Source organism: Castanea sativa, chromosome 1 (assembly GCF_040712315.1).
Source record: "Castanea sativa cultivar Marrone di Chiusa Pesio chromosome 1, ASM4071231v1".
NCBI classification, from domain to species: domain Eukaryota; kingdom Viridiplantae; phylum Streptophyta; class Magnoliopsida; order Fagales; family Fagaceae; genus Castanea; species Castanea sativa.
In genome coordinates this window covers 63,939,587-64,049,196 of record NC_134013.1, presented here as the reverse complement: position 1 = coordinate 64,049,196, position 109,610 = coordinate 63,939,587, and the positions used below count along the sequence as shown (strand labels likewise).

The following is a 109,610-nucleotide window of genomic DNA, read 5'->3' as shown; positions in this document are numbered from 1 at the left end:
AGGTCCCTTTCGCATTTGGAGCAGGGACAGTATATTACACCAAGTAAGCCCATAAAGCTCACACAAACGATCTTGGAAAAATTCCAACAAAGAAGTATTATTGTCAATGGTGCTATACAAAGATGAGATGCGAGGTTCTCAAAAAGGATAAAAGATGTGCAAGATTGACACGTGGAGACCCATGGATGATGCATTAGTAAAAGCAAAGACCCATTAGGTAAGGGGAGTGAGTAGAACTTGTTCATGGCCTAGAGAGAGGTCCTGAAGCCCACAGAGAGGCAGAGACTCACACGTGAGAGGGAGATTGTTGGGTATATACATGTGAGTGAAGTCCCACATTGAATAATGATGAAAAGAATGAGTAGTTAATATAACATATAATTGAGCACATACTCATTAAGCTTAAACTTTTTGGGTTTAAGTGTGTTTCTATATGTTATATTAATTACTTAAGAAAACTTTCCAAGATATTTATCTCCCCAACAAAAGTCTCACATAGTCACCTCATCCATGGTTGATGGTTGAGTAAAGGTTCTACTAGATACTAGCTACTGATAGTAATGATACATGACTGGGTAAAGGGCACACTTTTGATGATAGTGATGCGTGACATTTGGATTAGTTGTAAAGAAAATGCTTTCATTCAAGGGAGAATCTAACTGAGGTGCCGCAAATGACTTGATAGAAGGCTCACACATGAAGGGGAGGATTTTTTGTGATATTTAGATATGAGTAGTGTTGTTGGTTAAGTAGTAAAAATGTAAAATCGCACATTAAATACTAATGAGATTAGTATTTTTAAGATCTAAATTTTATTATAGTTGTATATGGTAGGATTCAGATCCTCTAGAGTTCCTAGGAACTCTACCAAGTAGAGTTCATTAAATCCTAACCACTCTTTAATGAATTAATGGTTTAGATTCTGCCATGTCAGCATTTCATTAATAATATTCTTAAAATAATAAAATAATGTTGTAAACAAAACAATTAAGATGATTGTTAATGAAATGCTGACATGGCAGAATCTAGACCATTAAATCATTAAAGAGTGGTTAGGATTTAATGAACTCTACTTGGTAGAGTACCCTAGGAACTCTAGAGGATCTGAATCCGTATATGGTATGATACTATATGAGTTAAAATGTTATTTTCCCTACTTTGATTTAATTTTTATATTGGCATTAATCTTGAGGGAATCAGCTTAGCTCCGGTAAAAAGAAAGCTTATATATATATTATTTGGACAGAGTTAATTTGCAAAATTTTATATTTGTTTCTTGTTTTTAAGTTTTTTTCACCGCAATAATAATAATAATTATTATTATTATAATTATTATTATTTTGATACTGATGCTATCATTAATAAACAAAAGAAGAGTCAAAAAAAGCGAAGGGCTGCTGGAAGATCATTAGAAAAATGCTGAACAAACCCAGCAATGATGGAGAGGCATTTTAGCAGCCGCTGAGGCCAAATCATAGACATTTGACAAGATAACCCTAGGGAGCAAAATAGTGGTAATGGGTTGACCATGGTGAATCTCTGCATCCCCTTTTGGGTGAGATTGTGCAGGTCGGTTATCATTGTCTTCGCCTGCCAATTTGGGTTCCGAATTTCTACTTCGGTTGAGAATGATAATATGATGGTAACCAAGTTCTCTTGCCCTTCAAAACAGCTTGAGGAGTACCGTCACAAGACTCACTACCGAATCTTTTAGGGGTACAATGTGAATCATGTGAATATAATATGCAATTTTTTATATGCGACATTATCATATATTAGACAATTAAAATATGAATATCTAGATGGTGAATATGCCAAATGTGAACACAGCTCGTTTTAGAATTGTCAGGGCTATCCCCAGGGGAGCGGGTTGGCCATGTGGTGCCGATCGAGCCAGATACATTTTGCAGATTTGGTCAACTCATTACCACCAATTCGATATCGAAAACCATGTAACTCATTGGAACTTGATCAATATTTCTCCAATGAGTTTCTCTCTTTTTTAGGTTATCTTTTTCCTTTTCCGACAACCTACCCACACCCCATTTGTCAAGTGTAGTGTAATTATATAAACTTTTTTTTTTCTTTTGTTTGCAATGAAATGTAATGTAAAAATGGGAGTATTTATTCAAGGCAAAGGTATTAAATATACAAAAATATGTAATCAAATAGTTGATTGGTCAAAATATTCGTCTAGAGACAAATTATAAAGATGTGTAACATGGCATAAAGTTATAATACCATAACTTTTAACAATATTATATCACTCAATGTTTTTTTATTAGAAGAGTATTTTGATAAATTTACAGTTGGATATCTTTTTTTTTTATACCTTTCATATTTGCATAATTTCAAAATAATCAAAGATTAATAATTACATCATGAAGTTGTCGTTATCTATAAAAAATTTAAATATGAAGGGTTTTTTTTTTAATCTTCAAATTATGCATAAGATAAATTTAGGATCAAATAGCAAATGATACTTTCGTGAAACTTGATATGCATGTTAAGAACATAGGAAACATGTAGTTTAACAGTGAAAATTTTAAAATATTAAGTTAATAAAATGCCATTAGATATTATACATGTTGTAAGGTTTTATATATATATATATATATATATATATATATATATATATATATATATATATATATAATATGATATCATGTACATGTTGTAAGTTTATCATGATCTATAATATATTGAATGATACAGATTGAGCATCTCTATAATCTGCCTTTTTTTTTTATGACCAATTCTATTTAAAAAATTTATATCAATCTGCCAGATCTCACTGAGCCCTTGCAGTTCTTAATTTTCAACTTGCATAGATGCACCCAAAAAAATTATGTGTATGAGACAAAGCTAATGAAGACAAGCAAATTTTTCTAGCTCTTTCATGACTAGTTCAAATCTATAAATAGCCCTCAGCTCTAGATGTTTAACCATCCTTCAAAGTCCTCTCTCTCTCTCTCTCTCTCTCTCTCTCTCTCTCAATATGGCACTTAACCTTGCATTGCCAATGAGGCTATCTATGGCTGATTTGGGTTCCCAAAAGAAATCACAAACTACTATTTTTGGAGCAACACTTAGAGTCCCATCTCAGAGAAATGAGAACAAGAATTCGAGGCTTACCATTAGAAGTTGGAAAGGACATGTTGTTCCACCAACTACAATTCTTGATGAAGTTCTCAATGGAGTCCAAGCAGTCCAGCCTACAGTAATTCCTAAACCCAAGAAAGTAACAAGAAAGGACTTCCCTGCTGATTTCAAGTTTGGCTGCTCCACTTCTGCTCTTCAGGTCTCTCTCTCTCTTAGAAATACACATACATCCATATATATAGAATTCTTGTGTTGCATATATAGTTGACATGTAATGACATGGTGCAGACAGAAGGAGCAGGTGATGAAGGAGGGAGAGGACCAAGCACCTGGGATCAATTTATCCAAGATGGAGTTGGAGATAAGGACATTGCAGTGGATTCATACAATCGTTACAAAGTATACATGAATATTGTTACATAGTTATCAATAAATGATAAAAATCACTCTACTCTACAAATGATCAAAGCAAGAAAACTAAAGATAGAATATAATTAAAGCACTTAAGCACTACCCATGTGTTTCAAAAGTGACCTTTTTTTGTTTTACCTAAAAAAGTTTGACCTTTTTTAGATCTTATATGCTCATCACATCTCATTTCCTAAGTTCTACCAAAAGAATATATTTGTAGTATATTATTAGAATGAAAAATGATTATACTTATTTAGAATGGATCTATTCTATGAATCAAACTTGATATATTATAAATCTAAAAAAAAAAATTTATTGTCACATTATTTAAAATTTTAAATAACATGTCACAATATACATATACATTATTGAATCATGAAGTTCCATTGAGGAAATGTTGCTAATCTCTGTAGCCCGGATTCTTTATCTGCTTTATAACAATAATGAAAGCTTTATAAGTAGAACAAGTTTTTGCACTAACCTAAATTCAGAAAATAAGCTTGTGTAAAATGTTGTCATTTTCTAGTCACTAATTTGTAGCTTATAGTGCATTTTTCTTTCTTTCTCTAATTGGTTGGCATCACAGGAGGACGTGCAAATGCTGAAAAAAATGGGGGCAGACACTTACAGATTCTCCATTTCCTGGTCAAGAATCCTCCCTGGTACTTTCTTCTTCGAATATACCACCCTCAAATCAACCAAATATTTCAAAAGAGAAGAAAAGAAAAGAAAATTTATGTTGTATTTATATAATCAACTTGCATGCAGATGGGACCGTAGCTGGTGGAGTAAACCAAGAGGGAATCAATTTCTACAACAGTTTTATTAATGAATTGATAAAAAATGGTATGAACCAATGTTTAACTTTTCAACCCTAGTAGCCGCTTGTGTTTCATATATGCAAGGACCAGTTTTTGTTCCTAAATTTTCAAACAATTTTACTATTCAACTGCTCAAAAAATGAGACTCTGAATTCCCCATGCAGGGATAACCCCATTCGTGACACTGTTCCACTTTGACTTGCCTCAAGCACTGCAAGACAAATACAAAGGCTTCTTGAGCAGTCAGATCGTGTAGGTTCACGTTCTTCTAGTTGATCAGACTTCTTATTTAATCACTTCAACTATCAAAATTTCCTAAGATATTAATCAATGTACATGGTTGCTGCCTTACTATCAATAATAGGGATGATTTTAAAGCCTATGCCGACATTTGTTACCAATATTTTGGTGACCGAGTGAAGCACTGGACTACTATCAATGAGCCTCAAGTCTTTGGTCAGTACGGTTATAAAATTGGGATGACTAACCCAAATCCAAAACCAGCAACAGATCCATACCTTGCTACCCATAACATTCTATTATCCCATGCCGCAGCTGCTAAGCTCTACAAAGAAAAATACCAGGTAATAACTAATTAAATCCTTTTTTCCTATTTCCACTTTCATTCTGCGGCACTGCCACCAAGCCAATCAAAAGCTGACACCCATTTTGTTTTAGAATGACTAATTTTGCATTTTTATTTCTGTAAAAAAAAATTATATAATATAAAGTTTTGTTTCTTCATAGCAAATCCAAGGGGGAGAAATTGGTATTTCGATAGTGACACAATGGTTTGAGCCACATGGAGATACACGTCATGATAAAGATGCAGCTGAGAGAGCATTTGACTTTTTGGTTGGATGGTTAGAACGTTTATCACAGTCAATAAAATACACACATATATAAAATCAAACGCTTTTGACAAAAAAATCATGTCTAATTACTTTTTTTTCCCTATTATATGTATAGGTTCATGGAACCATTAGTGTTTGGAGATTACCCATTCACCATGAAGGCTTTGGTCAGGGATGGACTTCCAGAATTCACAGAAGCCGAGAAGGATTTAGTTAAAGGGTCCTTTGATTTTATTGGTATCAATTACTATACTTCCAAATATGTGATTTCCCAACAATTTGATAAAGATGATACCTATACTAGCAATAGTCAATACCAATATGCTGAGCTGACAGGTAAACTTTGTGGCTTCCTTTGCAAAACAACGTAATTCAGCTTGTAATTGAATTTGGCATAGATATGATTTTGATAGCTAGTATTATCTAATTCATCTTTCCTGTTTGTTGCATTTGTCATAGTTGATAGAAATGGGAAACCCATTGGTGATCCGGTAAGATTGTTTTATTTTAAATTGTTTACACATTATTAAACTCAATGACTTGAAGACATCATCTAAGAACAAGTTATTTCATTGTTAAACTAGACACCAGGTAGCAGTGAAATTTATGTTTATCCACAAGGGTTAAGGGATGCATTGATTTATATGAAGCAAGAATACAACAATCCCAAGTTCTACATTACTGAAAATGGTTAGTAACTTAAAAGAGTTCCTTAATATTTTTCTGTTTTGAACAAAAAAGACACATTACAAAATATTGTTTTTATCTTAATATATAATCAAGTTATATATGCTTTAAAACAGGATATCCAGATAAACGAGATGATACTATCCCTGTAGAGACTGCATTGGATGATAATGCACGAATTCAACATATTCTTAGCCATCTTTTTGCCATTTCAGAAGCCATGAAGTAAGTTCAAAGTGCTAAGTACTAACAACTAGCTTTCGATGATAGCAATTTTATGCATAAATAGGACCATTAAACAAGTTTGTTTCGTAAAACAAAGTCATCATAAAGATTATTTGTTGCTTGAGTGCAGGAAGGGGGTAAATGTAAATGGATACTTCATGTGGGCATTAATGGACTGCATGGAAATGGGGTCAGGCTACAACGTGAGATTTGGGCTTACTTACACAGATTACCTTAATAACTTGAACAGAATCCCCAAGAAGTCTGCAAACTGGCTCAAGTCCTTTGTGGGACGTTAAACTTAATTTGGATTAACCCAGATCTCATATGCAGATCAATTTGGTTGTCTGACAATTAGTTCCAACCTTCTTAATTATCAGACTAAATTTGAACCTTTTCACTTTGGAGTATTCCAGGCACTGAGGTTTGAGTTGAGGCTAAAACAGCCTAGTTCTATTTGAATTGATGTTTTGTAATTCTCTTAATAATAATAATAAATGTGATTCACTCTCGTTGGCCATCTTCAATGCTTCATCGTAATAATTTATCGACTTTTTTTTTCCTTCATTTTTTTATGATTTTAAAATCGATAACCATAAGCTTGAAGGGTCACAAACTCCCCCATGCATTGCTCATCAAATATTTACGAATGTAAACATTGTTTTTAATTTTCTCAATAGCATAATATCTAAGAAGTGTTACGTGTATTATCCATTGGGAAATTGTTGATTTCCGGTAACTTATTTGCGTAGTATTTGTTAAAAAATATAATTTTTGGTATTTTTTATGTTAAATTTATTGCAAAGAGCTAGCTAAAAGTTAACTTATTTCAAAAAAAGCTATTTGCATACACCAAAAAAAAAAAACTGAGACAAAAATTAATTAAGCATAACTTTTTTTAACAATTCCCAAATGCGCACACAATTAATTTCTTCCTAATTCATGCTTTCACTTTCTTGAACTCTAGTATTTTTGTTGAAAACACCAAAAGATATCAATCAATTGACATGAGCTAAAACCTACAAGACTCTTAACTTTATTTGCAATTCCTGAACAGCTCTGAAAATAGTCTATGTTCTCATGGTTCTAGCATCGTCATAGAACACAAGATCAAAATTGGATTGCATGAGAGAAAATGAGCATAAGGAAATGCAAGTTAGAAAATGGAAACAAATGTTGTTCTCTGAACTAATAAAAACAATCCAACCTAATACACAAAATTAATATTTACATATGAAAATTTGAGCTTAAGTCATTTTTTTTGTTAATTGGTTTGCTGTTATTGACGTGAAAAATTTCTTTACTCGAAATAAGCTAGTGAACGCTTAAAATAAGTTTCATTCTCGGGCAATCACATGAGACCAGCTTAAAAGTAAAATCATTTCCCAAACACACACTTAAATTGAAACACGTGTTTCCTCTTAAGTGTGCACGCATGTAAGTAACATGGAACAAACACATGCATGGTTAATTTGAAGCACTATGAACACGCAAGGTACCAGCTACTAGCTAGGGGACTCTTACGGTGTACTGTTAATCTTTTCTTTCTTTTTCTTTTTTTGAAAGTTTAACCTTTTCTATTTTGGTTTGTCATGAAATGCAATGAACAATTGAGATAATTTCTCAAACATGCATGTGTTTGTTGACCTTTATATATTTAAAATTATAATATATAATGAACAACGGTTAACCTTTTCTAATATTATATAGGACAAAACTTATATACAGTACTTTAGGTGTTGTTTATTAGGTTCTCCTTTTAAAATTCTACTATGTGGCTACTTAACTTAAAAGATATACTTTCATTAATAAGAAAAAAGCCACATGGCAGAATCTTAAGAGAGAAACCTAAAGAACAACATCTAAGTACTATACCTAAGTTTTGCTCTATTATATATATACACCCCTAAGTTATGACCATGCAATGTATGTTATTATGTTAATGCAACAAAGCAAATCAAATTTCCTAAACGGTTTCATCACCTCAAATCTATAAATAGCCCCAGCTTTATATCCCTAACCACCCACCAAAGTCCTCTCTCTCTCTCTCTCTCTCTCTCTCTCTCTCTCTCTCTCTCTCAATAAATGTAAAAGCATATTTAACTCTCTCTTTTTTGTTGGTAAAAAGGGAACTCTAATTGCAAATTTAACTATAGTATCATGTTACTTCAAATTATAAATTAATGATGTGCTATTCTATATATAATTAGATCCAAAAAAGTAATAAAATCTTTAAAGGAAAATACCTCATTGAATCATGAATTTCATATTAGGAAAAGTTTCTTATGTGTTGGCTGTTGGCAGGATTGTTGATCTGCTTTATAACAATAATAAAGCTTTAGGAACAATAAAAAAGTAATAATAAGAAAATGTTAAAGAAACCACAAATTTTACTGCATAATTTTTATAAACTAATGCGATAATAAATGTGATTGGTTGATTTCAACATCATAAATAAATGTTGAAAATCCCGATAAAAAAAATGATATATTATATCTATAATATTTTCATAACAAATCATAAGTTACAATTTGTTACAAGTTGTTATTAGTGGATAAAAAAGTAATTTTAATGATAGATTTAAATTAGAACCAATAACAATTTACTACCTAGGAATTTTTGAAATTTTTTTGTAAAAATCTTGTAGACGTAGCACTTTCAAGAAATAAATTAATGTTTGAATTACTTTTTTGAGATTGATCACCATTAGTTTTCAAAAATTAAGTTTTTAACCCAACAACTATATCAAAAGGCAATTAAAAAAAGGCTAATCTATGGTTTTTATATATAAAATTTGACTGAATTTCAACATTCATCCCAAAACATAAGGTCATACCTTTGTTTTAAAATTTAAAAAAATTCTTATTTCAACCCTAACCTGTTGAATTTATTTTTTCAATCCTTATATTTTTTCTCTCAAACTACTGAAAAAATAATAATAGTCTTAAATGAAAGTGTAAAGTTTTCAATAGTTTCAGAACTGGAAAATAATTTTTTTTAATTTGATAGAAGAAATATAAACTTCATGCAAACAGGGTCAATATGTTAGCCAAAGAAATACAACTTCTTTCTTGTCACAAATTTGTAACAAATACTGCTTTTTTTTCCTTTCTTTCTTTCTCTAACTGGCTGGCATCATAGGAGGACGTGCAACTGCTGAAAAAAAAAAATGGAGGCAGCCACTTACAGATTTTCCATTTCCTGGTCAAAAATTCTTTTTAGTATTTTCTTCTTCAAAATAGCCCAACCTCAAACAAGCCAAATATTTCAAAAAATATAAAATTTATCTAATACTTTATAATTTGCAGATTGGACCGTAGATGGTGGAGTAAACCAAGAGGAAATCAATTTATACAACTGTCTTATTAATTGATGGGAGTATTTCTGACCTTATGCCCAGGCACGTCATACACAGACACTGACGACACCTACAGGTCTAGTCCCATATTAGCAGACGAAGGGCCTAAGTCTCGAAAAGCGACGGGGCCACATTATAAGACTGACGGATGAAAATCCTGACAGGGCACACAAAAGGCCAACAGGGCAAGCATGAAGCCAAAGGGTCCTACAGAGTCTTGGTCCCCACGAAAACCCATATAAGGAAATACCTTGTGTATCACGCAAAGTGAATATGCTACGAGACTGCATCTCCCTCATATGGAAAGACACCCTGCAATCTCGGAAACCCTAATACCCTCCACAATGAAAGCTTCCTAGTTCTAAGGGATTTCAATTCACTACTCACCACTATATAAGCACCACACCTCCTCTTTCCTTATATAGGTACACAAAAAATCCTTGGTTCTCTCACTATAGAGCTCTTAGAGATTTCTCATTCACTAACTTGACATTCAGAAGGTTCTTGGCCCGGTACCACACCGGTACCTTCTGTTTGGTCCATTTGTTCTTATTCCATAGGTACCCGTTGAAGTGCTTTGGAGCCCATAACTCACTGACGATTTCAACACATCATCAGTGGGCGCCATCTGTGGGAAGACAACAATCCTAAGACAAAAGAGTTGCATGGTCCAGACACGCTCGATAGCTACTATCAACCAGGAAATGGAGAACCCATCCCATGCCCTGGAAAGATAGGTGCAGACCCTAGCTGTTGTGGTAGAACGACTCACCCAGCGCAATCGAGAGCTGGAGCAACACCTAAACCAAAGGAACGAGCAAAGACAACGCGACAAGCTGGATGTCGATGAACAGAACGGTAGTCACTTACCAACGGGGAACAGATAGGAAATGGAAGACCAAGAAGAAAGCAACGTCCCTAGCAGAAGGGACGGCCTGGAGGATACCAACCGCCCCTCCGAGATAAAGGTAAGCGTGATGCAAATGGCCCAGGATATGCAGATGATGAAGGAGAAAATGGATATGATGATGAATGCCATGAAGGGATGGGTGTCAACCAATGTGGACGAATTGGTCCACCAAACGAACTCCCTATTCACTGCCCAGGTGACTTCTTTCTCCCTCCTAGCAAAATTTTGGATGCCGCAAGTAGAGGCATACGATGGGTTAAGGGACCCGCTCGACCACCTAGAGTCATTCAAAACTCTCATGCACCTGCAAGGGGTTCCAAACGAAATGATGTACAGAGCCTTCCTTACCACATTGAGGGGGCCGGCAAGGGTGTGGTTCAACAAACTTACCCCGAACACTTTCTCCACCTTCAAAGAATTGAGTGGACACTTTGTCATGCACTTCATCTGGGGATAGGGACATAAAAGGTCCTTGGCGGCCATACCGGAGCATTAAACATTGGGAAGATGAAAGCCTAAGGTCATACGTAACCCGTATTAACAAAGAGGTCCTCCTAATTGACAAAGCCGACGACAAGGTCCTTGTCAATGCCTTCACTCGGGGGTTACAACCAGGAGAATTTCTCTTCTCCTTCTACAAGAATGATCCAAAGACAATGGCCGAGACATTGTACAAAGCTACGAAATACATGAACGCCGAAGATGCGATGATAGCTCGAAGGGATGAGCCAAGGAAGAGACAAAGACAAGACGACCCTCATCTAGACAGAGGAAGGAAGACATCTCGAATGAACGACCGAAGGGACGATAAAAGGCCGAGGCTACAACAGAGGCGAGTGACGAACTCCACCCCTTTGAACGTTCCATTGGATCAAGTGCTCATGCAGATAAGAGACGATTCGGCCTTGACATGGTCAGATAAGTTGAAGGGCGATCCAAACAAAAGGCCACAGAACAAGTTGAAGGGCGATCCAAACAAAAGGCCACAGAACAAGTACTGTCGCTTCCATCAAGACCACGGGCACAACACCTCCGAATGCTACGACCTCAAGCAGCAAATCGAAGCTCTCATCAAGCAGGGAAAGTTGTAGCAATTCATCAAGGGGAGAGAGAACCTGCCTAAGGACCCTGAAACCAACCGACGGGCCGGGGTTGACAGCCCTATCATTAGCTTCACAGAAGACGACGTTAGACGACTACACCCCCATGACGATGCCATGGTCATCACCCTGTCAATCGCAGATTTCACTATAATGGAAGCTCAGCGGATATCCTCTACTACCCGACGTTCCAGCAAATGAGGATCGACTGTGAATGCCTCAGACCCTTTGACACACCATTAGTAGGATTTGGGGGCACCAAGGTCTTCCTCGTTGGAACCATCACCCTGCCGGTGACCATCAGGACGTACCCTCAACAACTTACTAAATAGGTTAGCTTCCTAGTGGTTGATTACTCCTCCGCCTACAATGCCATCATTGGTCAACCGACGCTTAACGCCTAGAAGGCAGTTACATCCACGTATCACCTGCTAGTGAAGTTCCCAACGGAAAACGGGATAGGGGAAGCACAAGGGGACCAAATGGTCGCTCGCGAATGTTATGTCCCCATGCTAGAAATGGATAACCACTAACAGGCCTTGAATATCAAAGAGAGGAGGATAGCTGTAGAGCCAACGAGGGACCTGGAGGAAGTCTCCCTAGATGATAGCATCCCAGGACAAACCACTCGTATCGACACCCAAGCCAACCCTTCAATTCGTAGAAAGCTCGCCCTCTTCCTAAAAAGCAATCGGGACATCTTCGCTTGGAGCCAAGAGGATATGCTAGGAATCAGCCCAAATATCATGGTCCACAAGCTTAACGTGTGCCCATCCTTCTCCCTAGTTCGACAGAAGAAAAGAGTCTTTGCTCAAGAAAGGAATAAAGCCATAGCTGAAGAGGTGCGCAAGCTATTAGAGGCGAGTTTCATTAGGGAAGTCTACTGCCACGAATGGATGGCCAACGTGGTCATGGTCAAAAAAGCAAATGACAAATGGAGAATGTGCGTGGATTTCACCGACCTAAACAAAGCATGTCCAAAGGATGGCTATCTCCTTCCACGTATCGACCTCCTCGTAGACTCTACAGCCAGCCATCAGTTATTAAGTTTCATGGACGCCTATTCCGGATACAATCAGATCAGGCTGGATGAGGTAGACCAAGAGAATACCTCATTTGTCATGAGCCAAAGACTCTTCTGCTACAAAGTCATACCGTTTGGTTTAAAGAACGTGAGGGCAACGTACCAAAGGCTTGTGAACAAGATATTCATCCGACAGATAAGGCGAAATGTGGAAGTATACGTCGACAACATGCTCATAAAAAGCACGAAGGAGGCTAACCACTAAGACGACCTTCGCGAACCCTTCGCCTCCATGACATGAAGCTCAATCCCAACAAGTGTGTATGTGGTGTGGAGTCAGGAAAAATCTTGGGCTTTTTGGTATCATAGCACGGGGTAGAGGCCAATCCCAACAAGGTTCAGGTGATGATAAAGATGGCCCCTCCAAAGAACATCAAGGAGGTGCAAAGCCTGAACGGTAGGGTTGCGGCCCTCAACAAGTTCGTCTCCAAAGCAACGGATAAGTGTCTACCTTTCTTCAAGGTGCTACAAAAAGCTTTCGAATGGACCGACGAGTGCTAGAAGGCTTTTGAAGAGTTGAAGACCTACCTCACGTCTCCCCCACTGCTCAACCCATCCAAACCTGGTGAAGAGCTCTCCCTCTACTTGGTCGTATCCCAAACGATCGTCAGTTCCATTCTAATGCGGGAGGAAGACTGAGTATAGTTGCTCGTCTGCTACACTAGCCGAGCGCAGCGAGGAGTGGAGGAACGATACCCTTAATGGAGAAGCTGGCATTTGCGCTAATCACAGCTACATGGACACTCAGGCTGTACTTCCAAGTGTATACTATAGTGGTCTAAACTGACAAGCCAATACAGAAGACGATGAATAACCTGGAGGTGGCTGGATAAATGGTCCTATGGGCAATGAAGCTCGGCGAGTTTGACGTCCAATACCGACCCCGAACTGCAATCAAAGCACAAGCACTAGTTGATTTCGTTGTAGTGTTCATGACAGGAGGAGTTGAAGAAGAAGGACCGATGACATAAATGGTATGGACGGACGGATCGTTTAATCAACGGGCAGGTAAAGCCTGGGTCCTGTTGCAAACACCAAAAGGAGATACAATGGAGTGTGCGGTCCGCCTCCAATTCTCAACAACCAACAACGAGGCAGAATATGAAGCAGTCCTCTCGGGTATCGACTTGGCTAAAGCAGCAAGGGCCATGTCGGCAATTGTGCATTGTGACTCGCAGGTTGTGGTCAAGCACATCACCGGCGATTATGAGGTAAAGGGAGAACGGATGAAGAAATATCTAAGCTTGGTCAAGAGGAAGATAAGAAATGGATTTTCAGTCAAGTTTGTACAGGTTCGGAGGGAGGAAAACAAGCAAGCAAATTGACTAGCCAAAGCTGCAGCTGTGGAGTATACATACACCGCTAGTAAGGTACTATCCTTCGCTCAATACACCCCTGCCATTGACGAATTGGAAGTACAGGTCATCCCTTCAAGGACTAATTGGACGACGCCCATCACATCCTACCTTAAAGGTGGGACATTGCCAGAAGATCACAACGCTTCCTATAGACTAAAGGTGCAGTCTGCACATTTCGTAATAATTGGGGACGTCCTTTACAATAGGGGTTTCTCCCATCTGTATCTAAGGTGTGTAGCCCCTAGTGAAGCAGACTATGTCATGAGAGAAGTACATGAAGGAATATTCGGGAACCACTCGAGGGCACGCTAGCTGGTTCATAAGCTAATACAGGCCGGGTACTATTGGCCCACTATGTAGAAGGACGCCTAGTCCTACGTAAGGGTGTGTGATAAATGCCAGCACTTCAGTAATATCATACGACAACCAACAGAGGAACTTACATCAATGAGTGCCCCTTGGCCATTCGTCCAGCGGGGGTTGCATATAATGGGACATTTCCCTATCGCTATACAACAACTCAAGTTCCTCATCGTAGGGATCGACTACTTTATTAAATAGGTCGAGGCAAAGCTATTGGCTACAATCACAGAGAAGAATGTTTGAAGCTTCGTTTGGAAGAGCATCATTTGCCGCTTCGGGATTCCTAGGGTCTTCGTCTCCGACAATGGCAAGCAATTTGACAACAACGCATTTAGAGACTTCTATCGACAGTTAGGAATCTAGAACCACTACTCCTCTCCTACTCACCCCCAAGCAAACGGTCAAGTTGAAGTTTCAAACCGATCCTTGCTCAAAATGATCAAGACTCAGCTTGAGGGGGCAAAGGGTATATGGCCAGACGAGTTACCCAGTGTCCTTTGGGCATACAGAACAACAACTCACACACCTACAAGAGAGACACATTTCCGCCTCGCATACGGACACGAGGTTGTCATCCCTGCAGAAATAGGATTGATCAACTATTGAATATCCCACCATAATGGCGAAAATAATGAAGAAGGATTGTGCCTACAGTTGGACCTTCTTAACGAAGTCAGAGCGACGTCAGAGCAAAGGAGGGCTCATTATCAAAACCTAATGGCAAAACACTACAACACCAAAGTCAGGCCTCATCACTTCTAGGTTGGAGATCTAGTCTTAAGAAAGGTAACAATAGCCACCAAGGATCCCTCAAAAGGCAAGATAGGCCCCAATTGGGAGGGGCCATACAAGATCATCGATTGTTGTATGAAGGGGACTTACTACTTGGAAACCCTCGAAGGGCAGAGGCTCTATCACCCATAGAACACTGAACACTTGAGGAAATACTACCAGTAGTAGTCGGATGTAGCTTATGTTATATTTTCCTTTTTATGTTTTTATTTTTTGAATGTCAAAAGATGTTAGGATATTAAGTTTCTTTTTGGACCTCGCTATTATTAACATGACTTGGAAGAATTATCAGAAACATTGCCCTATTCTCTCCTCCTCCTTAAACCGCATTAAGTCCTACCTACGGGGTGGACGGACGACTACGGATACTGACGGGTGCCTAGTCCTTAAATATGATCTTAAGTCATACCTACGAGATGGGCGCACGACCACGAATACCGACAGGTACCTGATCCTTAAATATCATCCTAAATCCTACCTAAAGGGTGGATGGACGACTGCGGACACTAACGAGTGCCTGGTCTTGTGAATATTACTAAGTCCTACCTGCGGGGTAAACGGACGACCACGGACACCAACGGGTGCCTGGTCTTGTGAATTTTACCTTAGTTCTACCTGCAGGGTGGACGGACGGCCATGGACACCAACGGGTGCCTAGTCTTATGAATTTTAATAAGCCATACGTACGGGGTGGACGAATGACCACGGGCAGCAATGGACGCCTGGTCTTAAAAATTGCCCTAAGTCCTAAGTCCCCAACTATGGGATTGCCAACAGATACTTGGCTTTCAAAATATAAGTCAAACAGGATGAATGGATGAAAACATATTAAGTAAGATATGTCAAGAAAATATTTCTGTAAGGAAAATATACAAGAATGACGAGTAGAAAACAATAGATGTAAGCCCGAAGGCATAAATATCATAAAAAACCCCAAAGGAAAGGGGCATTAATTACTGTCTTACAAATGATTCCACAAAAACTTAACAACAAAGGAAAAGAAAAATCAGGACGCTAGAGCATCGATAGCGGTTGAATCCACAGCAGAAGCACCATCAGCAGGTGATGGATCCATAGCAGTTAGGGCCACAACAACTCCCAAACCTTCCAGGGCAAGTTTAGAAATAACCACGTCGTCGGTATCTTTAGCTTCTTGCTCAACCGTATGAACGGAGTCAACAATCTAATCGTTGACAATGTCACCCCCCCCAGGCGTTGGCGGCATTGTGTCGTCTATTGCGATCTAGGACAAGTTGAGATTAGGGTAAGCAGCTCCCACCTACTTCAAGCAGTCATCAAACCTGTCATCATAGTAGGCACCGCACGCTTCAAAGAAGGGTTGAGAAACTCGAAACTCCGCCACGGCATCATCCTTAGCCTTGTCCATCTGCTCACAGAGTGCAGCCAGCTTCGTCGTTAAATTGGTCTTCGCCTTTTCTGCCTCTTCCCTTAGAAGGGACTCCTCCCTCAGCTTGGCTTGAGTATCTGGCAACTCCTTGTTGAATGTACGAATGCCCTCCTTGTATTGGTCCTGCTCCTTGTTCTCAATCTCCTGACGCTTGCAGAACCGATGGATCACCCTTTCGTTGGCAACGCATCTATCTTGAAGCGCCCTCATCTGCACCAACGCCTGGGTCAAAACATCCGTCAAGAAAAGAATGAAGAAAAAGTGCACAACACAATAACTAAACAAAAGTGTACCCTGGACAGGTCATAAAGACCAAATGCCCTCAATTCCTCCGAGGTCCGTTAGGCGTAATGATCCAGGTCTATCTCCTTGATGATCGATTCGACCATCTCGACGGCATAGTCTTTGTGCATAATTAGTCTGCGAATGAGGCTAGGGACTACGGGGCCTTTCCCCGTCATCAAACCCTTCCCAACTCTGTGGCTGGAAGGCTTAGGGGGAGACGAAGGCTTCGACTGCTTGTCACCAACGAAGGGGCCTGTCCCCTTCTTGTTTGAATGATTGTCCTAGCCATCGTTCTTTCTCTTACCATTAGCGATGACCTTAGAGGCTAATGTCGAGGCCCTACCCTGTTACTGCTGCTCAAGTGCCGCAAATGACTTCCTCACCAACATTCTTTATCTACCTAAGTCATTTCTGCGCAGGAGAAGAATAGACGTTAGCAAGAAAGCAGACAGTTTGGAATGGACAATGAATTTGAAACTTATGTCGACGGGAGAAGGCATGTATTTGTAAAGGGTATCAAGGGTAACGAGGTCCTTCCACTTCCTTTGTTCGAGGGGAATCTCCAATACGCGACGGATAAAGGCCTCCTGTTCGTCAGTAATTTGTGGATGGATTTGGGTTGAAAACAAAAAAAAGTGTTAGAAGGATAACAAAGTAGACATATTGAAAAGATAAAAGACTGATGGCCCACCTGACTCCCTTACAATCCCCTAAGTGTTTTCAAAGCCATTTGGCATGGTAACCCACTCCTCCGGCCTACAAACCCAATCCGTCCCTTAGACGAAAAAGTAATGGTTTTTCTAGTTTCTGTTGGAGTCAGGCATGTCTGACACTAACCTAAGCAACATCTTCCTCACCAAAAAATGGTAGATGCCCTGGGACGAGGAGATATGCTGGGACTTGTAGCAGTAGAAGAACTCGTCGAGGGTAAGCCGACAGTTTCCACCACTAAGCTAACCCCAGATTACTTCAGCTCCAATAAATATCCTCCATGCATTAGGAGCAATCTGGCTAACAGATAGCCCCAAATAGTTGGTAAGCTGACGGTATAAGTCCGTCAACAGCAACCTTAACCCTACGACAAACATGGCATCATACATGCCAACATTCGCAGACCGTCCAGAATAGCACTTCTCAAACTTTCCAAGTAGACGGAGGGGTATGTTCTCAGGAATCTGGTTACAATCCCAAAGGGTATTGAAGATCTTACTCGACATCGTCGGGTAAAAGTCATTGACTGTCCACATTAGAGGGAGAATAAAGGGCCAAGTGCGCCTGTCTCCCTGACTCACTCCCTCTCCTCCTCCAGACTGGTCCCCCTTGTCTTCCTCACCTCCCTCGTCTTCATCTTCCTCATCCTCACCCCCCCCCCCTCTCGATCATACTCATCCCCCTCATCATTTTCCTCATCCTCTCCCTTTCCTCATCTTCCTCATCCTCGTCTTCCTTACTAGGGGAATGGGTAGACTGTTCCTTTTTAGGGGACCAAGGGGAACCTTCCTCGGGTACACGCCTAGATAGATAGACCTTGTCGTAGCTCGCACCCTCACGAACTGAAGACGACATTTCACTCATCGCTTCCCTATCTGACACCTATCCACCTACAAGCGACAGAGTTATTCTAAAAGCCTCTTTGACGGGTCTTTAAAAAGAAAAATGACGACTGACCAATAAAATAGAATGAGGAAACAGAAAGAGAAACTTACAAGAAAAACATACGAGGGATTGGAATGACGGTTTCCTTAAAAGCAACGGGGTCACGGGCGACGGGCGATTTAGATGACGGTACGATAGCTCTGATCTCAAAGAAGATCTCGAAAAGAAGTTAAGGAATATGAGGAGGTGGGGGAGAACTATTTATAGAACAAGGGGGCACGGCATACAAAGCGACGCCTATGATTAGAAACGAGGCCAACTCGCTAGTGCCACGTGTCACCTCGCATTTAAACTCAAGGCTGCTCAAGCCATTTAATGACACCTCCTTCGAGAAAAACCATGATTAATGGCCATAAAAACCCATAACACTCCATAGCCCGTCAGCTAAGGCTAACAAAACCATGGAGTAGGGGGCAGCTAATGGGGGTATTTATGACCTTATGCCCAGGCACTTCATACACAGAAACTGACGACACCTACAGGTCCGTCAGTCCTATATTAGCAGACGAAGGGCCTAAGTTGCGAAAAGAGACGGGGCCAAATTATAAGACTGACAGACGAAAATCCTGACGGGGCACACAAAAGGTTGACGGGGCGGGCATGAAGCTAACAGGTCCTACAGAGTCTTGGTCCCCACGAAAACCCATAACGCATCACACAAAGTGAATCTGCTACGAGACCACATCTCCCTCATATGGAAAGACACCCTGCAATCTCAGAAATCCTAATACCCTCCACAAGGAAAGATTCCTACTTCTAAAAGAACTCGATTCACTACTCACCACTATATAAGCACCAAACCTCCTATTTCCTCAAGTACGCAAAAAAAAAATCTCTAGTTCTCTCACTATAGAGTTCTTAGAGATTTCTCATTCACTAACTTGACCTTCAAAGAGTTCTTAGCTGGTACCACACTAGTGCGTTCTGTTTAGTCCATTTGCTTATTCCACAGGTACCCGTTGAAGTGCTTTGGAACCCACAACTTACTGACGATTTCAACCCATCATCATTAATGAACTAATAAAAAAATTTATGAACCAATTCACTTTTCAACCTTACTTGAGCTTCATATGAAAGTACAAGTTTTTGTTCCTAAATTTTCATACCAATTTACTTTTTTATCTACTCAAAAAATGAGACTCAATTCCCCATGCAGGGATAACCTCATTTGTGATACTGTTCCACTTTGATTTACCTCAAGTACAGCATGTGATCCAGTTGATCAAATTTCTTATTTCAACTATCAAAATTTCCTAATATAATATTTATTAATCAGTGTACTTGGTTGCTTCCTTACTGTTAATAGTATGGGTGATTTCCTAAGATATTAATCACTATAACTATCAAATTATTTCCTAAGTTCTTCCAGTATTAGATGTCTTATTATAATCACTATGACTATCAAAGTTTCCTAAGATAAGTATTAATCAAATGACTATCAAAGTTTCCTAGGATAAGTATTAATCAATGTAGTTGGTTGCTACCTTACTATTGATAAGGATTCTTTTAAAGCCTATGCTAATATTTGCTTCCAATATTTTGGTGACCACGTGAATCACTGAACTAATATCAATGAGCCACAAGTCTGGGGGCCGTGCGGTTATAGAATCGAATTGTCTAACCCAATTCAAAATCCTGTAACAGATCCATACCTTGCTACTCATAACATTATATTAGCCCATGCCGCAGCTGCAAAACTCTACAAAGAAAAATACCAGGTGAAATCTAATTGAATCTTCTTCTTCTTTTCGTTTTGCAGCATTTCCACTAGGCCAATCATAAGCTGACACCCATTTTGTTTCTATACAACGTCATTTATATAATTTAAGTGTTTTTTTTTTTTTCATAGCCAATTCATGGGGGAGAAATCAGTATTCAGCTAATGACACAATGGTTTGAGCCTCATGAATACACACATCATGATAAAGATGCAGCCGAGAGCATTTTACTTCTTGGTTAGATGGTTAGAAAATTTATCACCAATCCATAAAACACATACATAATCAAATCCTTTTGACTAAAAAATCATGTCTAATTTCCTTTTTTATTTTTTATTTTTTCTATTGTATGTATAGGTTTACGGAACCATTAATGTTTGGTGATTACCCATTCATCATGAAGGCTTTGACAAGGGATGGATTTCCAAAATTCACAAAAATGGAGAAGATTTTAGTTAAAGGATCCTTCGACTTTATTGGTGTCAAACTGTCAATTATTATACATCCAAATACACGGTTTTCGAACAATTTGATAAAGATGATATCGATACCAGTTTTACTGAATATCAGTATGCTCAATCTACTCAAAGGTAAATTTTGTGGTTTCATAGATCTGATTTTGATAGTTATGATTATCTAATCCATCTTTCCTGTTTGTTGCATTTGTCACAGTTGATAGAAATGAGAAACCCATTAATTGGTGATCCGGTAAGATTAATTTTGTATTAAATTTATCATTTACACATTGAGTAAATTACCCAATGACTTTAAGACTTTGTCGAAGAACGTGTTATTTCATTGTTAACCCAGACACCAGGTAGCAATATAATTTATGTTTATCCACAAGGGTTAAGGGATGTATTGATTTATATGAAGCAAGTATATGACAATCCTAAGTTCTACGTTACTGAGAATGGTTAGTAATTTAATTAAAATAGTTCCTATTTTTTAATATTCATCTAGCAAAAAAAAAAAATATCACAATTTTTTATCTTGATATGATTGTATGCCTTGAAATAGGATATCCAAAGAAACGAGATGATATTGTCCCTATAGACGTTGCATTAGATGATAATGCACAAATTCACCATATTCTTAATTTGCTATCTTTTTGCTATTTCAGAAGCCATGAAAAATGTTTCGAGTGCTAGCTACATACTAACAACACAGGGCCTGCCCACAAGGCCTGGCCCCACAACAAGATAAAAAATTTCCTATTAAAAAAAGGTCTCATCATTCTTTGTAAAAGCCCAAAATTTTATAAAAATATAACAATTTTTAAATAATTGATACTTTTTTTAAGAGTAATGCTAAAAATCTCACAAATTTTACTATAGGTTTAATTAACACATCACCAATCACATAAAAAAAGTAATTCAAATACAAATATATTTTATTGTTAAAATTCATCAATTATAGTCATTATTATATTATATTGTGAACATTTTGTAATATCTTTAGTATTTTTTTTTTCATTTCTAACAAGGCTTCCAAAATAGGAGACCAATAGAAATTTAAACCAATTGAAAACCTAAAATGTTTCAAAAAAAATGCTGCAAATGTGATAGATCATCAATGATGACTAATCTCCTTTAATTGTTTGAGACCTTAGTTTTTGTAAACAAATCTCCAACAAAACCACACCAAATAATATCTGTCTATCTCTTTCTCTTAAAAAGAATATATAATATTAAAATTTAGATTACTACTGTACTTAAATATGCATAATCATATATCCAAGTTAAAGTAAGTTTCCTTTTATAAAAAAAAAAATTAGTTCTTTTTGTTTAAATTTATGGCTCAACTATGATATATAATTTTCTATATGAAATTAACCATAGTTTAGTTAGTATTATTCATCAATTTCTGTATTTACATCAAATTAGTCTTAATTTAATTAGTATTATATAATTTTATTTAGTTAATGTGTGTGTGTGTTATATATATATATATATATATATATATATATATATATATATATATATGTGTCATATAAAAATTTTCACGTTAGGCCCAAAATTTTCTTGGGCCGGCCCTATAACAACAAATAAAAATCATCTTCTTACTTAGAGTCCGTTTGGATAGAACTTATTTTGCTGAAGCTGAAAACTGAAAACTGAAAACACTGTAGTAAAATAATTTTTAAATGTGTGAATAGTACTGTGGGACCCATTTTTAATGAAAAAATTGCTGAAAAGTGAAATTTGTGGGATCTATGAACAGTGCATTTGTGCACTGTTCATGGCTGAATAGTCAAATCTTGCGGCTGGGTTAAAAAAAAAAAAAAAAAAAGGAAGCAAAACGCGGACGTGGGACGCAGACGTGGGATCCAAACGCCCTCTTAGTGTGTTTCACTTTATAATTTGTCAATCACAACTTAATTGTCACATAGTCTTTTGATGGCAACAATATTATGCATAAATAAGACCATAAAACAAAGTCATGAAGATTGTTTGCTGTTTGAGTGCATGAAGGGAGCAAACGTAAAGGGCTACTTCATGTGGTCTTTAATGGACTGCACGGAAATGGGGCCAGGCCACAAAGTGCGGTTCGGGCTTGCTTACACGGATTACCTCAACAACTTGAACAAAATGCCCAAAAAGTCTGCGAAATGGCTCAATGTCTTCTTGGGCTGTCCTTAATATGGATTGGCCCAGATATCATATATATGCAGACCGATTGGTTTCATATAGAGATGGTTTTATTGCAACATTTTCATAAATGAATCATAATTGGCAGGTTGTTACTGGCTGTTATTAGTGGACAAAAAAATAATTTCAATGGTAAGTTCAAATTAGAACAAACAACAACTTATAATTTAGCATTTCTTGTAAAAGTATTTTGAAAATATTGTGAACATAACTCTTCTTTAAAATTACCCAAAAAAATACAACAAATTAGTCTAAAAACCCAAATTAAATGTTTAATTGTGGTTTTTTAAATTGGGTTTTCAAAATACATATTTCAAAATCGTTATATTTTTTTCTTCTTCTAAAAAACACACATTTTCAAATAGTTAGTCTTTAACAAAATTTGTTGAATTTATTTGATACATTTTGTCCACACGCATATGCACTAAAGTAATACTTGAATACTTTATTGAACATTATTAATGTAACGGTTGAATGCCTAAGTTGAATAGATTGAATGAACTTATAGTTTACCCTTTATTCTTTTTCTAGCCCTATGAACAAATTTCTCATAAGGAAATCACTTGGATTGCAAGATTCATCTTCTAAGAAAATTTGTATTGACTATGATAATCTTCTTTCAAATCCTAGGTTGAAATAAGAAGAGCTAATTTTCAAAGAGGAACTATTGTCAACCTCTTGGCCACAATTTCTCTAAAAAAGAAATTAGTAAAGCATTGTGTCGATTTAATCCAAAATTGTTTAAAGAATACAAAAATTTGTTGGAATAGATCATAAAAAATGATGATGCATTTTGTTTATATTTTTACTTATTTAGGTATGGTGTTAGTAACTCAATAGAAGATCAATAGTTTAATGATTGCTTGGTTGTGTACATTGAAAATATGAAAACTTGTAGAATAAAATTTTAAAAAGAGAAAATTAAAACTTACCCACCTGTGGTTTAGTTGAAATATAAGTTGTCTACCTGTGATTTGAAATTTAACACTTTATCTACATGAGATTAGCTCAGTTAGATTTCTGTAATCTACTTTTATTAAAAACAAGGCTGAATATGTAATTTTACTCCACTTTTATGTCTCTCTCCTCCAAAAACACAAAAAACATAAAAATACAAAATCAAATAATGTTTGTTTGTTTAGACCCCATAAACCAAGTTGTTTAACCTACTAAATTAGTCAAGTGATTAATTAGGTTAATTATGAGATCTACGTTAAACAATAAAAATCATATCATGCACAGCAGGGGAAAAGTAAATAACACACAAATATGATCACCTAGGAAAACCAATGAAGTAAACCGTCTCAACGTAAAAACCTGGGGAGGATTTGACCTAACAATCCTCAAGGTAAAGCAAATTCACTATAGAGAATTGAAGTTTCTACAATTAAATTTAACCCTAAATTTATTAGTACCTCTAGTAGTAACTTATTAACACGATCACATGCAAGCTCCAAATCCACGGACTCTTTCTCTTTTAGATTTGCTTTACACAAATACCCACGTTTGTGACTTTGAGATTCTACTCAAAGTTTAGCAGTACAAACTCTCCAGTTTGTGACTCCAAGACCACCCTTGGAGGTTTAGATCATCAACAAATGTTGATCTTGTTGTAGCAACTTCAGATCTACTGGTTCTAATAACATTAGAATGATTTCTAATAGTGACTTTGAAAGAGGAAAACACAATACCTTTAAGATCTCACAAGAGCACCTCCAAAGTCTTCTCAGATCTGTGAAATCTTAGCTAAAGTTTTCCTTTTATACCTAGTAGTGTTGGACTGAACCCTTAAATGTTTACACAAGCTTGGGCTTGATTTAAATTCTGCAGAAAAATCATGTCTGCGATTTTTGATCAGTCGAGCCTAATTTTCAATCGGTCAAATTTGGTATGTTTCGAATTCTTTTTTCTGTAGCTTGTATGTTCTTGTATTCTGACTTGTAACACCTTGAGCATTGTCTAATATACTCTATCGACTTTAAGATCTATATCTAAACAAGTTTGTGCTTATGATTAATTTACTAATTGTTCTAAACTTTTAGAACCTTACAAATAAGATAAAAAAAATAATCCAGTAGAATGCTTGCATCATAAATTTTCAAATCACAGGCAGACAACTTAAATTTCAGCCCAACCTTAGGTGGGTAAATTGAGAAATTTTAAACTATAGATAAGTAACTTAAATTTCAATCAAACCACACAGATGGGTAAGTTGTAATTTTCCCTTTTAAAAAAAAAAATATATATATATATATATATATATGTGTGTGTGTGTGTGTGCGCTCTCAATATATTCAAGTTTTTTATATTAAATTTTGTTTAATTTAAGTCTTTTAATGACCAATCTAAGAAAAAAGATCCTGAAACCACCGCTGGTCGGTTCAATCTTTTTCTCCAAATCATTTTTTGGTTAGTGTTGCAACTCAATCAATGGTCTTTTTTCTCCCTTTGATTTTTCATCTTTCCAATATAAATTACTTCTAAAGTCAGCTCTTGATTCACTAGACTTTTTTTTTTTTTGAGAAATTGATTCACTAGACATTGAATAGACACACATGAAGCCTAGTTTCCCCTCTCCACTGGATAGTATTTCCCCTTGGGGATATTAACCAAATAAGATCAATGTAATCAATCCTCTAAAAAAATTGATACGTAAGAGAGACTCAATCTTGAGGGGATAGTCAAATAAAAAATTCATGTCAATGAGTCACCCAATATTGCCGCTACTGTTGTATTTTCCCTTTTAGTTGTTGCGGTTTGTTGAGTATATATATATATGTAACTTTTCAGAAAACATTTTCTACACATACTCTTAAAAAGCGACAATCATTTTGTGTTCTATTAGGCTTTTCTTATATTAAATTGTTTTTTTAGTCACACCAAACATTAGAAAATATGAAATACGTGTTTTAGAAAACGTTTTCTGCTAAAAACAAGCTTAGTATGAAAATTTAGGAAAAAAATCTAGCCATTACTCATATGAAGCACAATGGGGTTGAAAAGAAAATTGGTCCTTACCATTTTGTATTAGTTCATTAATGAAACTGTTATAGAAGTTGATTCGCCCTTGGTTTACTCCGCCTACCGTTCCATCTGCAAGTTCAACTTGGACCATATAAACACCCCCTTGAACCCTTGCTTTCATTTAGCTCATATGGAACTTGCGGATTTGCTGCTAAAAATTGGGTTTCTGACTTCTATTAAAAAAGAAAAAAGAAAAAAAAACCCCCCAAATCTGCCATTTGATGGCCTTATTGGCAATCCAACGTTGTGAGCCATATCTAGAGAGAGAGAGGATTTGATAGATGGGTTGGGAAGGGTTTTTGGAGCTTAGGGGTATTTATATGGTCCAAGTTTTCATTTAATCTAGCTTGAAAGAATTTCCTTAATCCACTAAGTAGTGATTTATAAAACTACCTATACTTATTTTAAATAAGCTACATGACTCATTTAAAAGGTTATATGATTATAATTAGTAGTTCATGGTCTTTTTAACTGTTATATAATGAGTTGAAGAAAATTTTCTTTTTTAAACCGGTCATATGATTAAAATACTAGTTCATGGTCTTTTTAATTGTCATACAATAAGTTGAGGGAAATTTTCTTTAAACCATTGGAGGTCAACTTTTTTTCTTTATAGGTTGAGATGACTATAGATGTGGGAAATTTTGTTTTGCTTCAGAATATGGGTCTAATAACTTTAATTAGATTTGTCACAGAATAAATTTCTTTTAACACATGTGTTCTTATGTTCATATGATATTTTTGATAGAATAAGACTTAGATACAATACTTAGGTACTATTTTTTAAGTTCTCCTCTTAAAATTTTGTCATGTGGATTTTTTTTTATGAGATAAAAGTGTTTTTTTAATTAAGTAGTCATATAGCTGAATCTTAAAAGAAAAATCTAAGAAACAGCACCTAAGATATTATACCTAAATTTTGTCATTTTTTATAAACTATGTTAGTATGATAAGGGCACTGTAAAAAGATGCTCAATAATGTCAATGTGCATTGTTTTCTTTTATAATTTGATGTTGACATATGTTCTTTATTACATTACATTTCAAAAGGAAGGACATAAGGTGGGGGAGAGTGCGAGACACGAGGGATTGAAGGAGATAAGATATAAAAATTGACTTGGACTTCTAGAGGGATAATCAGATAAGGGTAATAAATTAAAGATGTTTATACCCAATAATAATAATAATAATAATAAGTCTAGTACCACAAAAATTTTCACAATTTTGTCACAACTTTGCTATGTGACGACCTATGAGTAATGGAAATAAAATAGTGAGTCCATATGGGTCTATAATTTCACCATTCACGAGTCATCATGTAGTAAGATATGAGTAGCTGAAATGAGAGATAGGATACAAGAACAATAAAATATTGGAAATTGGAATAAAATATTTATGGAAAATGGGAACAGGTTGGAGAGAAAGAGAAAAATTTGGAATACTTTGGAGGGCAATTGAAATTTTGGGATAGACACCACTAAAGTATGTGTAAAGACACCACTCAAAATTTTGAGGGTGATATCAAGCAAAACTTTATGTTTCACGTTTTATTTATTCAATGGTTTGTTCTACCTGGAAGCGGCTCCATATAAGTCAAGGTGGTCATACTTTATAGGACCATCCGGACTTGCAAAAAAATGTGTATATATGCACTTACAAAAAAAAAATAATAAATACTAAACTAACTTATTTTGACCATCTTAATATAAATGTTTACCATCCTGACTTGAAAATCATCAAAATATAGGTTCAACAAAAATAAAAGTAATGCTACATTAACAACATTTCTACAATGATTTCATAACAAATCCTATGTGAAAAACTATTACTAATTCTATTAGGACCCAATATTAATATTACTTTTTAACTCACCAATAATAAATTGTTGCATAAGATTTTTTGTGAAAATATAAACCTACCATTACTCTAAAAATAATTATGTTTCATCAAACATAATCCTTAAACCCTTAAATAATTTTTTTTTAAAAGCCTTAAATAAAAATAATGAAAATTAGTCCAAATAACAACAAAAATAACCCAAAAAAAAACTTGACTAGACCAAACAACAATACGTGAACAAATTATTTAACAAAAACCCTATTCAAAAACAAAGTAATAATAAAAATCCATGATCATTCAAATTGGTAATTAGCTCATTTAATCTATTACATAAAAAATAAACTCTAATTTCTTTTTTCCTTAAAAAGGTACTAAGAGGAATATTATAGTCATGAATTCTCCTCTGTGATGTCGGCAATCATGCTCTCTTTGGCTTTGCCATCACAATAATTTTGCACCCCTTACCAACTTAACTTGACTCGCAGTTGTAGCAAATATCATCTCTCTCTCTCTCTCTCTCTCTCTCTTAGACACACAATTTTTCTCCTCTATTATCATTTCAACTTTCTTGCACTTTATTACTCTCACCTCAACATTTTCAGTTCTCACTTCATATCTTTTATCAATCCCTTTTTATTCTTTTTCTCTTTGTTAGTAGAAAGAAATTGTAATACTTTAAATATGTGATGTTGATATATTCAAGTTAATTATCTCTTTATTAAATTTTGTATAATTTAACTTTCTTAATGACCACCCTAAAAATAAATCCTAGAACTGCCAATAAGATACACATCATGGTAAAGAAGCAGATGAGAGAGCATTTGACTTCTTGGTTGGATGGTTAGAACATTAATCACAATCAATATATAAAACACACACACACACACATAACCAATCATTTTGACAAAAAAATAATGTCTAATTTCCTTTGTTTTTTTCCCTATTATATATATATATATATATATATGTGTGTGTGTGTGTGTGTGTATGTATGTATGTATGTATAGGTTTATGTTTATGTAACCATTAGTATTTGAAGATTACCCATTCATGAATTATGAAGGCTTTAACAAGGGATGGACTTCTTGAATTCTACAGAAGTGGAAAACAATTTAATTAAGGGTTGTGTTAACGGATGCTTTTAGAGCAATTATTAATAAACTATAATAGGAAAGTTTTGACACCACTTTTATGAGAAATATAAAAAGTTGTCAACAATATTTTTATATTTTATCATTCTCCCAACAAAATATTTCTAAAAATAGCTCCTAAACCAATGCCCTTAAAACATTGGTTAACATTCCCCTTTAATTAAAGGGTCCTTTGACTTTATTGCTATCAATTACAATACTTCCAAATACGTGTTTTCCAAACCATTTGATAAAGATGATACCTATACTAGTATAAGTCAATGCCAATATGCTGAGCTGAAAGGTAAACTTTGCGGTTTCCTTTGCAAAACAACTTAATTTAGCTTGTAATTGAATTTGGCATAGATATGATTTTGATAGTTAGTATTATCTAATTCATCTTTCATGCTTGTTGCATTTTTCGTAGTTGATAGAAATGGGAAACCCAATGGTGATCTGGTAAGATTGTTTTGTTTAAAATTGTTTACTCATTAAATTAAACTCAATGACTTGAAGACATCTAAGAACATGTTATTTCATTGTTAAACTACACATCATCAGGTGGCAGTGAAATTTATGTATATCCACAAAAGAGTTAAGGGATGCATTGATTTATATGAAGCAAGAATACGACAATCCAAAATTCTATATTATTGAAAATGGTTAATAATTAACTTAAAACAGTTCCTTAATTTTTTTCCGTAAAAAAAATAAATAAATAAAACTCGCTACAAAATACTATTTTTATCTTGATATATAATCAAGTTATATATGCTTTAAAACAGGATATCCATAGAAACAAGATGATATTATCCTTGTAGAATCTGCATTGGACGATAATGCGTGCATGCAACATATTCTTAGCCTTCTTTTTGCTATTTCACAAGCCATGAAGTAAGTTCAAAATGCTAAGTGCTAACAACTATCTTTCGATGATAGCAATATATTATGCATAAATAGGACCATTAAACAAGTTTGTTCCAAAAAACAAAGTCATCATAAAGATTATTTGTTGTTTGAGTACAGGAAGGGGGTAAAGTAAAACGTAAATGGATTCTTCATGTGGGCTTTAATGGACTGCATGGAAATGGGGTAGGCTACAATGTGAGATTTGGGCTTACTTACACAGATTACCTTAATAACTTGAGCAGAATCCCCAAGAAGTCTGCAAAATGGCTCTAGTCCTTTGTGAAACGTTAAACTTAAGATATGTCAACCCAGACATCATATGCAGACCAATTTGCTTGTGTGACATGCAATTAGTTCCAACTTTCTTAATTATCAGAATAAATTTGAACCTTTTCGCTTTGGAGTATTCCAAGCACTGTATGTTTCAGTTGATCTTTTGTAATTCTCTTTATTATAATAATAAATATAGATTCGCTCTCGTTGGCCATCTTCGATCAAATCCTCATTGTATTTTATCCTTTACTATTAGCTTGAAATGACACTGAATTGAATATATGAATAATCGAATTGTCAGCTCACAGATGTGATTGTGTTTGTGAGCCTGTGTCAAATATTAAAAATTATTTTTATTGTAACTTGTGAGTAAAGCCATATTATATATAGAGGGGTGGGGCCGGTAAAGAATATAAAATACTAGTTTTATTAGTTTGACAGTTTGATAGATTAGTGTGTATCGGTTTGACAGTTTGATAAATAGCGTTTATTTGTTTTGACCGTTTGTTGGAACATGCACGACAGACTAGGGCGCAATGATTCAGTAAAAAAAAAAATTGGCAAGGTAAAGAAAAGTGTGCTAGCAGTCCATTATAAAATGCATATAATGTCGGCACGGTCCGCGCTAGCCCCGATCCAGTGGGTTCAAATCCTGATTTGGCAAAAAAGAATATATAATATATAAAATACTTATTTTGTTTGACCTCTTAAAATAAAAATTTGAACATTCTTATCCTAATTTTTTTTAATCACAAGTAAAATAATCTTAAATATAATTCTCTTATTAATATTTTGACATTTTTAAACTAAAAAAAACTCATCAACAAGCCAATTTAATCTAAAATCTTAAAAATAAAAATTAGTTACTAAATTTGAAGTGCTTTTAATTTATTATTTGTTGAGTGGGGACTAGAGGCGTGGGACAAGCTAAGAGTGATTAAGTAATGATAAAAGTAAATGTAACACAACAAATATTTTCTTAGCATCTATTTGGGAACAATTTATCTAACTTTCTTCTTTAAGTACAAAATAAGTAAGAACTCACATGAGATTTACAAATATAGTACGACAAAAGATGAAGTAATAAGTTGTCTTATAATCAAAACTCAAACACACTTAATACAATTATAAAGAATAATAGTTGTCAAAGTTGAATTGAATTGTTAAATACAAGAATTGTAAAGAGTTAAAACAAACTAATAGATAGAAGAATTATGAGCAATAATAATTAAAGTTCACTTATCAATAATAATTAATATTTTTATTGAATTGGATGATTTTCAAAATTTCATCTTAGCAATAATAATTAGTATGTTCATTGTATTAAGAAACTATATGCCAAATGAACTAATAGTTTATTATTTTCTTGCTAGTACTATGGACAAATTTGTAATAAAGAAATATCATAAACCAAAAGATTCATTTTCTATCTAAGATTTATCTTCTTATTGGCCTCCTAGAAGAAAAAATCCTAGAGCCGCCACTAAATGTTGGTAGTGGGTATGTAAGGACATTTGCATCGACTCTTACAATTTTTTTTGTCTATTTTAGTATAAGAACATACATTTTCTATTTTACATATTTAATTATCAAAATTCTCCACATTAGATTATCTATTTTACACTACATTTCATTAAAATATCAATTTTTCTTTTTCTTTGTCTTTTTTAGTTGATTCTCTTTTTTCACTTACGACAATCATCACCACTCTCTTTCTTTATCTCGAGATACATAAAGAAAAAATAAATATAAAAAATGTAAAATGAGTAGTGTCAATATAAATTTACATAATTATTATAGCAAACGTTTAAATTTACACAATTATACACAATCTAATATAAATCATTTTTAGATAAAATTGTGTAAATGTTACGCATATTATGATCTAACAATGTTTATTGTACCGTGGGTGAGTAACAAAGAAATCTGGGGTCCGTTCCTAACAAGACTCACAACAAGGTAGCATATCTTTTTAAGCATTACATGTACGTAGCAGTGTACTGAGTACTGATCTTCCGAGTTACACTGATTCTATTCTAACTCACGGCATCAATTTGTGGGGGGTAAGATTTATAAAATAAACAAACGGGTCGTGGGCTTGATCAATTGGTACCAGTTTGTTTTTGTCATTAGGCCCCTAAGCCTACAAGTCAGCCTACACTACAGACATCCGAGGAACCGTCCGAGGATGAATGTCTCCTCGGATGGGCCCGGCGAACACCCTGGGACTTGCCAAGAAGATTAAAGGCAGAGTTCTGGAAAAACTATTAGGTAAGAAGGGGATCCAAGTACCCTCTAGAGGCAACCGCATGATAGAAATATCTGAGAAAAAGGCTGCTACCTCCACATTAAAGACCCTACACCTATCTCCTTGGCCGCATTAATGGAGAAATGACCCCTGAACAGTAGAATTCAACTTTCCTGCTATTATTTAAAGACTTCAAGATGGTGGTGGAGAAGGGGGCACCTAAGGATAAGATTTGTGTGACACGTGGATATAAGAGGGAAGAAGAAGAAGAATATTTAAGAAGAGGAGGGAGAAAAGAAAAAGGGGGATCGGTCAGTTAGCTAAAAAAGGAACTAAGAACTGTAATTTTTGGCATAAAAGAGAAGCAATATACAAATCGTCATCGGCTTACGTCCGAGGAGGTTCCCTTGTCATATTTGTTTATCATTTGTAAAGATTGTGGCATTCTAGCCTGCTTATCAAGTTTCCAATACCCCTAAACTAGATTTCAAATCCATACTCTACAAATTTTATTGTTTAAGGCTCATTGGGCCTGAGCCCACGTCTATCTTTGGGTCCAGGTGCAATTGTACACAATTATAACCAAAAATCAGACAACAATGAAGAGAGAGGGGGTATAAACTGAAGGTGACCTTTGATGATTCTGAGTCTGAGGTGAATTAGAGCATCCACAGCAGTGGAGCTAAAATTTTAGCAATTTAGCTCTACAAAAAGTTACTTTATCTATTTTACCTATACATTTTACAAAACATACTGCAGCAGTGGATCTATTTTAACTTTCAACACAATAAAATAATATAAACATCACAATAAAATAATATTTCTATTATAATAAAATAATACACCCCACAAAACAAAAAAACACCACAAACCGATCCACCACCACTACCAACCAACCAAGAACAGGTCGACAAAGAACAGGCGAAAAACAGGTCGGCGAAGAACAGGTCGGCGAAGAACAGGTCGGCGAAGACTGGTGAAGAACAGGTCGGCGAAGCAGAGAGTAGATGGGAAAAAAAAAAAAAAAAAAAAGAGAGACAGAAGGAAAAACGAAGAAATAAGAGAAGCAGGAGAGAGTGAGAAAAAGAAAGAAAGAGAAAATAGTTTTTAAATGAAAGAGAGAGAGAGAGAGAGAGAGAGAGAGAAATTTAATAAATTTTTTTTTTTTTTTTTTACGTTTGAGCTACAGTGCACATCTATCTTTAGATGTGCACTGTAGCTGGAAGCAAAAAAAATTTTGCTATAACTCCACTGCTGGAGCATCACTTTTTGTGTTTGAGAAGTTAAAAAATAGCAATATATCTATATACCAGCACTGTTGTGAGTGCTCTTTCTCATGAAACTTTAACCTTCACATATTTGCATTTTTCAGCAAAAAAGAGGCAGGGAGAGTGTAATAAGTTAGAATTTTAAAACGCAGAGACCAGTAGTTGTATTCGGATAGGGGAAATGGAGTTGGGTGGGGTAGATGACACTATAAATGTGTAATCATTAATTAATCAAGGAAAGAGTTCCACGTTTTTTGTAATTATAGCAAATTGTGCCACGTGATCCACCGATCAACCTATTATACATGAGCTAACAGTTAAAACTTTCAAATGGTACTACACCTTGATAAATAATAATTAAAAAAAGGCACCCAATCAATACTAGTATACTAGTATAGATAAATAATAATTGTTTTTAAAGGAATAATTACCCTATCATTTACTTATTTGTATATGCTTTGGTAATTAGTTATTATCTTATGGAAATTGTGTGTGTACGTGCGTGTGGAGTGAGCCAATAACTCTTAAAACGGTACGCAAAAACAAGTCAGTATTAAAATATTTCATTTCAATAGACAAATCAAAACAGAACACCAGAAACGGTATTCATAACATAAATTTTTAGTAACTTTTTATGTTAAATGTGTTATAAAAAGCTAAAAACTAGTTTGTTTCTATATATATATAGCTAGATTATTTGCGCGCGCACACACACACACACAAACAAAAACAAAAAAAAAAGACAAAAGACAAAAGACAAAAGGCAAAAAACAAAAAACAAAACTTATTTTAACAATTCTAGCCCAAACACACACAATTTCTTCTAATCCAAGCTTTCATCTTTTTTGAACTCTAGTGTCCCGGTTGAAAATACCAGAAGATATCAATTAATTAAGTTACAAGACTCTTAACTTCATTGTAAAAAAGTTAGTATTATACTTTTACTTGTAATTCCTATGAAAATAGTCCATATTCTCATGGTTCTAGCATCGTCATTGAACGAATTGCACTATAGAAAATGAGCATAAAGAAATGCAACTTAGGAAATGGAAATTAATGTGGTACTCTGAACTAATTAAAACAATCTGCCTAATACACAAAAATAATATTTAATTTCATATGAATTTAGGGAGTCTTTGGTTGAGTTGAAAACAAAGTGAATAAAAATGGAGGAAAGAAAATAAATAATGTGTATTTAGTTAGAAGGAAAAAAAGAGCAGAAAAATAGTGGAGCCCGACAATTTTTTTCTCTGACCACACCAAAATTAAATCACCCCATTTCCGAATGAATACACAAGTGAAAATGCCCTGCAACAGTTGTCTAGGCTAAGTGTGCTTTTATACTCTGCTTCGTTTGACTTTTTTTTTAAGGGTTTAGATAATGTGTGCCTAATTAAAGACACATATTAAACTATTTATTTTTAAAAATATTTTATGAGGAATTGAAAAAACTATACAACTTTTTCAATTCTCGATAAAACTTTTTTCAAAAATAGTATACTATTGTGTGCCCTTAGAGTACACATTAGTAAAATCCTTTTTTTAATAATATTTTTTTGGCTCTTCATATATTCATTCGGTTTCTTTTTTTCACTTGTGCTTATCTTCATTTTCTTTTCTTTTCCTTTTTCTTTTGTGCTTGTCCTCTCTTTTCTCAAACAGTTAGCTGGTTTTTCTTTCTTTTTTTTACAAATAAATTTTGGGTTCTTGAACTTTCTATCCTTTTTATTAAAAAAATATATATATAGATGAAGTACTATTCATATACTTTTTGTTTTATTTAACAGAGACATAACTCTAAATTTATACCAATTTCATTTTCTATCATCTCATTTTTCTTCTTAACCAAATAAATAAATTGTTCATCTCTTCACTTTCTCATCCTTTCAACCAAGCACATATAATAGAAAACTAAATATTTTTCATCCTCTCATTTTTCTATCCCTTCCTCTTTTTTCTATTGTTCTAATTTTTCACCATTCCAACCAAATAAACCCTACTCCCAGTAAAGATTTTCCCACAACAGAGCTTTTATCAACTATGTACCAGGGGACAATACATTAAATTTTGTCAAATAAAGTAAGATATTAGCACTATAAACATAATCAACACCACACACTCTTAGTACAGTGGTCATTCCACAAGTACAAAATTCTTGTGAGGTGGGAGGCAAGAGCCAAAATTTAAGTTTTAAATTCACTAAAATTTTAACAATTTTTTTCCATTAATTTGAAATGAAACAGGATGAGTTGCTGAATTGGTACCTCATGAGCACCACTCTAATGTGTGACACTGTGAGCCGTGCCTACTTTGTTATATTTGTATTTTATATATGTGAATTAGCATATTATATATCCTCCATGTATTGCTTGAGCAAGTAAAGAGCTTTTTGACGGGGCCATGCTTTCTCGGCTCGTAACTTCTCACAAATCATTTCCTTCCAGTATGACTTCATGCACAACCACCACAGTTCATAGTTGAAATTGTTGAGCTGTCTTGAGAATGCATGTGAAACCTGAGTTGCCGGCATTTTCTCCTTTCATTAGATCCTCTGGAAGAAACCTGCACTGATACTGATACCAATTGTTGAGATCGATTTCTCTCCGCAAAAATTGTCAAAATAATAAATTTGACAATCGAGAAAAGTATTTTATCAAATACTCTCTATAATAAATATCATCACGCTTAAGCATAACACAAAAAAAGAATTTTTCAATAAAAAAATAGTTATTAATACTAAAAATATTACAAATACTTCGTGATACACAGCACTCTTCACTATTTCACTTTTATTTTTTATTGGCTTACACTTGCATTTGCCTACTCTTATATGCAATACACTTTTGAAAACAGTTTATTTTTAGTTTTGTGCTAAAAATATTGTAAATAAAAGCTGTAAACTAAATTTTTTTTTTTAAGTTTTTTTTTAAAAAATTAGTGTAGCAAAAAAAAATAAGGGTAGAATGGACCTACAATAAACAAAAAAGTAAGCAAAAATCTAGTGGATAAGACCTGCAAAGCAGTGATTTCTGACAAAAACAAGCCAAGGACCCACAGTATTGGTAAAATTAAGCCAACTAAAAGTCATTACCAAACGAAAAAAACTTAAAAGGAAAAAACAGGTAACATGCAGGCAACAAATATAACACGTGAGTTAGATACGAAGATGGTTGTTGATCTTGTGGAGAAGGAGGATGGGAACCCGAATGGTATCGATGTTATTATGAGCCCCTCGAATGTTGCTTTACTTCTTAGTTTAGATTCTGTCAGTACCTTGTATGATCGTCATGTTAACTCCTTTTTGGAGTTAGGTTAGTTGTTAATGTTATTCTCCTTTCTACCAACAAAATTAAAAAAAAAAAAATGCATGGTACTAGTTGACACTTTCGGTGTAATGTTAACCTTTTCTTTTCTTTTCTTTTCTTTTTATTTTGAAAGGTTAACCTTTTCCATTTTGGTTTGCCATGAAATGAACAAATGGGATAATTTTTCAACCATACACGTGTTAACTGACTTTATTTTTTATATATAATGAACAAGGGTTATAACCTCTTCTAATATATATATTTTTAACGCCCTAATTTATGACCACACCAAAGTTCTCAATCAAATTTCCCATACTCTTTCATCACGTCAAATCTATAAATAGCCCCTAGCTATAGATCCCTAAGCACCAAATTCCTCTCTCTCTCTCTCTCTAGATCTCTCTCTATCTCTCTCTCAACATGGCATTTAACCTTGCATTGCCAATGAGGCCATCGATGGCTGGTTTGGGTTCTTTAAAGAAATCAGAAACTACCATTTTTGGAGCAAGTCGGAGAGTCCCATCTCTGAGAAATGAGAATAAGAGTTTGAGGCTTACCATTAGATGTTGGAAAGGTTCTGTTCCACCAACTTCAGTTACTGATAAAACTACCAGCACAGACGACACCCAGGATACAACAACTACAACCAAAAAAATAGCAAGAAAAGACTTCCCTACTGAGTTCAAGTTTGGTTGCTCCACTTCTGCTTTTCAGGTCTCTCTCTCTCTCTTATAAACACACATACATTCATTTATATAGAATACGTGCTTTGCATATATAACTGACATGTAATGAAATGGTACAGACAGAAGGAAAAGGTGATGAAGGAGGGAGAGGACCAGCGACCTGGGATAGTTATATCCAAGATGGTGATGGAATCACAGACTATGCAGTCAATTCATACAATCTTTACAAAGTATATATGAATATTGCTACATTGTTCTAAACAAATGATATAAAACCATTTCTACAAAAGATTTTTTATTTTTTAAACGGTATTTCTACTCGGGATGGAAGTACAGAAAGCAATATATAAAGCACACAACTCGTGTGCATATATAGTACACAACTCGTGTGCATAACTGCATATCAGCATATATAGTTCAAAAGTTTGACCTCATTTCTAGGAAATTGTTGGGTACTCTGATAGCATTGTTCAGCACATTTCTTTTAGACGTCACCGCTCGTTGGAGAGTAGTGTACCCAATAAAGTTCTCTCATTTCTAGAAAGTTATTGAATACTCGATAGCATTGTTCATCACATTTCTTTTTCATATCACTGCTCATGATGCGTTGTTCATCACATTTCTTTTACATATCACTGCTCATTGATCTCGAGTGCCCAAAAAAAATTTTTGGGTTGAGATAATGGGTGATCACAGATTATACATTAATCATCTATTTTAAAAAATTTTGTATGAGGAATTAAAAAGCTGTTAAAACAGTCCATTATTTTTATATTTTTTCTTAAAAATGTTTTTAAGACAATCTATTAATATATACTCTAAAAACATACATTAATAAAACCTAATTTTTTAAACCGACCAAATAAAATTGTGAATATATCATTTATCCTTAGAAAAGGATATTAATTTTTTTACCTTTTAAAAATACAAGAATGATAGTGTGTCACTCAATGAAAAAAAAAAATATATATATATATATATATATATATTTATATAATCTTTATTTAAATGGGTCTATTACATAATTCAAATTGATATTATAAATGTAATAGTGTATTTAATTAATATCACATTATTACCTGAATAGATCTAAATTCTCACCTGAATAGATCTAAATTCTCCACTGCTTGTTTGACTCAAGAAGACAAGAACACGCAGACAAAAATCCTAGCAACCCCGGTTCATCTAATCAACAACAAACCATGATGACCAAGCTGGCAGGAACAACACATGATGACCGACCTTCGATTTGTAGCTCGCATGGACTAATCATCTACACTAGTTTGGTTCCTATGTTTATTTTGTGTAACCAATAAAAATCTCACCCATAAAAAAATCCCACATCTTCCCGAAAAACAAACAGTCCTCTCTCTTTCACAGGGCTCACAGTTGAGCCACTCCAAATCTCGTCTCCTCCGTCTACAACCTTACAACTTCAAACCCAGCCAGTCAACAATCCCAACCACAGTAGCAAAACACTTTAATCAAATCCCCAAAACATCAAGTACCTGGGACTCAATTTAAAGAAGAAACGAGTGGGTTAATGGGTCTGTGGGTTGTGGCCTTGGAGGGTGAGCTTGGCTTTGGAGGGTTGTTTTAAAATTTTAATTTAAAGTGCATTTTAAAATATTAAACATGTCTTTTACTCTCTTTTTTTTTTTTTTATAAAAGAGAGATTTGTTGTTGCAAGTATTTTAGTACTTGATAAATTTTGCATTTTTATTCTAACCTTATCAGTTATGTTTTTACTAATTATGGTTAAACTTTTATAAAGAGATTCTTCTAAAAATTTAAAATATTTTGTTTCTAATATAAATGGGAGCAGTTGAGTGTTAATTAATTTCTTCAAACCTCAATGAAGTGTTTTTTTTCTTTAAAATTAGCATAGAGTGTCATTCCCCCAAACCTCAAATGAGGGGTTATAATTACCCTAAATGTTTTTATAACATTAGCATTTTTATCTTTATTTCTCTTTTTTTATTTATATTTTTTATGTTTTGGAAGGAGAAAGACATAAAAGAGATCATGAATTTCAAATTCGGAAAATATTCTTATGCATTGGAAGGATTGTTGATCTGCTTTATATCAATAATAAAGCTTTATAAATAATAATAATAACAATAATAATAATAAATGTAGGGGGAAATTGTCTCTTTTTTTCCCTTCTTAGTGGATGAAGTTTTTGTAGCAACCTAAATTCATAAAGGAAAACTAGCTTCATTACACACGCTTCGCACATGCGATAAGACTTTTTTTTAGTGGTCTTATTTTGTAGCAAAAAGAATCTGTGTTTTTATTTTATATATATATATATAATTTTTATTTTGAGAATTTAATTTATAAATAGATAAAGAAATTTGAAAATATACAAGAGAATGACCCTATTTTTTAGGCAATGTTTTAGTGGGATTTAGAATTACATTTTTACCGAATTGTCATTTAGTTTGTCTCTACTTAAATATAGGGGTGTAGGGGCAGTTTTAAACTAAAAAAATTAGGAATCCAAACAATGGAAGCCCCTTAAATAATGGCATAGATATTAAAGATACTACAAATTTTACTACTTAACTTTTATATACTGATATGATAATAAATGTGATTGGTGGTTTTCAACAACATTATAAATGAATATTAAAAATCTTAATAAAAAGAAATTAATGTTTGAGTTATATTTTTCTGATTGATATAACATTAGTTTGTGAAAATTGTACAGTAAAATTTGTAATATTTTTAGCATTATTTTTTGGAAAATAAATTTGTAACACAACAATACATCAAAAGGAATTTAAAAAAGGGTTAAAATATTATTTTTATACCTAAAATTTGCATGAATTTCGATATTCATCCCAAAACCTTAAAAAACGTTCCTTTGCTTCTCTAAATTGTTAATAAGGTTACACCTTCTGGTCTTAAAACTTTAAAAAAAAAAAAAATCTTATTTCATTCCTAAATTGTTGAAAGAAAATTTTTTTGTTCTTATATTTTTGCGGTCAAGCTAATTAAAAAATAATAATAATCTTAAAAGAAAGTTTAATGTTTTCAATAGTTTAAGAATTGAAAATTAACTTTTTAAGGTTTATGGATAAAATACGAACTTCATGCAAACGGTCAATATTTTCACCAAATAAATACAACTTCTTTCTTGTCACTAGCTAATTTGTAACTAAAAAAATAAAAATAAAAAGATAGTGCTTTTCTCTTTCTTTCTTTTTCTAACGGGCTCACAACACAGGATGATGTGCAAGCGCTAGTAGATATGGGGGCAGACACTTACAGATTCTCCATTTCCTGGTCAAGAATTCTGCCGGGTATTTTCTTCTTCTAAACAACCCAACCTCAAACAAGCCAACTATTTCGGAAAATATGAAATTTATGTACTTTCTCATGATCAACTTGCAGATGGGACCGTAGCTGGTGGAATAAACCAAGAGGGAATCAATTTCTACAACAATCTTATTAATGAACTAATAAAAAATGGTATGAACCAATTTAATTACTTTTCAACCCTACTTTTGCTTATATTTCATAATGAAAGGACAAGTTTTTGTTCCTAAATTTTCAAACTAGTTTACTTTTCAAGTGTTCAAAAAATGAACTAGATTCTGAATTTCCCATGCAGGGATAACCCCATTTGTGACACTGTTCCACTTCGATTTACCTCAAGCACTGGGAGACAAATACAATGGCTTCTGGAGCAGCCAGATTGTGTAGGTTCAAGTTCTTCCAGTATTCGATGTCTTATTTTAATCACTATAACTATCAAAGTTTCCTGAGATATTAATCAATGTAGTTGGTTGCCACCTTACTATTGATAGGGATGATTTTAAAGCCTATGCCAATGTTTGTTTCCAATATTTTGGTGACCGAGTGAAGCACTGGACTACTATCAATGAGCCACAAGTCTGGGCGCCGTACGGTTATACAGTCGATACGACCAACCCACTCCAAAATGCTGTAACAGATCCATTCCTTTGTGCCCATCACATTATATTAGCCCATGCCACAGCTGTAAAACTCTACAGAGACACATACCAGGTGAAATCTAATTAAATCATCATCTTCTTTTCTTTTCTTTTTTCGTTTTGCAGCATTTTCCACTAGGCCAATCATAAGCCGACACCCATTTTGCTTTAGAATAACTAGTTTTGCATTTTTATTTCTATACAACATTATTTATATAATTTAGGTTTTTTTTTTTCTTGTTAATAGTCAGCCCAAGCGGGAGAAATCGGCATTTCGCTAGTGACAGAATGGTTTTTGCCTGGTTCAGATTCAATTCAGGATCAAGATGCAGCCCGGAGAGCATTTGACTTCTTGGTTGGATGGTTAGAAAATTTGTCATTGTCAATAAAACACATACATAATCAAATCCTGTTGACTAAAAAATTATGTCTAATTTCTTTTTCTTTTTTTCTATTGTATGTACAGGTTTTTGGAACCATTAGTGTTTGGAGATTACCCATTTATCATGAAGGCTTTGGTAGGGGATGGACTTCCAGAATTCACAGATGACGAGAAGACTTTAATTAAAGGATCCTTCGACTTTATTGGTATCAATTATTATACATCCAGATACGCAACTGCCGTAGCATTTGATAAAGATACAACCTATACTGTCTATTCTGACTATCAGTATGCTACAGTCTCAGGTAAATTTTTGTGGTTTCATTTGCAAAATAGCTTAATTTAGCATGCAATTGTATTTAGCCCAAATTTGGTTTTGATAGTTAGGAATATCTAATCCATCTTTCCTGTTTGTTGCATTTGTCACAGTTGAGAAAGATGGGGTACTCATTGGTGCACCGGTAAGACTATTTTGTTTTAAATCTATCATTTACACATTAATTAAACCCAATGACTTTAAGACATCGACTAAGAACATGATATTTCATTGTTAATCCAGACACCAGGCAGCACTGAAATTTATATCTATCCACAAGGGTTAACCGATGCATTGGTTTATATTTCGAATGCATACAGCAATCCTAAGTTCTTTGTTACTGAGAATGGTTAGTAATTTAATTAAAATAGTTCCTCTTTTTCAAATTCATCAAGCAAAAAAAGACATCACAAAATCTTTTTCTTTTTCTTTTTATCTTGATATGATTTTATATGCCTTGGAACAGGATATCCGGAGAAACGAGATGATTCTATTGCAGTAGAGACTTCATTACAAGATGATGTTCGGATTCAGCATATTCTTCAACATCTTTTTGCCATTTCAGTGGCCATGAAGTATGCTCTTGAGTGCTACCTACTAATTTTGTTCCGCTTTATAATCCGCCAATCACAACTAATTAATTGTCACATATTCTTTTGATGGCACCAATATTATGCATAAATAAGACCACAAAAAAGCTTGTCCCAACAAACAAAGTCATAAAGATTGTTTGTTGTTTGAGTGCAGGCAGGGAGCAAACGTAAATGGATACTTCATGTGGGCTTTAATGGACTGCTTGGAAATGGGGTCAGGCTACACAGTGCGGTACGGGCTTGCTTACACTGATTACCTCAACAACTTGGAGAGAATCCTCAAGAAGTCTGCGAAATGGCTCAAGGTCTTCTTGGCTAGCTAATTAGCCGATATATCATACATATGCAGAGTTGCAGACCAATGTGACAATTAGTTCCAACTTTCTTAGTAGAATAAATTTGAACCTAATCGCTTTTGGAGTATTCCAAGCACCATGGTTTGAGATGCGGCTAAAACAGAGACTAGTTCTCTTTCAATTTATGTTTTGTAATAATGTGGATTCAGTCTCATTGGTCATCTTCTTCATTGCGTATTGTACTTAGTATTGTACTTCCACTTGCAATTCCTGAACAGCGATGAAAATAATCCATGCTTCTTCTTGGTTCTGGCATGGTCATTGTGTTAGAATTATGTGCCCTCAAAAGTAATATTATGCATTTTATTTGATAATAAATTATATTTTCACGTACATAATGGGCATTTTTCATTGAATAAATTACATATTTAGTCCCTAACTTATTCGTTATATGTCAATTTGGTTCTTAAGCTTTTAAATGTGTCAATTTAGTCCTTAACATTTTGATAATGTGTTAAAATGATTCTCACCATTAAATAATGGATGAAAAATACTAACATGGCTAACCGCTCAAATAAAGTATTGTTTTTATGCTACCTAAGATGCCACTTGGACTGTTAACTCAGCAACTTAAATCCTAATTAATCTAATATTTGTCGGGCAATCCAGTTAAGCCCCTCTCCCAGTCATCACCGGTGTTGTCCTTTTCTCTCACATTCCATCTCTTCCCGATTTGCCCCTGGAAAATTCTATGAAAGTAGCATATTAGGGCGTGGTGGGTTGTTGAAGAATGTTGTGCAAATTGGTAGTGCTATCAAAGAAGGAAAAGAAGGGAGTAATTTAATTTTATCTTAATATGTATGATCTCACACCCATGATTTGCTATGCATATTGGCTCCGCCTTGGGATTTTAGTGACATTCCAATTGTTCCAATTCAGATATGTGGGAATGCTTTGTGTAGAATCGACGTTTAAATTTTCGAAATTCTTTTTTGGGTCAATTTTTGGGTGAATTTGTTATGAAAATTTTCTTAAATGGGTTGATTATGATTTTTGGGATATGGAAATTGAGTTGTTTATTGTTGAAGCAAAATGGTTATGGAATGTTAGATTGTTTCGTTGTTTGGGTATTGAGAAAAAGAAAAAAAATTACTAAACTCATATTTATTTAATTTTCGGCTTAATTGGGGTTGAGTTTCTCAATAGTCTAAGAAAGAAGAACATTCTAAGAGAAACTTGTTTCATTCACCGGCGAAGTTAGAGATGCCATGAGCGCAGAAGACAACACCGGTGACGATTAGAGAGGGACTTAAATTTCACCTAACTGGGTGGTTGATCAAATATTATAGATAAGTTGGGATTTTAGTTGTTGAGTTGGTAGTCCATGGCATCTTAGATAGCATAAAAATAATATTTTGTTTGAGCTGTTAGCCACGTTAATATTTTTCATTCTAAATTAACACATTTAAAAGCTCAAGGACTAAATTAATATATAAAATAAAGGTTAAGGATCAAATATATAGTTTACTCTTGTTTAAATGTGGCATGTGATGTCATCTCAGTAGAAAAATCATGTTGATGGTTAAAGAAACCAAAGACATGAAGTAATGATTTTTCATAGATTATTAAATTGTTTTAGGGTACGGATATTAATTGAACATCACCATTGGAGCTTACAATATTGTGCTAATATACATATACATACATACATATACATATATATAATGTGTATGTATGTATGTAACGGCAAAAAAGTAGTTAATCAATTTGTGGAAATAAATGAAAATTTTATTGTTTTCTATCACAATAAATTCGTTTAGAGATGGGAAGTCGAATCTAATTATGATATCCAATGCGCAAATAAAGAAGGTTTACGTCATAAAATTGAATAAGAAATGATGCTTCTTCCATTAATTCACAGCTTAAGAACTGGTTAAAAAAAAATACAAGTGTTGGTTCTCGAGTCTAGTCCGAGGTTGGAGTTACAGATGGATAGATTCTTTTCTTTCTTTTTCTTGTCTCTCCCTGCGTCTCTAGATCTTCCTCTTGCTTTTATATCCAGCTACAACTTATTTGAATCTTACACTTAAAGAGCTGAGATTGCACTTCTAGAACTCTTGTCCTATCCAGAACATACTAGCAAGCTTTACCCTATACTCTTAGCTATGCCACCACTATTCATGGTCACTTCCTCATTAATGCGGCCAGAGGAGTGGTTGTCTTGTATTTAATGCGGAGGGGATGGCTTCTATACCCTTCTTTTTTCATCATTCTCGTATTCTGTGCCAAATCTACTTTTTTTCCTTTTTGATGTTTTAACTTTATGCGCTTCACATAACTAGTGCTCATTCTCGAGGTCCGAGGTGCGTCCTCGGAAATAACCTTAATTGCTCATTTGAATTATATATATATATATAGTGAAGTGAGCTTACTAGAGCTTACGCTTTGGTTGTACGGACGAAGTTGCAAGAACTACCATAAGAGTCTAAAAATGAAGCAAAGTGAAGACTCTAGGATTAATGAAGAGAAATTTTTTTTTTTTATTTAAATCTGAAAGTAGAAGCAAAAGTGAGAGAGAAGATATTTCGTTACAGAAAGTCCAAAAGAGAGAGAAAGTGGAGGAGAAATATGCGAGGTGATACTGATATTTAAGGAAAAATGGACAAAGAGAGAGAAAGAGATATTTGGAGTATTTGGAGGGAGAAGAAGAAAAACAAAATCTGAGATTGAAGAAGAAGAGAAGGAGAGGATGGGTTTTGAAAGGAAGGGGTTGAATTGATTTGAGGTAGCAACTTTAAGCAGAGAAGGGGGTGTAATGTATCAAATAAATACATTGAACTAGATCTGATCAAGAACACCTTATGGCATGATCATTGTTAGTTAAAAGGTTATTCTATTAGAATTTTTCAATTGCTCTCAAACATAAGAGGTTTGTGTATATTTATTTATTATGCACATAGCTTTGGTGATGTCAACTGGTAATGCTCTTTTAAAGGCTATACAGTATATACAGATACATTGGGTTATGTCTGCAATGAATAAAATAGGTAAATACTCAATAATAAATCTATCAGTCTCTAAAGAAGATAATATATTCAGTTGATTTTCATATTGGGGCTGGACTCAAAACAAAACCGGCCGATGACTTTTTTTCCAAAAGTGTTTTTCATATATATAATATTTGTATATGTATTTAAAGAGTTTTTCAAAAGTATTTTGAAGTCCAATAGAAACTATGAAATTAAGATATTAAGGGTTACATAAGCTAGGAACATGATAGTTATATTAATACAGTCCTAGTGGCTTATGGGAATACAGTGTGGTGGAAGGACAAATATTATATAAAATTTTAAGTAATGGGACCTCATATGTAATTCTTTAATCTCTAGGGGTCAATTGCAATGTGTTGATAGACATTATTGCAAATGTAGAAGTTCAAATATTTTCTTGGTATATTTGAGAAAATTAAGGAAAAATTTTGAAAGAGTTTCAAGCTAAGTCAATAACATTCAAAAAGCTATTAATTGATCCTACGGCTGAAGATTAAGATCTTTAAGGATCCCACATCATATCTCTCTTGGATTTTACAAAAGTCTTAGTTTTAATTTTCACATAAGGAGTTTGCCATTAAAACTACTAAATGATACTGTAGTCATCTGATAACCCAAAGAGAGAGAGAGAGAGAGAGAGAGAGAGACGTGAATACCTTGGGAGGCAAAACGCTAGAGTTGCTAAGAAAAGTACGCAATTTTATTCTATTTAATCCATGGTTGTGTGGTACAACAAACTTTAAATGAAAATATAAATTTTTATTTTACATTGCCTCCGCAAAACTATCACATCAAACACAAGATCAAAATTCAATTGCACCGCAAGAGAAAATGAGCATAAAAAACGCTAATGTGGCGTTTGGTACGGGGTAATGTTTTAGAATTTCCAGGAATGTTTAAAGATTCTCGTGTTTGATTGCATATCACGTCAGAAAATCAGATGCTAGGGGAATCTAGATCCCCCCTTCAAACCCCTCTCAGTAGGAATGTGGATTCCATTTAAAATAGATGGATATCTAGATTCCCAAGCTTAAAGGAAATTGTATTTTTTTTATAAATTGACAATTTTAACCATTTTCCTTATCATTTAAGCAATTAAGATAAAATGTAAAACAAATCATCAATATTTTTTCCCTTGTATTTATCTTTTCCCGCCAAAATAAGATAAACAAGATAGACAACTCTGTTGATATATTTTTTAACAAAGTTCTATTTAGATTTCACATGTGGAAAAAAAAATTGAAGGGGACCCTCCATTAATGCCAGATATTTATTTTTGCTGTTGTGTGTATGTTGCTCAACAAATAATTAATAGTTTATATTTTGTTTTTCATTATTTATTTAGAAGAATATTTTTTTTAAAGGACTTGATAGTTCACATTCAAATCTAAGGATAAAATTGAAAAAATAAATAATTCATTTAAGATTCCTAGGAATAAACCAAATATTATCATCTCACATTCCTAAGAATCTTAAGAGATTCCCAATGAAACCAAACATAGGAATAGCTATATTCCTAGGCATCCAGATTGCAAGGAATCATATTCCTAGGAATCTGGATGTCAATAGTAATGTGGATTCCCCCATACCAAACATCACATAAGTGAAAAATAGAAGTAAATGCACTACTCCAAATCAATAAAAGCAATCCACCGAATACAAATTAACATCTTCTTCACATGAAATTTTGAACTTATTATGTCATATTTTTGTACTAATTGGTTTGCTTTTATTGACGTGGAATATCATCTCACATGTACCGATTTCTCCCTCTTGGATTGGCTATGAATAAACAAAACTTTAAATTATACTTATCTCTAAGCACGCACATTGCACACATTCAAAGGCCCTTCTTTTTTCTTTTCTTTTTTGTAAAAGTTAATAATTTGTATATATTATGTAATTTGGAAAAAAAAAATTCAAAACAAATGATATATTTTAAAGATAAGCAGTAACTGTAATTTTTTTTTTTTTTTTGAACGTATGTTTGACAATGGTATAATGATATAGAGAAAAGTTTGGATAGAAAAAATAAGATGAACGTAAGGGTAAAAAAGGTTAAATTTTAAGAGTGTCGATGCTCATTTTAGGAAGCTCAGTAGGAAGAAGAAGCCCAACAACGTGGGCAGAAGAGAGTTAATAATTGGATAGGAAAGCCATTAAGCCCAAGCGGTAAGAATAATGGATCATAGGTCCATATAACAAACAAATGGGCCCCGAGAAAGAAAACGGGCCTAAAAAGGCCCGAAAAGATAAAAGTAGCAAACTCATGAGTAGTATGTGATGTAGAAAAGTAAAAATGAGTCACAGCAACCACAAAGGGCCCAAAGTAATGCAAGTAAAGAAAGTAAGGGGGCAATGGAGAATCCATAAGCCCCAAAGATGAAGGATAGAATAATTGGGCTAGGGAAGCCCAAGGTGTTAGTAAAAGCCCATGGGAAATGCAGAAGTAGAAAGGGTCAAGGATGCCCAAGGAAAGTAAATAGGCCAAAGATGCCCAAAAGGAAATAAATGGGACACAGGAGCCCATAGGTAATGTAGTAAAAGGCCCAATGAGCTCACTGGGTCATCAAAAAGAAATAAGCAGCATGCCCAAAAAGGCCCAACAATTTTGGGTCAAGTAACATCACGGCAGGAATAGCAGAATGATGCGGCAGGAAATGATAGCAGGACCGCAGGAAGAAGCAAAAGAGTGGCCTAAGGGAGGGAAAGCCCACAATCAAGCAAAGTCTAACTCCCTAAAAGGAGTTAGCCAATGGAGAATGAGAAAACAAGAAACAGGTCACGCCGTAAGAAGTCAAAGATGGACGACAGAATGTGTAGACGGGCCTTCAGCCTGCAGCAAACGCATGAGCAGCAGGCAGGTTTTGGACAAGCATGGAAGTGAAGCATGCGTAAGGCCTAGACACCACCAGCCTGTACCCAGCCAATACAGAAAGTGATGGGTCATGGGTCAGAGGTAAGAGGACATGGCCTGCCGGTGGGAAAGGGGAAAACCTATTTTGAGGTTCATGCTCAGTCTCTTTTGGGGGAAGTGTCCTGCTGGGATGACATACCACCCAAAAGAAATAAGGATGAGTTGGAACCACTTGGTGCATGCCATGAGGGATGGAGAGAGAGAGCACCCACGTCGTGGCAGGTAAAAATGTCACGGCAAGCAAACAAACAAACAAAATAGTCCTCTTCATCTAGTGATGCGAAGTGGATTGGCCAATACAGGTAAGTGGTGCTAGCTGGGCAACTGACCAATCAGTAATGGTCAGCAAGGACACCCACACCAGACAAAGGTGGTTAAAAGCTAAAATAGTAAAATTCAGCCACGGCAGGCATTATATAAAGGGCCCTTGCCGTGCACAGGGGGGAGGATGAACACAATAATAGTAACCTCTAAGGAGAGATTCACAACAACTAAGCAAACACTGAGACAGAAAACAAAAAGCAAAGAAAGGAAGAATTAGAGAGAACTAGAAAAACAAAAAGGGAGAGAATAGAATGGCAGGCATGCATCGAATAGATTGATTCCCTCTCTCACTCTAAAGCCCATTTTCTCTGCTAAAGGTAAAGGATTCCTCTGGGCACAAGTCATTTAGACCCATTCCCTCAAAGCATTTAATTTCTTCCTGGAGAGATTATTTGTATTGAGGAAATGGCTTCCTTCTTGACTTAGACACCATAACATAACTTGACGCGGCAAACTGACTTTTCTCTCTCATGATTCAATAAGCTTATTACAATCTCTTCCATATTTATTTTTGCTATTTCATAAAACGGGCACTCCTTGTAATGGCCCATTATTTACTTTTGTCTTAGTAGCGAACGTATCTCTTTTATTATCTTTATTATATCTGTCTGTCGTAATTGTCATAACAGCTCTGTGTCTATCATGAGCATATGACCAAAAATCTTGACAAACGGGGCATAGTTTGTGCACAAGCCGGACCAAGGTGGGTTGCAATTGGACCGATCTCAACTCCCTGATCCAGAACATTTTGGGCCTAGTATGGCAGGAGGCAGCCCAGCCCAATATTACAACAACAGCCCACCACAAAGAGTTTTCTTAGTTTTTTATTTTTCAAATGAGATATATATACACATATATATATATATATATATATATATGAGAAACTATTAAATATTTTAGAAATGTATGATTTTTTTTTTTTAAGTGGAAGCTAATACTATATATAATTTGAACATTTTCTTTACAAAAAAGTATAATTTCAAATCGTATAATTGTAATTGTAATTGTACCCATGCTTATGCACATGGTTACACACTAATAGAAGATAATGCACGAACATAGCATATTCTTAAGCATGATGCACGAATTCAGCATATACTTAAGCATCTTTTAGCTGTTTCAGAAGCCGTGAAATAAGTTCAAATTGCTACTATTATGCTTTTAACAACGACCTTTTAATGACACCATTATAATGCTTAAATAAGACCCTTGTAAGTTTGCTCTAAAAGTGTCATGAAGATTATTCTTTGAGTGCAGGAATGGGACAAACGTAAAGGGGTACTTCACGTGGGCTTTAAGGCTGCATTTGGTTGTAGGTGAAACAAAGAAGATAAAAAAGAAATGAGCGAAATTGGGTAGGAGGGGAGAAGGGAGAAAAAATTAATAGAGCCCAGTTGTTTCTCTCCGAACCCACCAAATCACAATCTCTACTAAAATTATTTTTTTTCTGAGAAAAAATCTCTACTAAATTTGAATGCCTTTTTTTTCTCTCTCTTTATTTTATTTTTTAAATGAAGGATATGTTTCAGTTTTTTGAGATATAGCTATGGTTAATTAATACTCGTATTTGATAGTCATACTTATCTTTTTATCTTTTTATTCTTTTTCATTGTGTTTGTTTTTTATTGACACTATTTTGTGTGTTTATCCAGAAATGTCATAATACATTGTGTATTCATTTTATATACATTAAAAAAAAATTAATGTTGTCTCAAAAAATATATATAGAGAGTATTATGTAATAGGGATATAAGTGTAAATTCATACAAACTCTATTTTCTATCTTCCCATTTTCCTTTTCAACTAAACAAAAAAAAAATTCATCTCTCTACTTTCCACCACTCCAACTAAACACCAACTAAACACAAATAAAAGAAATTAAAATTTTTTCTATGTAATGGACAGCATGAAAATGGGAAAAGAGTCTTCACTCTACCTTAACAACTTGAACAGAAAACCCAAGAAGTCCGCAAAGTGGCTTAAAAGTCCTTGGCTTCACCTTAACATGGATTGGCCCATATATCAATTGTGTTGAAAATCTTCCACAATCCTAAGCTTCTATAATGGAGAATTGCTCAACACAACAGAGAAGTAAATGCAGAGCAAGAAGCAGGAAATGCGAAAAAATGAATTCTTGTATTGATAATTAATCTACTCTGTTCTTTATATACTAGACACAAAAGAGTAAAGCTGTAACAGAAAACTAACTACAATTAACAGAAAAACTAACTATAGTTTCTATACACGTGTGGCAGCTAACTAAAGTATACAACCTACTAAGCTACAGATCGTTTCTTCTACAACTATTGCATGTAGTTTATGTACAGCATTACAGAAGTAAGTACAAACTAAACCAAACTTCAATACTCCCCCTCAAGATGAACTATATATATTTATAAGGTTCATCTTGGACAGCAAATAATGAAACTATTTGTGCCCAAGTGCTTTAGTAAAAAAAATCTGCAACTTGATGTCTTGAGGGAACATGGAATGTTTTAATTGTACCATCTTGTATCTTCTCTCGAATAAAATGGCAATCGACTTCTATATGCTTAGTTCTTTCATGATACACCGGATTAGCTGCTATGTATAAAGCTGCCCTGCTGTCACAGTAGAGGGAAGCTGCCTATTTATGCTCTAATCCAAAAGTCTTGAGCAATGAGATGAGCCAAACTATTTCACTTGTGACTGTGGCCATAGCCCTGTACTCGAATTCTACTGAAGATCTAGATACCAGATGCTGTTTTTTACATTTCCAAGAAATCAAGGAATTACCAAGAAAAATACAAAAACCTGAAACCGATCTCCTAGTGTCAGGGCATGCTGCCCAGTCAGCATCACAATATGATTTAAGCTTCAGTTCTGATTCTGCAGAGAGAAATAAACCTTGGCCTGGACTCCTTTTCAAATACTTAAGAATTCTGTAAGCAGCTTGCAAATAAGGCACTTTAGGGGCAGCCATGAACTGACTTAGTTTATGTACTGCATAACAAATGTCAGGCCGTGTGAGTGTCAAGTACAGAAGCTTTCCTATTAATCTTCTATATAAAGCTGGATCAGGAGCATCTTCACCAATAGAATTGCTGAACCTGGCAGATTGCTCCATTGGAACGTTGGCTGGTTTGCTTGCCAATAAACCAGTTTCAGATAGAAGCTCTAAAGTAAACTTTCTTTGGCATAATGACAATCCTTTGGTGGTTCTAGCAACTTCAAGACCTAGAAAATACTTCAAAGTACCTAAGTCCTTGAGTTTGAACTTATTGTCTAGGAATTGCTTGAAAACATTGACTGCCTCTACATCATTACTAGCAATTAGTATATCATCCACATAGATCAAAAGAATGATGATTGAACCTTTATTGACCCAAGTAAACATAGCATAATCTGATGTAGATTGAATAAAACCAAGATCAATGATAGTGGACGACAATTTTGCAAACCATTGTCTGCTGGCTTGCTTAAGTCCATATAAGGACTTTGTTAACCTACACACCTCCCCCTTGCTGCCAAAACCTGGTGGAGGAAGCATGTATACCTCTTCATCCAAATCCCCATGGAGAAAGGCATTGTTGACATCTAATTAAGTGAGATGCCAACCATACACAGCAGCTAAAGCCAACAAAGTTCTGACTGTCACAAACTTCACTACAGGTGAGAAAGTTTCAAAAAAATCAACCCCTTCAGTTTGAGTGAAGCCTTTAGCAACCAATCTTGCCTTATACCTCTCAAGAGAACCATCCACCTTAAGTTTCACCTTATACACCCACTTACATCCTATGGGAACTTTACCAGGACGTAAAGGAGTCAGCACCCAGGTATGATTGGCCACAAGTGCATCAATTTCAGCCTGCATTGCAGCTCTCCACAAAGGGTCTTTCAAGGCTTGAGCATAGGTATCTGGTTCCTTAGCAACAGACAAGGCAACAGAAAATATTCTATGTGGAGTGGACAATTTTCCATAGGAAAGAGTGGAAGAAAGTGGATAAAGTATGCCTGAGTTGGAAGCAGCAGTGGATTTATGTGACCGAGTGAATGAAGCAGAAGCCAAGACATGTGCAGAAACAAGATTGCAATGGTAGTCATGGAGGTAAGAAGGTGGATTATGAGGTCTTTGAGACCGTCTAATAGGAGCAAGGGCAATGGGATTAAGGGCAGGAAGGTTAGAGGCAAGAGGTGGAACTGAAACAATAGGATTATAGGAATGAGTAGGGTGAGAATCAACCTGATCATGATGAACCAAATCTGGAAATTCATTAGGGGGAACAGCTACATCAACTGAAGATAAAGGAGGGGAAAATTCTGCAGAAACTAAAGGAACTTGAACCTAGAAACTGTCAAGAACAAATGGTTGAGAAGGAAACATACAATGATTTATAGGAAGAGAAGAAGGCCTAGAGGTGGCTGTCCAATGCTTAAAAGGAAAAATAGACTCTCTAAAAACAACATCCCTAGAAATGAAACAAGATTTAGTGGACAAATCATATAATTTGTAACCTTTAGAACCAAAAGGATAGCCAAGAAGAATGCAAGCTTTGGCTCTAGGGTCAAATTTGGTTCTATTCCTGTGCAAGGTAGAAGCAAAGCATAAACAGCCAAAGATTCTAAGATGATCATAAGCAGGAGGATGACCTAGCAGCTTCTCATAAGGTGTTAAACCATGAAGAAATGGACTAGGTGTTCTGTTTATAAGATAAGTGGCAGTCAAAACACAATCCCCCCAAAATTTCAAAGGTAAGTTTGCCTGAAACCTTAATGCTTTAGCTACATTCAACAAATGTTGGTGTTTTCTCTCAACCACTGCATTTTGCTGTGGTGTTTCAACACAAGATAATTGGTGTACAACACCTTTAGAAGCATAAAAGGAATCAATGGCAAACTCGGGACCATTGTCAGTTCTTAAAACCTTAATAGAAGTGTGAAATTGAGTCAAGATCATGTTAAAAAAGGACTGAACCAGCAAGGATGCATCAGATTTATTTTTCATTAAATAAACCCAAGTGCACCTGCTGCAATCATCTACCAAGGTAAGGAAATATTTAGAACCAGACAAAGAAGGAGTGGAATAAGGTCCCCAAATATCAGCATGAACTAAATCAAAACAAGAAGAAGATGCAGTGATAGAATGAGGAAATGGAAGTCTTTTTTGTTTAGCCAAAGGACACACATTGCATTCAAAAGCTTTATTATCATTGCAAGAATTGTAGTTAGGTACAATGGATTTCAACAAAGACAATCTTTGTGAAGAAGGATGGCCTAACCTGTAATGCCATAGCCTAAAAACATCATTTGAAGAAACAGAAGTACAAGAATGGACATTGTTTACAGAAACATGGGATGACAGTTTGGACAAAACATTAGAAACAGACTTTGGCAAAGCAATCTGTGTAGAAGTCTGCAAAATGTAAAGTCCACCTTGCTTCTTACCCAACCCAATCATCCTCCAAAGCTGTAAGTCCTGTATAAAACAGTAATGGGAAAGGAAAATGCAACAACAGGAAGGATTTTGAGTCAATTTACTGATAGAAACAAGATTAAAAGAAAAAGATGGAATGCAGAGAACATTTTCAAGAATCAAAGATGCTGAAACTTGCACAGTTCCTATGTGAGTAACCTTAGCCATGTCTCCATTAGGCAACCTAACTGAAATTTGAACAGAAGAAGTAATGGTTTTGAAGAAAGTGGTGGAATGGACCATGTGATCTGTGGCCCCACTATCAAGTATCCAATCAGTAGGATGGAGATGAGAAATATCAACAGTAGAAGAAAACACAGAATACTCTAAAGAAGGAAAGGACCAAATACCTGAGAGCTCATGACCTTGAAGTCCAATGGAAGGCTGAGCAATGATGTTGGCAACTTGAGGAGTCTCTACAACAATTTCAGGTGGAGCTTGAGTACCAAAATGACACTGAGAATTCAGCAATCCTATCAGCTGTTAGTATTCTGCCTTGGTCAAAGATACTCCTTCGTCGGAACCTTGTTCAACAGCAATGACATTGTTGGCAAAAGTAGTTGAACCAGCCTTATTCTTGAACTTATAGCCAGGTGAGTAGCCATGGAGTTTATAACACTTATCCACCACATGTCCCATGGCACCACAGTGAGTACACTGAGGTCTCCCAGCCTTGCTTTTGTTAAAATTCTTGGCATTGTTCCTGTTTCCCAAGGCTGCCAAGACTGCAGCTGTGTCAACTTGAAATTTCTTTCCTGCTCCAACTTTTCTTTGCTTTTCATCTTGAAGCAATAGAGAGAAAACTTTGCTTAAAGGAGGGATAGGATCCATGAGTAGAATCTGTCCCCTTACTGCAGAATAGGTATCATTCAGCCCCATTAGAAAGGACATTGTACAATCCTCCACTTGATGACCACAAGTACAATTTCTATAGGCAGTGAATTCATCCCAAATACCCTTGAATTTGGTGTAATAGGCATTGACAGACATATCTTCTTGTGCCAAAGAACTAACCTTTTTTCTCAGCTCAAATATCCTAGGTCCATTACCTTGGGAAAACCTAAATTGCAAATCAACCCAAACCTCCCTTGCTGTCTTGAAGTAAACTACACTGGGCTGCAAATCCTTGGAGATTGAATTGAAAAGCCAAGCTAAAACCGTGCTATTACACTTACGCCAAGCCGTATAGCATGGATGATCAGGTGATTGGGGCTTTGGGATTGAACCTTCAATAAACCCAATTTTAGTTTTGGCATCCAATGAAATCAATATAGCCCTACTCCAGGTATTATAGTTTTCTTCCGTAAGACGTTCCACAACAAGGGACACACCAGGGTTGTCACTGCTAGTCAAGAAATACGGACTAGATGGATTTTCCCATGGTTGAACAACATGGTGAGCAACAGGCACAGAGGTACTAGAAGTAGCATCAACCATTTTCAACACAAAGAAAACCAAACAATAAAATCCAAACTCAATAGCCTCAAACCACGTCAATCAAGAACCTTCTTGAACACAAGAAATCAATCTCAGAACTATATCAGTCAAACAACCCCAAGAAAACAAAGACTACAATCAAGCAATTGAAGAACCCTAAATCCTGGACCAATTGTGGAATTTTCAATTAAGCAATTGAAAAAAAAAACCCTAGACCAAGATTCAGAAGAGAAATAAAGGTGCAAGAATCAAAGAAGAAACACAGATGTAAAGAACGAAGAAAATTTAGAGAATACCAGAGGGAATTGATTCTCTAAGCTCTGATACCATGTTGAAATCTTCCACAATCCTAAGCTTCTATAATGGAGAATTGCTCAACACAACAGAGAAGTAAATGCAGAGCAAGAAGCAGGAAATGCGAAAAAATGAATTCTTGTATTGATAATTAATCTACTCTGTTCTTTATATACTAGATACAAAAGAGTAAAGCTGTAACAGAAAACTAACTACAGTTAACAGAAAAACTAACTATAGTTTCTATACACGTGTGGCAGCTAACTAAAGTATACAACCTACTAAGCTACAGATCGTTTCTTCTACAACTATTGCATGTAGTTTATGTACAGCATTACAGAAATAATTACAAACTAAACCAAACTTCAATAAATTGCAAAATAATTACTTGTGTGACAACTTCCAAACCGAATAAAGAACCTTTTTCGCTTGGGGAGTTATTGCAAGCACCATGGTTTGAGTTGCAACTATATAGTCTAGTTTTCTTAATAATTATAATGTGTATTCATCACTCTCGTTGGCCATCTTCACTGCCTATGGCCTAGTTACTTTTACTAGCAGTTCCTGAACATCTATGAAAATAATCCATGCTTGTCATAGTTCTGGCATGGTCATTGAAAACAAGATCAAAATTCCATTGCATTGCAAGAGAAATTGAGCATAGAGAGATTTCAAGTGAGAATGGAAGAAGAAGCAACCTGATGTCACTTATTCATATATCTTAGGGCAAAATGTTACTCATAGTCATTGGGGAAGAAAAAAAATGGAAACAAATGTGAGCATGACACATGTAGGACATGAACATGGTGTGACTTCTAGAAATATTTTCTATACTGAGTTTTTAGCAAACACCAGTGGCAAGATATTGAATTGTCTGATGGAGCAAAATATTATAATCGTTTATATGAGGATCTAGGATGGAAAATGGGGGGACCAATTCAAACCAATTGGCCTAAGGGGTAGGTGATCGACCCGATATCACGCTTCCATCAACCCAGTTTGGAAGCTATATTTGCCGTCAATACTTTCATTAGATAAAATATAATTACAACCCTTTTTCCTATGTCAAATTTCACCAACATGAAAGATCGTTAAAGCCGATTTTTCCCACATCAGTTGGATAAAAGCTACTCATAGAGCAAATTAGTTGCATAAATTGAAAAATGACGTACAAAGGATAATTCAACTCAACTAAGCCTTGACTGTTACTAAGTGCCCGTTTGTTTCAACGTTTTGAGCCCAAAAAGTGACTTTTTCAAAAAGTCAACCCTTTATGTGCGTTTGGTTCAGCACAAAACGCAACTTTTTGAAAAAAGTTGCGTTTTGAGCCAAGGCATAACACGCGCAATCCATTATGGAGCTTTGGAGGTCCATTTTGCCAAAAGCTAGTGCGCGTTCTAATGTATCCGTTGAACAATCTTGAGCAATTACCAAATTACCCTTCAATAAATCTGTCCATTCTTCTTTCTTCGTCTTCTTCAACACCTCTTATCAAGCTCACTCACGCCTCTATCTCTTCCTCTGTATTTTTTTTAAAAAAAATTTATTTGTCTAATTTGATCAACACAAAACAGCTAAAAATCAACTCAAATCCCATTAGAAAACCCATCCCAAACCCAACTCAAAATCAACCCAAAACAAAATCAACTCAAAATCCAAAATCAAACCCAAAATCAACTCAAAATTAAACCCAAAATCCCAAAATCCTTATGTTTCAATCATCTTCATCTTCTTCATCATCATCTTCTCTGGAGTGTGAAAAAAAAAAATAAAGAAAGAAAGACGAAATAAGGAAATAAAGAAAAAAGATGAAAAAAGAGACACAGTAGCTCTGTGGACGGATGAGTTCTTGCATAAGGAAAAAAAAAAAGAAAGTGGAAGAAGGAGAGCTCTATGGAATGTTCCAGAGAATGGAAGAAGTGGCTGGAGTGGCTGGGAAAAGTGAGGAAAGAAGGAAAAAAAAAAAAGTAAAAGAGTAATACGTGGGTGGAGGAGAAAAAAAGAGTGAGAAAAAAAAATTTTAAAAAGGGAAAAAGAAGAAAATGCAGTAACGTGTGTGGAGGAGAAAAAAAGAGAGAAAGAAAAAGGAAAGAAAAAGAAGAGAATCCTATCACAATATTTTCACAATAAATTTTAAGTGGTAAGTTATAATTAACCAATATTGGTGAGAAAAAAATAATTTCAATAGTATGGTCAAATTAAAACCAGTATCAATTTTTATCACAATATTTTCACAATAAATTTTAAGTAGTAAGTTATTATTAGCTAATACTGGTGAGAAAAAAATAATTTTTATAGAAAGAGAAAAAAAATAATTTTAATAGTACAGTCAAATTAAAATAAGTATCAATTTTTATCACAATATTTTCACAATAAATCTTAAGTGGTAAGTTATTATTAGCTAATATTGGTGATAAAAAAATAATTTTTATAGAAAGAGAAAAAAAATAATTTTAATAAAATGGTCAAATTAAAATCAGTATCAATTTTTATCACAATATTTTCACAATAAATCTTATTAAGTGGTAAGTTATTATTAGCTAATATTGGTGAGAAAAAAATATTTTTTATAGAAAGATAAAAAAATAATTTTAATAGTACGTTCAAATTTTAATCAGTATTAATTTTTATCACAATATTTTCACAATAAATTTTAAGTAATAAGTTATTATTAGTTAATATTAGTGAAAAAATAATAATTTTTATAGAAAGAGAAAAAAATAATTTTAATAGTACGTTCAAATTTTAATCAGTATTAATTTTTATCACAATATTTTCACAATAAATCTTAAGTGGTAAGTTATTATTAGCTAATATTGGTGAGAAAAAAATAATTTTTATAGAAAGAAAAATTGATTTAAGTATATGAAGTAGTTGATTTAAGTATGAAATAAACTCCCTTATATATACATTGTTCTTTTTGATAATTTATCTCTCAAACTACAACTTTTATAAGTGCTAGCCAAACACTCAACTTTTTCAAAAAACACAACAGTTTTTACCAAACACTCAGCTTTTTGAAAAAGCACTTTTTCATTATGCACTTTTTGAAAACTCCACTTTTTCATTATGCACTTTTTCAAAAAACCCAACCAAACTCACCCTAACTATTTTCTGCTACAGAATGAAGCCTAAACCTTTAAATTATTAATTACTGTCTACTGTACAAACTACAAAGGAGACTAACTCAACCTTTTTTTTTTTTGATAAGTAACTCAACCTTTAAACTACTCATATCTAACATGGTGGACTATCATCTAAGTCAACAATTCTATTTCTACACAATAAATATGCAATTACTACGGTGCTTTCATATACCATCAGCTCCAGAAATTTGGTCCCATTTTCGAGAGTTACAGACTTGAATGTCCCCATAAGCATTATTCTGTTCCACATCCACATATCCTGTAGTTCCCAACACCTGCAAAGTTGTTTTACATAATCCAATTTTAGATTTTGCATAACATTTCCACCCAACTCTGTAGTGTTTACAGTCAAAATTAGCAGAGGGTAGCCTGGATAAGTTTCTGGTGTAGAATAGTAAAAAGCAGCTGAATCTAAAAGCATATATTGCTGAAATAACATGTAACTTTTTTCTTGATGTGATAGATGCATGGTCAAGCATTCGTATATAGGGCTTGTACCATTATTTTGGTTCGTTTAAAGAAGCAACCAAGGAGACAGCTAAGAGGTAGGGACAATTTTTAATTTTCTGTTAAAAAGATGAAAAGATGGTTTTACCAACGGAACAGAAGCCCAGAGAAATGATGAGAAAATTATTCTCAAACACATACAGAACATACCAGTATCTCATAGAACAGCCTTGCACTTTCTTTCTTGGTTCTTCCTTCCAAAAGCTGTGACAAACTCACTAGTTCCTCCTCTCCTCCTTTTTCTTGATTTAGGAATGTTTTGTGCAAGTACCTAGCCGCCATTCTGTATGGAAAATTTTTAACAAGTCGAAACCAAATTGTATAAGGAACATTGAGAGTAGATGACAAAGAGAGAAATTGAAGGAGCCAATCCAACTTTACCTAGTTCTCCCTGACCATCCATCTACAACAAAAATAAGATCCATATGAGAATGCTACATTAAGCAAAAAATGAAATATAAAATAAGCCCAATTACAATGTTAAAATAAAGAGATCATTGAGATACTTACAGAGTTCCTCATTATCTGCTCCACACAAATCTATCTCCTGAGACAAAACAAACATATAATTCCACAAAATTTTGACCAGTTTTCCAAAGCAAATATTCAATTTCAGAAATATAATACATGCCACAAAAAGGTTCTGCTCTTACAAGCCAGCCCATTTGTTGCATAGGTTGAATTCGTACCTCAAAACTTGGTAGAGTTTAAAGTTATGATACAAAGATTAGACAAATAATAAAATTAATGTTTCATATTATAATTTTAAGGCTAAGCTGTAATAATGATCATTGCTTTTACCTCATTCATCAATTTGAAATCAAGGTCCCGATCCTTCCTCAAAGATGCTTCTTTCTCTACATCTCCAAAGGAACTTGCATGTTGTACTGCCTCGAAGTCAGGATTTTCTGTGTTCTTTGGGCTCTCAAATGATCTTATTGATGTAGAGCACTTAACAGGGGTTTCTGGAGCAATAACAATTTCCTCTGATCTAGCCACAGTAAGAGATTCTGGCTTATGCTCTGATCTACCCACAGTAGAAGATTCTGGCTTATACTCTGATCTACCCGCATTAGGAGATTCTGGCTTATTCTCTGAAGTGCCCACATTAGGTGATTCTGGCTTATGCTCTGAAGTACCAATATTAGGAGATTCTGGCTTATGCTCTGATCTACCCACAGTAGGAGATTCTGGCATATGCTCTGATACACCCACAGGTAATTCAGACGATTGTAGAATCTTTAATTTCTTTGTGTAAAAGAGAGACCTAAGCTCTGATGAAATACCTGCAGAAAAACATGTTGAGTAAAGATAGCACAACAATTACTCATTGCCATGAAAAAGAAGGGATAGCACAGCATTTGAACCACAGAGAATACGATGATAGCAAACTTACAAGGCATCAAAGGCTCTAAGAAACCCTGGTGGAGGCTGGAAATTCGAGAAGTTTTCCACACAGCTGGAGCATTACAACGAGATGCTCCTCGTTTAGAAACCAAGTCACTCGCATCATGAATGCTCTGCCTAAGTACCCTGTAATTGTTTAACATAACATAGAATGTGCTATGAGTTCATTTGTTTTTGTAAAATTCAGTCTTTAGGTCCATTCTAAGATAATCAAAATCTCATGTTCTTCAGTTTTTAGAGATGAAAATGTGTGTGTGTGATTCTCAGATAAAGATACATTGGAAATTTTGACTGCACTGAAAACAACTGAAATTCCCTCACTTTACTTGATACAAGGGAAGAAATGATACTTCAGTATTTAACAATGCAGCTAAAGATGAAACCTAGGCTTGCCCTAGCTATATATAGAAAGCATCGATTTCATCACCTTCAACTGTTTTCATGATTCAAAATACTTGGAATTAATTATGATGAGGGACTTCAAGTAAAAGCCAAGTGTAGGAAAAAAACTAGGCCAAATTACACTTGCCAACCCTAAACTATCGCCCCGATTACATTTAACCCCCTGAACTATCAAAATGTATGATTTACCCCCTAAGTTATAACTCTGTTTCAATGCCCCCCTGTCGACTGTTTTAGTGTTTCTTGACGGAATTTAGAATTTAAAGACCAATTTACACATCTCTCCAAAACACATAGCTGAGGGGTAAATTGGTTTTTCAATGGAAATTTCCGTTAGAGTTAGCAGCAAAACAGATGACAGGAGATTAAGTGTAACGTATTATCAAAATTGAGAGGTCAATCATGCGCTTAGGAAGTTTGGGGGATTAAGTGTCATTGGGTGATAGTTTAGGGTGAAAATGTGTAACTTGCCCAAAAACCTATTAAGTTTGTATCAGATATTAATAACAGAAATTTTGTATGCCTGAAATAATGTGGCAACTGCTTGATATGGATTCACAACTACAGAGCTCCCAATCCTAATATTAAACTTAAACCGTTAACTGATATAACTTGATGAGAAAATAATTAAGCTCAACTTAGCTCATATCAGGAACACCTTATACCCCATTTTTGCATTAAAATGATTAGCATTATATTAATGTAAAATAAATAGGGCTGCTAAGTGACATTGATGGCTATATTATCATTCGGCTATTATATCATCCACCATGTAGACATAAATTAACATCCATTGCCAAAAAAAATTCTTAGAAATACCCAATTAGAGCCCACTTCTATTTATGGATAATATTGAATTAGTTCATAGGACTAAACGTGGATTTAAACTGGAGTTAACTGGACATACTCATTAGGCAACACTATGAACTCATCAATTAAACATTTTCTTTTCCTAGAAGGCCGAGCTCGCTCCCTAGTAGTTGGTGTAGGAATAAACATGAACTCTGGTGTTGTTGCACCTGCATTGAGAGAAGAATTGTATAAGTAGGACAAAATTCTTAAGGACAATAACTTCTTTTTTTCAAAATGTGCAAATCCGTAGCAAATAAATTGGGAAATCTTTGGCTGCCTGATCAAGCAATAAAGGAATGAATCACTAAGGGTTCAGTTGATAAATTTCTTTAACATTATCTATTTTTCAAGAGGCGGCAAGAAACATAATTGCACCTGATGCATCTGGGAACTTGGATTTAGGGGTCATATCAACTGTGACAGACAGTGGATGTTCTTCTGTATTAACTTGACACTTTTTGTTTTCGGAAGCTGTCAGACTTGGGAGCTTTTTTGGCTCAGCATCATTATGATGCTCTTCATTAAATTTTCTAACAAGTTCTGGAGTTTCCTCCTTGGCCCCACAAAACATATCAAGGTCCATACATTCTTCATGAGCAAATTTTTCAACTCGAAGCTTCTCCATGCTTGTTTCTAAGTTGCTTAGATCATGGGTTTCCCTAATAACAGGGTGAGTTTTGTTATCTGATTGTGCCAATTCTGTAACCTTTATCTGCTCTCCATCAATTTGATGATCTTCAGCAGATAGGTTAATATTGTCTGCAGGTTCCTCATCAGTCGCACAAAACATCTCAAGGTTCACACATCCTTCGTGAGAGAACACACGATCTTGAATCTTCTCTGTGCATGCCTCTCCAGGTATTTCGTCTTCCAATGGTGCCTTTTCTGGAACCTTTATCTGTTCTCCATTAGTTTGAATATCTTCATCAAATGGTTTAAAAGGAACTGTAGGTTGTACCTCAGTCTCAAGAAATGTCTCAAGGTCAACACATTCTGCTGGAGAGAACCTTTCTTCTTGAAGCTTCTGTGTGTTTACTTTTAAGTTGGCTAGACCACGTGATGTGCTCACTTCCATATCTATGTCCATCAGGACAGACGACAGAACACTGCAACAAGAATTGCTTATTATAAAAAGAAAATAAAATATGAGCTGCCATTATATATAAATATAAACACAATACAGTGAGAATGAAAAAAGATGGGGTATGTTTTACATACTTGTCAGCTGAAGTGTAATCAGTTAAGCAAGTAGTCTGAAAGAGAGAAAAATCCTCATAATGATACTGCGAAACCACACCCAAAAAAAAATCATTTTAAGTACACATCTCTGACGAAACAAGAATAGCAAAGTCACCAAAACTGCTTATTGGTGATTACGACTTTATATTTTAATAAATGAACAATTTGACATTAAAATTCTCTATTTTGGCCAGAAATGGAGTAACTTTATGACCTTAATACATGTTTGATCAATAGTATTCCACCCATCCTGGATCTACATCATCATAAAAGGTGTCAAACTGAAGGATTGATGGTTCAGGTCCAGAAAGGATAAGACTACATGCTTAATACTACATGCTGCATGTTTCTCCGTACATGAGAACCAATGCCTACACAATGCTGTCATATCATATTGGTGTTGGCACCCTACAAAGTTGCCAAAATTAATAGGCAAAATTACCATATTGTAAAATTTTAGGCCAATAAGTGTAAGCAAGTGTAGTAGTACAAGCCTTGAAAGTTATTATTAAACAGAAGGCCATAATGCCAAAATTAACTTTCTATGTTAGCTTTAGTGGATGAGCTAACAATTAACTGGTTCAACTACTTATATATCATATATTGTATCTAGAAAATATGTTAGATTGAATTGAAACTTAGTGGCGAACTGTTATGCAGTGGATATTTCAACCATCAAATTACTACGTCCTACATGCCAAATTCTCATAAATGTGGTTTAAGTTGGTCAAGCTGCAATCCATTTCGTACCAATTGGTCTACATGTGTGAATTACATGTAGTTCTGATGCAGAACAACAGCTCTGATATCAAAATAATGCAGGATAAAACCAAACTTGATGCAACACAAAAATTGTAGAATAGAAACAATAAAAACAAACTGGAAGTCAGCACCTAGAGTTGGCTAGTGAGCGCAAAACCATTGGAAAATTTTCAAATATATTTTATTCATCATAAACTTGTCTCCATAGGAGTACAATAGCATGCTTATATAGACTACTAACCCTAATTCTAGTTGACTTAGGAAAGCCAATTATTGAATTTTAAAAATTACATTGATTATAGGAAATTACATAAAATACTAATTAGCTAATAAGACCTAAAATAAAATACAATTGATATCCAAAATAAAATAAAACTAAATTAAAATAAATTTTCTTTGCACTTCCTGCATCAGGTCACTTGATAAAAATAGGCCAAAAATGGGTGCCTGCATACAATAGGTCCACCACATGGTATGAGCTTGACTACCCAGTATTCAAACATTGCATAACACAGAGGAAGACGGCAGTACAAGAAGTTAGAGGTATCTCTCCAACAATGAGACAATTATCAATCATATAGTTTTATTAACTCTGTTAGCAATGTCTCCCTCACCCTCATTTCCATAGGAGTAGTTTTCAGAAATTGTTGCAAAATTCCTTAAGGATTCAATGCAGGGAGAACCTGTTCTTCCTCTTCAGTTATCTAAATTTTTAAACTCTTTAAATTTAGTAAATTGGTATGCAATTTTTTTTATTTATTTATGTTCAAAAAGGATAAGATGGTACTTTTGCTGGCAAACGAAGCGAATGATGTTCTAGAGAAAAAACAATGCATAATCTTGGAAAAGAATGGATTTCTCCCATGAAACATAGACGGACATATAGTTGGAAGTACATGACGAGAAGTTACAAAGGACCACTTAGCATTATATGCATCAACATGACTATATGACATACCTTGTCTAAAAAGTTTTGGCCCATTTTCTCATTTTTCCTTGAACCATCTGTTCAGTATTACACCAAATTATATAAATTATACAAACAACAAAAGTAAATATAATTGAAATCTGAAGCAAATTAGAACCTTTGAGTGTGATCTGTTCATAGGGCACCACATTGCCTCTGGGAAGTAGAAGAAACAAACACATTACGTTAATTAAAACAAAGAGAATCAAAACCTCAGCCACTCAAATTTTAAACCAGATGGCTTACCCACTAACATCTTCAAGGATCTCTAGATCAAAAGCATCAAGTTCAAACCTTTCCGGTAGCGTAATAGAGAAATATGGTGCACAAAAATTTTCCACATGTTCATTAGCTTTTGTACTAACCACAAAGTCATTGATTTTTATTAGCACCTTGTGGCAGTCATCAAACAGGTATTCAACTTTTTTTGAGTATATTCTGACAACGCCTAGGAGAAGGTAGGCCAGCACTCTATACGTGACAACATCCAGCTCATCTTGCAATATTTTATCTGCATAAGGCAAAAAATAGGAAAGAATAGGCCAGGCTGATTAGAAATTTAACTTCAGCATACATGAGGATCAAGGCCACAACTTCCAAAAGAAACAGTGAGACTATTTGTTAGCTTAACTTGACACACATTGAAATTTGACACACAAATTTGACAGAAACAATCTCCCATGGATTAGACTCATGATTTTGGAATTTTGTTCATTCCCACTCCACAACTAAAGCTGTGTAGAACACTTAAGAGTCATGGACCAAGTGAAAACGTCAAAGACCTAAATAAATGAGTTAAGAGAAGTTGTCACTAACTACCCAACTTAAGTGAACCTAGTTGATGTTGTATTCAAAGGTAACCAAGGTAGCATCATAAAAGTAATTTTCTTAATCTTGAAATCAGATAAATAAGAAATAAAATTGTCAATGCACCTTGCAAATTCTTTTTCCAGATATTGATTTTTCCAAACCCATTATCCTGATTTTAACTCATGCGGATTACCATCATTATCAACCATATACCACTGTTACAGTCAACACCACTATGCTGAAAACAGCATCACCTCTAAAAATGTCATCACATAACCATAAATATCATGTTTTAAACCAATTTGGCAGACCCCACTAGATTGCCCCAAACACAACTATCACTAGCCAATCTTCCTCAATTTGCCATAATCAGATTCACCACCTGCAATGCAGTCCCCTATGCCGCCACCAAAACTACTGTAGCTATCACCATCTTTGTCAACGCCAAGCCTATAATTATTGTCTTATTCTAGTAAAATATAATGTTTGCATGGTTACTGATCATCTAAGCTTTTTTCTCTGCAGCAGAAGGTAATAAGGAAAAGAAAATTACACGATTTTCTTATGTATGTATTTTCTTTTCATAAGTAATAAGAAAAAATATACGTACTTAAAAACAAAACACAGAGTTATTAAAAATAAAAGAATAGGAAGATATGATTATTCAAATAAATGGAAGAATAAAAGCACAACTAAAGCCATCACAAATCTAAGTTTTGAAATTTTTTTTTTTTTTTTTTATAGTACTATTAGTTATGCCTGGCAGCTACCTTCTCACATATAAAACATTCATTAAAACCCTATTCTAAGATAATGCTTCCATAGCAGTAAAAATGTGAAATTTAAAGGTCCACAATATGCTCATCAAAACTTGGTACTAAAAGTGTTTGGCAAAAATTTTATTCAAGATTTTATTTGTGTACAACCCATTTTGCAGTTCCATGTTCCCATAAATTTCCTATGTCTCACTTCTCAGTTCAATGCTGGAATTCAAACAAGTTACAAATGTCAAACCAAACACTTGAAATTTTCTTTTAGGCTAACTGCCTCCTTTATCTAAAGTATTATAACCAATTACAAGGAACAGAACATTAGAATCTAACAAAAACATTCTTGGCTGAGAGAAATTTCAATTAAATCATTTCCCTACAAATATAAAGTAAAAAAAAAATCAATTTTTTAGAAGGAAAAGAAAAAACCCAGATGAGTAAAAGAGAAAAGAATGACTCACCAACAGATGAGGAGATATTGGTTTCAGCAATTTGAGTCTTTTTGAGCTTCTTGAAGAAATAGCCTGCGACCCAGATGGCGCCTAGAGGCCCTTTGCTTGAGAGCAAGCACTGTGAGTAAAACATTCTTGCTTCTCTCTCTCTCTCTGTGTTTTCCTATGGTTTTGATTCTGATATACAAAACATATACAGTTGAAAATGGTGCTGGTAACTGCGTCACTGTGCGTGTGAAAGTGTAAAAGGGGGTTCTAAAACAAAGCTGAAGAAACGGTCGACTAGAGTGCCCAGCAAGACTTGGACGAACAAAATGAATATGGAAATTTACCAAAGGGAATTCCATGGTGATGGGGTTTTATTTTCCGAGTAATATATATTCATGGCTTTTTGGGAAATGAATAAAAAACAAAAAAGGAAATATTGTTTTTTTTATGGAAGGTATATTATTGGGTATAAAATCAATTTGAAATTTGGATTTTTTTTACTATTGCAATTTTTTTTTTTTTTTGAGAAGATCAGTTTTTGAATACCTGGTCAGGTGTTTTACTTTATTATCAGTAACATTATTATATAATAATAATAATAATAATATATATCTGTTAGTTCCTTAGTACATACTAGGCAGTTAGGTACTCTTACTCTTACTACTTTTTTCTTTTTTTTTTTAGCAGAAGTGATCTAAGTACTAGTAATCATACATATAGCATTTTCATGTAGATAGATATTTTAAGGGTATTGGTTTAAGATATATCCACACAAAAAAAAAGTATTGATTTAAGAAATAATTTTAGAAATTTTTTATGGAAAAAGAAGAAAGTAAGTAATTGTTTTAATGGCTTTTTATATATTTCTATAAAAGTGATGTCAAAATTTTTCTAAAATAGTTTATTATCAATACCTGTGAATCTAAGGTGCCTACCTGCCACTCTTTTTTTTTTTTTTAGAGTTTCAACTGTTCGCTTTTAAATGAAAGCTCTTTATTATCAAATTAGGACAACAATCGATTTTTTTTGTAAGCGGAGATTGAACCTCGGATCTCTTATTCAACCATCAGAAACTTTACCAATTGAGATAAATGGAACCCACTGCCTACTTGCCACTTGGGTACACCTAACTAACAATTAAGACATTATTGAATAAATAATGATGGAAATATGTTTTATTTATTCAAATAAATTAACTTGGATTATGATCAGTTAGATTAGCTTGGATTAAGATTAGTTTCGTTGATAAATTATAGGAAGTTAGTATTCATCTTTTGTCTTATATAAATTTAAATGTTCGACAATGAATAAAGATTTGTCATGGATTTCTAAGTAACAAATTGTGAACTAATTTTCTTCTCAAAAAAAAAATTTGTGAACTAATTTAATGTGATAGTCTAAACTCTTTTGAAATAGTCCACTTATTAAATTCAAGGCATTGACTCCCTCAAAACAACCAACAAAAAAATTGGTTGCATAACGGCCCTCATTATCAAAGTTGCCTTCAAAATCCTTGCCTGCACTGGTGTCATAGAATTATCAATTGAACTAGGGGTGGCAAAATTGTACATGACCCGCGAACCCGACACGACACGACACGAAATTAGTAGGTTATGGGTTGAGACTTAATAGGTTCATGTCATATTCTGGGTGATACAACGGACCCATTTGATAAACGAATTAGGTTAGGGTTCAATCTATGGAGCCCGTTTGACTCGTTTAATTAAATAAAATTTTACCAATATACCCTTCAAACCCGAGGTATATAAACTTATTAGTAATTGTAGTTTATTTTATTTGACATATTGTGGTTGATTATTTATGATATTGAGATTGATTATTTATGATATTGAGATATGCTTTAGTTTTGAATGCTTATTTGTGATGCAGTTACCTATTAGTTCTGAATTTTATATTTAAAAATATTTATTTGCTTGTTTTTTCATAAATTGTTTTCTTCATTTTGATAAAGTCAGATAAATAGGTTGACACGACTGACCTGTTTAATAAATGAGTTGTGTTAGGGTTGAAGAATCTTGACCCATTTAATAAACATGCAGGGTTAGTGTTAACTCATATAGTCAAATACGCATGAGTTGACACGACATAAACCCGACACGCGAACACAAATTGCCACTCCTATATAGAACATCTTTGAATCGGATGAAAATTTTCTCCTAAATGGGACATTTGGGTTGGACAAAGGTGACCAGCGGTATCAATGCCATAGTATTGTTCCCATAACATAAGTTTATTTTGTCAATTTGATCTTTAATTGGGATTACTTGTACCTAAAGGCCCAATTTCAAGACTTAGGAACACCACGAGAATTTTGGTTTATTGGGATAGAGGTGAAGGCTACGTCCCAAGTGCGATTATCAATGTATTTAGGCCTTGATTATGACATCGCGATATGAGGATGGCTTCATTCGGTTAGGGGAATGAAAAATGGAGGGATAGAAAATAGTAAGGGATAACAAAAATATTTAGTTTTCTCTTATGTATGTTTAGTTAGGGTGAAAAAAATGGAAGGAAAAAAACTCATTTATTTGGTTGAAAAAAAAATGGTGTTCGTATAAATTTACGATCGTGCTCCTGTTATATAAAAATAATTAATAGTTTATAAGGAAAAAAAAAAACATAATATTTAAGGGGAGAAAACTAAATGTTTAACATTGAAAATTAAAAAAAAAGAAGAAAAAAAAAACCAATATTGGGGGATTAGAGGGGGAGATGGATAATAACCCATCCAAGTCCATTTTCTCCCCAATTTGGGGAGAAAACAAACCCCCCCCCCCCCCAAAATGGTGAGCCTGGCCCCACCAAAGTCACCCCAACCAAACCACCTCAACTATTCAAAATCCGTCTAATTTTCCTCTCTCCATCTCCCTTTCCCCCCAAAATCATCAAAACCAAATGAGGCCATAGTATTTTGTCGAGTGACTCTCATCGCTTTGGACCTAATAATACATGTCAAATTATTCAACCATAAGATTTTCCATTTCTCTTTAGTATTGCTTATAAATTTGAAATTATTGGCCCCACCAAGTAGGAAAAGTTAAATGGAACAAAGTGAGATCCAAAATGACCAGCCACAACTCCATATATGTCACTCAAGATTCAAGTTCTATAATTTTGGAACCTCTTTACTGCCTCCACTAGTTCTCTTCACCTACATATTTTACCTTCCTCTTTGAGTCTTTCTCATGAATTCCTTTTTGTGATGGTTGTGTAACCGCTACCCCAAATTCATCAATAGCAAGTAGAGTATTTTGAAATTTGTGCTAAGACGCTGCCTTTCATTAAGAGTTTAAGAAATACTACATCGACAACATTTTCATAACAGTTTCTTTAAACTATCATGGTGCTTGTCACACATGAAGTCACCTAGACATACAGCCACTTTTGCACAATTAGCCCTAGTTTGGAAGGAGGGAATGGAATGGAATGGAATGCAATAATTTTAAGATATTATTCTCTTCCCTTGTTCCCTTATTTAAGATTTTAAGTGAGAAATAATAGAATGGGTAGGAGAGAACGCTACTTCCTCTTTATTCCCTTAAAATCTCAAATTTTCATTCCCCTCTAAAATTGTGAGGAATTAGAAGGAATGGAATTAAATTTAATAAATTTTTTACTAAAACTTCCAAAATACCCTATTTATTCAACCATTTATTTTAAAATAGGGGTCTAATAGTAATATTGTCATAAAATGATTCTATTCATTTCCCTCTATGTTACTCTCAAACAAAATTACTTACATTCCATTCATTTTAATTCCTTTATTTTAAAACACCCAAATAAGGTTACTTAATTCTATTCCATTATTTTCCCTTGCTTAGATACATTCCATTATGATTATTCCATTCCATTCAATTCTTTTTCCTTATGAACTCTCAAACGAAGCCTTAATATCATCAACAAGTATAGTGACTTAAATTTTCATCACTTTTTTTGTACTGTTGTTGAGGTGTTATGATGTAATTGATGTGTAATATAGAAGTAAAAGTAATGGACCCATGTAAAATGATAAAAAAAAATGTTAAAAGTACTACAAGTTTTTCTACATCAAATTTACAAACTAGTGTGGCAATTAATGTGTGATTGATGGGCTTCAACCATCTTTAAGATAAATTATTGAATTTCCTTTTTATGATTAGTAACACAGTAATTTATAAACTCTTTTCTCAAAGAAAAATTTATAAAATCAATGTAATAAAACTTATAGTACCTATGACACTACTAAAAATAATACTACTTAAATCACACGTAGTTATTTCTAGTACTACTCTAACATCATCATCTAACTATGAGATCCCTGCATCATACAAGAAAAGAACAAAAATAGAGTTTTTCATTACATAATTATCAAAAAGTAAAACAAATTATGCTTAACAATATCTTGGGTGTTATTTTTGGCATAGAAAATAACATTATAAATTGTAGGAGAGTTGTGGGATACAAAAATTTAATAAGGTAATAGTGACATGTGTCATATCCAAGGCCGAGAAGATTGATGCAGTTCTGAGGGGACCATACCCTCGGATGGCAAGGCCAGGGAGGCAAGCCTTGGCCACATCAATGGCACGCAACCAGAGGAGTTCACACTGTAGAGGAAGAGCTTCAAAGAGGAGGTTAGTCATGACGTGTCTGAAGGGATGGTAGCTGCCACCACATTTAATGCATCCCACCAAACCCCCTGGCCGCATTTATGTGGAGAAGACCCCTGAATAGTGTTGTTTTAGTTGCCGCAACTCGCTAAAGATTTTGGAAGGCGTCTAATGAGACAAGCACTCGAGTAATGGCCTGCATGATCAACAAATGAAGGGCTAAGATCAACTAAAAAATGCTATATAATATGAGAGATCCTCTTGAAAGAGAGAGAGGTTCATGGATAATCCCAGTGAGAGAGACAAAACCATAGTAAATCTTTATTGAGATCAATCTAATATTAGCATTCGTCATCGAACCTTGACCGTGGACTAGTATTCTTCATTGCTCCTTATTTTTTTTCTTCTTCAACTGTATTAGGTTATTTGATTTAAGTTCCCGTTTCTACAAATTCATTGTATTACGCCTACTCATTCTTGGCACTTACAAGAGTAATATTTGAATTGCAATGTTAATTGATGTTCAATGTAAATGGTATACTTTACTTATTTATTTATAGGAAAATATATATAAAATATAATTTGATTTTTTTTTTAGAAATATATTTTTTGGTTTAATAAGCTACATATGGAATAAGAGTACTAAGATGGAAAAAAAAATGATGCATTAATCATTTATATATTTTTTAAGAAAATATATTTTAAATACACTTTGATTTAATAAGCTACATATGGAATAAGAGAAATAAGATGGAAAGAAAAAATGATGCATTTGTGTATATATTTATTTCTCAAAAAAAGAAAAAGAAAAAGAAAAAGAATGGAATAGTTATAGAACTACATGAATTTGTATTTTGACTATTTTCTAAAAAATCTTATTTATTCCTTTTCGAAAAGGGTTAAAATTAAAGGTTTTTGAGGGGTGATTTTGTAACTTATTTATAGACGAAAGTATCCCATAGTCAAGGGATAAAATTTGTTTTGATTAACCGACATTAAAACAACAGCTCAGAAATCGATGTTGTTGAGTAGTGATTAATGCTGTTGGTGTAATTGAGGTGTACACACTACACAAACAGCAACAGTAAAGTTGCCATTTTTATCTCTATCAACTTGTTAAATTGTAGTACGTGTCACTCCTCTCTAATGCTAAACAAGGATAAGAATAATCCAGAATTTCCATTAAAAAGACAAACGTCAATCAATCAAAGAGACCACGAAGATCTGTGTTCCTTTTCTTTTTCTTTTTTCTTTTTTTGATGTGACAAAGTCGCAAAGATCAATGTTCTATATTCATGGCACATAGATTCTCAAAAAAAAAAATATATATTCATGGCACATAGGTAAAACATTTTTTATTATTTTTAATTTTAATTTTTTTTAAATTGAATAGTTGAAATTAAAATTTGTTTTTTCCACCTAATCAAATGCAATTATTTGATCTCAAACAGTTCATGGTATACCTTTCAAATGGGGCTGTTATGAATGGTTTGGATTTGATTCCAAGTAGTGAAAAAAAAAATAATGATAATTTTTTTTAACAAATAAGGTCAAAGTTCAAATTCATGTTAAACTAATTAGGAAGTAAAAAAAACTTCTGAGTCAAATTTAAGCACAATATTATATTCATAAATGCATGTATATGTATTAAATTTGATTTAAATATATATAATATTACATGATTGTATGTATATGTATATTAAAATAGACTTGAGATTAAATTGTATAAATTTTTATTAAGTTAATAATAAATCAAATTATTATTTATGATCTATTAATAATATAAATAGTTCATTTTATAGTAAAAAAATTATATATGAATTTTAACAATATAAGGTTAGTGAATTAATTTTTATGAGTTCATAAACAAAAATTGATCAATTTAATTAATTCAAATTAATATAATTTCAATTGTAATTTAACTATAAATTATATAGACTTGTGAAAAGTTAAAAAAAAATTAATCATGATGCTTTTACTATATATGAAAATGAATATATTAATCAAGTTGTAAGTGAATAAAGTTCTTGTTCATTAGAAATTGAACTAATGTAAAATGAGCTTTGAACTCAAGTTATGTTATAGACTTGAAATTAAATAAAAAAATATTAGAATTGACTCACCTCGTTTACTAGACTTGGCAAATTGCACCCACACTCAATAACCTAATTACACTCGAAGAAAAATACTTGGCCTGAGTCATTAGAAATTGAACCAAGGTAATATGAGCTAGAACTCAACTTATGTTAGACATGAAACTAAATACCATATTAGAGTTGACTCGCCCCCGTTCACTAGACTTGGCAAAATTGAATTTGCACTCAATAACCTAACTCAAACTTTGAAGAAAAATACTTGACCCGACTTAGGAAATTTTCTTTTTAAATTTTTTATAAATGGATTAAAAGATCAGGCAGTTCCTGCCCCGCCTAATTTTCAATTTTTTTTTTCTTGTATGTGAAAAAATACAGGTGGACCAATAATATGATTGACCCAACCTGCTCATAATCCACTTAGGATGACCTGCTTCTGATCTGAACTCTATCTGACCCTCACATCAATTAACGTGACCCATTTGCCAAGCCTATCATTTAATGCCTAACATACCATTTCCAAGGATAAGCGCATTCACCCCCAAAATTCTATATCACCTTATTTTATCATCTCAAAAAGTTACTTTATTAATTATACCATACTATTTTACAATATTCTCAGCATCTTAACTTTTATTTTATAATACAATACATTAAAATAATATTTCAACACAATAAAATAATATATTCCAAAACTCAAATAAAAACAAAAACTCAAAATTCCAAAGAAAGAAGAATTGATAAAGTAAGTGAATAAAACATTAGTTTTTTTTAGAATTGAGCTATAGAATTGCACGGTAGCACTATTGCAAATTTTTTTAAGTTGATTTTTACAAGTCCGTGGGGGGGGGCAATTACTAGAGAGGCAGACAAAGCTAAGTTGTGAACAAGACTAGCTATTAGCCCAAAAAAAATAGTATCTTTAATAGAATAGAAAAATAGTTAAATGAAAACATCCGAATCATATTACACCGTTAATGAATCATGGTATTATTACAAAATGAAGATAGCAAGGCATTTGGCCAAAATGGCCATTTTATCAATAATAATTACTAGATAATGCAGAACCAAGAGTGGAGTTGTGGTGTACCTTTGTGTTAAAGCTCATTTCCTTCTCCCTTATGTGTGTTTGTTTCTTTTAAAAAAAAAAAAAAAGGCTACATCTCTGGAAAGTATACAAGGCAAAATGGAAAAATGGAAGTAAAATGAAAAACATAACAAAATGCTGGTACTAGTTACTTCAAATGCAATGAATCAGCAATGGAATACTTTATGCTATGCAAATGAGAACAGATTCATTTCAATAACAATCATTCTGCGTCCACTTAAGTCCTTGATACCCCACCATCGAGTAATGCAAAAGAGAAAACCTGTCCATATACAGGACCATAAAGCAGGTAATCCTTGGGAAGAAGGAGCTGACCAGGGATGATAGCTGCGTCTTCATTCCTTCTGCATGTGGCATTATATGCCAAAATGTACTCCGAAACTTGATTAAATCTCATAACAGCACAAAAATGCCTAGAGCATCCAAATTCAGTGGTAAATACGTTTACATGATCCAAATTTTCCAACACCAAGATACACCAACTGTAATGCCCACTTAAAAGCATTCATACTTGTTTCTGTAACTGCAAGCCCACGATGATCCTTCAAATTGGGCATTGTATACTGTTATAACTGCACACCAGTCTCAATGCACATTGTCTGATTGAAGGTCATCACTGCTGCCACTCTTATCCTTGTTGGAGAGCATTTTCTTCACTTTCTTATCCAAGGCCTTTTCAAAGTCACTATATGACAGTGACAGAACCTGGTTCAGCAGCAATGAAACTCCAGACTCCTTCACAAGGGCATACCTTGGTTTAATCCTCTCCTCCAAACTATAACCAAAATATTGAGGAAATTTCACCAGCTCTGATTTTGAATAACCCATGGTCAAAAAGAACTCCCATTTTGGTATTAAATTCTTGGACAAGCTAAATGTATATAGAGCTCCATATCTTGAAATCATGGTCCCTATTTCCTCAATGCTGTATCCCCTCTCCAAGAAAAATTCAGTCACAGGCTTCAAATTGGCCTCAATGCTAAGACCAAAAGTCTGTGGACAACGATAGAGAAGAACAGCAACATCAACCCCCAACGAAAGGAAGTACTCAGCTGTTGGACGTAACTTGTCCTCCACGCTGTAGCTAATAATGTTTGGGCTGCGTGTCAGAATCTTACCAATGCTCTCTGCAGAGAGGCCCATCTCATAAAGGAATTCTACAGTGGTCTTCACCTTCTGCCTGCTATGAGTGAGAAGTGCTGGAAAGCGGTATATCACCTTTGCCCATTGTTTCTTGTCCACACCCAAATTCTCTAAGAACGTCATGGTGGGTATAAGGTTTTCAGAGAGACTTATTCCACACAATTGAGGCCTTTTGTTGAGGATGGTGGGAATATCTGATTTTGGTACACCAAGATCAAGAAGAAACTCAACCACTGGCTTGATTTTTCCCTCCAAACTATAGTAGGCAAAAGCTGGGAATCTTTGTGTAATCGCCTTGATCTTCTCAAGATCCATGCCAAGTTCTATGAGATAGAGAACGTGAGGGCGGAGCTTGCCATCTGGGTCTATCTCACTCACTCGAGACATGGCCTTTAGCTTCTTGGAGTCAAGGGTTGGATTGGGCTGAGAAATGGGCACAACTGTTTTTTCTTTAACAGGTGGGTTTGGAAAGTTTTCCACTACATCAACTATAATGTTCCCATGCTCTTCCAAAAGGGACTCAAGGTAAGGAATAAGAGCATCCCTGATCTCAAGAGTTGTAAGCTCACGTCCTGCCATGCCAAGGGGAATTCGATTAGCATGGGTCTATTTTAGAATCAAAGATGCTAAATTAAACTGTGGCTATAGAGAAGCATTCATAAGATGAATCGAACCTACTAGATACCGAGATTTATGAATATAATGAAGCTTTGCGATCAGGTGGTCGATGAAATGGTCTGACTTGTTTATGGTTCTTGTTGCAACTGCATTGCTCAATCCTTGTTTCTTAAAGAACAAGGACAAAACAGCCTTAGCTTCTTCTCTTTCTGCTGCTAACAGGGTTGGAGACACCACTTTCAAGCTGAACGAACCATCTATCCCTGAATCAGCTGCCATAATTTAAACATATAAAAAGGATGTTAACATTGTAAAAGAGAGAATCACAGAAGCAAAATGTCAAAATGTTTTGGCTTTTATGTGGAGGTTAAAATTAAATAGCAAAGCAAAAACCACATGAAAGAAAATGTAAAAATCAATTGCTTACCAAATTGTGGTTGGCAAGAGAAGAGTTTGGCAGGAAAAGAAAGCCGAGTCCTGAATAATAAAAAAACCAGAAATCAAATCTTCCATACCATACCTCATAGGGAGAGAAAAAAGACAAACTAAATACATAAAAAAAAAAGAAAAAAAAAGGGAGATGCAGCTTCAGCTACTACAACTACTAGAATCTCTGACAACATTTAGTCTCTCACCCATATGACAAATTGGCCACCAGCATCCCAACACTTAGTAACTACTTAAAAGTTCAAAATTTTTTAGAACTATGCCTACTATTTCCAATCCGACAAAACCGTCACATTCACTATGGCTGCTTCAATTTTGACCTCCCATACCTGTATAAGTTCCCTCTCTCCTCTACAATATGCCTACACAATTCCTTGCCAGTCCATTTGCCTCAGGTTTTTTTTCCCATCTAAAAAGGTATGCACAGCTTTTCAAAAGATCATTTTTTCAAGATAGGCTAAATAAGCTCATCTAAACACACATGAATCTCTTGCACCATAACGCCTTTGGTTTTCCTCTCACCTCACCATGCACTCCTCCATCACCTCCGTCATTTTAAATCTCGCAAACTTTCCAATTTAGATTATAAAAACCAAAAATGATATCTAGCCTTACCTCAAATTTTGTAAAGGTCGATTAGTGAACTTAAACCCGCGACACATTACTTTGGCATAAGACATTTGCCATTGCACCAAAATCCAACTTCTATATAAACAGATAGAAAATAAAATTGAATATATATTATCAGCCAATATCTCAGTCTCACCGGGTTATTCCAAAATTGCCAATATTTTTAGTGCTTAAAAGTTAAAACCTTCATTTCATCACCTTTTGCGAATAATACCATCACTCCATTACATAATCACTCTCTCCCAAACCATATCAACAAATCTTTTTCAAAATCACAAACAAAAATTTGTACAACAACAACCTTAATTTCCTAACAAACTCACAGCACTTAAAAATACAGTTAAAACAGAACATCAGAAACTGACTGCTAATTAAAAACTAAGGAAGTATGAAGTAAACATAAACTGTCACTACAAATTAAGAAAGAAAAAGAAGTAAGCAACTGAGGGATGGGAATAGGAGTACCTTGTGGTTGTAATTGTGGTTGTGGTAGTGAAAATTACTACCTTTGAGAGACATGAGAGCTTGGCTAAGTGGAATGCACAGAAAGCTGTCATTTTTTTTTTTTAAACCTTTATTTCTTCAGCAAGAATTGAAAATGAAGCAGAAAGAGGAACTTTTTTTTTTTTTTTTGGTTTTGGTTTTTGTTTTTATTTGGTTTGGTTTGGGTAGTCAGAACGTGCAAATATCTCAGGGACCGATGGGCAAGCCTTGGATATGGATTGATGACGTGGCAGAATATCAGCCGCTGAGGAAGATTAAGCAAGCAAGCACGTGCCAAAAAAATGAAATCTGCTGCAGTCAGGAGAGTGAACGGGTACTTATGCACAATCTGTAATATGAAAGAGACCATAATGGGCCTAAAGTCACCTGTGTAACTGCAACCCGTGTGGGCTTGGAAAGATATACTAATCAATCCCGTTTCTTACAAGAAACCCACGTCCACTCACAATCTCCACCGAAAAAAAGTTAAGAGAGAAGTACCTTCCCTTTAGTTCCGTTCGTTGGAGGTGTAAAAAAAGTGGAAAAATAAAAAATAGTGAAAATATAAAAATGTGGAAGGATAGAAAAAAAATTTAATTTCTCTTATTTCTATTTGGTTGAGAGTAGAAAAGTGGAGAGACGAAAAAAGTAAGTTTGTATAAATTTACTCATATACTTTTGTTAAAAAATAATGCCCAAATAAACAAAAAAGTGGCAAACTACCAAAAAGAAAAAAGCAATCACACAAATTTATTAAAAAATAAAAATCATATTCCAGAAAAAGAAACATGTGTAGTTAAATAAAAATAAAACAACTATCACGCCCATAACCTAGGAAGAAAAATGGCAATATCCAAGAAATCAAAAGAAAAGAAAAGAAAAAAGAGGCAACATGCCCAAGAAAGCACAAAAAAAAGGGAATTGGACAAAGTCGTGCAAGTGCACATGAACATTTTTGTTAATAAAGAGATTCAGAATCCTCACTTATTTTCTCCCTACTTTGGGAACAAAAAATTTCTCCCTCCAACGATCCAACCAAACACCCACCAAAAATGTTATATATATATATATATATATATATATATATATATATATATATATATCTCTCTCTCTCTCTCTCTCTCTCTCTCTCTCTCTCTCTCTCTCTCTCTCTCTCTCTCTCTCTCTCTCCCATCCTCTCTAAAATCTACCCAACCGAACATACCCTTAAAGTTTAAACCAATCATTTCTCCCTACAAACCTACAACCCTCCTCCCTATGTCACTGAGTCTTATCTCACCAAATCTGTACTAATTGCACCGACAACGCATGTGTACTCATCTCAATTACTCATTCTTTCTATTATCTGACGAGTTTGTCAGAAGAATACGAAAATTCGTACTCTTTGCTTGAGTGCCCAACTTGCTTTTCTTTCCCACAAAAACGATGAGTTTTGTACTTTTGGGGAACCACAACAGGAGATAAGTGTTGTGATTTGTTGGTTCTCTCTTTCTTTTAAACTTAATTGTCATACTAAATAAAACACATGAAACGGTGGGTTTTTGGTTATCAAATTAACTAAATCAAATGTTACCGTAGATTTTTCATTCTTTTTATATAGTTAGTAGACATTACACTATCCTACCGTTTTTTGTTATTAACTTTAACTCAATTTAAGTCCAAAAACCAATTAACTTAACACCAAAACAAATGAAACGTTAGGGGCCAATAGTACTTTTTAATAGTTCAAAAAATTAAGTGTAAATGGGATGATAGTTTTATGGTGAGAAAGTATAATTGTGCCTTTAGTAAAAGAGGTTTAGGTTTGGGCACTTGACACTGTGGGCAATTCCAATGGAGAGTCCACTTCATAATGGGCCTATATTTGAGCAAGACTTATATATAGTACTTAGGTGTTGTTTCTTATGTTATTCTTTTAAGATTTTTTCATGTGGTTTTTTTTAATGAATGAAAGTGTATTTTTCAAGTAAAGTAGCCACATGACAGAATTTGAAGAGGGGAACCTAAAGAACAGTATCTAATGTACTGTACATAAGTTTTGTCCAAAGTCACTGGTGGTGTAAATCCACTTGGGCTTAGAAACATCCAGGGGATGTTTGGTAGTGTATTTTAAACAACAGTTTTCAGTGGTTAAACTTACGCTTTATTTGTTTCAGCAATGATATTTTTAAAAAACGAGTCATTTTTCAAGAAACATTTTCTATAAAACTATCTCATTTTCTAACTTTTCTTATATAGCTTACTGTGAGATAGAGTTGTTTTACAAATAATAATAATTTAATGAAAAACAATCTCTAAAAATAAATCATATTTTTTATATTAGCAAAAAATAGTTTTCCTTTGCTCATTTTTTTTTATGCTACCAAACACTAGAAAACATGAAAAATTATCTTTACACAAAATTTTCCATTGAAACAAACGGAGCGTTAAACAACATTATACATATTTCTATGCACTTTTTCATTACAAGTATTTTCAAAAAATACAAGCTATATTACTAGAATAACATTACCAAACAAGCCCCTACTTTATGGGTCTTTCTCTTTCCCAAGTCTTACGTCGTCGTTTCACAGTCAGCACAGCACAATGGGCTAAGGGGTTTATCAGAAAATTCTAAAACCCTAAAACAAAAGAAGAAGAAGAAGAAGAAGAAGAGCATGAAAGCGTAGAGAGTGAAGAGGCATGTCGATAATTCTGAGACGCGCATTCTCTCATCGGAACCTCCTTCTCCTCCGCAGCTCCACCTTCCACGGCGGCGACCTTTCTCATCAACTCATTAACAGTGCCCACAACAACAACAACAACTCCAGCACCAACATTCATGCTCTCACTCTTCCCACCACACTTCATTTCCTCACACATTCTCGCAGAGGCTTCGCCAAAGGACGCAAATCAAGTACCCTTTTTCTCTCTTTCTCTCTGTTGAGTTTTTGTGGCAATTTTTGTTTTTGTTTTGTGCTTTGTAAAGCAAAATGATTGAATGAAATGCGTGTTTTCCTATTTGGGTTATTCCATTTTGACTGAAAATCAAAAGGGTTGTGATGAGATTTCATTTCTGTCTTTTTATCAAGCATGATCTTCTTTGTTTTTAGTGCTTTTTATATGATTTTTGGTAAATTGCGCGTGCAAACACACAAAAACCACATATTAAACTATTACATGGTTTATAATGTGGTTCTAGACTTTTAAGCTGCGCAATCAACCCTCTGACTTAGCTCGATTTTATTAATTTCCGTCTGTTTAGAGGGTTTACAAAAATTTGGAGTGTTTGGGAGTAAAGTTAAGGTTTATTTGATGGAAACTGTCTTCCATTTAACATAAACTATTCCTAATTTTCAATGAAGTTAGGGGGGTTGGTTGCTGAGTTCTAACATTAAAGGGGCACATTGTAAATCAGGGGATAGTTTAAGGTGGTTTTTGTAAGTGAATTTTTGAATACTTTTTTTGTTTTCTCTATATTGGGAAAGTTTTTCTAACTGGTATAAAGAAACAAGAAGTCACAAATTATAATTCGGTGTTATGCAAAGGTTATTGTTTCCATGGGATAGACTATAGAGTTCAATTGCTAGTATGCTTTGTGAGATACTATTTATGAAATATTTTAAGTGAAGCTTTTTGTTGATTGCACTACTGAGCTTGGCTGAAGGGATTCTTTTCGCAAGAAATACAGAAATTGTATAGCTTTATATGAACCGCATGTTAGCCTTTTGCAGAGTTATAAGCACTATTCCATTAAAATGTTTTTTTTTTCCACCATTTAGAGGATGATGATGCTGTGAGCACTATTGAAGTTTCACCTGATATTGGGCCTACTATTAAGGCAAATGCTACCTCAATGATGGAGGCAGCAATTGCTGCATTATCAGGAGAGTTGAACAAACTAAGAACAGGAAGGGCATCTCCAGGTACATTAAGCCATTGCTATTTGTTAGTTTTTGTTTATTTTCTTATCATGTTTGTTAGATTTATTGACACAGTTATGAGTGAGAATGTCTCTACAGGAATGCTTGACCACATTATTGTTGAACTTGATGGTGTAAAGATGCCCTTGAGCCACTTAGCTGTTGTTTCGGTCATGGATTCCAAGACATTATCAGTAAATCCTTATGATCCAAATGTAATGAACAAAAACTATACTTAACAAGTTTTCTATTTGTTTCAATTCTAGTGTTTCTTCATTAGCATATGTAATTGTTTGTTTCCTATACTATTCCATGGTCTAGAGTCCGATACTATTTAACAGTCATTGATTCTTCAAATCAAATCTGTGGATCTTGCGATCAGGATGAAAATTTTCTATATCAGTTGTATTAAGTTTAAATGATTGAATTTAGTTCATTTTCTTTAATCTGCTTTGCACAATACGAGCCTTAATTTTTTATTTTTTATTTTTGACATGCTGATTGGTGCTCATATCTAAACAGTCCCAGTTTGAAAGACTCATTTAAGTGGTAGTGCCTGTTTTATGCAGACCATTAAAAAGTTAGAGAGCGCCATTGTTGCTTCTCCATTAGGCTTAAGTCCCAAAGTGGATGGTGAGCGATTGATTGCAGTTATTCCACCGTAAGTAGTCAGTCTATTTAATCTCACACTGCCTCTTTCCTTGTCCAATAAGCAGCCCATTTGCTGATAATGGCTATTAAAAGTATTTGGCTTTAGACAATTGTGTTTTTGGTTGATTCAATATTTTAAGATCTTTGTTTAAATAATGATGCGTAAGTATTTTCCATGATAAAGCTTATTCAATCTATGCAAATATTGATTGACATTTACATTTTTTATGCTCTGCAATGACCAGATTGACAAAAGAGCATATACAGGTAAGCCAATTATTACCCTTCCTTTCATTTATTTATTTGTTTCATTTTCTTTTACTTTTTCATCTCTGCACTATTATGACCACTATATTGTATCTACCAGGCTGTGTGTAAGGTGGTTACCAAGTCTTGTGAAGATGCCAGACAAAGTATAAGAAGGGCTCGCCAGAAGGTATGGCAGTAATTATTATTATTTTCTTTATGTTTAGATTTCAGGAGTATTATTAAACAATGTTTATACTTGCTCCCCCCCGCTATTCAAACATCAACAAGAATGAGGTATGAGGTTGTTATGGTCATCTGAGCACCTTGTCTGTATCACTGTGTGCTTCGGTGGCAGGTTTATATCTTGTTAAATAGCCCATCTCATTTCAAAAATATCAAACTTCTTCACTCCCTTACTGTCTTTCAGCCTAGAATCATCAAGCATTAGCTAGCCAGAGGTTGGTTTGGTGGAGGGAGTGAAGAATTGGTTGACCTTATTCTTTACTTTCTGATATTAGAACTATATCATACTTGACAACTCAATTTGTCTCAAGTGTGATTTTGCTGTTCCACTGAAAAATTTTTACACTCGAGGTCTAGATGGTTCACATTTATTTATCCGGCACCTCAGTTTTAGTGGATGATCTTTAAAATTTCAGTAGACAATGTCTAGCCTCTTAGGTGTCTAGCATGGTGAATTCATAATAAAATGTATTGTGGCAAGTATTGAAGTGCAAAACACTGTCAGTAGTTTTGTGCGGCAACAAGACTAGGAGTGCCATTATAGATAGGGATAATGATTGATTCTATGCATTGTTGTGAAATGGTCCAGTGTTTTTAATGTTTATTGTGCCTAAGCAGATTGTTTATTGGTTTCACAGGCAATGGATACAGCAAAGAAATTGTATTCACATGCCCCGAAGGATGATGTAAAAAAATTGGAGAAGGAAGTGAGTTCTAAGCTAATTACAGCTAAAACAGTGGATCAGTTTTACAATGTTTTGAGTGTTATCTGACCCTTCTTTTTCCCAGGTTGATGAGTTGACCAAAAAGTTTGTCAAGTCTGCAGAGGATATGTGTAAGGCAAAGGAGAAGGAGATTACTGGAGGCTGAGATGCAGTGTCCCATCTGCACTCTGAATTTATTTTGCAGGAGTACACGGCTTTTAAAAATCTCCATCTTTGTGACTATCCCTTGATATCAGAAGACTTGGTGCTTGATTCCATGATAAAGTGAGCTTATGCCCTGTTTCTTTTATAGTTAAATATATTTGAGGTCAGTGGAAATCGTCCATCGCATTTGCAGCTAGATGGCAGTTTCAGTAAAAAATCATTTAAAACATTTTAGATGGGACAAATATTTTCATTTATATTTGTAAGAGCTTTGGAAAATTTTCTGGAGCCTGGAGGCATTGCCAATGATTTAAAAAGGACATGAACCTCAAATGTTGTAACCCATCTGGGGCATCTGACTATCTAGATTTGGCATATTAGGCGGTGCTTATAGCATTCTTTTTCATAGTAGTTGGACTTAACATGCAGTAAATTTGGCTACATAAATAAGCCACCAAGAAAATCTAGGACTACAACCTTTTGAGCCATAACTTTGTCACAACTTTGATGTGAGAGATTGCAAGCGGTGGAGAAAAAGTAGTGAGTACATGTAAAAATGATAAGCAACTAGTCACAGTTCGCCACATAAGATAGGATAGTTGTGAAAAATGACGTAATAAAGGATGTGTCCATTGATTCAATTCATGCTTCATGCTTGCAAACATTTGCCTTGAACAGTTAAACCATTTCAAGATATGATTTGCTATTTGGTTCCAGCGCATACTTATGACCTCAACTGCAATTCAAATTGCGTCGGTCCCAATCTTGTTGAGTATTTGTTGGAGCAGCTGTGGTTTTTTGTTTTTTGGTTGTTGTTGATAATGTCAAGGAACAAAATTACAAAGCCTCTATCCAGGACAAAGTTTTCCTCCAATCAAGTTTGAAGAAATCTCCTTCAATTCACTCCAAGAAGATTCATAAAGCCATCAACGTGTATTACTAAACAAGTCATATGACTCAATAAATAGGTCACATGGCAAACATTACATGGATAATTTAATGAATTGTTCCATAGTGCGTTAGAAAAAATTTTCTACAAAGTCCAAACCCGTTTGGAGGCAACCTCTAACAAAACAAAACAAAAAGTGGGAGAGGGGTGGGAGTGGGGCGAGAACACACTTGAAATGGGCTTTGAAGAGAATGATTTTGTATATTTTGAAGGTCATTTTTTCAAAACCATTCTCTTAAAACCCATTTCTTCCACTTGGGTTTCTACGTTTCTTTCATTTATTTTGAAATGAATGGATTAAATTTTACCACATCATTAACAATTTAAATAGATATCAAATCGATAAGAGTCAATTTGATGATGTGATAAAATCCAATCAATTCATTTCAAAATAAATAGATATGATTTTAAGAACTCTATAATGAAGTTACTTTAAAATTCTTGAGGATCTTAATCCATTTGAAGCTTGATGGCAAATGAAATAAGGTTTGGCCAGCCTTATGGACATATCAAATCAAGGAAACTACAAACGTGTCACCATTAAGGTTACAAATCTAACACTTTTTTTTCTTGTTCTTTCTGCTTGTTGATTGAAGGGTTGGGTTGGCACGGGTTATAAATATTTTTCTTAACTTGGATTGTACCCAGTTCGTGTAAGCAACATTTTTAATCTAAGTACCCAATCCAACCCATGGTATTAATAGTTTTAAAAAATATGGATTTTTTAAATGTGTTAATTTGATTTATTATTGTATTATGATACTTAGTTTTCATTAAATTGAAACACAATGTCTAATTGTTAAATTATAATAATATTTTTGAAATATTAGGTTTACAAAGTTAATACTAATCCTTTTTTATTATTTGGCCTAACAAAAGAGTCTCAACCTGTCAGCCAAAATTAACACAACTCACCCAATGTATTTGTTCTAGAGTTACTATGACTTGGTATGGATTGGAAATTTCTCAATTTGAAGCGTTTGGGGTGGATTAAGAAAAATCATAATCCCATTGTAATTGAAGTCACACATGCCCCTAGTCTCTAGGGTTAAATTTTCCCTTTTTGGGTAAGTAAATTTTAAAGCATAGCTCCGTTTATTTCAATGTAAAAATTTTTTAGCTAAAGAGATGGGTAAGTAATTATTACGAGTATATTTTGTTATGTTTTTTTTTTTTACTAATTGTTTTGATTTTTTCAAAATTTATTGGTTCAAAATGTTCATATTCATTATGTTTATAAATAATAAGTAAATGTTTATTCTCACCAACTTCATTTTTTTTTTATGAACATTCTCACCAACTTCATAAAGAATATGTCTTCTAAAGAATAATAATATATGTAAATTACAAATTTACACACCATTAAGTTTGCCCAAATTTTTAATTCAGCTGTAACATAAAAAAAATTATATATTCATTTAGTGCATTTGAAAACTAAACTTGAACATTCAGATGCATAACATACAAATACTTGAAACGTCCAAAATGGCACTTAGTTTTTTTTTTTTTTTGGGGGTGTGTGACCTTTAACAGATTGGAGGTGATTCTAGAAATTTTGAGACATATTGTGGTCATTTTGGAAATTTTAGAAGGTATTTTCATCGTTTCAATGGTTTTAGAGGCAATTTTTTTTTGGGGTCATTTTGGTTGTTTAAAGGGGAACGTTTTCAGGATAAGGAAAATGACATTTTCCATAAAATGTTTTATGCCACAACAAACCATCCCAAACATGAGAAAAATGAACTAATTTAGAAGATGAAATGAGATAAATATTTTCCGAAATATTTTTTATGCTAAAAAAGATATGACCTATAAAAAAGATTGAAAAAAATGAGGAAAACAACCTCGGCAAGTCTAGTTAGAGCAATAGGAGGAAGTTAGGGAATATTTTTAGATGTCCCAGAATTAGTATTCTCTCCTCTCACATTTATGGTTGATCCTACTAATTAAATCCACCATTAATGTGTGAGGAAGTATCTTGTCACCGTGCTTTGAAAGTACCTAATAATTACTCAAAAGTTAGACTCATACTCAATTTACACTCAGGCTTAGGTTTGAGATTTGTCAAAAATTTCAAGTCCTCGCTGAAGAGCTGGCTCAAAATGTAACAAATTTTCACTTGAGAAAGGTGAACTAATTTACAACTACTGGGAACCAAAACCTTTACAATTTAAAAACAGGATTTAACATACTTCAAGATGAAGTATTCCTCCAAACATCTATATATACTGCCTACTTCAAACTATGTTTCCTTCCGCTTACCAAAAATAACCTCTTCGGTCACAAGCTTTATACCCCTCACCCAAAGTTCAGCTGTTTCATACCCACCCTCGCACACAAAATGCACCTCCTTCTTGTTGGAAGTCACCACCCTAAAAATACCAGGTTCGTCAGCATCACCCTTACTCTTCCTATTCTTCCTGAAGGCATGACTAGGCCCGACCTCAGCATCCCGACAAATCACATTTCTCTGGCTTGACTTCCCCCATTGCAACACCCCTGCAGACCCCACCATTCTCATCTCCTTTTCATGTGGACTTCCTTTGCCTCCCTTAGTGTGCTTTTGTACAAGGGCACCGCCCAATACTAACTTGCGTGCAAGCTCATCTAGTAACACATGCTCTGCATCATTTTTCCTGCCAACAATTTTCCTTGCAAGTGAGAGGGCAGTTTCACCTCTAGCATTCTTAATATCGCACATGGCCCCATGTGAGATCAAAAGCTCACACATTGAGCCATGGCCTTCCTTGGCAGCTAACATGAGTGGAGTATAGCCATCCCCATCAGGGACATTTACATCATAGCCTCTACTAGTAAGCAATCTAGCCACATCCAAGTCACCACGTCGAGCAGCACAATGTAAAGCATAGAACCCTCCTGCATTGCGATTGCCCTTTTCTAGGGCAAATTCTAGCATTACCTTCTCAAACAAGTCACGGTTCTGATTTAACTCAGATAAGGTGATTGCAGTTTCGCCAGATTTGTTGTGCAGCTTTACATCAGCCCCTGCATAGACCAGCAACCTGAATGCTTCAACATGACCCTTCAAAGCAGTAATCATGACTGCTGACAAGCCATTTTCGTCCTGATAATCAAGATTAAATCTTCCCCAACTGATCAGAATTTCCAAAGCCTGAACATCACCAGCTTGGGCTGCAAATATTAGTGGACAGAAAACAGACATACTGCTGGATCTTGGTATCTTTCGAGTTTTGATTACATCTAATACTGCTTGTTGAAAACCAAGGGACCACCGGTTTGATCCAGCAATTAAACTTGCAGACTGACCAACAACATTGACCAAGCCAAAGTCAGCACCAGCCTTGGCCAACACTCTGAGACACTCTTGATGCTTATATTTTGCACAGACCATCAAGGCCGTGTCACCACAATCTGTTTTTGAGTTTAGATCACAACCAGAGTCAATTAGGTATTGAAGAATGGTTGATAATCCAAGACGAGCAGCCATGTGTATAGGGCGAAACTCAATTTTCTTGGTTGTCTTAACAAGGCATTCTACATTGGCACCACAACTTAAGAGCACCTTAACAGCTCCTTCATTGCCACAAAGGATAGCGTGGTGAAGAAGTGTTCTTCCATAATGAGGAAAATCAGAAGAGTTTTGTTGTAGGAGCATGCGCAGAATTGCACCACTCACTTCAAAATACTCCACTGCACACCAGGTGATGGCATAAGGCTCTGCCAACCCTGCACCTACTCGAAATTCTTCCCCTGTAGCCATGTCCCAAGTCCATGCACCCAACTTCACTTTGGTGTCCGTCCTAGCTCCAGCCTGTTTTTTTCCATTTTAGGAAACAGATCAAGGTGAGGAGAAGAAAACAAATATTAAAAGAAAAAACAGTATTGAGTCTGTCACTATCTTATCCAATACAGAATCTGCAGTACAGATCCTATCACAAAGTATGAATATAGCCAAATTCTCATGCAGCTCTAGAAATGTAAAGCATTGGCTTGTCATTCGCAGGTACAGATCCAGCTGTAATGGCTACTTCATCAACATCACAGAGGGACCTACACCTTTAATGGTTCTAACAGACTTATGAATTTGAGACAAATGACGAAAATTTTCATCATATTCTCTTCTCCCACCCCAAGCATTACAGACATTCGCACTGGCTTGCCATCCAGCTGTAATATTTACTATACCAACATCACAGAGGGACCTACCCATTTAATGAGCCAAACAGACTACAGACTTACAAGTAAGAGACTAATCATGATAGTTTTCGTCATCTTTTGGCCCCAGCTTCCCCCACCCCAACCCAAAAAACCCATTCAGGGTCATATGCAAATGCTTACACTACTATTTTGTTTGATATTAAAGGTCAATTTCACTTGATTGGTACACTTATGAGGTGTAAGCACAGTAAGAGTAAGGAATTATCTGCAAAAGAAGGGAGCCCACAAAACCCTGTGCCTGTTTGTTCTAATAATTAATAGTGACCCTTACAAAACTCACCTGGAGCAGCAAACGGACGATGGGGGCCTGCCTACTAACCACAGCAGCAGCAAGTGCAGTAGAGTCAACATTCATGTGAACAGAAGGCTTAGATGACCGAAGCAGGACCCGGTCAGCTGCACTGGCATCCACACCACACTGCCATTAAGCAAGGACAATCATGTCAACGAGATAAATCAAACAACTTCCAATAAAACATAGAGGAGATTCAATAATATTAATTGACCACGTGAAAGGACTCTTGTCACACATTGCAATAAAATGAGAGAAATGTATTCCCACGCAACATGAAAAAGAAAAGGACATCTTTGTAATGAGAGGCTCTCAATTTTATTAGCCTACCAACCACCTCTCCCAAACCAAGCAAAAGTGAGAGTATTGTATACTAGGTACGACATTTTTTACAAGGGTTGAAAAGTTTGTCAGTGACACATCTAAATTTCAAGAAGCCAAACTTACCAAGAAAGCTAAAAACACATTGGTGTGTTACAACTGCCAAGTAAGCCCCATATTATACACAGGTGAACTGTGTAGAGGGAGAGTAACAGTATATATATTTAATAACTAATATATATGTGTGTGTGAGGCACAGTTAATATAAAGTGACACCCTTGATACGATGGACGCTCCGTAAGTATAAATGTTTGTGAGGTGTGGGAGGTAAGAGTCAAGGTTCAAGTCTCCGGTTTTAAGTCTCCAACACATATACACTTAGATTAGGCTAGAGTAGAATTTTTAACTTATATCTAAATAAAAATAACAAAAATATAAAAATATAAAGTGACATTAAAAGCACCATATAACGCTCATTTCTGTTTCTCTACAATGGTCTACAGTAATATCTAAAAAGTTGGCAATTAACAGCCCAATATGAATACAAAGTTTTACCTTCATGAGAGTGTCTACTACATCCACAAACCCACTGCAGCATGCTGTGACAAGAGCATGCACAGCAATATGGGGCCGGATCAGATCAGAGCCCATAAGCAGCTCCACAAGCCTTGCATGACCATGGCAGCTGGCCTCCAGCAGAGCCTCTTCACAAGCTGGCTGTGATGCCCCAGCTTTAAGTAAGATATCAAGAATCTCAAGGTAGCCCTCCCTCACTGCTGCCGTTGTCGCGAAGCCCCTGAAGAGTTTCTGATTCACATCAGCTCCAATGCTCTGTCATTTAGAAGTGCCAATCCTTAGTACATTATAAAGCCATTGACAAGACTCCACAAGAAGACAATACACTCATTTTTCTATTTTTATTTTCTCAAAATCTCTAAGAATGTTAAGCATTTTGGGTTCTTCATTATTACAGAAAGTAATGCCACAAGCAGACAAAATGGGGAACAAATCTGAAGTGGTGAGCTAAGTATGAATATTTCATTAGGCAGTACATAAAGCCTTTAATAAGAAAGGGGGATGTATCATATGTGTACCTTTATGTACTTATCCTGCTCTGGCCAAAGGTTAGAAACAACTAAATATGGGCACTAAGGACTGATTAATACTGATTAATACTGATCAAACCAAAAAGGTTATATCTAATTATCTCTCCTTTCATCTCTTCCTTGGATACTCTTTTTTTTTTTTCAGTCACGGAGGGAAGGGAGGTGGGTGTAATTGGATCTGAGAATACATACCTACCTTTTTATGATAGGCCAGTTGATGCCTTTTTATTGTTTTATGATCAACTCTAATTATGAAATACAGTAGCACAGTAAGAGGATAAACAATAGGAATGACTGGGCCACAACGTTGAATATTTACTCTACCTCGAATTACACACATTTACTATATAAAACTAAAAGAAAAGCAGAACATCCAATATTAAATAAATAATTGCACAAGCAATAGAGAAATATCAACACTCACAATAACAGCCCTACTGTATATGTTTTGTAACAAGATGCAACACATGACAAGGAAGTAAGAGGACCATGAGATCATCAAATTTTTTTGTGCTTACGCATGAATAGAAGTTTTAACAGTAATTTGTACAAAGTTTTGTGGACGATAGTTGACATACTACCATAGCAACCTAAGCAAAAGATCACTATGCTGTCAAAATAATTGAACTCTTCCAATTGCCACTTCCAATGTTTTCAATTGAGACATAAAGAGATCAAATTCCCCCTCCCCTAATTATCAAGTTATCCCAAAAAAAAAAAAAAAATATTCCATTTACACATATTAAAGAAAAATAGAAATTTTCATTTCCCATAAGTAAAAAAGAAAAGAAAAACCGTAGATGAATAGATCTAATAAAAACCCAACTGCCAGTCAATGCTTAACAGAACATGAATACCAACAGTTCGGGTTTCTATAATCTACAACAGTTAAAAATACAAAACAATTAAGGATCAAAATCATCAACAAACTTCAGTAAATACAGACCATTCAGAAAAACATTCTAGAATATTGGCATTATATGTGTAACAGCTATGACAGAAGTCCATGACTCCGCTCTGATGGTTGAGAAAAATTGTTTTATTGCTTCTGTATTTTCGACCTAACCAATAGAAAAAGCTACATTAAAGTACTGACCACTTAATCACAATGCTTCACCAACACATTTAATTACATGAGCAGCTAAATTGATCACACAAACAGAGTCTTAAAGTTCACGTAAATAATCAGAGTGACAGGCCCCACGGTCCCACACAAACTAAAGATAAAAGAGCAAATTAACATGCCACAATATTTTAAAATATCAAGCGCTCAACTAGCAACTACGAAAACGTTAGAGTTCAAATCCCGCACCATTGTAATTATCATATTATAAATTTTTTTTTAAAAAAAATCAAGAATTGGATTCGAACCCAGCCCATGTTTACATTAATGAGCGATAATGAGGCATTTTATGTTGGGGACCAGCATTAAAGACTATGAATCCTAAAAGAGTAGAGACAGACATAAACAACTTTAATGCCCAAAATCTTAGTGTAGTGATTCAAATTTCAAACCTTAGCTTTCCCAAAGCATTGCTTTAAGATTTAAAGCTTAATTAAAACGAATCTTAATACTATACCTAAATGTTCACAATAATTAAGGAGCAGATATAAGAAAAAGTCAAGTATGCTCAAATTTTTCAAAAAAATAAAATAAAATAGTGATAGAAGCTTTAAATTTCACGTATAATATGCTTGAAAACCAGTAAAAATGAAAACTTTGAATCACACGTAAAATTAAAAACACTTGGACTGTTCTCAAATAAGCATAAAAAACTTTGGAATCAGTGAGAACCAGCAATGAGAATACAAAAAACCATAAATCTCAATCTGAATAACTAAAATGCAAGGAGAAACACTGTCAACATTTTCAAAAACAAAACAGAACACTTTACAAAAGAGAAAATTTTCAAAATTAAAAACAGAAGCGGATCTCAAATTTGATCACTAAAACAAAAAACTTTCAATATTTTTCAAAACACAGAAAACAGTTTCACTCAGTGAGAATCAACAATGCGAATGAAACAGTTTTAAAAAATAAAAATGAAAAACTCAAGCTTGAGTGAGAGTGAGTTACCAGTAGCTTCTTCACGAGGGAGACGTTGCCGGAGTGTACGGCGAGGAACAAAGCGGTGACGTCAGTCTTGAACTCGTTGTACTCGACTCGGACCTGACTCGCCGATTCGTCGCAAGGTATCACCTCGGCCTTCCTGCTTTTCAGGGACACGGCGCCGACGAAGTTGACGTCGACATACGGATCGGCGATGAGCTCCAACGCCGACTTCAGATCGCCGGAGAGCGAAGCTTCTAGAAGGCGTTGCGAAACTTCGGCCTCGTAGTCCACCGGAAAAACCTGTTTCCCGGAGAACACAGTCATTGTATGGCGTTTTGGTACACGTGGCGGAGGTCGAGGTCGAGGTCAGGTAGTACGAAACTGTGGCTGCAACTTCGGGCGAAAGACTCGCATGCGGGTCTGTGAGAGAGAAATGGAAATGCGAAGCTCGAGAGAGAGAGAGAGAGAGAATGAGAGAGAAAAACTTGAAAGAAGTGAGCGCCAGAGACAAGAGAGAGTGGGGTGCGAATTTATTGGGATGGTTTTACTGTGATTTACTAATATTTTAACTACGGTTAAATAAAATACTATAAATAAAAGGTGGTTAAAAATGATGGGTCAGTATCGATGGGTCAATATAAAAAAAAAGGCTAATAAATCTTGGCTCGCCTTCTGTCTTGGATGAAAATGAAATTTCGTATAAATTGAAATATCAGTTGTTATAACTTAAAAGTGTTAGAACGTTTGAATTTTCTCGGCAAAAAAAAAGTTTGAATTTTCAAATATTGGAAACCATAATGAGACTTTATCCATTTGATTGGATTTGGGTAGATTGGATTTGTTCAACTATTATCCAAAATGTTATGTTTTACTTACAGCAAGATCATTAACAAATCATACATTTAAATCGTGATTATTTGTCAACAATCATGTAGTTCAATTAGCATATTTTTTAAGATATTATGGCTTTAAACACTGCATTCTTCTACTATTGAATTGCAAAAAAGAAAAAAAAAAACATGTTTTTGAAAAATAAGCATAGAAAAAAGAAAAGTAATAATAAATATTATGGTTTAAATTCACAAACCAAAAGTTTAAGCTGATAAGAAAAAAAAACTAAAAGGGGCCAAAGTATGAAATTGAATTTAAAACCACACTAAAACTGAAATTAACCTAAAATGTAAAGAGAGAAAATTCAAATTAAAAATAAAATTATATCATTTATACTATTATTTAAGGGGTTTTCCCAATTTGGACCGGATTTAAAAAAAAAAAAATACCCCTACATTCCCATGTTTAAGTAGAGACAAAACTAAAAGATAATCTCGTATAAATGCAACCATAACTTCCACTAAAACATTGCCTAAAAAATCGGGTCACTCTCCTATTGATTTTCAAATTTATTTATCAACTTATAAATTGAATTCTCAAAATAAAAATTATATATATATACAACCCTACATTCCTATGTTTAAGTAGAGACAAAACTAAAGGACAATCTAGTATAAATACAACCCTAATTTTCACTAAAACATTGCTTAAAAAATAAGGTCACTCTCTTATTGATTTTCAAATTTATTTATTAACTTATAAATTAAATTTTCAAAATAAAAATTATATATATAATAAAAAACATAGATTTTTTTTTTGTGCTACTATCACTAAAAACAAAGAAAGCCTCATTGCACGCATAAAGCGCATGTGATGAGGCTAGTTTAAACATAAAGTGCATTCAATTGTGCTATGATTTATTATATTCTCTATTTAATTCAATTAATTGTGCTATGATCTATTGATATCTTCATGTATATGTGTGGATTTCAAATAATTTAACTGGTAAAATATATTATTGTTGAATAAGAAATCAATTGTTGGCTATGATTAGCTCGATAGAGTTGACTTATTGATCACTTGCTCTTGTTGTTCTTCTTACAGATACTAGTGGGATAAGGTTGAGGTCAATGGTGGTCTTGTGGCCATTGATGGTTGCAATGGGGTAGACGGAGTTGTGCTTCTTGGTGGATTATTCCCCAAAGACAACTTTATTGGCTAGCTAGGATAGTGCATGTAATTTGTAAAAATAGAGAGAGAGAGAGAGAGAGTTCAACCTAATGGCTTATATCTATAGCAAAAAGCTCTTAAAGTTACATGTTTGCTTTTCTAAATTGTATGTCACCAAGAACCCAATGAAAAAAATATACTAGGTTTAATATGATAACTTTAAAACCATGATAGCCTATGGTATTTTGTAAAACCCTGCAGTATACATTTATGACAATATCTTAATATATTATGAGCTACACATTTATGGTAATATGCTAATATATTATTTTTATTTCACTCAAACTTAAGGTTGAGGGGTAGCAAAACTTGAGTTTGGAAAGAATGTCTTCAATGGTTGTTGAAAGAATCAAGCCCCACAAAGAAACATGTAAAATATCACCGTCAAAGCAAGAGAAGTCTATGCAATGCATGATGCGGGAGTGGAAGTAAGAGAAGTCTATAACTGCATCTCCAAAACATGTGTTGTGTGGAGTAGAGAACTATAAAAGTCAAATTATAGGTCAAGTGTATTGCCAAAATGAAAACTGGCGCTAACTTTGAAGTGCGCATGAGACATATGGATGATGTCCTCAAGTAAGAAATAGAGTACGCAACCACAAGAAAGCACATGATTAGGACTGAAACGGTTTGTGAAGGTGTATGTAATGCTCAAAGGGTGATAGGACGTGAATGTAGATCTAAGGAAAGGAGTCTAGGTTAATTAACATGGAATCTAAGTCACCAATATTTTGACTTAGATACCATGTTAAAATAAGAAGAAGAAATAAATGATACACTGAGAGAGTATGATAATTAACTATTCGACCCAATAATTTATGTCCATAATATAAAGCTCAAAATGGCTAGATTTTTATTATTATTAAATTTTATGTTACAAAGAACCTGTATTAAAATGAATACATTAATTTTGTTATCTCCAAATATCACTATTGAACATTACTATTGAATTGTATGTTACAAAGAACCCGTATTAATATGAATACATTTTATTATCTCCAAATGTCGCAAATATCAGCATACCAAACAAGTCTAATTACCAAGGATCTAAAACTCATTCCCCTTCAAGGAAGTTTTATATCTAAGTAATCATTTCTTATCTATTCAAAATTAATCTACTGAAACCGACACCGAATATTCTTAGACATTTACCCTGGATTTCAAAGGACACATTTGAGTACTTCCCATATAAAATTCCAAAGTTGTCTTATTTTTGCAGATAAATTATTATCTTCTTTCGTTCACAAAAAATTATTATCTTCTTTGTTTGATTAGGAAAGAAAATAGAAAACAACAAACATACTATGCAGACATTCTACATTGTGATAAGCATATTATCTTCAGAGGCCAGAGTGTGAGATTTTTTCGAGAATTGCAATAATGCTTTTACCTATATAATCGAACATGAGACATTATTAACTCAATCAATCCCCTACGTACATTGTATATGCATTGCTCACCATAGTAAAACACTGTCATCGATCAATGTTTTACACTGTCATGGGGGTTCTGTTTCCTTTTTCACTTTTACTTCATATACTTACCCTTAAAGGGAAAAGAAGAAAAACAATCTGCGTAAAGAAAAAGTTAAGACTCCGAGCCTTCTAATCATTTATCCAAAAAATAAAAGAAAAAAGAGAGTTAGTCCGAGCGACCAAGTCCTGGATACTCCGTAGTCAATACGAGTACTAGAGAAGCAACAATTTCTGCCTACTTCAGTCAATCTTTTTTGACCAAAATTTCTACCCTGTCATCGTATGCTTTCGCTGTGTGACTGGGTCCTCGGTCTAATGCATAAAATTATTCTACTCCATATGACAGTATTAGTACAGCCACGTTCTTTTTAGTTTTCACAGCCTGTTTCTATTGAGAAAGTACATTGTAATTAGTTTAATATTATTTTTAGTGAGGCTTTTGGCTAAATATTGTGCAAATTGGAGTTTATTTGTGATATGAACAAAGTTCAAAGTTATTTAGGAAAATAAGGGAAGATGTGAATTTTGGTAGTGGTATTGCCAAAATTGTAAGAAAAAGTAATAGAGAGGAGAGAGAAATTATGTGACAAAAGGGTAAGAGAGAAAAAGTGATTTCGGCAATGGTAATGCTAAAATATTGGCCCAATTTTACCAACTAACCTAATCGAAACAAGGAGAGAGAAAATTTGAATTGCCAAAATTCAACTTATTTTTTTCTCTCTTCCCTCCCCTCCTATATTGGCACTTTAATTACCACAATTCAACTTTTTTTCCCTCCTTTCTCTCTTCTATTTCAGCAATAAGATTGTCATGATTAAAAATTTTTTCTCTCTCTCTCCTCTTATTTCAGCAATGACATTGCCATAATTAAATTTTCTTTTCTCTCTCCTTCTTTCGGGTAGTTTAGTTGGGTAGCACAAAAATTGGGCAAATATTTTGGCAATACCATTGTCAAAACCACTTTTTCTCTCCATGTTCCCATCACATTGTTTCTCTCTCCTCTCTCTTACTTTTTCTCACAATTTTGGCAATACTATTACTAAAATTTATGTCTCTTCCCATCTATACTACTATTTAAGGGGCTTCCCCTGTTTGGATTCCTATTTTTTTAGTTCAAAAATGCTCCTACATTCCTATGTTTAAATAGAGACAAAACTAAAGGACAATCCGGTAAAAACTCATTTTTTTAGTTCAAAGATGCCCCTACAATCTTATGTTTAAGTAGAGACAAAACTAAAGGACAATTCGTTAAAAATGCAACTCCAACTCCCACTCAAATATTGCCTAAAAAATAGGACCACTCTCATATTAATTTTTAAATTTATTTATTCACTTATAAATTAGATTTTTAAAATAAAAATCATATATATAATAATTAAATATAGTTTTTTTCGACAAAATAGGACCACTAAAAAAGAAAAGTCTCATCGCACGTGCGAAGCACGTGTGATGAGACTAGTTTCTCTAAATTACTTTGAACAATACCCATATCACAAATAAACTCCAATTTTCACAATATTTAGACTAAAGACTATTTTTACATTAATCCATTTTCATACAAAACTATAAGCAATAAAGTAATTAAACAAAAAGTTAACGGATGTCCTAACTCCTAAGGTATTAGTTTATGAGATATTTTTAGAAAAATTTCATGGGAAAAGAAAAAAAAATTAATTGTTTTGATGGGCCTTTATATTTTTTTTTTATAAAAACTGTGTCAAAATTTTCTTTAAATGGTTTATTAACAATTGTCTTAAAGGCACCCGTTAACATAACTCATAAAATAATGCAACTTACTCAAAACTTTTACATCGTTTTTTTTTTTTGCTATAATTAAATGACAAAATTTAATTACAAAATTAGTTGTAGCATAAAACTACAACCTTACTCAATAAAATTATTATTATTATTATATATCATCTATAAGCTTATATTTTTTGCATAATTATAAATTACAAAAATTTGTAATTTAAATAATTTATTGATGACATAGCTATTGACCTTTAATTTTCTAGAAATTTTGCAAGCGTAAAGGATATAAAAAGTAGATATAATCTAATGAAAGATTTGTTAAAATTCATGTCCAGTAAAAAGATATTGAGTAAAGTTGTAACCTCCAATTTTGTAGCTAAATTTTATCTATAATTAAATTGACAAGCTTTTACTCATTTTTATTTAGTGTTCACTACTAGCACAACTTTTTGCTTACCATTAATAGTATGCTATTGACAATTGTGAAGTTTGTTGTGTCTATAAAATTATTATAAGCAATAACATACATACACACATTATTTAAAATAGTTGTAATAAAAAAATAAAACAAAAAATTGTATCAACATAGAGTTTATTCTAGTTTGTAGTTAAAGATTATAACTCTTACTTAAAAAAAATTAATATGATTACATATTTTAAAAGTATTACCATTTAGATTGTATATTTTTTTATATTCTTGACATGTATATCAAATTTTATACCAATAAAATATTATTTATTACCTATCTATAAACTTATTTTTTATATATAGTTTTAGATTAGAAAATTTAAAATTTAAGTATTTGATTGAGAATATAATTATAAATTTTTGATTTTAAAAAAATATAAATATTGAATAGAGCTATGAGCCTATGAGCCCATTTAGTAATGTTATTTTAATATCATCATTTAAGTATTGTAAAAATAAGTTATTTAAATAACAAAAACTATTGAATAAACTTTGAACAACACAACCCTTTATTAGCCTAATTTTGTCCTCTTTTGTATTGGCCCAAATTTTTCACGTGCGAATCACAATTTTGTTTTTTTTTTTTTGGGGAGAATGCGAATCAGAAATTAGCACTGCGACAAGTGAAATGATCGTAAATATAAATGTGGCCGGGTCAAAGTCTGGTGAGATGATCAGCTTTAGTTAACTTATCGTGTAGAAGTGGATTTCCTCATTTTCCCTATTAATAAATGGCAATGTAGGACTGTAATGACTCGTGTCACCTTTTTATGACTCTATATGCTAGGGGCCCTTTTGAAGAAGAGGAAGAATATCTGGCCAATCACCATTAATTTATGTATCCATCCTACAGATACAGATACAGATTGGGACCCATGTATATTCAGCGGAAAAATATTTGATACACCGTACATCGATCCGCTCTGGTTTCTTGTCTCAGAGAGGATGCTGCTGAGGCCAGAGACAGAGATAAATGGTACGTACATTATTGAACATCCCGGCCGGTTCAGCTGGATGCACCGAATTTACTCATCATCTAGGATCTCACAAGATCTTCCAGACACAGGACTACTTATACATTTATGATTTATCCCATTCCAACCAATATGCATGGTTTAGAGAGACAAAGATTGGGCCTAGTATTATTACAATCGACATGTCACTCTCTTAAACGGTTCAGTATACCAAAAACACTGTCACATTATACTCAAGCCAGTTGCACTCGCCTCAAGTTCTCAATTGTGATATAGTGATATATGTAATTATCTCGAATTTAGTACACAAAAAATTTTGTAACATTGAACTCAAGCCAAGTTTTTCCTACAAGTTCACAACCCCAATGGCTAGCGGTGGGATTGTATAAAAATAAAATCAGGTCCCACGATGATAAATAATTTGGGATGAGAGGAATGCATTTTCCAATAAGAGGGACCACAGTCCATACTCACGCACGTGGATGATAATGCTAGTGTAGACTGTAGACTGTGTATTGTTACATGTGACTCTGTTTAGAAACTCTTTTTTTTTTTTGTTAATAATTAATATAATTTGATATAAATAGAATTTATACTATACATATATCTAGGCTGAATTGGACGAGATAACGCTTGCATGGACTCAACTTAGCACAAGAAAGCACGGACACTGATACAAATATAAACTATTAACACAAATTCAACACATTAACATGAACAATTTCTTAAAGATTATAATATAAAATAGCAGGCACTATAAAAAGAGGACAACCTAAATAAAGTATGACTACTTCCTAAGTTTGCATGAAGTATGAAAGGCATGAAGCACAGCATAGAGTGTGACTACTTCCTAAGTTTACATAAGGTCAATAAGAGCATGAAACACAGCAGACACGTTATGTTTATTGTTTTATTTGGAGACAGCAACACTGACGTGCCTGTCGATACTGGGAGGAGACATGTATATATGTTGTTTATCAGACCTCCAACCCTTTTAATTATTTCTGTCTCAATAATATAGTTTAATAATTTTCAGTATGATATAATATTTGCTTTTAGATGCTTCTACTAATGAATCCAACTACTATATCCTAGAAATTGATGACAGTTACAAAACCTGGCAGTTAAGTTAAATTATAATAAAAAATGGAGATGATAACTTAACGCACATCTCTTTTTATAAACTCAGCAAAACCAAGCCCTCGTGTGGGTGGCGTGGCATGCATGCCTTGTATTGCCATGGACTATGTCAGTGGTGAGCCTGGTGACACAAAAAAATACTGAATAGTTTTTATTTTAGTAACTTTTTCAGTGAGACTGCATGCCTTTAGATATGCTTGTGCTTAAATACTTAATTGTTGAAATTTGAACACAAATAAGTTTAATAGAGCTTAAATAAGTAGGGTCTCTTTAACGTGTGTCCTAGGATATTAATCATACATTTTAGAAATTTTTATAAAAAAAAAAAAACTATCAAGAAAATCAGTTATATTTTCATTTTTCCATAAAAAATTGTCTAAAATATATACGCTCATATAAGTAAATATATAGTACTATAAAGTGGCAATTGGGAGACTTGGCCGGAGTAAGTGAGTACATCGTACTAGCAGTAAAAATTGGGCTTTTTTTAGGAGTCAAATAGCATAATTTTAAAGAAAAAAAGGTAAGAAAAATGCATTCAATTAAACTTATTTAAATGTGCAGCACTTTTTTAGAATTTAAGTTGGTTAAACTCGAGTTTCAAGCTAGCATTATGTTTGATTATATTGCTAAAGCAAATAACGCTTGGAACTCAATTTTGACAAACTCAAATTTCAAAGAAGTCCTATATAACTAAATAAGTTTGGTCAAATATGTTTTCCCTCAAATTTTTTTTATTAAATTATGCTATTTGACCCCATTATTCTAAAAATGTCTAAAAATGAATTTCAATATCAGTTTTTTTGTTTGCATTTGAATTTTTCAGAGTTGTGTTTAATTCCCTAAGTTCCAGCAGTATATATTGGATCAAGATTTGAGTGCATTGGTGGAGTGAGTGCAAAAATTGTCTGATCCTGGTAATGAGGTAGAATCTTTATTATCAATTTCCAAAAACGTGAAGCTCTTGCTCATTTTCAGTCTTTCATGGACATGGTTGTCGGTTGACAATGACTTAGGGGAGGTATGACTCTGCACGTGATGCAAAGGAGGAGTTTCCACTGTCTTTCGTACGTGCCTTTTGTTCATAATTAATAATTTAAATTGATGATGTACACAGTGCACGAGGGGAATCAACATTTGCATTGCACACCCATTCATGTGATCCTCTTTAATGCCATTCGAACTTCGTTTACTAGTACTAGTCAACCACACAGACACACCAGAGAGAGAGAGAGCGAGAGATAGAGGGAGAGGGCTAACTTGAGTTGACTACTTTTTTGATGAACAACTTGAGTTTACTACTACTAGTATATGGTAGAAGCAATTCCAAAGTTTCTCCGAAGGTACGGACTGGTACTTAATTATTTCTTAATTAATTCATTCATAGCATTGCATATATATATGGCGTGACACTTCTTGCTAAATCATGAAGCAATCTATTGATGAAGATCAAACTATACAAATTGGGTGTCTTAAGAGTTGGCATTTTGTGATTTGTATACCTAGCTAGCTAGGGTACTTCAAATGGGATGTTGATTTTTTATTTTTTACTATTCCTTTTACTAGCTAATAAAAATTGTTTTTTGTTTTATAAATTTTTTATCTGGGTGTGGTTGTTTTGTGCGTGTCAATGAAAATTATGCAAACAACTTCAATTTTAGGCTTTTAGCTTTAAGAAGAAATGACTTCGTTTTAACTTTTCCTTTCCTTTGGATGAATGAGTTTTTAAGTTGATCAGAAGGTGGAGATGAGTCTTGTCATGAATTTTGATTTTCAATCGATAATAATTTTGCGTAGTTAAACTTAAAAGTGACCCCTTTTTATGTTGGTGACCTTTAATTTGTTTTTTAGAAGAAGTTAGGTGAGCCTCTAACTCAAAGGTAGATGCTTTCTAATTCTAATTTACCGAGGTATATAAATATATTAATAAAAACAGTGATATATATGATCAATTTTATTCATTAATTGATAAGCCAAAGGTCACAATAAAATTTTTACACTTTGATTTTTTTTTTTTTTTTTTGAGATTTGTTTTACATATATTATACCAAAGGATTTTTTTTTTGAAACAATTATACCGAAGGATTTGAAACATATATATGATATTTATTTTAAGATATATATCATTGGACAACACACCAATGAATTTTTTTTTTTTTTTTTTTGCGTATATCAAATTCGATCTCAAATCCCTTTTTTGAAATAAGAAAACTTTATAAATTGAGTTAATAGAAATTAAAAATTCACTTATTTGAAAATTATCATGATATGAAACTCATATTTTTATTAGGATTTTACTAACGTGTGCCTTAAGGGCACACAATAATATACTATTTTTGAAAAAAAATTTATCAGGGAATTGAAAAGGTTTTGACATTTTTTTCAATTTCCAATAAAACTTTTTCAAAAATAGATATATTAATGTATGCCTTTATTATACTTTTTTTTTTTTTAGAAACATATACTATTTATTTTGTATAACTTATACTAGCTAGTTTTTTATTTGATTGAAAAAGTATAACTTACTAGTTTATACTGCCTATAAAAGATGCTTTTTCTTCCCCTTAATTGAGAAATATGCATTAGTTCACTAGATAAATTTATTTTTCTTTGTGTTTTTCTCGTAACTTCGGTTTTTAAAATGTCGATTAGTAAGATATGCTAGCACTAGGGATAGACTGGCTAGATTGCTAGAATATCCTAGTGATAGGATGACCAAAAGTTTATTATATTAGTTGATAATTAAGAGAACGACAAATGCCTGTGTCTCAACTTGATCAGTGATCACACTCAATCTTGTAAAACTAAAGGTATAAATATAAATAATGTTTTCATGCAATATTTGAAGTCAATAAACAGGATAATATACCATCTTCCCATTTTCTTTATTCTTTATTTATTTATTTATTTATTTTTATACAAGATAGAATTTTACTCTAGTCTAATTTAATTGTATATGTGTGTGTGAAGCTCCCTCCTGGAAACTTGAACTCCGGCCCTTGCCCCCCACACCCCATAAGTACTTATACTTGTGAAGTGACCATCGCACCAAGGGTATGCGGTGATACCATTTTCTTTATTCTAAGGTGTACACAATTGGTGCAAGATATATTATTATTATTATTATTATTATTTAATGCATATTTTTATGAACTATAAAATTCACTTTACTTATTACTTTATATTAATTTGGTGGAACAAACTGACATGATGCAATAACTCCGACGGTTAAAATGTGCATGGATGAAAAATATAACATCGTGGGTAGGTTATGACTCATTATTAGGGCCCCTTTATTAGTTTACGACCAGGAAAACGAAAATCAAAATTTGAACTGTGATATAGAACTATTCAAGGCCCCAACGACTTGACCCATTGTCCTTCATGTTGGTTCCAATTGTATTCCAAAGTTGGGCAATGGAAGCCTTTATGATCATTACAAATCTTCCTTTTCTAACACTCTTGGCTCCTTCCCTCATAATTGACCTATTACAAGTTAGAACAATTGGAAGTTGGAAGTGCCTAAGCTAATCATATTCTCAGACATTCAATTCTCACCAAATCAAAACCAGTCATTATAATTTAAATGGAATTGGCGCCACCATGCACTTTTTTTCTTGGTAGATTCTGATTCTTATAATCAAAATTTAATAAATTTTCTTTGTCAACATGACCTTCTAAAAGCTTTTTGTACCTTTGCTGATCTCATTGGCTTAAATTAATCAGCAAGATTAAACTATGATTAATATCATAAGGGCGCCACACAATTCAAATAGTCAAATATATGATGGGGGCCACTTGGTTCACCGGTTGCTCAGCTAATTAGCCATGCAAAGTGAAAGTTGTTTTGGACATAGATAGATTGATCTTTAAGACACCAACTAACACCAATATAAACAAGTTGCTTATGTTTCAAAGTTCTAAAACTTAAGCAAATATGATGATTTTGTCTTATTTGGGCTTAAATCTAATATGGGTGGAGAGGGGGACATCTTTAATTTTTTCCTTTTTTTATAAATTGGTAACCATACTTTTTTAAGCCATTGCCTCCCCTTTAAGTGAAAAAATAAAAAGACAATGATCAAAGTCATTCAACAGATTTCTTGCCCCACGGTTTTATCAGGAAATGATTGAGGGAGCCAAAATTCTTTATTGTTCAAATGATAATGATACCCAAAAACAAGCTCTTGTGGGCAACTTAATGTATGAAAAGGCAAATCGTATGCATGTCTTTCAAGTTTCAATCATGTACAATGGAAATGAAATGGCCTTTTACTTTAAAGTATATATTAAACATTTCTAAAAGCAGCTCTCTGAGCTCTAACGCTCTCCTATTTGACATGTATTTTTTTTTTTTTGGTTGAAAAGACATGTATTCTTATCTTATTGAATTACGTTTTTCCTCACTTCCTTGAATTTTAAATTGAAATAATGCATTTGGCTAATTAATAATTTATTTTTCATTCTTTAATAAATAAAATAAAGTAAAAAGTTAATCAACCAATAATTTTTTTAGGAAACATATACTAATATATAAGGTGTTGTTTTTGAAAAGTTATAGATATATTTTGCAACAAAGATTTAAATATGTGGTATTTTGATTATAAAAAAAAGTAGTATTTTGATTTTTAATAATCTCACTTTAGAGTGGACCAAGTCAGGCCTTTGGAAAAAAATGGTTGTGTTACTCATTTTCATGATCCTTTTAAGTTATATATAATCAATTAATTATATCTCTAGTTAAAAGTTTGACCCACATTGAAAAGTCGAAGATAATTTAGCGATTCATTTCAATGTTAAGGGAGGTCATATGTAAATAGATATATATATAAAGGTTCTTATTTTATTCTAAATTTACCAACCAACAAAAATAGTTCTTTTATTGCCTTTTGTATGAGAGTGCCCTTTCACGCAACAAACTAGTATCAATGTTTTTGTTGTCACAACCACAAACTATTATATGAGTTTTCGCTGTTAAACACGTGTGTACCATAAAAGGCTTTAAAATTCCTCCATTTTTAAAGAGTTTGAAAAGGCATTTAATTTTGGTGACAAGTAATTTATGTAGCGTTAATGAAAAGATTTCGTAAAACTCTAATTTAAGGGTGTAATAAATTAATATGCATGTGTTAGGGTCATATTTTTTATATAATTGGTTAATCCTTTAATAAAATGTATTTTACTTGTATTTAAGTAGATCTAAGTTCGGTTTAATCTTTAATGTATCAAGTAATATGTTGTTATAACATATCAAGTGGTATCATTAAAGACATGTGTAATGTTGAATTTATTCAACCATGTGTTAGCCTTATTCCAAGCCAAATTTGCTTGTAATTCAGCATTTATAAATTCTGTATTTAGGTGGGAATAATATAAGGGTTGTGTGTGAGAGAGTGTGAATAATTGATCAAGTGGGTGCAATAAGAAGCAAACTCATGACTGACTCGTGAGTGGCAACCCACCAAAACGTGGCACACATGTAAAGTATGCAGGAAATTGAAAGGTCACGACAACTGGATTACTGCAGGACAAAAAGTACAGTCTGGCATTTTTGTTAACTGGCGACTGGAACTCGTGACTCATCCCAGTTGCGAGCGACTCGCCAGTGCACCTTGTTTTGCTGAAAATTGACTTTTCACATTTCATCTCATACCCAACTATAAATACCCTTATACCCACGACATGTAAAGTACTTCTAGAGAGAATTTTAAGAGAGAAACCCTAGAGACAAACAAGATTGAGTCATCCACAATCTTACACATTTGATTATCCAAATTCTTCTATTCTCACCTTCTCCATTGTCATACCCTTGAGAGGATCACGAACCAAATCCTTACCTCATCTAATTCAGAACAGTGAGAAGGTTATTGGTGTTTGGGAAGCAGTTCAAAAGAGAACCAATCCATATTGGTTGATGCAATAGGCTAATTACGAGATTTGGTAAGTTAGAGAAGATAAGGTTTGGTGTAACCTTGTTGGAGTAAGAAGCTTGGAGGGCTTAGGTGCATCGGGTAGATTAGGCTTGGAAGGTCTATTGCTATTCATGTATCCCAACTAATTTTCTAATGGATCATTTACCGCTTAAAGGGTGGCGGAGAGGTTTTTCGCCGAGTTTTTTGGTTTCCTCTTCGATAACACATGCCGGTGTTATCTGTGTTTGCATTTCTCTTTTCCTTACTCTTTGTTTTTAATTACTGCTGTTTTGTGATTAAAATTTAGCTTAGAGTAGTATGATAATTTAGGTATTGCTTATAGTTCATTTTCCGCACATATATAGTTTGAATATAAGCTTGCTTTGTAAATTTGTAATTGGGGGTCTAAACATTCATAAGTGTTTTATACACTAAGTAACTTTCGACATGAAAGTTGGTCTAATAAACAAGTGAAAAAAAACTGTTTCATTAAGTCTCGACATAAGCTCGACAGATGCTGCTATCGAAGATTAATGGAAAAGCTCGACACAAGCTTGATTTATCGAGATCTACGATTTCAGAAATCTTAGATTTGAAATTTAGCCCATGATGACTTAAATAATTAGGGCTTTTCTTCTTACAACCCTAGTCATATATAATGTTTATTTTAAATTTTATCATATATGGAAATAGAGACCTAGAACTCATACACTCTGTGAGAAGCTATTGCATTTGTGCGCCTTAGGGTTTTGTAACCAAGTGTTTTCTAATTTTCATCGTTTATGAAGTGAAGAACTTTGCAATTAACAACAATCAATCAGGTTACTGGTGTTAGTCACGTACTGGGATTCGTGCAAATGAATTAGTCACAAATTGAAGATTTGTGCAATAAAGGAAAGAAGTTTGCTACAAGATCAAGTCCAGTTAAGTATTGGAGCAAAGGTTCAACCATAGGTCAGTATTTTGGGATAGGCCAGGGTAATGGTAAGATTCCTCATACTTGTAATCGCTTGATTATTGATTAATGGATTCTTAGGAGTTGTGACATTAAATTCACTTGTTAGAGTTTTTGCCTTGCGAGAAGTTTTCCCATTTGTCAACAAATCACCATGGTAATTTATTTTCTTCTACATTTAGTTTATTTGGTGATTTGTTGGTGCCTTCACGATTTACATGTTATTTGACATAATTAATCAATTTAAATAATTGAATTAATTAACAGGGGCAATCTATCTTAACCCAACAACATGGTTTCAAAGAAAGTAACAAATAAAACCATAAAGTGAATGGTTGTTATTTGATTGACTTCTTTTTTCTTTCTTTCTTTGATTGGCTACCAAGAAATTAGATTGTAAAGTAAAAGAAAAGAGTGGGGGTAAAAAAAACCAAAACAAAACAAAGACAAACGGCAACATATTATATGACATGTCTATTTCATGTCCCTATGTAACTGAAATAACCATTTTATACTAGTTATTTTTTATTCTAATAATATGACTTAATCAAATAGAAATACTAGCTTGTAACCTAATACACAGACATGGATACACTTAAAGATATCTAATAAGATGTATAATATAATTAATATATATAATTTAAATACTATTGATAGTCATTTTTATATTTTGTTAACTCTTTAAAAAAATTTGTAAGGACACTGTAGGGACAAAGGGCCCAAGAGTATATATTGGACCGTGGGCCTTGTCCGAAGATAGATAGACAATAGGGAAGACGTAAGAGTTAAAACTCCATGAGCAAACTACGACTGCGAAGGTTTGGAGAGGTAGTCCGAGGAGGACTACCTCATCGGCTAAGCAAAGCAAAGGTCAGAAGGATTGGTCTGCCCTCGAGAGCAACGCTTTAGAAGGTTCTATTGATAAAGATAAACATTAAGGAAGCACAGGACAAAGGGAAGCTAAGAAATATCTAAGGGAAAGTTTCTACCACCGCATTGAATGCTCTGCAGCAGCTAATCCTCTGGCCGCATTAATGTGGAGGTGATATCTGAGCAGTAGCCAGCAACCTTACAATTACTCCCAAAGATTTCAGGAAAGTGCTAATGGGACAAGG

The 109,610-nt window shown here is 34.2% G+C and overlaps 6 protein-coding genes and 1 pseudogene across 8 annotated transcripts; 4 read left to right on the top strand and 3 right to left on the bottom strand.

Moving 5' to 3' along the window:
• The first annotated feature begins 2,980 nt into the window (after window positions 1-2,980).
• On the top strand, window positions 2,981-6,611 carry LOC142622379 (beta-glucosidase 13-like). The gene is made up of 12 exons (XM_075795831.1): window positions 2,981-3,301; window positions 3,391-3,501; window positions 4,100-4,175; window positions 4,282-4,359; window positions 4,499-4,586; window positions 4,699-4,918; window positions 5,082-5,197; window positions 5,304-5,524; window positions 5,648-5,679; window positions 5,773-5,878; window positions 5,992-6,100; window positions 6,231-6,611. Exons 1-12 carry the CDS (start codon window positions 2,999-3,001, stop codon window positions 6,397-6,399), a joined length of 1,629 nt encoding a protein of 542 aa, XP_075651946.1. The 5' UTR covers window positions 2,981-2,998; the 3' UTR covers window positions 6,400-6,611.
• An 11,877-nt stretch (window positions 6,612-18,488) lies between these two features.
• On the top strand, window positions 18,489-20,808 carry LOC142632108 (furostanol glycoside 26-O-beta-glucosidase-like; annotated as a pseudogene).
• A 16,351-nt stretch (window positions 20,809-37,159) lies between these two features.
• LOC142606728 (beta-glucosidase 13-like) lies at window positions 37,160-43,366 on the top strand. Its single transcript, XM_075778068.1, has 12 exons — window positions 37,160-37,493; window positions 37,585-37,695; window positions 40,698-40,773; window positions 40,865-40,942; window positions 41,085-41,172; window positions 41,281-41,500; window positions 41,675-41,790; window positions 41,894-42,114; window positions 42,239-42,270; window positions 42,369-42,474; window positions 42,592-42,700; window positions 42,873-43,366. The coding sequence occupies exons 1-12, from the start codon at window positions 37,200-37,202 to the stop codon at window positions 43,039-43,041; spliced, it is 1,620 nt and encodes a 539-aa protein (XP_075634183.1). The 5' UTR covers window positions 37,160-37,199; the 3' UTR covers window positions 43,042-43,366.
• Window positions 43,367-59,613: 16,247 nt separating this feature from the next.
• On the bottom strand, window positions 59,614-68,149 carry LOC142622702 (sister chromatid cohesion 1 protein 2). Of its 3 annotated transcripts, XM_075796231.1 has the most exons (14): window positions 67,812-68,149; window positions 66,017-66,281; window positions 65,889-65,926; window positions 65,762-65,808; window positions 64,021-64,085; window positions 63,761-63,923; window positions 63,178-63,694; window positions 62,858-62,969; window positions 61,538-61,674; window positions 60,943-61,427; window positions 60,652-60,688; window positions 60,523-60,544; window positions 60,292-60,424; window positions 59,614-59,909 (listed from the first exon to the last, which is right to left on the bottom strand). In XM_075796231.1, the coding sequence occupies exons 1-14, from the start codon at window positions 67,933-67,935 to the stop codon at window positions 59,799-59,801; spliced, it is 2,256 nt and encodes a 751-aa protein (XP_075652346.1). In that variant the 5' UTR covers window positions 67,936-68,149; the 3' UTR covers window positions 59,614-59,798. The 3 variants fall into 3 exon arrangements, with proteins under 3 accessions (XP_075652346.1, XP_075652344.1, XP_075652345.1); XM_075796229.1 differs by having other exon boundaries at window positions 63,178-63,923; XM_075796230.1 differs by having other exon boundaries at window positions 63,178-63,908.
• Window positions 68,150-75,584: 7,435 nt separating this feature from the next.
• On the bottom strand, window positions 75,585-79,101 carry LOC142623417 (transcription termination factor MTERF5, chloroplastic). Its single transcript, XM_075796830.1, has 4 exons — window positions 78,905-79,101; window positions 77,790-77,839; window positions 77,419-77,634; window positions 75,585-77,316 (listed from the first exon to the last, which is right to left on the bottom strand). Exons 1-4 carry the CDS (start codon window positions 78,994-78,996, stop codon window positions 76,187-76,189), a joined length of 1,488 nt encoding a protein of 495 aa, XP_075652945.1. The 5' UTR covers window positions 78,997-79,101; the 3' UTR covers window positions 75,585-76,186.
• Window positions 79,102-81,497: 2,396 nt separating this feature from the next.
• Window positions 81,498-85,127, top strand: LOC142641221 (uncharacterized). Its single transcript, XM_075815625.1, has 8 exons — window positions 81,498-81,818; window positions 82,684-82,827; window positions 82,924-83,039; window positions 83,394-83,485; window positions 83,721-83,742; window positions 83,843-83,911; window positions 84,606-84,674; window positions 84,757-85,127. Exons 1-8 carry the CDS (start codon window positions 81,605-81,607, stop codon window positions 84,835-84,837), a joined length of 807 nt encoding a protein of 268 aa, XP_075671740.1. The 5' UTR covers window positions 81,498-81,604; the 3' UTR covers window positions 84,838-85,127.
• A 2,751-nt stretch (window positions 85,128-87,878) lies between these two features.
• On the bottom strand, window positions 87,879-94,260 carry LOC142615419 (uncharacterized). Its single transcript, XM_075788168.1, has 4 exons — window positions 93,782-94,260; window positions 91,154-91,429; window positions 90,266-90,403; window positions 87,879-89,578 (listed from the first exon to the last, which is right to left on the bottom strand). Exons 1-4 carry the CDS (start codon window positions 94,079-94,081, stop codon window positions 88,028-88,030), a joined length of 2,265 nt encoding a protein of 754 aa, XP_075644283.1. The 5' UTR covers window positions 94,082-94,260; the 3' UTR covers window positions 87,879-88,027.
• Window positions 94,261-109,610: the final 15,350 nt, after the last annotated feature.

What these genes read in the sequence shown, in the direction of transcription:
- LOC142622379 (XM_075795831.1), top strand. Translation starts at nt 2,999, where the DNA reads ATGGCACTTAACCTTGCATTGCCAATGAGGCTATCTATGGCTGATTTG. An exon ending in TTCTTGAGCAGTCAGATCGT is followed by an intron (nt 4,587 to 4,698) that starts GTAGGTTCACGT and finishes TATCAATAATAG; the next exon opens with GGATGATTTTAAAGCCTATG. An exon ending in GCCATTTCAGAAGCCATGAA is followed by an intron (nt 6,101 to 6,230) that starts GTAAGTTCAAAG and finishes GCTTGAGTGCAG; the next exon opens with GAAGGGGGTAAATGTAAATG.
- LOC142606728 (XM_075778068.1), top strand. Translation starts at nt 37,200, where the DNA reads ATGGCATTTAACCTTGCATTGCCAATGAGGCCATCGATGGCTGGTTTG. An exon ending in ATTCATACAATCTTTACAAA is followed by an intron (nt 37,696 to 40,697) that starts GTATATATGAAT and finishes CTCACAACACAG; the next exon opens with GATGATGTGCAAGCGCTAGT. An exon ending in GGGTACTCATTGGTGCACCG is followed by an intron (nt 42,271 to 42,368) that starts GTAAGACTATTT and finishes TTGTTAATCCAG; the next exon opens with ACACCAGGCAGCACTGAAAT.
- LOC142622702 (XM_075796229.1), bottom strand. Translation starts at nt 67,935, where the DNA reads ATGTTTTACTCACAGTGCTTGCTCTCAAGCAAAGGGCCTCTAGGCGCC. An exon ending in ATCCTTGAAGATGTTAGTGG is followed by an intron (nt 65,927 to 66,016) that starts GTAAGCCATCTG and finishes TCTACTTCCCAG; the next exon opens with AGGCAATGTGGTGCCCTATG. An exon ending in CTTAGAGCCTTTGATGCCTT is followed by an intron (nt 61,428 to 61,537) that starts GTAAGTTTGCTA and finishes GTTTTTCTGCAG; the next exon opens with GTATTTCATCAGAGCTTAGG.
- LOC142623417 (XM_075796830.1), bottom strand. Translation starts at nt 78,996, where the DNA reads ATGACAGCTTTCTGTGCATTCCACTTAGCCAAGCTCTCATGTCTCTCA. An exon ending in CTCTTGCCAACCACAATTTG is followed by an intron (nt 77,635 to 77,789) that starts GTAAGCAATTGA and finishes AAATTATGGCAG; the next exon opens with CTGATTCAGGGATAGATGGT. An exon ending in TAAATCTCGGTATCTAGTAG is followed by an intron (nt 77,317 to 77,418) that starts GTTCGATTCATC and finishes TTGGCATGGCAG; the next exon opens with GACGTGAGCTTACAACTCTT.
- LOC142641221 (XM_075815625.1), top strand. Translation starts at nt 81,605, where the DNA reads ATGTCGATAATTCTGAGACGCGCATTCTCTCATCGGAACCTCCTTCTC. An exon ending in TAAATCCTTATGATCCAAAT is followed by an intron (nt 83,040 to 83,393) that starts GTAATGAACAAA and finishes TGTTTTATGCAG; the next exon opens with ACCATTAAAAAGTTAGAGAG. An exon ending in TAAGAAGGGCTCGCCAGAAG is followed by an intron (nt 83,912 to 84,605) that starts GTATGGCAGTAA and finishes TTGGTTTCACAG; the next exon opens with GCAATGGATACAGCAAAGAA.
- LOC142615419 (XM_075788168.1), bottom strand. Translation starts at nt 94,081, where the DNA reads ATGACTGTGTTCTCCGGGAAACAGGTTTTTCCGGTGGACTACGAGGCC. An exon ending in TAGTAGACACTCTCATGAAG is followed by an intron (nt 90,404 to 91,153) that starts GTAAAACTTTGT and finishes GCTTAATGGCAG; the next exon opens with TGTGGTGTGGATGCCAGTGC. An exon ending in TCGTCCGTTTGCTGCTCCAG is followed by an intron (nt 89,579 to 90,265) that starts GTGAGTTTTGTA and finishes GGAAAAAAACAG; the next exon opens with GCTGGAGCTAGGACGGACAC.